Source organism: Bombyx mori, chromosome 6, assembly GCF_030269925.1.
Source record: "Bombyx mori chromosome 6, ASM3026992v2".
NCBI lineage: Eukaryota > Metazoa > Arthropoda > Insecta > Lepidoptera > Bombycidae > Bombyx > Bombyx mori.
Genome location: NC_085112.1, coordinates 2,629,962 through 2,774,140, shown reverse-complemented (window position 1 = coordinate 2,774,140; position 144,179 = coordinate 2,629,962). Strand labels below are relative to the sequence as shown.

At 39.5% G+C, this 144,179-nt stretch overlaps 6 protein-coding genes and 1 long non-coding RNA gene across 15 annotated transcripts; 2 read left to right on the top strand and 5 right to left on the bottom strand.

Moving 5' to 3' along the window:
• Positions 1 to 2,829: 2,829 nt before the first annotated feature.
• LOC134199002 (uncharacterized) lies at positions 2,830 to 3,217 on the bottom strand. Its single transcript, XR_009973317.1, has 2 exons — positions 3,157 to 3,217; positions 2,830 to 3,084 (listed from the first exon to the last, which is right to left on the bottom strand). It is a non-coding gene; the product is annotated as an uncharacterized LOC134199002 (long non-coding RNA).
• Positions 3,218 to 5,592: 2,375 nt separating this feature from the next.
• Positions 5,593 to 27,500, top strand: LOC101743096 (uncharacterized). 2 transcript variants are annotated; one of them, XM_038011843.2, is made up of 5 exons: positions 5,593 to 5,749; positions 22,874 to 23,126; positions 23,791 to 23,958; positions 24,395 to 24,571; positions 26,892 to 27,500. In XM_038011843.2, the coding sequence occupies exons 1-5, from the start codon at positions 5,746 to 5,748 to the stop codon at positions 26,992 to 26,994; spliced, it is 705 nt and encodes a 234-aa protein (XP_037867771.1). In that variant the 5' UTR covers positions 5,593 to 5,745; the 3' UTR covers positions 26,995 to 27,500. The 2 variants fall into 2 exon arrangements, with proteins under 2 accessions (XP_037867771.1, XP_037867770.1); XM_038011842.2 differs by having other exon boundaries at positions 5,618 to 6,789.
• A 15,235-nt stretch (positions 27,501 to 42,735) lies between these two features.
• Positions 42,736 to 53,108, bottom strand: LOC101744588 (CDK5 regulatory subunit-associated protein 3). The gene is made up of 9 exons (XM_038011558.2): positions 52,944 to 53,108; positions 52,455 to 52,868; positions 50,940 to 51,092; positions 50,384 to 50,614; positions 49,196 to 49,330; positions 48,330 to 48,485; positions 47,402 to 47,595; positions 45,196 to 45,367; positions 42,736 to 44,457 (listed from the first exon to the last, which is right to left on the bottom strand). The coding sequence occupies exons 1-9, from the start codon at positions 52,947 to 52,949 to the stop codon at positions 44,386 to 44,388; spliced, it is 1,533 nt and encodes a 510-aa protein (XP_037867486.1). The 5' UTR covers positions 52,950 to 53,108; the 3' UTR covers positions 42,736 to 44,385.
• Positions 53,109 to 59,241: 6,133 nt separating this feature from the next.
• LOC101742039 (leucine-rich melanocyte differentiation-associated protein) lies at positions 59,242 to 66,858 on the top strand. 8 transcript variants are annotated; one of them, XM_062668960.1, is made up of 7 exons: positions 59,831 to 60,050; positions 61,082 to 61,205; positions 61,598 to 61,714; positions 62,321 to 62,464; positions 63,154 to 63,264; positions 64,073 to 64,222; positions 65,210 to 66,858. In XM_062668960.1, exons 3-7 carry the CDS (start codon positions 61,674 to 61,676, stop codon positions 65,445 to 65,447), a joined length of 684 nt encoding a protein of 227 aa, XP_062524944.1. In that variant the 5' UTR covers positions 59,831 to 60,050; positions 61,082 to 61,205; positions 61,598 to 61,673; the 3' UTR covers positions 65,448 to 66,858. The 8 variants fall into 8 exon arrangements, with proteins under 8 accessions (XP_037867480.1, XP_037867479.1, XP_037867485.1 ...); XM_038011552.2 differs by lacking the exon at positions 61,082 to 61,205 and having other exon boundaries at positions 59,242 to 60,050; positions 62,336 to 62,464; XM_038011551.2 differs by lacking the exon at positions 61,082 to 61,205 and having other exon boundaries at positions 59,809 to 60,050.
• On the bottom strand, positions 66,528 to 91,634 carry LOC101740756 (peroxidase). Its single transcript, XM_038011550.2, has 12 exons — positions 91,312 to 91,634; positions 89,671 to 89,917; positions 88,448 to 88,656; positions 79,633 to 79,806; positions 77,211 to 77,404; positions 76,370 to 76,571; positions 75,639 to 75,836; positions 74,779 to 74,962; positions 73,627 to 73,854; positions 72,765 to 72,828; positions 69,625 to 69,823; positions 66,528 to 68,950 (listed from the first exon to the last, which is right to left on the bottom strand). The coding sequence occupies exons 1-12, from the start codon at positions 91,523 to 91,525 to the stop codon at positions 68,754 to 68,756; spliced, it is 2,310 nt and encodes a 769-aa protein (XP_037867478.1). The 5' UTR covers positions 91,526 to 91,634; the 3' UTR covers positions 66,528 to 68,753.
• Positions 84,287 to 87,333, bottom strand: LOC101741712 (zinc finger BED domain-containing protein 4). Its single transcript, XM_021347407.3, has one exon. It carries the CDS (start codon positions 86,598 to 86,600, stop codon positions 84,642 to 84,644), a length of 1,959 nt encoding a protein of 652 aa, XP_021203082.2. The 5' UTR covers positions 86,601 to 87,333; the 3' UTR covers positions 84,287 to 84,641.
• Positions 91,635 to 92,740: 1,106 nt separating the features above from the next.
• On the bottom strand, positions 92,741 to 133,723 carry LOC101737056 (fatty acid 2-hydroxylase). The gene is made up of 6 exons (XM_038011669.2): positions 133,171 to 133,723; positions 112,243 to 112,465; positions 109,047 to 109,222; positions 99,935 to 100,061; positions 98,446 to 98,565; positions 92,741 to 95,519 (listed from the first exon to the last, which is right to left on the bottom strand). Exons 1-6 carry the CDS (start codon positions 133,471 to 133,473, stop codon positions 95,434 to 95,436), a joined length of 1,035 nt encoding a protein of 344 aa, XP_037867597.1. The 5' UTR covers positions 133,474 to 133,723; the 3' UTR covers positions 92,741 to 95,433.
• Positions 133,724 to 144,179: the final 10,456 nt, after the last annotated feature.

Here is a 144,179-nt window from a genome sequence, read left to right as displayed (position 1 = left end):
CGTCGCCGGTCTTACTCAAAATAATATATCATTATTGTTTATGTAAATGTGTAAGCGGCTTCAGCAATCCAGGGGCAGTGGCTTAGTTCTACCCTTGGCATTGCTGAAGTCCATGGGCGACGGTAACCACTCACGATCAGGTAGGCCGAACGCTCATCTACCTACTAGGGCAATAAAATAAAAATCAAAAATACGCACACACTATTTTTTTTTTTTTTTAATTCAGAAAACGAGTCCTCTCCCATAAGTTCTTATCAATCTTTATCGAAACATGATAAAGTTATTCGAATAGAGTATTGGGATTTTGTTGCTCTAGAGAATTCTTTCGCATTACATACGTATTATTAAAGTACCTATTTTATTTTATATACATTGCGTCTCAGTGAAGACGCGAATTGAATTTTGGGGGTAGTGACGGCGCAAACATAGCCGTAGACCGTGGTCTAAATGCCATTCTTCGGAACTAAATATCGGCAGCAACATTTAGAATTAAAATAACTTGTATTCTATGATAGCTACCCACTACAGAACATGGAATGCTCTAACGAATTGTTGGATAATGCGTTTTTTTGTTGCTTAGTCGGGTAGACGAGCTCCCAGCCCACCTGGTGTTAAATGGTTACTAGAACCCATAGACATCTACAACGTTAATGCGCCACCCACCTTGAGATATAAGTTCTAAGGTCTCAAGTATAGTTACAACGGCTACTCCACCCTTCAAACCGAAACGCATTACTTCTTCACGGTAGAATTATGCAGGGTGGCGGTACCTACCCGCGCGGACTCACGCGAGTTCCTACCACCAGTAATTACGCAAATTATAATTTTGCGGGTTCGATTTTTATTATACGATGTTATTCCTTCACCATGGAAGTCAATCGTGAACATTTGTTGAGTACGTATTTTATTAGAAAAATTGGTACCTGCCTAGGATTCGAACACCGGTGCATCACTACATACGAATGCACCAGACGTCTTATCCTTTGTCCAACTTGCTTTCGGAATAAAGACCACGATTATTTTAATGAGTTCCAAATAATATTATCCAGTTATAATCTGATAAATGATAATATTTATGATATATCAAAGATTGCCCCTAACTTTTAAAACAATTTGAAAAATAATTCCATGTTGAACTTACTTTAAACACAATTTTAAAACTATTTTGACGGATTAATCTTGGATTTATTATTTCTAACGTTAGGAATACTTTATGAGTTTTCATGATCACGGACGACTAAGATGTTATTCATCGAAACTTGAGTATTGTACCTAGCTACCGTCAAATTTTTATTAAAAAACGACTGCTTGACATTAACTTTGACTTTCAGTTAGTTGTGTAATACGGTTTTGGCTTCCAGAACGTTCTGTTTACATCCAATGTTAGAAGTGAATTTATATTTCACAAAAGATTCACAAATCTTCTACGTAACTGTGCAGGTGCTATGTCAGAAAACCTCACTAAGGTACCAACAATGCACAGTTTTTATTTTATTGGCCTTGTAGACAGACGAGCACGCGGCCTAATGGTGAGTGGTTACTGTCGCACATGAACTTCAGCAATGCCAAGGACACAGCCAAGCCAATCCCTACCGTTATGTTCTCTCCACAAGCCACGTTTGAAGAAGGCCACGTCATAGCGCTCGGGAAACACCGTGGAGGGAAGCTCATTCCAAAGCCCGATGGTACGTGGCAGAAAAGATCTCTGGAAACGAACTGTGAATGAACGCAGTGGCTCCAGGTTTCACTCGGTCATTTTCATAAACGTTGTATTAACACATAGCACACGAATAAAGGAACCCAGACACTACTAACCTACAATAAGGTATACTTTTGATTATCCTGCACAGTCCATTTCCAAACGGACAAAAAAATAGATATAAATATCTACGCTCCCCTCTGTACTGTTTCTCTTAAATGACAAACAAAGGGGTGATACCAAGTTGATGCTTTGTTTATATTAATGCAGATTGCCTACCATTACTCTGATGAGTATGAAAACACCATCAAAAGTATTCCTAGATACCGGTTGTTTTGGTTGCAGAAATATTGTAATCAAGAATTTAAAAAGGCCAGTTTTGTGTTTGCGTATTTCTACATAGGTACTTTGACTTAGTGAGAGACCTTGGCTTCCGAAATGAGATATTTTTATACCTTTTTTATAGCTTAGATTGGTGGACGAGCTCACAGCCCACCTGGTGTTAAATGTTTAATAGAGCCCATAGACATCTACAACGTAAATGCGCCACCCACCTTGAGGTATAAGTTCTAAGATCTCAGTATAGTTAAAACGGCTGCCCCGCCATTCAAATCGAAACGCAATACTACTTCACGACAGAAATAGGCCGGGTGGTGTTACCTACCCGCGCGGACTCACAAGAGGTCCTACCACCAGTAAAAATGCCGTTCTAATACTGTACAGAATCAGATAATGATTACATGAGATTTGAAGGTTGGCAGTTACCAGGGGTTTCTCAAAATACAAACCCCAAGAAAGGTTACACGTTATTATTACACGATGTTATTCCTTCACCGTAGAAGTCAATTGTGAACATTTCTTAAGTACGTTTTTCATTAGAAAAATTGGTACCCGCCTGCGAGGTTCGAATACCGGTGCATCGCGAAATACGAATGCATCGGATGTCTTATCCTTTAGGCCACGACGACATCCTCTCTCTCGACCACTTGAACATACACCCTATTCAGGAGTTGTTGGCCCGAGGTAGGCACGGTAGTTGATAATTATTACATTACATAATTTACATACGCAATTTAATAAAAAATATATAACTGAATGTAAAATCAAAGGCAAATAACACAATACGAAACTAAGCGAAAATTGATTTAATTAGTTATCCTAAAAAATACACAGATGGCATATAAATCGGTACATGAAAATATAAAGGATAATAAACAGGATATGCAAAAATAGGTGTTGGTTTATTTAAAGATTTATTTGCCGATTTCTTCAGTTGACAGAAAATATTCTTTGCATATTCCTCGACATTGGATGTTGGAATACAATTAATTACGCGATCTTCAAGAATCATTGTTAAAACAACGGCAATTAAAATGAAAATCATGCTGAAAAAAGAAGAGATTATTTACAAATTGGCTTCCGAAATAACAACAATCTGGCAATAAAATTCAAATTACCGATTAAGAGGCTGGCGTCCCATACTGATACTGTCGTTCTGATTAAAGACTGGAGAGATTACTCTCCAGTCTTTAATCAGATATCTTCGTATATTTAAGTTAATACTTAAATTCCAAACGAACTTAAGGATTCTTTGAAAATAGCTGGCACCATACTGTGCCATCATTATCTTCTACGAGTATATTCTTCGCCAATAAATTAGCTTAGAGTATAGCTGACAGAATCACTTCGATCCACATAAAAAAACTTACACTGCTTTAAATTATTTGATTCGAATTAAAATAGAACTTTAAAAAAAAGAACAGAATTGGATTTGATTTTTTAGTAAAATAACCAAAAATTGGCTTTATTTTCATTCAAAGGATAACTGATAGGGACGCTCGCTCAGATTCAGAATTTTCAAATTAGTATCTTGAATTTAGTTTATCGTATATTCTCTTAGTGGAATAAAAAAACATTCATATTGTAAAATTTGTATTTTTTTTACGAGCAATGTAAAACGTGGAATACGTATTCTTTTTTTTATGACTTATGGTTTACTTTTTTTTTGTGATTGAAAGATTACTGGTGGCCCGGAGGCCTTTCCAGTTTCACCAGAACAGGTGGGTAAGCGAAGGCCAGGAGGGGTGGGATTTGCTAACAATTGCCCGAGCGAATCCGATATTTCCAAGATGGGTGGCGCATTTACGTTGTAGATGTCTATGGGCTCCAGTAACCACTTAACATCAGGTGGGCTGTGAGCTCGTCCATCCAATTAAGCAGTAAAAAAAAATAAAAAAAAGGAGATCTAACAACTCAAGAGCAATTGCTTCGCGAATGAATCTACTACCGGATCGGAATCGCGACCCGCTGAGAAGATCCGGCGAGAAACTCAGCGGGCTGATGCATGGGTTAGATTGCACGTCAACCTCTTTGTCGAGTTCGACGAGTACGGTTAACGATCCTAGTGTTAGACCTGAAGACGTCGTTATAGCTTACTGGTGGCCCGAAGACCTTTCCAGTTTCACAAGGACAGGTGGGCGAGCAAGGGCTTAGCCAGAAGAGGCGAGATTTGCTAACTATTCTCAAGGGAGTGTTTTATGTGTATTTTAGTAAATTAACATTATTTTCTGTTTACTTTAAAGCTGAATAGTTTAATCCGATTATGACAAAGCAAACTGTCGCCTTTTTCCCTGCATTTTATTAACCCAGTGATAGAATTAATCCATCTTCAATTCCCTCCAAACCATTTCTCCCGTAAGCGTTTATCCATTCCGTTTTAAAGTGAACAAATAACATATTTTTAACCCGGCGTCATGGGGGTGGAAAATGACTACACGGACGTGGAGGTGGGTCATATCTACCCAATATTTTGACTTAAGATATTTCAATAATGTTAAACTAAAAAAATATTTTTTTTTGTGCTAATAACATTATTGTCTTATGGTTTAGTAAATAAAACAAGAATTTGTATTGCAGAATATCGTAATTAAATCTTTAAATTCACCTTTTTCTTTACTTACACTTTTTTTTATACAAGTACACAATCTCACATCCAATTTGAATCAATTCGCAATATGCGTATTTCAAATAATATTTTCAACGGAAGTCGAAACATAAATATCGTAATACTTTTTTTATGAACTAAAACAACAAGCATAAAAGACGTTTCCCGCGCATTCTTGGTGAATACATAAAAATAGCTGTAGAAATAGCAATTTTCCAATAAACACTTATAGAGATTTCGACCCCGGAACTATTTATTGTGTGGTACATAATTAGATATTATTCGTTTTTAAACTCAACTTGGTACGCAATTCTAAGTTCCAATAAATCAGAACATATAAATAAACACACCGTTTGGTATGCTACTTGCAGTTCTGAATGTGCTTCGGAATTTTCCTTTTCAGCCGTACGATTTTTAATGCATCATTTGTGTTAGTTTAAAGTAGAGTCCTTGATTCCTTTGCCATTGCATATACCTTGAAAAATGGCAACTCAGGGAGTGAGTGAATTCAAAATGCTTCTCTTTTCGAACTTAGTTAGGACTTTTAGCGGGAACGCGAGGAGCGAAGTTGCTTGAGCTGTTTCGTTAATTTACTGTTTTTGTTGTTTTAAATGTGTAATAACGGCGTCTTATTAACCACTTTTAAAAATAAAACTAAAATCTGTAAGTATAATAATCATAATACATATAAATTGTTATAATTATTGAATTAAAATAAGTTTGAATAGAACGCGAATCAACTTAAAAAAATATACCTGTCAAATTCGTGTGTACCATAAATAAATTTATATGCTGTACTGTACTCATAGTGTTTTACTGTAAAATTTTATTAAAGCAGTTCAATTTATCATACTATCTAGATAAATGTACCATGTAGGTACATACATTTACATATGTGACCTTATTACATCACAAAACTGGCTGACCATCTTGAAAAATATGTCGTAAAATTTTATGATGTAATCTATGTCATATTTTTATATATTCTGAACTGCATATCAGATCGAGGCTTCGCTAACCAAAATCCAAAAACCGGTCGAAAAAGAATATGTACAATTATATGTTACTATGAAATTTTGGAACAAGCTTTTTACGGGCTCAGATGGGTAAGCGAGATCGTGGCTCCGCTGATTATAAGTGACTATAAAATCTCATACATATCATACATAACAGACGTTGACTTTCACCATATCACTGCAATTTTTAACGAATGTGGAGAATGGGATCACATTCAAATTAAGCTCAAGAAAAAAAAAATATTATGCAAACTTGTTCAGAAACACAAAACTACATATTTGAGGTTATATTGAAAAAATATTATAATTTAAGAAATAGAGAAAATAAATTAAATTCATGGCTAATTTCCACAACTAATCCAGAGTGTTTAATAATTTAATTATTACATAAAAGTGATAATATTATACTAAATGAAGCTGTAAATTAAACTACACCAAATATTAGAAAAGCGTAAATAACTCTTTATAACATACATCCTTTTTCAATACTAAGTATACTTTGGAACGCAATAACTTAAAACTTCGAAAGTTTGAATCTCGGAGGAGAGGTAAAAATCAAAATTAAATTTCCTTAAAAACTTTTCAAAACAATCTCCTTCTATGGTGTAATAGAAAAGTTATTATATCTAAACACGATCTAGACGAACTGAAATTAGCTTCTTAGAACAACTTCCAGTAACAAAACGCTCTGAGCACACCAGACACAAAACAGAATTCTTTTTCCGGTTAATTTATGATGCCAAGCGGAAAATTGCATATGAAGGCAAATTTTATTTACAAAAGAATGCGTTCGGTTGGCGGGAGATCAGAACTCGTTCAAAAAAAATCATTCTATGCAATCGACGAACGCTGCGCGCGCGTCTTAATGTACAAAGTTTTGGCGCCATTTTGAATCTCCATAAAATAAATATGTAATCAATTAATTGTAAATCATAACATATCAATTTAAATATATTTAAGTATAATTAGACAATGTATAAATAAAATAACAAAAATGGAGTGTAAAAGCAGTGTGATTGTGACTTTGTCGTGTTTAAATACATTTTATCGGAAATTTATTGTTTGGATCGTATATGCGGGTGTTATTTTGTTTTTTGTGCCATCACCGCCATCAGTATTTTGTGAGCCAGGTAAACTATCCAAATTAATGTAGCATTTCACATTTTCCAATCGAATTTATGTGTTGTCTGTATCTATTTATTATTGAAGTTAAATACAGCTTGATGCGATGTAAATTTAGCATAATGATTGAGTAGTAAGCTTTTTTTTGTGAAAAATGGGCAATAATTTCGTTTAAATTAGAAATATACTATTAAATTGATAGTCAATTATATTTACTGGATATATATGGCGTATTTATTGGTGGTAGGACCTCTTGTGAGTCCGCGCGGGTGGGTACCACCACCCTGCCTATTTCTACCGTGAAGCAGTAATGCGTTTCGGTTTGAAGGGTGGGGCAGCCGTTGTAACTATACTTGAGACCTTAGAACTTATATCTCAAGGTGGGTGGCGCATTTACGGTGTAGATGTCTATGGGCTCCAGTAACCACTTAACACTAGGTGGGCTGTGAGCTCGTCCAACCCATCTAAGCAATAAAAAAATAAAAAAATCTATGCCACGGATACTACCATCGCGAAGGAGGGATACGCTTTATACAAACGATACTGCGATATCGATTCCTATCGAATGGTTTTATAAAAAAAATGGCATCATTTAAATTAACAAACATAATATCGGTGGGATGGAAGGACAGCGCCAGTTTTTGCCGCGAATTAATTTAATACGACCACGTCCTTACGGTACTTACCCGATTATTTCATTCAGCTATTAGATGTCTGCAACTCTAACACTAGTTAAAGGGACTCGTTCTCATCAAACTCGTGTTTGACTGAAACTTAATCCATTACCTCATCCCGGTGAGTTTCTCGCTGGAACTACTCAACGGGTCGCGATCCCGATCCGATAGTAGATGCATTCGTGAAGCAGTTGCCCATTAGCTGTCAGGTCATCGAAGGCGTTAGACAGCTTAGCTTAGCAAAATTCACGCCTCATCCCAGAGCTCGTTCTCGTCAGATACGGTGAAAAATTGATTCGATTCAATTATTGGTGTTTGCGTTATAATACATTTAAATTTAAACACTTCAAAAGCTTTGAGGGTTTCTATCAGCTGCTCATAATTATCGCACCACCATACGTCAGGGTAGACCTACCTAATACTATCCCGTTTACCACGTTTAATCTAGTACTGCTCTGTAATGAACTCCCATTCATACTGTTTGCTTGGCGCTACAAGATGCTGTTCTTCAAACAAGCCTAGATAAGAATAGATCGATCTGACTATGCACTAATATCTTACGCAATATGCCTTTAACACGTTGACTGCGTTACCAGGTTTAAAAAGCCCCATGTCTTCAGTTGCGGCAGTCAAATCCGAGTATATTCAAAAATGGACTTTTGTGAGGTCTATCGAGTCTCATTGCTTCGAAAAGACCTCATACGCAGTAATTGAAATTCCCTCTAAAATAGTCCCCCAATTAACGTGTTAAAGACAATAAATAAAAAGTGACTTGACCTAACAACAATAGGGGAGATATCACGATCATACATTCAGTTGAACAATCAAACAGTTACATTCTTACGTTTGTTTACAATTCAAAATCATAATTACACATTATAAGCGTATAGTAGACGAAAAGAACATTACGTAAAGACTACCGGTAATATCGCAGGGAACGTGGAACGAAATGGCACAATGGTTTTGATAATCTATTGTTAAACAATAAGATTCAATTTTCTATAACTCGAGATATTATACGACAAGTTTTTTTTTATTGCCCGTGTAGGCAGACGAGGATACGGCCCGTCTAATGGTAAGTGGTTACCGTCGCTCATGGACTTCAGCAATGCCAGGGGCAGAGCCAAGCCGCTGCCTACCACTTAATACACTCCACAAGCCTCGTTTGAAGAAGGACATGTCATAGCACTCGGGAAACATCGTGGAGGGGAGCTAATTCTAAAGCCGGATGGTACGTGGCAAAAATGATCTCTGGAAACGCACCGTGGATGACCGCAGTGGCTCCAGGTTAGTATGGATGAACTCTGCTCCGGTGGCGGGCGGTGCGATGATAAAAACGAGAAAGTATTCTGAATATTCTATAAAAACGTATTTGAATAAAATAATTGAGCATTTAAATTTAGTTAAATACATTAAATCATTTGTACGATCATTATTATCTATACTAATATTATAAAGAGGAAAGATTTGTTTGTTTGTTTGTTTCGAATAGGCTCCAAAACTACTGGACCGATTTGAAAAATTCTTTTTCCATTAGAAGCCGACATTGTCCCTGATGAACATAGGCTACTTTTTTTTTATTTATTTTTTATTTTTTTTTTTGGTTTCATGTATGTTTTAATGTTTCCGAAGCGAAGCGAGGGCGGGTCGCTAGTTATTATTATAAATCTTATTTAATACGTTGACCTTTCATCGCCTTTCACTATTTATTTATAATATAATGAGAGACGGCAGTACCTTGTTGTGAATATGTCAATTCGAATCGCGTATCGAATAAATATTTGTATGTATGTAATAGTAAGCTTGTGAAAAGCGCTAATTTGTTAATTAATGAAAAATCCTTCCCAGAAGTGACAAAATCAACTGTAAAACTATGGAAATCAATCGTGTAGATTAGGAACACAAATCATACATATCTATATAATATTTTGTAAATATATTAAGCACTAGCTGTACCCGTCCGCTTCACTGGGCATTTAAACTTAACAGTATTATTTCTCACCCCCACAAAGTCGTCGTGGCCTAAAGGATAAGACGTCCGGTGCATTCGTGTGTAGCGATGCGCGCCGGTGTTCGAATCCCGCAGGCGGGTACCAATTTTTCTAATGAAATACGTACTCAACAAATGTTCACGATTGACTTCCACGGTGAAGGAATAACATCGTGTGATAAAAATCAAACCCGCAAAATTATAATTTGCGTAATCACTGGTGGTAGGACCTCTTGGGAGACCGCACGGGTAGGTACCACCACCCCGCCTATTTCCGCCGTGAAGTAGTAATGCGTTTCGGTTCGAAGGGTGGGGTAGCCGTTGTAACTATACTGAGACCTTAGAACTTATATCTATCACCACCACTTAACGCCAGGTGGGCTGTGAGCTCTTCCACCAATCTAAACAAAAAAAAAAAAGGTTCTCATCATTAACGCCCCCGCAACTGGTGTAGGTAGTCCAACACTCATATAAATATTAATTAGCCTATCCATTAAGTACATGTATTTTCTACATGGATACCAAGTTTTAAGTCAATCGGATGCATGGTTCAGTAGTTATAACGGAACACCCGTAAAAACCACTGTAGATTTATATATTAGTACAGATTATATTAATTAAAACCGGTGTTCTACATTCCAATATCGCGGTCTCCATTCTAGTCCATAATGCCAAATTTGCATCATTACGAAACGCCTTTTTTATTATCTTCTAAGGCAGACGAGCTTATTATGGTAAGTGGTCACGGTCGCTCATATACAATAACAGAACCAACGCTGCCTCCTATACCTACTATTGCAGACATGCTTAAAGTAACTAAAAAATTTACGTGAACTTAATAAACAAAAGAAATCATACTAGATTTCATTGCTACAATACTTAGAAATTCGAATGATGTAATGTATCTAACAAGGCATTTGGCAGCTAAGTGGATATGATAAAAATCCAATAATATTATTCCTAACGATTTGATAATATCAATAATCGATTTCAGCAACTCGATTGCACAATTTGTTTCGCGATTCGATTGAAGTTGATTGTCCGGTCACTCCACCGACTCGTTCAATCTGTATTACTGACTTAGTTTGTATTCAATATACGAATTTGTGCGATCTATGAGGTCGCGACTTACCTGTTGTTGTAACTAATCTCTTACTGCAGCCTGAACGTGTCTCAATTGCATTGAATGAACTAAATACACTGCTGCTTCCCAAATACCTACTATAGCTATGCGTGCGAGCTCAATTCTATCATTCGTTCAATTTGTGAAGCTCCGATAAGTTGGGAAAAAAATTACCTGGTTGTTAAGACACTTTTCATCAATTAATAGTATAGTATAGTTTTGACTGGAGGCCGCTCACCAGCAAACGTAGGATGACCGCCTAGTTGAATAGAGCGAACGACAGTAAGTGAACGAATAATGAATGAATCACTTTCACCAAACTGACCTAGTTGTATATTTCGCGACAAGTTCATTTGGTTCGTTCAATCATGAACGACTCATTTACATTGCCTACAACTGTAACTCCATAACGAGACATTCGTAGTATTAGTGTATTGTAAACGAGTCGCCCACTTTTCATTGACACATAAATCTACAGATCAAAACAAAAAATGTATTACAATCTAATAACAATCTTAGCCCTTGGCACTCGAGAGGTAAGTCTAGTTCACGGCTTTGTTTGGTGCGGAAATTCGGTGCGCTGGTAAACAAACTATTTATGTTGCTTTATTTTATGATTGACATCTGGTATTTCCTCCCGATCCACTAACGGTGCTTCTAGGTACTTCAAGCACCGGTCACCGTTCTCGTCGAACCCGTCGCTTGCGACGAAGGGCTCGACGAGTAAATTAACTCTCTGACACAGCCCACTGAGTTTCTCGCCGGATCTTCTCAGTGGGACGCGTTTCCGATCCGGTGGTAGATTCTGCGAAGCACGGCTCTAGCTAGGGTTCGTGTTAGCAACGTCTTCAGGTTTGAGCCCCGTGAGCTCACCTACTAGTTAAGGTTACGCTGGAATAGCCTCTCAAGGCTACCAGCTTGGGTAGGAAAAAAAAAAAAGACATCTTGTTTATGTTTTTAATATCTGTTAATTAACGTTCTTTTTGTCGTTTGTAATTAAATCATGTGGTACGCCATACTTCCCTCTCGAGTGCAAAGGTTTAATTCTATGAAATATCACAAAAGTAACTGATTTTAAGGAGATCCATTATGGCGCATAAAAACTTAATAAAGGTCATTACTATGCGTTCGTGTTCATCACGGCCGATCACGTATGTGATAGGTGTTCTGTTTCCTCAAGGGATTTACCATTATATAAAATAAATGGCAATAAAATGTCTTCCTGTATGTATTTTTGAGACGACATTATTATAATATCGTCGGACGTGATTGCTTATTTAAACCATTACTCGTATCGAGTGTTTGAATATGTAAATAAATTAAATGACTTTAAAAAGTTCTAATTCTCACTTTTGTTATTTTAATTAATAGTGTCTTTGACGTTTCGTATTCTTTACAGTTTTCGTGAATCGTAAATTAAGTTTAATTTAAGTTTTAATTATGATTCGCGAATACCGAAGGAAATATTGTAATCTATACTAATATATAAATCTAAACTAATGTATAAAATACAGTGGGTTTACGGATGTTCCGTTATAACTACTGAACCATGCATCCGATTGACTTGAAACTTGGTATCCATATAGAAAAAACTTGTACCTAATGGATAGGATAATATTTATATGAGTGTTGGACTCCCTAATAATAATGACAATAAATAATAATGTTAATTTTAAATGCCCAGAAAAGTGTAAAAATAAAACTCTTTATGAATGACATTCACGTAATCTTCACGGAACATAGTTAAAATTATTATCATACATATATGTTGAACAAAATGAAATGCCTGAAAGCCCTGACTGTTGTGCCGAGGGTAGCGGGTTCGATTCCAGCACGGGACAAACATTCGCATGATGAGCAGGTTTGTTTGCTCTTTGTCTGGATGTTTATTATCTATATATGTACATATTTGAACGTACACACATATGTATGTGTCAGTCTGTGGTACCCGTAACACAGAGAATCCTAATTTGTTGTGGCCTAAGTCGTTGTGGCCTAAAGGATAAGACGTCCGGTGCATTCGTATGTAGCGATGCACCGGTGTTCGAATCGCGCAGGCAGGTACCAATTTTTCTAATGAAATACGTACTCAACAAATGTTCACGATTGACTTCCACGGTGAAGGAATAACATCGTGTAATAAAAATCAAACCCGCAAAATTATAACTTGCGTAATCACTGGTGGTAGGACCTCTTGGGAGTCCGCACGGGTAGGTACCACCACCCCGCCTATTTCCGCCGTGAAGCAGTAATGCGTTTCGGTTCGAAGGGTGGGGTAGCCGTTGTAACTATACTGAGATCTTAGAACTTATATCTCGAGGTGGGTGGCGCATTTACGTTGTAGATGTCTATGGGCTCCAGTAACCACTTAACACCAGGTGGGCTGTGAGCTCGTCCATCCAACTAAGCAATAAAAAATAAATAAAAATAAATTTGGGACTGAATGACCGTGCGGAATTTATTCCTAGTTATTTATTTATTATTCCTAGTACCGCTAGGCTGTGAGTGCATTGCCGGCTAATCATATCAGCTAATAATGCATCGTCTTCTAGGCATCGTGTTTGATGCGACAATTTCTTTAATTAAAATCTTTTCGTCATATCATACGAATATAATATAACATAAACTCCAATACGGAAATAAATTTGTGGAGACCATAATAATAATAGACAGATGGTTCGAGCGTTAAGTAGATAGATAGAAATAAAGAATCAAAATTACTGGTAATAATTATAAAAGATATTCAAAACATTCTTAATGTCGTCTGTGCACGGCGTTGTCTGATTAGCTGAAGATCATAGTTTAAGCGACATTTTTGCAACTTTAGAGAAGAGCTATTTAAAGTTCAAATTTTGGAAAAAATATCATAACAAAAAAAACATTCTTCAGCTATATAAATGACGTAACATTTTTTTATTGCTTAGATAAGTGAACGAGCTTACAGCCCACATTGTGTTAAGTGGTTACTGGAGCCCATAGACATCTACAACGTAAATGCACCACCCACCTTGAGATATGCGTTCTAAGGTCTCAGTATAGTTACAACGGCTGCCCCACCCTTCAAACCGAAACGCATTACTGCTTCACGGCAGAAATAGGCAGGGCGGTGGTCCCTACCCGCGCGGACTCAAAAGATTCTACCACCAGTAATTACGCAAATTATAATTTTGCGGGTTTGATTTTTATTACACAATCTTAGTTAAAGTCCAATTAAAAACATCGCATCTTTAATAACAAAGGTAAATGTTGCGTATTAAGCGAAATGACGCTTAAACCAAATATCATTTCACCCCTCGATATGACTAAATTATAACTATAATACGTGAAGCAAAAACTTTATATCCTTTTTTACGAAAATTGCGCGGACGGAGGAGTATAAAATTTTCCACTCTTATAGTGAATATAGAGAAGAAGTGCACAATGCTAATATTTTTTTAAAATAATGCATAAAAGATACATTAAATCAATAAAGAAAACATAACACACACTACATACCATGTATTCGACGCACACACGCATGCATACTATTTATTGTCAAACTTTTGTTCTTGACGTCTGTGGTCAAATCATAGATAGACCTTTGGTCAAATCGAGAATAGATTAAATATTGTTTGCCTTTATTAATATTTTTTTATAGTGTAGCCTTGGCGAAATTTGTGATTAAAGAAGTATAAAATACAATCATAATAGTGTACAAACTTACAATTCCAATTAATTATAGTCGAATTTCGACTACTGCGGGACCTTTAGTTATAACTAAACCAAATAAAATTATGAGCACCAATGATCTTCACTTCATTGATTATAAAGCGAAATGTGAAATGAAAGTTGATGATTTTGCAATTTCCACATAGTATTTATAGCATGTCTATTCGATATTGCTATCTCATTATAGGAGAAACTTAAATCTGATTTTTGAATGAATTTCTTTTTCTCTATTTATGTGAAGATGGGCTGTCTGTGGCCTATTACGTATGCCCAAGAAACTTATAATAATGGCAGGCCTTTCGAAGTGTCCGTGGCCTTTTATATATGGCCAAAGATGATGCCAGTAGATGCCGGAGTCCGCGGATGCTACTGCTCTTCTAAGACATGAGACATTTACTGGTGGGAGTACTCTTGAGTCCGCACGGGTAGGTAACACCACTCTGCCTATTTCAGCCGTAAAGCAGTAATGCGTTTCGGTTTGAAGGGTGGGGCAGCCGTTGTAACTATACTTGAGACCTTAGAACGCATATCTCAAGATGGGTGGCGGCATTTACCATATAGATGTCTATGGGCTCCGGTAACCACTTAATACCAGGTGGGCTGTGAGCTCGTCCACCCATATATGAAATAAATAAATACATATGTGACAAAACCGAAAATTATGTATTCAAATTAAAACGCGCACGTAATTATCGCTTATACTCTCACTTTCCACTGAACTCGGAGCGCTGAATAAAATTCAAAAATTCTGCTGTGACAACCTCGCTCGATCATTATCAGAATGCTATGTCACTGTAGAGGCTGTCCACTGCTCCCTACGATAATTTTAAATAATCGTTTAGAAATCTTTAAACGTTTTGAACTGTTGTATTTTTTACGCTTACCTTCACACGTGAAGTCGAATTTTTAGTATATTCTTCTTCTTTGTGTCTACCTTATCCCACTAGGTGGGCTCGGCACAGCAAATTTTTCTATTTCATTCTCTTCTATCAGCTGTCATCTCAACACTTAAACCTCTCTCTCTCATATCATCATTCACACACTCCATCCATATCTTCTTCGGTCGACCTCTTCCCCTTCTACCTTGCACTACCATTTCCGTACATCAACTAGTCACATGCGTCTCTTCTCTACGCATCACATGTCCAAACCACGCTAACCATCCGCTCTTTAATTTTCCAATCACCGGGGCTACTTTCACACTTCCTCTGATACACACATTCCTTATCTTGTCCATTTTTGTCACTCCACACATCTATCTCAACATTCTCTTTCAATGAGTTTTTCAACTCTTTCACGCTTTACTTCCGCCGCCCAACATTCAGATCCATATAGCACGACGGGTCTAATGATTGTTTTGTAAATTTTCCCCTTTCCATTCGAGTATATTCATCACCATCATCATCATCATAGTCGGTTGCTCTTGGCAGAGCAGTCGTGGTCATGTGGAATTCTTGTTTATTAAGTATATAACATATAAAGCAATTAATGGAACGAAATTTTACAAATGAACGATTTCCCAGCTCATCTGGTGCTAGGCGGACACCAAACCCATGGACGTCATTAAATAAAAGCCTCCACCCACGAAAATATACCATATTATTTATGCAAACAAGAATGCAGTATTGATTATTGGCAGAGATGAGTACACCAGTTATTTATTTTGTTAATTATATGTACCTCTCTGATTTTTATGTCAGTATTCTACTTATACATGTAAAGAAGTTAAGTAGTAAGTAGTTTAAAAAAAATAATCTTAGACATGTCCACTCATCTGTACTTAATTCAATGAAGAGAAATAATTCAATAGAGACATTGAGGGTTTTAAATGTTGTTTTCGTATTTAAATTACAGGTGAGTGAATATTTTATTTGGTGAATTTATTTTAATTTTATATTGTCAATAAATTCGTATTTTTATTACAGAAAACGCAGTTAAGTCTTTCACTGTCTGAACTAATTGATATCATTATATACATATTACAACTTATATAACTGGTAGTTTATTTAAATTATTTTTCATCAACTCTTCTAATATATTTGTGTTTTTTATTTTGTTTTTTATTAATTTAAATTCAGACAAACCCAGAATGAATGAATCATCACTACATAGTATAAAACAAAGTCACTTTCTCTGTCCCTATATCTGTCTGTCCCTATGTATGCTTAAATCTTTAAAACTACGCAACGGATTTTGATGCGGTTTTTTTTGAATAGATAGAGTGATTGAAGAGGAAGGTTTATATGTATAATAACATCCATTAAATAATGGAGAAATCAATAATAAATTACAGTTTCCGAAACGAAGCGAGGGCGGGTCGCTAGTGTTATATAAATTACGCTTTCAACTTTTTTTTTTTTTAATGCTTAGATGTGTGGACGAGCTCACAGCCCACCTGGTGTTAAGTGGTTACTGGAGCCCATAGACATCTACAACGTAAATGCGCCACACACCTTGAGATATAGTTCTAAGGTCTCAGTATAGTCACAACGGCTGCCCCACCCTTCAAACCGAAACGCATTACTGCTTCACGGCAGAAATAGGCGGGGCGGTGGTACCTACCCGTGCGGACTCACAAGCGGTCCTACCACCAGTAAAAACGAATAAAACATTTAAAAATATACAATCGATTATCGTGGTATCGTGAAAACGCGAACCGCTTTCGTTAGCGGTCAGCCGGTTCACGATTCGCGCTGATCTCCAAATAACGGCGGCTTCACCGAATCGGACCGCTTTCACTTCGCAATGTTCCCTAATTACAAAGTATTCTTTAAAAAAAGCGTGGTATTTAGCTTATAATTTTACAAACGAAAGTAAACAGGTTTACGAGTATTATGTCAATTAACAGCACGATCGGACCAAACGAGACGTATAGAGGTAGGACGAATTCGTCAAAACCGTCACAAGGTCGATTCATTGATTTATAGATTGTCGAAATAATCCTCTTTTTTAGATCAGATAAATCGAACTGATTTTGGTAAATCAATTTTTTTTTCTACTGGTGGTAGGACGTATTGTGAGTCCGCGCGGGTAGGTACCACCGCCCTGCCTATTTCTGCCGTGAAGCAGTAATGCGTTTCGGTTTGAAGGGTGGGGCAGCCGTTGTAACTATACTGAGATCTTATGAAATCAAATGAAATCAAAAAAAAATTATTTAACATAAATGAAAGTACATACTTGTTGAACGTCAAAAGAACTATCGCCTTACTTACTTAGAACTTATATCTCAAGGTGGGTGGCGCATTTACGTCGTAGATGTCCATGGGCTTCAGTAACCACTTAACACCAGGTGGGCTGTGAGCTCGTCCACCCATCTAAGCAATAAAAAAATAAAACCGTTTTTGATATACATAGTTTTTTTTCCCTACGAGAAATGACATCATCAAACACGGATCGTATTAACGTTCAATAAACGAACATAATTTCGGTGTCAATTTCGACACGTACAAACAAAATAAACACCAGCTCTATCTAAACATTTAACTATGAATACTTAAGCACGACCTTTTAACTGTGTGTACTTGAAGTTTTAGCAATGCGACCGCTTCCGAAGGCCGAACAATGAAAACATTATCAAATGAATTTCATAATTACACGAGCAGAACCGGGTCAAGTGCTGTTGCGGGTCTCACAGATTTTGAACATTCATCACGAGATATTTTACGAACAGTTTACCCATTCAGTTTCTCGCCGGATCTTCTCCGCGGGTCGTGATTCCAATCCGGTGGTAGATTTTTTTTTATTGCTTAGATGGTTGGACGAGCTCCAGCCCACCTGGTGTTAAGTGGTTACTGAAGCCCATAGACATCTATAACGTAAATGCGTCACCCACCTTGAGATATAAGTTCTAAGGTCTCGGTATAGTTACAACGGCTGCTCCACCATTGAAACCTACCCGTCCGCGAAAAGCTGGAATAGCCCTTTAGGCTCCAGTGAATAGGTTACCTACGGAAAAAAAATCGAACAAATGTTGTGTGTTATTTCTCTAATACTTTATCACCACTCATTAAGCAAATTTATAAAATTTGCGGAATTGATCTTAAACCACACGATCTTTTTCCACCACTCTAGATATTGTTTGTTAATAGTACACCGCAACATACCTGATGTATCTTTTTCAGAATTTCTGTAAATAAAACGGTTGCCGGGAAGAGATCGCTTTTAGCGATAAGACCGCCTATTGTACAAAATATACAACAACAAAAAATTAGTAGAAAAGGGGATACCTACAGCATTTGAAAACAGACCTAGCTGCAACGCTTGGTACGAGCACATCGAGCGTGTAAAAAAAATACATTTAAGAGAGCTTTGTAGTATTACGGCAAAAAAATCCATGGCAAATTCAATCAGACGCAAAAAAAAACCTTTTTTATTGACCATTTTCACAGCACAATATCTTTGACAGGCGCTGTATGTACATGGTATGCATTGGACGTGTCAGAACTTTAAGTAGGTGAGTTGCTTGTGTGGACTTTGAAACATCTATCACATGTGCTCGGCCTATCGCTTTCCGTCAATGAAGCATTTTCTTTTTATGCAAATGTGAAAATCATTGAACACGGTATTGATGACTAAAATTTGTTACAGGCTATTTTATCTATTTATTTTACTGGTGGTAGGACCTCTTGTAAGAACGCTGCTGTCCATACTCCGTTGAACTCCGTCAGTTGAGCATATTTTACGACAGCCATGGGAAGAGATAGAGTGGTACCATTCTAGGCCGAAAAGACACAGCCGATATAAATATTCGTCAATGAGTTTGGTCCAATGAAAAAAAAATAACAGTACAGCCTGCGTCGTCAGAAAAACAAATTTTTCGTAACAAATCTCGAAGCTTCTAACTCATGCAGAGGAGGCACTGTAGAACACATACTGTTACCTACTTTTAGACATGACACATCGTCCCTAATCCTGTCGTGACCCAATCATGTGCTCCGTATTGATAGTAAGGCTAACTGTTATTTCAATCGAATTGTGACTTTGACCTATGACCATGAAGCCTAACTTCAGCAGCGTCAACAGCGTGAGCATTTTCGTCACGGCTTTTTACAGTTAATTACTTTACGGCTTACCCACTGTCATGTGGATACTGAAACTCACGGACAAAGTGAGTGGCATCACCCAGATTAACACCCAAGGTAGGTTTTTTTTTATTGACCTTGTAGGCAGACGAGCAGTCGGCCCACCTAATGGTGAATAGTTACCGTCGCTCAAGGATGTCAGCAATGACAGGGGCACAGCCAAGCCGCTACCTACTACTAATTTGAAAAAGGATATGTCCTAGCGCTCGGGAAAAACTGTGGAGGGGAATTTATTCAGACAAAGCAGACAGAACGTGGCAGAAGACATATCTGGGAACGCACGTCACCCACTTGCAGGCCCAAGTCCTAAGTCTCAGTTTTACAGTACAACGGATATCCCACCAAAACCAACCGAAACGCATGACCGCTTCAAGGCAGAAATAGACACGGTGGTGGTACGTATCCGTAAGGGCTCACAAGACGCCTATACCACCTGGAGACTCAAACCATATTTTAATTTATGTTCCCTTCTTGAGTATAAAACTCCACCAATCATCCCCATTCTTCTGTCTTGGGCAATCTAGACCCCATTACATTTTTATGTTTTGCCTTTAGATGCGAATAATGCGAATTAGATGCGAATATATACCTATCACTTATAAGCAATTCAAGCTTACACAAGGTATTCCTTTTTGGTCTGTAACCTATGGCTCAATGGCGCATATATTAAATTCATTAGTTTCGTTGAATTTCCAGAGCAATCCTTAGCAAAGTATAGATATTAAGACGACAGTAATAATAATAATTCATATCCTCTTAAGGTATTTGAACCTTGTACCGAATACAGATCCATTGAGTCACTGATGTTTATGATTATAACAATACTTTCACTGTTCGATGACCTTTTACGATCGAGTATTATTGATTTGAGACGGTTCATCTATTGACCTTACTCACTGCTTTGTATTGCACTTTAAAACTATAGTTGCATCTGTTTATTGAAGACTTACTTCTTAACGTATTTTCTGAATGTTATAACATTTATTTATAGTTTTGGTTTTTTATGATTGAAGTATTACTGGTGGCCCGGAGGCCTTTCCAGTTTCACCAGGACAGGTGGGCGAGCAAAGGCTCAGCCAGGAGGGGTGGGATTTGCTAACAGCTGCCCGAGCGCCTCCGCAGGAGACCTAACAACTCAAGAGCAATTGCTTCGCGAATGAATCTACTACCGGATCGGAATCGCGACCCGCTGAGAAGATCCGGCGAGAAACTCAGCGGGCATGGGTTAGGTTGCACGTCATGTTATAACATTAATCCACCTTGAGTTTCAGAAACGAACCTATTTCCAGAGAACTAAATGATTACCAATTATTAATATTTGACTATTTCCACTGACACTCCATAGTTTAAAATCATGGTAAACATTACATTATCTTTTTTGTATTCTATTGACAATTTGCTAAAGAAATTGAGTTTCGCTAAATAAGATATTTTTATAACTTTGATACTAGGCAAAGAAAATCGCATTTAAGCAAAATCAATAAAACTTGTTTTTGGCTGCGAAATAAAAAAACTAATAAATAAGAATACTTCTCAAAGTATACACCTGCACTGGTGTTAATCAAATTCAAGGATTCTATTAACAGCTGCAGATCAAAATATCAATTAACTGTACTTTTTTCGCTGTCAATGAAATAAATCAGGAATTGCGTATATAAAACTCACGCTATATTTTTAGATTCGTCATTAACTAGGCTCCGACCTAACCTCGGGTGATTGCGTGATGATTCCAACACAATGAGCGTTATGTAATTGTTTTTATATTGTTCATTGACATAATTAACCAAGTATAGCTTCTTCTACTTCATTCAAAGACGATGTTCCATTGATCCAAAAATATATGCTAAGGCTTCCTTATAAATGTCATTAAGAAGTTTATACTTTGTATTGGCGGTGAATATGATTTAATTTCGATAAATTGGCAAACACTATTTACTTCGAAGTGGTCTTTCTATTTTGGTATTTAGATGTGTGACATTTGAAGCAACAAAATAAAATTGAGTAACTTTAATGGTTTTTGCACATAAGCCGAATCATATCGCATGACGTCATTTGTGATTAAATGTGTAATCTATGGTCAGCTCAATCTATATTTTAGCCCCAAATGACGTCACAGGTAGCAAATTTAAAAACCGTTTTGCAAATTTTGTAGTTTCGAAAATTTGAGATATCGGTTTCTGTGTTGTATTATCAAAGTCCACTCATGGGATCACCCACTTACTGAGGTCAACACCTTGTGACATTGAACCCCAGGGCTCAATCATAAAAGTAATTTTGACGTAAAGAATAACTATTTTGTTTTATTGCGTATTAATTCCCAGAGTAGATAGATCTACTGCATTCAGAATCACATAATCTACTCTTTAATCCGTATTTTAAACACGAAAGTACCTAAACATATCAAACAGCCATTGTATCGCGAATTCAATTAAGTATCATTGTTACAAACCATCCAGTGCGTGAAGCAATGAATTATTGTTTTATTTAGGTTAGATTTTATCACATTAAATGCGGCCATTCTTTCAGAATTCAGTATCTATTGAAAAGGATCAGATACCGATGTACTAGTATCGATTGTTGGAAACCTTGTCTACATTTGTTACATAATTACTTTTCCTGAGTCACTGATATATAACGCACAACCTATATTACTAAAACTATTATTACTTAGAGTTTTGGCCTTTCACTCCCTTCGTGTTGTATGCTTACGTGTTGTAAGAATCCACTAAAAAAAATCATATGATCATCAGAATTGGTGGCCTAAAAGTTAAGAGGCTCGATTCCTTTATATACAGCGATGTAGTGCCGGTGTTCGAATCCCGCAGGCGGATGCCAATTTTTGTAATGAAATATGTACATAGCAAATATTCACGAATTACTTCCACAGTGTAGGAATAACACCATGTAATAAAAATCATACCTGCAAAACCTGAATTTGCATAATTACTGATGGTATGAGTCCGCGCATGTGGGTCCCTGCCTATTTCTGCCTTGACGCAGTAATGCGTTCCTGTAACTGTAACCGCGTAAGTAGGATTTATTCCAGAATAGAATAATTTCTGTTTGCAATAACTTTACAGGTTGCAACGAGCCTGAATTGTAAACTTTACAATGTAATTTAAGAAATTATCCTAACATCTTAATTTTTATTGGCCTTGGAAGAGTATTTTTAAAGTGCTTGATATCATTATTTTGGAATTCTCACATTTGCTTCTTGCCCTTGGAGTACTTTATGTTAGGGAATCTAGTTTAATCGAACTCCAAGACGACTACCAACTAAACCCCATCAATCACCCCTTCCCGATGTCCAATCCCCGCCTCAAACGAAACTTAAGTCAGGTTAGGTAGGAGAGATCCTACGGTTAACACTATAATTCGACGCGAGGATCATACAAAAATCGAACACGAACGCATTACAAACAAAGAGACCCAAAACGAAAACGTACCTAATAACCAAATCTTCATTATAGTAGTTTACTGATCTTCTAAAATATAACTGCCTTTCTTCTGTTACAGATTGGACACGTCAATTAACCTATGATAAAATATACAACAATTCACATTATGCCCAAATCAGGTATATAACGAAGCCATACAAAAATCAAGTCAAAACTAGCAGTAGCAACCGTAGTACCTACGATGACACAGCCAAAGGGAACGAAATAGATTATAGGAAATTTTATAAAGATAAATCGAAACTGCTTGTCGGCTTCGCGAGAGATCCTTTCAGGTATTCAGTACCTCACGAGGATTACGCCAAGGGTGTGAGGTAGGTTAGCATTACCTAAATTCTTTAAGAGCACTTTTTAGACCCAGATGTTGAGCTAATGATTCAAATCAATTTCTTTTATAATGGCGGTCCTTTTTGATTTCACCAAAATCCAGTTTATAGGGCTTGGTCTGTGGTTTTGGTTGTGCCCAGATGTCTCTGAATTACTTACCTAAAACAAGACAAACAATCAAAGCAAACAATATATATGACAAAACAGATTGTTAGAAGGTTAGGAAGGACAAACAACTTATAGTCTAATGCTATAACATATTCACATAAAATATTTACAAAAGGTGTATGTACAAGTTGGACTAATGAACGGTTTTAACTTTTTGGCATCCAAGCAACCTATCCAATGCGTTACCAACCTCATTACTCACACTTGTTGACCATTAAAACTCGAAAATGCAAACCAAAAAGATTGGTTATGGCTATAAATAAAAAATAGGCAGGATATCCAAACTTCTGTTCCCCCGATCAAGACATGATATTATTATCTGGTACGAATGAATGAAGAAATAGCTTTAATAAGGCGGAGAAACTGAAGTTGCATAACTATTATATTTTCTGACCAACTTGTAACATGAGGCCTTCTGTAAATTTTAAAATCAATTCAAATTGTATTTTCCTATATGCTTATATTTACCTCTTTTACTTTCAGATACGTGAATCCTAATTCGTATAAAATGGATAATCGGGGTAAACGTGGTGTTTTCCACTTGTATAATATGATACAGTGCGCCACTGGATGTGAGCCTCTGTCGTATAAGGGGTATGGTTGTTATTGTGGATTTCTTGGAACTGGAAGACCCACAGATGGTATAGACAGGTAGCAATGTATTTTTTAAAGGGAGGGGTTGATCTTCGTCGACCATGAAACTGTAAAATTTATTTATTTATTTAGACACACCAACAGCAATACACACAAAACATTCAAGCTTAAAACATGTATAAAATTAAGTACTGGTATATAAGCCAGTTACAGGCATGTACAGCAATCTCTTACACACTATTATATGTTACAATATGTTACTATAACAATTTTACAAACAGCGGAAAAATAGGCTAAATTTAAATGTTAACAGTACGACAAAAAAAAATTTAAAAGAACATAAAAACAAGAGTTAACTACTCATTCTCTGATCAATTATAAACAAAGGAACTTGGATACTATAGTTTGTTTTTGAGACCAGGACACGTGTCGTTAAAAATGTCGAAACTGTAAAAATTTACTTAAATTTAGGTGATTAAAATTTAAAATGCAGGTGTTGCAAGATGCACGACCAGTGCTACGAGAATATCTACTGCCCCTTCTTCACGGTATACTTCCAGCCATACTACTGGAAGTGCTACAGAGGAGAGCCACTCTGCACTTTGGAGAACTATCAGAGTCAGGACCAATATGTTAATGGATGCGCCGCGAGACTTTGTGAATGCGACAGGTAATTTTCTTTTCCTTTCTCTTCTTTTCTTCTCTTTTCTTTTCTGAAGTGCTGTGTCGTTTTGAGTGTCACATTTTTTAATACCTTAAAAACTAAATGAGCTTATAACCAACTCAATTAATTCCTTGATAATTTATTTTTTACTAAAGTAAAGTGATGTAAAGTATAATTGAACATTTCTTAAATTATTCGATTTTAGCAGCAATTCTTAATCTATCTTACAACCTTCCATTAATTGGGTACTCACAAGAGTTAATTTTGTAACGCTTCGACATTCTAGAAAAAAAAAAAAGTTAAAAAAAAAGTAAAAGGTAATAAGTTAAAAAACTAGGGAAGAAATTCGTGTTTTTTTTTTTGTATACACTTTTTCTAAATCTGTTTTTCCAGTAGCTATTTATTAATCTATTGCTTAATTTCATTAATGACCTATGCCTTTGTACTTATTTTAACTACAATTTACTTCACGCTTAACTAAAAAAATCTCATGTAACTACATTAAAAAACACTGATTTTTGAATCTAATATAAACGACTAAAGTAAAGTAATTATTTTGGTGGCGCTTAATGACAATGGTGTTTGTCTTGCATTAATCCGCGGAGAGGGCTGCCTACGGAAGGATAATCCTGTTAAGGGAAAATTTTAAATTCCATTAAAAATTATCGACTTTCAGCGCGAAATCAGATGACCGCTACCCACACAACTCCCAAATATTATCTCGGAAACTTCTTCATCGAATTAACGCTTGTCCGTTTATTCACACTAGTGGTCCCGCAGTAGTCGAAATTCGACTATAATTTATTTAAATTATAAGTTTAAACATTATTATGGTTATATTGTCAAAGCCTATTATTATACTTCTATAATCACAGATTTCACCAAGACTACACTATAGACAAATAATGTTAAAGATAAACAATATTAACCTATTTTCAATTTACCACAGACTTTAAGCATTAACTAAAGTTTGACATTAAACAAAGAGTATATATATATACATATGTATATGTGAAATACATGACAGTGTGTGTAATGTTTTCTTTATTGATTTAATGTATCTTTTATGCATTATTTAAAATAAAAATAGCATCGTGCACTCCTTCTCTATGAGTGTAGGAAATTTCATACTCCTCCGTCCGCGCAATTTGCGTAAAAAGGGGTACAAAGTTTTTGCTTCACGTATTCATATATAGATAAAGTTTGATACACGTTTTGTTTATGGAAACAGTTCGCTATAAATAATGTTCATAGTGGGTTCTTTAGTATTTCACTTAGATTCAGCGGTAGGCAGCGGCTTGGCTCTGTATCTGACATTGCTGACGGCCGTATGATCATCTACCAACAGGGGCAATAAAAAAAGCGTAATCATCAACCCTATAAGCCTAAAATCTTGATACATGAGATCATCTTCTTGAGTCACTGATGATAATAACCCACTGAGGCTCTCGCCGGATCTTCTGAGTGGGTCGCGATTTTATTGTTATAGCTTAGATGTGTGGAAGAGCTCACAGCCCACCTGGTGCTAAGTGGTTGCTAGACCATATAGACATCTACAACGCAAATGCGCGACTCATCTTGAGATATAAGTTCTAAGGTTTCAGTATAGTTACAACGGCTGCCCCACCCTACAAACCGAAACGCATTACTGCTTCACGGCAGGGTGGTGGTACCTACCCGTGCCGATTCACAAGAGGTCCTACCACCAGTAAGATTCCGATCCGGTAGAAGATTCAGCGAAGCCCTGCTGATGCTAGGGTTGGTGTAGCAATTCGCTCAGATTGTACCGGTGATACTAATCTATATGGTAATAGTACTTTTTAGCAAGGGAAAATGTTATGGGTTCGCGTCACCGATGTCGCATGTGCGTAATAGCGGTGTATCTGTAGCTATACAGGCGACGTATTGTGCAGCACTAGTACTGTGTATATCTTCACAAATAAAATAGAAAAGGCTCAGTTTTTTTTTATTGCCTTTGTAGGCAGACGGGCATACGGCCCACCTGATGGTGAGTGGTTACCGTCGCCCATGGACTTCAGCAATTCCAGGGGCAGAGCCAAGCCGCTGCCTACCGCTAAACCTCAGTAAAAAGTGATTGTTATATTAATTGTTATTTCAATGAATTAAATATAAGTTTTCACTTCTATAGGCAGTCCCTATGTCTAACTAAATATTTTTATAATTTTTCCTTAATTTCCATAACCCAATACGTTTATTATAGTTAGAACTTATCGACCACAATCAAGGTTTATCATTTCGCAAATGATTTAAATAACGGCTCTCAAAGTTTCAACGAAATAAATAAAAACATTTTTTTTTCCAACAGATTATTCGCGATGTGCGTACGAAGATACTCTTGCCCGAGAGGGAGATCGTTCTGTTACTCATCACCTGTCAGACTGTTCCAGAATTTACTAGCTTTCCGATAGTTGTTGATGTCGCTGACTTAAATTGTGCATTTTTCTATAATATCTTCATCATCATCACAACCTATAGGTGTTCTGAACATAGGCTTCTCAAATCGATCTCCATTTGGGCCGGTCCGTTGTCACCTGCATCCAAAATAACCCAGCGATTTTCACTACTTGAATTACTTTAATACTCAATGTCCTCATAACAACAGTTTTAATAGGTAGGTATACAAAAATATTATCAGGTTATAGAACGAACTTGAAAGCATATTTTCTAAGATAAGATTTCTATTTCATTGTCATCTGAGAAAAAATGTGATATTTTCAAATTTTTAATATACTAAATTCTACTTATACTGACATACATATACTGGCATATATGCTGGAGAACAGGAAATAAATATATATTAAAGCATCAATTTTAACACTGAAGAATTGTGGTGGTTGATAGAAGTCTGCGCCCTTAAAATATGTATATAAATATTTTGAGTACAAATTAGTTAATAAATTATTGTTGTATCCAAGGTTTTTTATTATCCCTCGTCTGTGTTAAATACTTCTTTCAGTATGATAATATTATTTGTTTATTCCTTTTACATATATATATATTTAATACTTTGTCTATTCAATGCCAATCACGTTTGAATAGTAAGCTTCAGTCGCGTGTTGAAACTGATACGCACATTCTATTCTAATGTTCTCGTTCAGAACTTGTACATATACAAGTTTGTCTTAAACGACAAATTTCTATATTCTACTAGTTGATCCGGCAGACTTCGTAGTGCCTCAATCGGTAAATAAAAGACCTAACCTTTTGTATAAAATAAACTTAAAACAAACAAAAGAAATCCGTCCGACGGCGGATACATCAAAGGAAAAACAAAATTGTTATTTTTATTTAATTCCGAGCATTTTCATATTTATCTACCTTTTAAACCTTCTCTGGACTTCCACAAATAATTCAAGACCGAAATTAGTCAAATCGGTCCAGCCGTTCTCGAGTTTTAGCGAGACTAACGAACAACAATGCATTTATATATATAGATAATAGCTACAAAATGATTTGTTCAAGTGTCCATTGTTCAAGAAAGAAGCAAGGGTGTTTGTGTTTGACAACAAAATGCTAAATAATTATATCCGGAAAAGTCATGATACAGATATAGTGAGAAAAGATATTCCTTCGTAATTTTTCGAAAAAGTTCGTATTTATTGTGCTCTCTCAAATAGCTTCAGTACCCATCTCAGAGCCGTAGGGGTAAGTCGCATCAGCAGACCAATATATATATATATATAGAGTGAATAATACGCAATTAAAATATTGGCTATAGTTTCGATCATATTTTCAGATTACTTATAAAAAGATTGTATAGCCATGCCGAAACCTCGGAAAAGGTTAAAAAATCCAGTCCAAGGAATTATAATTAATATTTACCTGTACTTCATATCGGAAAATAGCAAATTCAAAAATAGCAACAAACTAGAGTATTTTGGCCCCGTCATGACTTACGCGAGTGTGGTGTTCGCTCACGCGGCCCGCACACACGTAGACACCCTCCAATCCCTACAATCCCGCTTTTGCAGGTTAGCTGTCGGGGCTCCGTGGTTCGTGAGGAACGTTGACCTACACGACGACCTGGGCCTCGAATCAATTACAAACGAAATACGTGAAGTCAGCGTCGGAACGGTACTTCGATAAGGCTATGCGTCATGATAATCGCCTTATCGTTGCCGCCGCTGACTACTCCCCGAATCCTGATCATACAGGAGCCAGTCACCATCGACGCCCTAGACACGTCCTTACGGATCCATCGGATCCAATAACCTTTGCATTAGACGCCTTCAGCTCTAATACTAGGAGCAGGCTTAGAGACCCCGGTAACCGTACTCGTCGAACTCGACAAAGAGGTCGACGTGCAACCTAACCCATGCATCAGCCCGCTGAGTTTCTCGCCGGATTTTCTCAGTGGGTCGCGATTCCGATCCGGTAGAAGATTCATTCGCAAAACAATTGCTCTTGGATTGTTAGGTCTCCTTCGTAGGCGCTCGGGCAGTTGTTAGCAAATCCCACCCCTCCTGGCTGAGCCTTTGCTCGCCCAGTTGTCCTGGTGAAACTGAAAAGGCCTTCGGGCCACCAATAATCTTTCAATCATAAAAAAAAGTATTTGGCAAAGTTCAACAGCGAATTTCGGACGCAACGGGCATATCTAGAGACCAACAATAAGAAAAAATTTGAACCAGGAAGAAGAATATGAAAATAATAAAAATACGAACACAAACAAAATTATGCTGTTTGAACTTTCACGAAAGACATTCATTACAATGAGACGAAGACGCGCTTCATCTAAACGCACGACTACCTGACATAATAGTATATTTCTAAAAAAAAAAAACTTTATAGTATTCAAGCCATTGTACTTGAACAATATGAACCAGGCTATTCAATTGATCATTACGGCACCGTTAACGCCGATGGATCTTAATGAGTTCTGTGGTAGGTGCATTAAAACTCAATATTTCATCTGCTTTTGTCCGTTGAAACAGCTATATTAATTACTATTGTAAACCAGTAACACGATGTAAGTGTTCGTATTTAATACCAAGATGTTTTTTTTCCTACCTATGCTGATAGCCTTGAGAGGCTATTTCAACTTCTCCTTGACGTGTGGGTGAGCTCAAGGGGCTCAAACCGAGAGTGTTGCTAACATTGGCCCTAGTAAGAGCAGTGCTTCGCAGAATCTACCTCCAGATCGGAAACGCGACCCACTGAGAAGATTCGGTGAGAAACTCAGTGGGCTGTGTCTATTGGTTACTCGTTGAGCACTTCGTCGCAAGCGGCGGGTTCGGCGAGGTCGGTGACCGGTGCTTGTGGTGCCTAAAAGCACCGTTAATGGATCGGGAGGATCCGTAATGACGTATTTAGGGCACCAAGATGAGTAAATACGTGGACCCATTTCATTGCTTCTGTGCCGAAAAGCAGCGGCAATGGACGTATCTCCTGAATTTTAGGCAGAGGTGGTGTTAAGCAAAAATGATCTCTAGAAACGTCGTGTACAAGAATCACTGTTCAAAATTCTCGCAGCAGTGACTGGGTATGCGATCGCTAATGAAGATAACAAGATATTCTCGAACTGTGTACTTCAGAGATAATTATTTTAAAGTAAAATGAATAATAAAATTACAACACACAAACACATTTTGTTTCATTATTTCCAAACATCTACTGACCGAGATTTCTTCAAGATGTGATATGATCTTTTTACTTTTATTATATTTTATAGAGCTGTATTATAACTATGTGTTTTGTGTAAACACTAATTAAATAAGTAAAGTATATTCAATTATTTTCGTTACACTTTAAGGTTCGTTGGCTTTCATCGTATGTTGAATACATTCAAACCATACTGTTATTCAGCTACTATCTTGTTTTGCTCGAATTTTGGTAGTCCCTTCTACGTCAACGGATTCGAACAGGGAACAACCGGCAGATTTGCTCATTGATCCGAAAATTTGGCATTCTCGATACAGGCCTATCAAGATCGGTTCTAGTCGTCTCCACGATAAGACAGGGTATTCATGGCTTAATGTAAAAAAAAAACAAAATGTTGCCTGGGCAAAAAAATGTTAGATCGGATTAAACGAATTTCATTATGTAAGTTTTTCTATCACCACTGTGCCACTGTGAGAACCCTCTTATCGTGGCCTCCAGTAATTACATACCCAATCCGGTGGACCGAATGGTAAACAGTCGACGTTGCCCTAAACGAGTCATTACGGATACTCCCGATCCATTAACGGTGCTTTTAGCCTTTTACCTCAAGCACCGGTCACCGACCTCGCCGAACCCGCCGCTTGCGACGAAGTGCTCGACGAGTAAATTAACCCATAGACACAGCCTACTGAGTTTCTCACTGGATCTTCTCAGTGGGTCGCGTTTCCGATCCGGTGGTAGATTCTGCGAAGCACTGCCCTTGTGGCTTGTCCCGGTTTGAGCCCGGGGTGCTTTTCAGGATATTATCAAAATAACCCTTCTACTCATATCTGTTCATAAAATATTTATAACTACTGATACCATGCACCCCACGCTTTTTTTACAATAAAATCATTTTTTCTCACACTATTTTTAATTCAAATTTATTAAAATTTATTTTCTATTTTTTAGTTGGATTTTCTATAAAAGCGTATTTTGTTAGTTTTTTAAACTATTATTTATTCCTTTCGGACCTATCATGCGTCATCTCTGCGCTCACACCTATACCTCGCAAATCCTCTTTCACTTAGGCCATCAAAGTCTTTTTAGGACGCCGCCTCCTCGAAACTTGAACACGTTATATTATTTAAAAAAAAAAACATTGCTCTTATCAAAACTGTTCATAATTTAAGCCAAATTACAACAGTGTGTTCACACGTACCAATTCATACATCTTTAAGTTATGTTTAGTCACACGATTCCCGTGTGATATTAGTGTCATCAGTAACTTCTGTTTACGTAAACGATATAATTGTTAATTACTGGTGGTAGGACCTCTTGTGAATCCGCACGGGTACGTACCACCGCCCTGCCTATTTCTGCCGTGAAGCAGTAATGCGTTTCGGTTTGAAGGGTGGGGCAGCCGTTGTAACTATACTGAGACCTTAGAACTAATATCAAGGTTGGTGGCGCATTTGCGTTGTAGTTGTTTATGGGCTCCAGTAACCACTTAACACCAGGTGGGCTGTGAGCTCGTCCACCCATCTAAGCAATAAAAAAAAATTCAATGAATTTACCATCGGATTTTACGTAAGTTACGATGGTTTGAAATGTTAAATTTACTGTACTGTGTCCAATTCATTTTCATGCCTTTAGAGATTATTTATTCTAGATTAGAAACGCTATATTTCACAATTAAAAGTGATCTAAACGAAAACTACTGTCTGACTGGAGACAAATCAAAGGAAACAATTTTAATATAGAATTGAAGTGTGACGTAAATTTGGCAGCGGCTTGGCTCTGCCCCTGGCATTGCTGAAGTCCATGGGCGACGATAACCACTCACCATCAGGTGGGCCGTATGCTCGTCTGCCTACAAGGGCAATAAAAAAAAAATGCAGTTTATACACTTACTTCTGTGTTTAAAATATCATAAATTTTCACGCTACATGAAATACGCTATTCTAGATGTCTTCAAGCTATTCTCAATCACAGCTTATTTGAGGTGAAGTATAATGCCACGCCCCGCTATCCCCAAAGGGCTTACAATTGAAACAAAAAGCAAATCTATTCACATAATTACAAAGACAAAGGTCGGCCGAGTGAAAAGACAACATGTCTTGTCCTATTAGCCACTTCTAGAAAGCTTAATAACATTCAGAGAACTAAATGACCCCATTCCGATAGAGGCACCCGTCACGTGCGGACGTGCTCATCGTCCACTCGATCGCCCGGTCTTTGTTCGCCCGGCTTTTGTTAGCCCGGCCATTGTTCGCGCGGCCTGTGTTTGTGGTACATCTGCCGACTAAGTGCTCTTTCTGGAAGTTTTTATTTGTTTTGTTTCCTTTTGTTGTTTCTGTGTTCGTGGTACATCTGCCGACAAAGTGGTTTCCTGCAAGTATTTATTTGTTTTGTTTCTTTTCGTAATTTCTGTTTTGTTGTGCTTTTTCTTTGTCCTGTAGTAATCGCGCCGCATTGCCACCTGTGTTCAATAGAACCGCTCAGGTCCGAGAAGTTGGGGCCTCGCCGCAAGGCGAGTGTTTTCAAGACCCGGGGCCGCCCCACCTGGGTACTCAGCGATCATGGACGCTGTATTCGCGGAATTCCTCCGACTTCGCCACCCACAGCTCGCCTCGGAGTTTTTGGCCTTCAAGGCCAATCACACTGCGAGCCCTCTCGAGGACTCCGCCGCGCTCGCTGCTCCTGCGTCGCCTGTACCTGCGTGCAGAGCTTCTGCATTGAGCACCGCAGCCTCTGTCGTGCCTGCCGCTCCCGTGTCGCCTATACTGGCGAGAAAAGCTGCTGCGTCGTCCGCCGTGACCATCGTTTCAGCTGAGCGATCATCCGCGGCCTCCGTCGCGCCCTCTAAAACACCTACACTTGCTCGTAGGTCGCCTGCACCCGCCTCCTCGTGCTCCGACTCTGACTCGGACATGGAGGTCGACCTCGCCCCCGCCTCATCGACGGATGGATTCACCCTGGTACAGAAGGGTAAGAAGCGTGCCGCGGAGTCTCGAGCTCCCGCGGCCGCTAAAATTAGCAAAGCCGTGAACGCGTCGCGCCCCCGCCCTCAGACTCCCGTTGCGCCCCCAGCCCGTGCCACTCCGTCGCCGCGTCCGGTGGCACAAAATAAAACCCAGACCCCTCCCCCGGTTATCCTTCAGGAGAAGGCAGCTTGGGATCGAGTTTGCCTGGCCCTTAAGGCCAAAAATATAAATTTCACGAATGCCCGTAACCTCGCGAACGGCATTCAAATTAAGGTTCAAACACCCGACGACCATAGGGCCCTCTCTTCTTACCTCCGTAAGGAGCGTATAAGTTTCCATACGTATACGCTCCAGGAGGAGCGCGAACTCCGCGTTGTAATACGCGGAATCCCTAAAGAGTTAGATGTAGAGCTCGTAAAAGCCGACCTGTTAGAACAAGGCCTACCAGTGAATTCTGTGCACCGTATGCACACCGGTCGCGGTAGGGAGCCATATAATATGGTTCTAGTCGCTCTCCAGCCTACCCCCGAGGGTAAGAAAATCTTTAACACACAGACCGTCTGTAGGCTCTCTGGTATCGCTGTCGAAGCCCCCCATAAAAAAGGCACTCCTAGCCAGTGCCATAACTGTCAATTGTACGGGCACTCTTCCCGTAACTGTCACGCGCGCCCCCGATGTGTTAAGTGTTTGGGCGATCACGCCACGGCCCTCTGCGCTCGCGACCAAAAAACCGCGACGGAACCGCCTAGCTGCGTCCTGTGTCGAACACAGGGTCACCCCGCGAATTACCGTGGTTGCCCCCGAGCCCCTAAAATAAATCGCCGCGTCGCCCGCCAAAACCGCCTCCGAGCTTCCGGCCCAGACATCAAAGCCTCGGCACCCTCTGCGTCGCAGGCTAAGCCAGCGTTCGTTCCGGCGGCGGTGCCCAGTGTCTCGGCCTGGGCAAAACCGCTGCCGTACACGAACACGGCTACAACTCCCTCCTCCGCGATTCGTCCCGCCCCCGCGACTCGTCCCTCTCCCGCGACTTGCCCTCCGACCGCGTCCGACAATCTCGCTTTAGCGATCGACTTCTTTCAGTCGATCAACTTTGAGCGCGTTAACGCTTTGGGCGACGCCATTCGCGCTGCCTCCACTGCACAACACTTTATCGCCGTTGTGCAGGAATACGCCGACGTATACGCGTCATTAAATACGTACGTCCTCCCCTCACTCCGTCGGTAATCAATGGCGTATATAAGTAGAATAAAGCCCCTATCCGTAACGATAGGATTTTTTAACGCTTACGGTCTCGCAAATCAACGTGATCAGGTTTCTGACTTTTTGCGTGACCACCAAATTGATATCTTTTTAGTGCAGGAGACCCTACTTAAGCCCGCGCGCCGTGACCCTAAAATCGCGAACTATAACATGGTCAGGAACGACAGGCTCTCTGCCCGTGGTGGTGGTACCGTCATTTACTATAGAAGAGCCCTGCATTGCGTCCCGCTCGATCCTCCCGCGCTCGCTAATATCGAAGCATCAGTGTGCCGAATCTCACTGACGGGACACGCGCCGATCGTTATCGCGTCCGTTTATCTTCCACCGGATAAGATCGTTCTAAGCAGTGATATCGAGGCGCTGCTCGGTATGGGGAGCTCTGTCATTCTGGCGGGCGACCTAAATTGTAAACACATCAGGTGGAACTCACACACCACAACCCCGAATGGCAGGCGGCTTGACGCGTTAGTCGATGATCTCGCCTTCGATATCGTCGCTCCGCTAACCCCGACTCACTACCCGCTAAATATCGCGCATCGCCCGGATATACTCGACATAGCGTTATTAAAAAACGTAACTCTGCGCTTACACTCGATCGAAGTAGTTTCAGAGTTAGATTCAGACCACCGTCCCGTCGTTATGAAGCTCGGTCGCGCTCCCGATTCCGTTCCCGTCACGAGGACTGTGGTGGATTGGCACACGCTGGGCATCAGCCTGGCTGAATCTGATCCACCATCGCTCCCGTTTAACCCGGACTCTATCCCGTCTCCTCAGGATACCGCTGAAGCCATAGACATCTTAACGTCACACATCACCTCGACATTAGATAGGTCATCGAAACAAGTTGTAGCGGAGGACTTCCTTCACCGCTTCAAATTGTCCGACGATATTAGGGAACTCCTTAGAGCTAAGAACGCCTCGATACGCGCCTACGACAGGTATCCTACCGCGGAAAATCGTATTCGAATGCGTGTCCTACAACGCGACGTAAAGTCTCGCATCGCCGAAGTCCGAGATGCCAGATGGTCTGATTTCTTAGAAGGACTCGCGCCCTCCCAAAGGTCTTACTACCGCTTAGCTCGTACTCTCAAATCGGATACGGTAGTAACTATGCCCCCCCTCGTAGGCCCCTCAGGCCGACTCGCGGCGTTCGATGATGACGAAAAAGCAGAGCTGCTGGCCGATACATTGCAAACCCAGTGCACGCCCAGCACTCAATCCGTGGACCCTGTTCATGTAGAATTAGTAGACAGTGAGGTAGAACGCAGAGCCTCCTTGCCACCCTCTGATGCGTTACCACCCGTCACCCCGATGGAAGTTAAAGACTTGATCAAAGACCTACGTCCTCGCAAGGCTCCCGGTTCCGACGGTATATCCAACCGCGTTATTAAACTTCTACCCGTCCAACTCATCGTGATGTTGGCATCTATTTTCAATGCCGCTATGGCGAACTGTATCTTTCCCGCGGTGTGGAAAGAAGCGGACGTTATCGGCATACATAAACCCGGTAAACCAAAAAATCATCCGACGAGCTACCGCCCGATTAGCCTCCTCATGTCTCTAGGCAAACTGTATGAGCGTCTGCTCTACAAACGCCTCAGAGACTTCGTCTCATCCAAGGGCATTCTTATCGATGAACAATTCGGATTCCGTACAAATCACTCATGCGTTCAACAGGTGCACCGCCTCACGGAGCACATTCTTGTGGGGCTTAATCGACCAAAACCGTTATACACGGGAGCTCTCTTCTTCGACGTCGCAAAAGCGTTCGACAAAGTCTGGCACAATGGTTTGATTTTCAAACTATTCAACATGGGCGTGCCGGATAGTCTCGTGCTCATCATACGGGACTTCTTGTCGAACCGCTCTTTTCGATATCGAGTCGAGGGAACCCGCTCCTCCCCACGACCTCTCACAGCTGGAGTCCCGCAAGGCTCTGTCCTCTCACCCCTCCTATTTAGCTTATTCGTCAACGATATTCCCCGGTCGCCGCCGACCCATTTAGCTTTATTCGCCGACGACACGACTGTTTACTATTCTAGTAGAAATAAGTCCCTAATCGCGAAGAAGCTTCAGAGCGCAGCCCTAGCCCTAGGACAGTGGTTCCGAAAATGGCGCATAGACATCAACCCAGCGAAAAGTACTGCGGTGCTATTTCAGAGGGGAAGCTCCACACGGATTTCCTCCCGGATTAGGAGGAGGAATCTCACACCCCCGATTACTCTCTTTAGACAACCCATACCCTGGGCCAGGAAGGTCAAGTACCTGGGCGTTACCCTGGATGCATCGATGACATTCCGCCCGCATATAAAATCAGTCCGTGACCGTGCCGCGTTTATTCTCGGTAGACTCTACCCCATGATCTGTAAGCGGAGTAAAATGTCCCTTCGGAACAAGGTGACACTTTACAAAACTTGCATAAGGCCCGTCATGACTTACGCGAGTGTGGTGTTCGCTCACGCGGCCCGCACACACATAGACACCCTCCAATCCCTACAATCCCGCTTTTGCAGGTTAGCTGTCGGGGCTCCGTGGTTCGTGAGGAACGTTGACCTACACGACGACCTGGGCCTCGAATCAATTCGGAAATACATGAAGTCAGCGTCGGAACGATACTTCGATAAGGCTATGCGTCATGATAATCGCCTTATCGTTGCCGCCGCTGACTACTCCCCGAATCCTGATCATGCAGGAGCCAGTCACCGTCGACGCCCTAGACACGTCCTTACGGATCCATCAGATCCAATAACCTTTGCATTAGATGCCTTCAGCTCTAATACTAGGGGCAGGCTTAGGGACCCCGGTAACCGTACTCGTCGAACTCGACAAAGAGGTCGACGTGCAACCTAACCCATGCATCAGCCCGCTGAGTTTCTCGCCGGATCTTCTCAGCGGGTCGCGATTCCGATCCGGTAGTAGATTCATTCGCGAAACAATTGCTCTTGAGTTGTTAGGTCTCCTTCGGAGGCGCTCGGGCAGTTGTTAGCAAATCCCACCCCTCTTGGCTGAGCCTTTGCTCGCCCACCTGTCCTGGTGAAACTGGAAAGGCCTTCGGGCCACCAGTAAACTTTCAATCATAAAAAAAAAAAAAAAAAAAAAAAAAAAAAAAAAGAACTAAATGAAGGTTATTTTGGAAGCACCAGATGGCAGCACGTATTACAGAACGATAGATTAGACAGACAATCAAAATACCTTACATAGCTTACTTACATACCTTTACTATAAACTGTTCACAAACTGAATGCCCAATAATTAAAATCTAACTAGTGGTCCCGTAGTAGTCGAAATTCGACTATAATTAATTGAAATTATAAGTTTCAACATTATTATGGTCCTATTGTTACAGATTTCGCCAATACTACACTATAGACAAATACTAGTAATATTAAAGATAAACAATATTAACCTATTCTAAATTTGACTACAGACTTTAAGCAATAACAAAAGTTTGACAATAAACAAAGAGTATATGTGTGTGTGTGTCAAATACACGGTAGTGTGTGTAATGTTTTCTTTATTGATTTAATGTATCTTTTATGCATTATTAAAAAAAAAAAATAGCATTGTGCACTTCTTCTCTATATTCTCTTTAAGTGTGGAAAATTTCATACTCCTCCGTCCGCGCAATTTTCGTAAAAAGGGATACAAAGTTTTTGCTTCACGTATTAATATATAGATTCTGCCGTAAAACAGTTACACGTTCCGGTGCGAGATGTGACAGCCGATATACTAGGCAAATGAGACTTCGAGCTTATGTCGCGCTGTGGACAGCAGCATTCATGTTATGAGGTCTATAGAGCCCGGTAACCACCCAACACCAAAGTCCTTAATCCTTAAGTTTCAATAAAAACATATCAAAAACTTAATCAAATTTGTTTTCAATATAAAATCATCGTCTCAATATACTCCTTCCTTCCGATCCACTTTTGAGATAACACGGAAAGAATATCCTTACCGTTCCCTAGGATTGCACACAGCTTTCGCCCGCATTCATTATATTATCAAGGTTTTGCGATAACCCGTAGATACAGAATGTAAGAGAGATAGTACGCTCACATCCTATTACTATGTATTAAAAAAGCTGTCAATAAATTTTGTAATATTACAGATCCATGGAAATTACATTTTTTTCCTGTGGGTATAAATTAAATAATTGGGAACACTTTTGTAAATTAAAAATAAATGTTTAACGAGCAATCCTAAAATTTGTCATGTCTCAGAGACAACCAAAATAATCTTGTTCTTCAATTAACTATCGAAGAAACTTTTTTTTTTCCTACCTAATCTGGTAGCGTTGAGAGGCTATTCCAGCGTAACCTTAACTAGTAAGTGAGCTCACGGGGCTCAAACCTGACGACGTTGCTAACACGAACCCTAGCAAGAGCCGTGCTTCGCAGAATCTACCACCGGATTGGAAACGCGACCCACTGAGAAGATCCGGCGAGAAACTCAGTGGGCTGTGTCTGAGGGTTAATTTACTCGTTGAACCCTCTCTCAGGTTGAGCCCGAACTCACGGGCTCAACCTGAGAGAATTTGCTAACACTAGTCGTAGCAAGAGCAGTGCTTCGCAGCATCCACCATCGTATCAGCATCGCGACCTACAGAGAAGATCCAGTGGCAATGGGCTGTGTCTATGGGTTAGTTCGCTCGTTGACCTCTTGGTCGTAATCAACTAGTTCGACGAGGACGGTGACCGGTGCTTGAGTTACCTAAAAGCACCTTTAGTGGATCGGGAGGATCCGAGATGACGTGTTTTGGGCGACGTCGACTGCTTTCCATTCTTTCCGCAGGATCGCGAATGTAGTTACCGGCGGCCACGATGAGAGGGTTCTCGTGTCGTGCCGCTTTATCGAAGTGGAAGAAACTTTACCTATCTGATCAAGGCGAAAGTGAAACGCAAAGCCGCCGTAATCTGAAACATGTCATGATCCCCCGGATCTATTCTGGGTGCTTTTAGGCCCCTCAAGCACCGGTCACCGTCCTCGTCGAACTAGTCGATTAAGACCAAGAATTCAACGAGTGAACTAACCCATAGACACAGCCTACTGTCGCCGGATCTTCTCAGTAGGTCACGATGCCAATGCGATGGTAGATGCTGCGAAGAACTGCTCTTGCTACGACTAGTGTTAGCAAATTCTCTCAGGTTGAGCCCGTGAGTTCAGCTAATCGTCAGAGTGTAGTTAGAAATTTTCCATTAAGTATAAAAAAGGCGCACGTGAACATAGTAAACAAGCGAACACACAACTAGCCACTTTTTACATGCACAAGATTACAACACATGCGATACTGGAATCCTTGAATTCAAAATTCGGATTGTAAGTACGGTTTGTTTACAGCGAATTCAAAGTAATTAAGATTTTAATTGATTACACAAAGCTCTGCGGTCATTTCGGTTTATCGTTTTTTTTAACGTAAGGGCTTAAGTGGAAATTAATCAATTAATCTTGCATCTTTTTACAATTACATTTTCAGTGGACAGAGAGTGCAATGGTAAGCATTTTTTTTTTTCATTAGGTACCAACTTTTCTTGTGATGAGTTAGAAAATTGTTCCAATCACGCCGCCGCCTAATCAAGTGCTTAGTGGAAACTGTGGAATAGGGATCCTTTTAAAATTATTCTAGTGAGAGGTCAAAGGAGTATGGTCAAAATGCTCCATGCCCTACGGAGGTCAACGTTTTCGGCATTCCGCCATTCCGCAACCACTTTCACGATGTTTTTTTTCTACCTTTTTTTATTGACTGGCGGCTATAACCTCCTACAAGGTCCCCGTGACGAGGGGGCGAGCGCGTTAATTGATAATGAACGGTTCGCAGATGTTGGTAGCGGACCGCGGATTCAAAGATGGTATTTAGGGCCCTATCCACTAAACGACTCCCCTGCTCTCTCGCCCAAGCGTCTGATCCCCCTCGAGGTTAGAACTCGGGCGGAGTAAGGGCACCTCAAGGACGCCCGGCCGACCGAGCCTTCGAAGTTCAAAGAAGCCTCTGGAACGTCGAACGTCCCAGGTCGCCCAGGAGGTGACGTTCATGTCCCAGCTTGTGACCCGCGAGCTCAGAACCAAACTCCCGCCTACCGGTGGCTTTTATGTCATAGCTCCTGGGCGCCGCGTTGAAGTGAAATTGATAGGGCCCATTTTTTTTCTTTTTTTTTTGTTATTTCTCTTTTATGCAATGCTAAGTTAGACATTGTCTATTATTAGACTTATGAAGATTTATGTATTTTATGTACTCGTAACTTGTGTTCCGCTGTAAAATCTGCTCGCAATCCTTTTAAAAATGATTAAATCATCTTTATTTTCAGAATCCATCACAGAAATTAATTATTCTAACGGCATTATTAGCATTATACGTTCAATACAATTGGAGCTATCCCATCAAATGCACAAGACGAAACGCTGATACAACACAATGCTCTTACTTGTTGACTTATCCGCAATATTATTATCCAGCGTTCTATTATCTTTATCCATACAATTATTACCCCTATTTTTATCCATATTACTATCCATTTTATGTTTACAATAATTCTACTGTATCGTAATTTTTTCTATTTACTTTTTTTCGAATAAAATGTTCATTGCAATGATTTCAGAATTGCGTTTTGTATTTATTTATAAAGTAATAAAGTAGTGAAGTTTGATTTGTTATTTTGTATAGGCGACCACAGCTATAGCAGCAGTAAACAGATTCATAGTTATACAATTTTAGCTCAGAGTAATATCTTATAACTATCGAACTTTCCCGATTTTCGTTACCTACCTTAATCTACCATTTTCATTCCTAAAAAGCCAATTGGTAATCAATCCGCGTGAGCTCACGATATGGGCTCAAAAAGTGATATTGCATCAAAACTCAGGGCAGATTTGTTTAATGAAGTAAATGTCAGGGATATTGCTAAAGGTCATTGACGAAGATGATCACTTAAGACTAAGTGAAATTGTAGTCTTTATCGTAAACTAATCTAAAATCTAAAATACGTTATGTCATAAACAGTCAATTGAATTATAAAGTTTACTAACTTCCACTATCTTAGTAACTAATTTACGGAGAATGGAAAGCATGAAATAACTTTGACTTTAACACTGGGGCGCACTCAGAAACAAATTGGGGCGAATTATAAAACTTTAAGAAATTCTCGTGAAATGACTGGATGCTGTATATTTTAAGTGGCCTAAACAAGCAGATGTGAGCACGGCCTCCCTGAAGTTAAGTGGTCCTCAAGTCCAAAGATACACCAAAGCAAATACTATCATTTAAAATATCGATGTAAAATATTAATGACAATGAAAAAATGACGATGCTTCAAACGGATACCTACGGATAACTATGGAATTAGCGCCTTGTAACAGCAACAGCTCAATCAAGTCGAAGCCACGTACACTCTGATAAGTAGCCGAGCAACTACCATCGCGTGGAAATTGAATGATGTTTAAAAGAATTGATTTGTAAGCCAGATATCATATGAATCCAATACTATTTCAGAAATATATTATTGATAAAGTTTTTAGATATGAATATGTTTGTAGCGGTTCTTTTATTTTGATATCCAATAAGTACCACTGCTCCATCAGGTAAGGTTGTATACGATTTCATAGACTACTAGTATTTATGCGGATAAAGAACGGAGTGCATATCAAGAGATCTACACTCAGCATTGGGTAGACTGGTGGTTGAGGAGATGCAGATAAAAGACTGCAAAAGTAAAATTTACGAAAAAATTGCAGCCACTCACATTATTGACAAACTCTAAATAATTTCTTCATCAAATTACTAATAGCCAAACGTAAACTATTAATTTTCAAATCTAGAAATTTGTTTTTGTTTTCGGGTAAATACGTCCCTGTAATGTGACTGTTGCAGACTCGCGGTTGATTAACTTCGCCAACCAAGAATTGTAGAAGTAGTATTTCTTTGGGAGTTTATTTTTTAATTTCAAAATTCCTATTACAAAAATATTTTACAAAACTATACGTAGGTATTACGTATGTTAAAATCTATCATTTAGACAGCTGGTGTTGTTTTTTCCCTACTACAAGCTTCAAATCTATAACTTTTTTTCTTCTTTTTTTTCACTATGGCAATCGATTTCTTTTTTTTTTCAATTATTTGATGCCTTGGATTTTTGTTCTTTAGTCTTCATTTATTATTTATTATAGATATACCTTGCTTTATGACAATGAGTTCGCGAATATGACAAAGTCGCGATCATGAACAACCTCAAATCAATTTTATTGATCATAGACTCGTTTACTCGACTCGTTAATGTAAATAAAATTAAGGGTTTAAAAAAAATGTTTTTTATTGTTATAAATAATACAAAAAACTTTATAAAAACATAATATTTATTTAAACATACATAACGTGTATATAAAACTATTTTTCGATCAGAACAAGGACAAATGTACTACATATGAGACTGTACAAAAATAAACTTTCACAGCAACAGGTTAGAGTCGAATTTGCAAAAAATATATTTTTAAAGACAAAAGAATGCTTAATTTGAGCTTTAAAGCTAAAAGTATGTTCGCGTTAGATCATTGTATGCTTTTTTATTCCAATATAAGAATTGTGTGCTTAGCGTAAACGTAGCTCAATAGCGTAAAAGTTATCTGAAATTTGTATGGAGTTGGAACGTTTGCCTACGTTTGCCGCTAGGGGCGCTGTTCCAACTGCATATAAATTTGAGTTAACTTTTACGCTATCGAGAACGTTAAAAAACTCGCACTAAGCACCCTTATATATTTTTGCCAAGAAGATATTATATGCCCATGTGATGATGACTTTTTATTATTCTTTAAAAGTCGGGTGAATGATCTCACGGTCCACCTGGTTTTAATTGGTTACCGGGACCCATAGACATCAACAACATCATCATCACCCACCTCGAGACATGAGTTCCAAATCTCAGTTTTTCTTTTACAACCGCTGTTCCACCCTTGAAGACAGCAGCCTCGACTGTTGCGCAGAGGGTCGTGGGTTCGATTCCCGCATCGGGCAAACATTGTGTTATGAACAGGCTTCATTGCTCTGGTTAATTATTACCTATGTATTACTACGTAGTATAAAACAAAGTCGCTTTCTCTGTCCCTATATCCCTATGTATGGTTAAATCTTCAAAACTGCGCAACGGATTTTGATGCGGTTTTTTTTAATAGATAGAGTGATTGAAGAGGAAGGTTTATATGTATAATAACATCCATTAAATAGTGGAGAAATCAATAATAAATTACAGTTTCCGAAGCGAAGCGAGGGCGGGTCGCTAGTAATTATATATATTCTTCCTATTCGTACACTCTGCTCTCGCGATGTGACGCCATGTGGCACGATACTTCGCAAAGTGAGAGCAATCGTTTCACTTGGAATCACACGTTGGAATGAGTCACAGATTTTATGAGGTCAGTCCATCGTGTTGCACCACCAACCGCTCAACGGAGTCCTCATTACGAGTGATGTGCCCGAAGAACTTGAGGATTCGTATTTGGACTTTTTTTTTATGATTGGAAGATTACTGGTGGCCCGGAGGCCTTTCCAGTTTCACCAGGACAGGTGGGCGAGCAAAGGCTCAGCCAGGAGGGGTGGGATTTGCTAACAGCTGCCCGAGCGCCTCCGAGGGAGACCTAACAACTCAAGAGCAATTGCTTCGCGAATGAATCTACTACCGGATCGGAGTCGCGACCCGCTGAGAAGATCCGGCGAGAAACTCAGCGGGCTGGTGCATGGGTTAGGGTGCGGGATCCACGGAATTCTGAGGAGAGGTATTTAAATATATACAAGTATGTATGTATATCAGTTTCTGGTACCCATAACACAGGGAATCCTAATTTGGGTCCGAATGACCGTGCGTGATCCCTTTCCAGTTATTCATTCTATAATTAAACCGAAATGTTGCTTTGCCACATTAATATACCAGTTCCTATATTGGGCTGTGCTGCCTTGAGTTCTGATGGTCCCGGATGGATTTATAAAGCTTACGACTACAAGAATTTAACACCGCCGATAATGTTGACCGGCCTGCCCTTGTACTTCTTCGATATGTCGCTTTCGATCTGAAAATAGGAAACGGAAATTCATATTATGACAAAACAAAATTGCGCACTTTATCCATAATCAGCGTTCAAACTCATAGACAACGCACGCTTAGTTCTAATGGAAATAAATAAAAGACGTATTTTGAACATGTTCACGTATGACTTCTTAAAGAGATTAGAGTGATAATATAAATAATAAGAGAGGCGTACCTATTGGAAGCATTGACGGCAAATAATTTACTATATTGAAAGCTGATGGGTGGACGAGCTCACAGCCCACCTGGTGTTAAGTGGTTACTGGAGCCCATAGACATACACAACGTAAATGCGCCACCCACCTTGAGATATAAGTTCCAAGATCTCAAGTATAGTTACATCGGCTGCCCCGCCCTTCATACCGAAACGGGTTACTGCTTCAGGGCAGAAATAGGCAGGGTGATGGTACCCACCCGCGCGGTCTCACAAGAGGTCTTACCGCCAGTAATTACGCAAATTATAATTTTGCGGGTTTGACTTTTTTATTACACGATGTTATTCCTTCACCGTGGAAGTCAATCGTGAACAGTTGTTGAGTACGTATTTCATTTACATCGGCCTTGGGCAGTCCGTTCTAGCTCCCACGTCATGCCGAAGACGCCTAGCTCCTGCTCCAACGAGCGAAATTCTACTATGCTATATGAGAAAATTTAGTGTGGGCGTATCTAATTCGAGAAATTTAACAAGAATATATTAAAACAAAATTCCCGTTAGACTTACCTGCGCTTGCAACTGTTTAGTTCTCTCTATGATTTTAGAGAGCACCGGCCTTAGTTCGGCGGCGCGAACGTTCGCCGCCGTTCGCTGTTCGGCCGCTCGCGCCGCCAGCTTCGACAGCTTCTCGCACAGTACCAGCTTCTGCTTTAGCTGAGCCGTCAGCACGTCCACGTACCTGTACGATATATATATATTCATTGGCACTGGAGCCAAACGCCAGTTGACATCGGCTCAGATCTCAACAACGCTTAGACTTCTTCAAACGAGGCCTGTGGAGAGTACTTAACGGTAGGCAGCGGCTTGGCTCTGCCCCTGGTATTGCTGAGTCTATGGGCGACGGTAACCACTCACCATCAAGTGGGCCGTATGCTCGTCTGCCTACAAGCGTAATAAACAAAAAAGAAAAAAAGACTAGAACCGGGTTTTTTATTGGTGGTAGGACCTCTTGTAAGTCCGCACGGGTAGGTACCACCACCCCGCCTATTTCTGCCGTGAAGCAGTAATGCGTTTCGACTTGAAGGGTGGGGCAGCCGTTGTAACTATACTGTGATACCTTAGAACTTATATGCCAAGGTAGGTGATGCATTTACGTTGTAAATGTCTATGGGCTCCAGTAACCTCTTATTAAGAGGTTGTTGTTAAACATCGGGTGGGCTGTGAGCTCGTTCACCCATGTAAGGAATTATACACCCCCATGCACCCCACGCTTTTTTTACAATAACATATTTTTCCTACATTAATTTTAATTGAAATTTATTAAAATTTATTTTTATTTTTAGTTGGATTTTCTATAAAAGCGTATTTTGTTAGTTTTTTTAAACTATTATTTATTTTTCATTTTTTAGTTGAATTTCAACTTTTTTATTATTTTTTTAAATATTGAATTGTCATCGGTCCTTAATAACTATACCAAATTTTGAGTTCATCTGACGTTATGAAGGGGGTCAAAATCATGTTCAAAGATTCCGTTACAAACATACAACATACATTCAAACATACGTCTAAAGCTAATTAAAATGTATTAAAAAAAGTAAAAAGGTGTGTGTGTGTGGGTGCAAGTCACACACGGTGGAAGTGAAAATTAAAAAAAATTAAAATAATCGCAAGAGTCAACCACTCCGCAGTAGGGATGTAAGCCGGTTCGAAGAAAACCGGAGAAAAACCGGTTTTTATACATACCGATAAACACCGGTTTTTATTTAAGAATACCGGTTTTTAATTATGTGTTACATTACACAGTTCATACCAGTGCTACCAGATCAAATATACAAGCTACCTAAAAAAAACTGTGTTTCAGACTCAAATTACCGTGCATTACATTGACAAAACAGTACATTACATTATTCCGAACGCCACGGTGGCCGCAGTGAGTATAGTGCGAATGTATATTGAGACTGAAGCCGCCATAGGAAACCACACTGAAATTGCTGGCACTTTTTGGATGAGCAATAGTCATTTAAAGGCCTTTAAACAAAATAGCATTTAAATACCTATCAGTCCCAGCAACTTCTGTGCCTTCCGAACGTTTGTTTTCGACGTCGGGGTACGTGTTAACATCCAGTAGGAGCAGGCTTCTGGATGACGCAGTGGACCAACTATGCTTCTTGCATCACAATTTCGATTTAATACAATAGTATTAGATCAAAAATAAAAAGCTTTTTATTATTGGATAATATAAATATGATCGTTAAAAGCCCATATAAAATATGCTCACCTAATTAATTGTATGACGAAAACTTCGTTTGCACATAAATTTAGTGATTATTTAGCCTTTATGGAAAAAACCTAAAAATACCTAAAAAACCGGTTTTTTTGAGAAAAAACCGGTAATAAACCGGAGCCAGAAATTGTAATCGGTTCACATCACTACTCCGCAGTGCAATGGAGCAGCCTCATCCTGCGGTAACCGCTTGCATAATCACGGTATCCCTACGCAAGGTAAGTGTGATTTAGCAAGAGAAATACGAAAACGTCTATCAAATGTGTAACATCTCGTCACCGCGATTCAGGAATTGTTGAATTTACGTTCAGCGACATCTGTTGATAAAAAACTAAATAGAAATAAAATAAACATGGCGCGTAACGGAAGAAATTAAGATGGCGCGTAACCGAAAAATGTTACATACGTTTTTTCCTCCCTACGTTGATAAAGAAGTTTCACTTCAACAAGTCTCCTGATCGTTGTTTATAGGTTGTTAGAAGGGCTGACCTGGGCGAGTGCTTGACGTTGTGCAGGTGCGCGAGGTCGGGCGCGGCGAGGGCGGCGGCGGCGCGCTGCACGGCGCCCAGCATGCCCCGCAGCGCCGGCTCGCTCTCCGCCGGCAGCTGCTGCAGCAGCGACAGCGTGTGGGACTCCGCCGCACTCGTCGTCTCGTACACGCGCATCTTCAGGAACGACTCGAGCTGGGAAACATTCGAATTTATTTATTGCTTAGACCGGTGGACGAGCTCACAGCCCACCTGGTGTTAAGTGGTTACTGGAGCGCATAGACATCCACAGCGTAAATGCGCCACCCACTTTGAGATACAAGTTCTGAGGTCTCAAGTATAGTTACAAAGGCTGCCCCACACTTCAAACCGAAACGCATTACTGCTTCACGGCAGAAATAGGCAGGTTGGTGGTACCCACCCACGCGGACTCACAAGAGGTCCTACCACCAGTAAAAATGCACGCTATTTCAATATACATAAATATACATATACATATCTTAAGTTATCTTATGCTATATATATAAAACATATGTATACAGTGTTGAAACAGCTGAACTTTGCGCTTCTGTATGTTTGATTATTATAGACGGCACCCGTTCGTTTTAAAATGGAGTGACGTCATCAGTGGTGACGTCACAACTCTCACTGAGATGGTGGAACGAAATTTAAATCCTGAATGTCAAATTTATAGTATAGAAACTTAGTGTCTTTTACACAAAATGAATGAATTTGTACACGGAAGTAAATTTAGATTCGGAACAAAAATATTTGAAACCCCCTCCCATTCGCAACGCAACTTTGTATATATAAATTCAGTAGTTTTATTTTCTCGAACGTAAGCTGCATATGCTGCATTTTATGAGTACTGCAAAGTTACATTAAGCCATTTTGGCAACTAGAATTTGTGGTCAGTAAGCTTGTGTTACCTCAACGAGTTGATCGATGAACTGGTTCCTTGTAGAGGGGTTGTCCAATAACGTCAGAGCATCTTTGCCCCTCGCAACTCCACCGGTCATCCCTTGCTCCTCTATTACTATCCCCGCCCCTTCCAAAGACACAGCTTCTATATCAGCCAAAAGACTCTGTAAAGAGAAGTTCATTGAAGCGTAACTTCTTGAGACCACACACTGGTTTATTATTGGAACTCTAAAACGCAAAGGTTGTAATATTTTTAGTCATAATAGCAGTCGCCTTAGGACTGTGGTCCAATCACAATCACTAGTGGTCCCGCAGTAGTCGAAATTCGACTATAATTAATTGAAATTATAAGTTTCAACATTATTATGGTTCTATTGTTACAGATTTCGCCAAGACTACACTATAGACAAATACTCGTAATATTAAAGATAAACAATACTAACCTATTCTCAATTTGACTACAAACTTTAAGCAATAACAAAAGTTTGACAATGAACAAAGAGTGTATGTGTGTGTGTCAAATACATGGTAGTGTGTGTAATGTTTTCTTTATTGATTTAATGTATTTTTAATCCATGATTTAAAAAAAATATTAGCATTCTGCACTTCTTCTCTATATTCACTATAAGTGTGGAAAATTTCATACTCCTCCGTCCGCGCAATTTTTGTGAAAAGGGGTACAAAGTTTTTGCTTCACGCATTATCACAATCATAATGGATAATCATTCTTACAGGCATTCTCTACATTTAAATCAAGACTATTACTACGCAACAAACATTGGGTTGCACAAACCTGTTTAATCACAAAACACTCTCCTGCAACTTCCATTCACTTATCACTGAATGGGCTGTCTATACAACACAAAACACTTACATTTTCATCGGCCGAAGCAATATCAATATTGCCCCAGTCTATTTCAGCAGCCCCATCCCCATCTCCGAAGTCAATCCCTGCGCCTGAAGCATCGATAGAAGAAAAATCTATATCATTGTTGTCCCCAAAATCTATCTGAAAAATATTTATAAACTGAATGTATCTTGACTTATGAAACTTTGTTAAGGTGTTTTTTTTTTTTATTGCTTAGATTGGTGGAAGAACTCACAGCCCACCTGGTGTTACTGGAACCCATAGACATCAACAACGTAAATGCGCTACCCACCTTGAGATATAAGTTCTAAGGTCTCAAGTATAGTTACAACGGCTGCCCCACCTTCCAAGCCGAAACGCATTACTGCTTCATGGCAGAAATAGGCATCAACTACTAAATTTCTAACTACTAAATGTCAAACTATTAAACTCTGTTGTATTTTTACCTATTTCATCATGGAATAGTGTTATGAAGGTATCTTATCTAGTGTATACAGAAATAAAATTGTATTTCTCTAGAATAGTAACTCATTTTAATTGCTGAAAGTTGTGTATTGTATAATTAAAACAGGTAAAAAAAGGGTGCGTGTACTTATGTACGCGTTTCTTTTTAAATTTTAATGAATTTGAAAAAAAATCGATTAAACAACATCCTCAAACACCCATATTGGACATCCCTTTTCTTGACATCGTATAAATTCGGTAATTCTCGGTACGGTTCGGAAAGTTCACCTGCGGCTATATTCAGACTCGCCAAGTTACGTCGGTCGTATTGTAATGAGCGATTTAGTGGGCAACTTCATTTCTGTTAATTTTGTGTCACGGTGCGCGCGCATCGTAAAATTTCACTCTCATCAATTTTTCATAACGCGCCTAAAGAAGTATAACTCCAAAAAGTTTTTTACCTTTTTAATTTTAATAAAATACTAGCTTTTACTTGTAGTACAGGTTAATGGAAAAAATCTAAATCTTTCTCTATTCTTGGCAATGGCTTTTCATGATATTCAGTTAAGTTGTAAAAAGATCACTAAGAAGTTAATTTTCGGCTTTATTAAAGGAATAATATTATTTGGAGCCCACAAGAATGTGAATAAAGAAAATTCTAGAGCAATACTGAGAAAAGATCTACTAAACAGATGTGTTTGACAATCCCTACTGCCTTAAACAGCTTAAGCTAAACAAAACTTTTCTCACCTGATCTCCAGAAGCCTGTTCTTCGTCATCATCTAATTCGATATGTATAGGATCTGGCTCCAAGCTCAAAGGAGGTTCTCCGTAACTCCATTCATACACTGTAGTATTGCCGTGAATAATCACATATTGCAAAATTGGTAAAGCTTCTGGAGAATCCTCACCGAGGATATACTTTGTGAATGCATTGTATAACTCTATACCTGGCTGGAGTGGTTTTAGTGATTTCCCTATCTGAAACAAAAGCTTAATTTTCACTAATTAATGAAATGTATAGCATAGCTTAAAGTTTCGCCGGGATCCTCTGGATCCATGCAGCGCAGGATCGATCTTTATGGCGAGGCTTGGGGGAGGCCTATGTCCAGCAGTGAAAGTCTGTGAGCTAATAGAATAGAATAGCATAGCACTCGAATATTAACTTAGATGGAAAAAAGGAATTTGTGCAACATTGTGAAGAATGTGTACTATGTTACCATAGACATTAATCATGAATGACAACAAAACAGGATAAACATTGGCAAAATTTCTTAATTTTTTAATATACTTAATAATATCTCACTTGGTCATATATCTCAGGCAGCTCCTGCAGTTTCGCCACTAATTCTCTCTTGATCTTCTCACCTTGGATACCAAGTTGTTTACACAAAGCCAGAAACTCTGATTTACTTGATGCTTCATTCTTTAGATAGTCTGCATGCTTCTTTTCAAAGTCCTGCAACAAATGTATTTGAAGAATCATTACTGTTACGGTTGCTAGAATTATTTGTTAACAACTATTATTATTGAGTAAATTATTAATTATTAATCACTTTATAATATCCCAAAAGTTCAAAAAGAGTTCAAACCTGGGTCATTCCATGAGGAACCCAAGCCAAAACAGTAACTAAATAGAATATCTCATCTTCTATGTCATTGTATCATACAGAATGTACAATGTCTAAAACTCGTGTCTTGTATCTAGATTTCGGAAGCCTCCAAATGTAAGTCAATGGTCACCTTCGCAATTTGCAACCCTCAAAAATTCTTCACTATTATACTAATACTACATCATATTAGGTTATTACTTTTGTGAATTCATAATTTTTATTTTATTTTAATGATGTTTTTGTTTCGTTTAGCTTAACATAAGTAACGTATAAATGCTTTTTAACCTCAAACATTGCATATGAGTCGACTATTATCAAAGCCGGCAATGTGACTTTTGGACAATTATTGGTAAATCAGAAAAACGAATTATTGACTTTGTATTCCATTGGCAGTCACAAAACTCTTCTGAACGACATCTTAAATAAATAACAGGTTAAGTATTAACCTTTATTTAATGCAGGTTTTGAACTGTATTCTTTGAAGGAGACGATTATATTCAAATCAATGTGTATTGACATATCAATAACATTTTTTTGTCCAAATGCACAGAAGGCCACCATTGATAATAGACGACTCATATAAAGGTGAACAAAATCTCGGCCATACCATGTTTAGCAGTTTTTTTTTTAATTATTGATAATTAATTACCATGGCTGCCCCACCCTTTGTAACTATACTGAGACCTTATAACTTATATCTCAAGGTGGGTGGCGCATTTACGTTGTAGATGTATATGGGCTCCAGTAACTACTTAACACCAAGTGGGCTGTGAGCTCGTCCACCCATCTAAGCAATAAAAAAAAAAACCCTTCAAACCAAATCTTATTACTGCTTCACGGCAGAAATAGGTAGGGTGTTAGTACCTCCCTATGCAAACTCGCAAGAAGTCCTACCACCAGTAAGAAAGTTACCAGAGCCCACAGAGATCACAGCATGAATGTCTCCACTAACCTTGAACTTCAGGTCTATTATCTCAATTGTATAGTAACTATGAAAATTACACTACTCTTCATTAGCTAGTGTGTGCCATAAATTAATATACATTCATGAATTTGACTAAAAGCTAAAAAATGCTTTCCTCATTTTACAAGGTAGTTTAGCTTTACAAATCTACTCTGTCTGCCATTGTAGTGGTGTGGGGAAAAAAACTTTACGGTCAACTCAATCATGTCTGAATCTGTATATAAATTAAATAATCTGAGCTTACCGCTTGTGCCTGTTCCTCTTTGGCAATCTGCCTCTTCAACCCTGGAATCTCATAACTAATATTCCTGACCAGCATCTGTGCTGCCTCTGCTAAATACAAGTTCTCCTTCTCATAGTTCCTCACAACATCCTGCCAGTCCTTCATCCTCTGTGACCCGTATCTCCCGAACAAATTTTTAGTATCAGCCTCAGTTTCTTTTAGTATTTCAATGATTTTTAAGCAGTGGAAATAATTTATGTAGCTGCCTGAGAGTAAAGCAGCTATGTCTTGGTGAGCCGGCATGTCTTGGATGGCATTGTTGATCTTCTCTCTCACAGCTATGACATTCTTCTGCCAATCTTTAGAGACGTGCCTACGACTGATCAACCAGTCTTGAAGCTTTCCTATGTTTATATCGATGGGGATGTTGCTTTCCTAATAATTGATGATTCTATTAATGATATGAAAACATGTACGGTATTTCAACCTTTACACTATATTAATACTTACATCCATGTTAGTTGAATTGAATAAGGCCTTAAATTTTGATACAAAACACACAAACAATCATCAGCTGTTTCCAATTTGAGACGGCTGCCACATTTAACTTGACGTCATTGACGTGTCAACATCACAACATAGCGTGTCAAACCATCCTACTCTAGAAGTAATAGTGTTCTGTGATCCTACTTCAGTGTGTCAAACACATAGACCTATGGCTCTGTAAATTGGGCCCCCTTTTTTGATTTTCGGATTTTTTTCATTTTTAATTATTTGTTCGTCTTTTGTTTATTTATAATTAATTAATTAAATAAATTATCGCCGTTAAGTGGGCCCCCTTTACTAGATATCTTTATTTTTATCGCTCAGATTAATTCATTTTGATCAATTCTCGTTTGTTCGATGACTATTGGTGATTGTTCGATCATAAAAATAATTAAATTCCCAATTATTAATTATTTTATATTAATGTAATACCGAAATACTTCACGAGATGGCGTTACAAAAAATCCCTTCCCAAAACTATAAAACCGTTGTGATTGTCTACTGAATAAATAATATTTATTCGTATAATAAATAATATCATAAATAATATTTATTCGTAGGTGATTGTTTAAGATGTTATGAATATTTCAGTTTTGATTTCATCAAAATAACTTGAACTTTACTACTGAATTCCGAAAAAAATTCTTATTAAGGCTGAGTTTAGTTCAGCTTTTTATTTAAGCCTCTTTACTGTAGTTTTCATAATCTCTATGATATAAATTATATAAAGGTATTAAACCCTATTAAACCCTTAGTTCTTATTTAGTCAAAACATAATATAAAGTTAAAGTGCAAGCGGCTGGAGCTAGCGGCTGGTGCAAGCGGCTGGTGCAAGTTGCTGGAGCTAGCGGTTGGTGCGAGCGGCTGGAGCTAGCGGCTGGTGCAAGCGGCTGGTACTAAATGCTGGCGCTAACGGCTGGGGCTTGTTGCTAGAGCTAGCGGCTGGTGCAAGTTGCTGGAGCTAGCGGTTGGTGCGAGCGGCTGGAGCTAGCGGCTGGTGCAAGCGGCTGGTATAAGCGGCTGGTGCAAGCGGCTGGAGCTAGCGGCTGGTGCAAGCGGCTGGAGCTAGCGGCTGGAGCTAGTGGCTGGAACTAGCGGCTGGTGCAAGCGGCTGGAGCTAGCGGCTGGTGCAAGCGGCTAGTGCAAGCGGCTGGTGCAAGCGGCTGGAGATAGCGGCTGGTACTAAATGCTGGCGCTAACAGCTGGGGCTTGTTGCTAGAGCTAGCGGCTGGTGCTAGTTGCTGGAACTAGCGGCTGGTGCTAGTTGCTGGAGCTAGCGGCTGGTACTAAATGCTGGCGCGTTAGCTGTTAAGCTGGGGCTTGTTGCTGGAGCTAGCGGCTGGTGCTAGTTGCTGGAGCTAGCGGCTGGTACTAAATGCTGGCGCTAACAGCTGGGGCTTGTTGCTAGAGCTAGCGGCTGGTGCAAGCGGCTGGTGCAAGCGGCTGGAGCTAGCGGCTGGTGCAAGCGGCTGGAGCTAGTTGCTGGAGCTAGCGGCTGGAGCTAGCGGCTGGAGCTAGCGGCTGGTGCAAGCGGCTGGAGCTAGCGGCTGGTGCAAGCGGCTGGTGCCAGCGGCTGGAGCTAGCGGCTGGTGCCAGCGGCTGGAGCTAGCGGCTGGAGCCAGCGGCTGGAGCTAGCGGCTGGAGCCAGCGGCTGGAGCTAGCGGCTGGAGCTAGCGGCTGGAGCTAGCGGCTGGACCTAGCGGCTGGGGCTAGCGGCTGGACCTAGCGGCTGGAGCTAGCGGCTGGACCTAGCGGCTGGACCTAGCGGCTGGAGCTAGCGGCTGGAGCTAGCGGCTGGAGGTAGCGGCTGGAGCTAGCGGCTGGAGCTAGCGGCTGGAGCTAGCGGCTGGAGCTAGCGGCTGGAGCTAGCGGCTGGAGCTAGCGGCTGGAGCTAGCGGCTGGAGCTAGCGGCTGGAGCTAGCGGCTGGTGCAAGCGGCTGGTGCAAGCGGCTGGTGCAAGCGGCTGGTGCAAGCGGCTGGAACTAGCGGCTGGTGCCAGCGGCTGGTGCAAGCGGCTGGAGCAAGCGGCTGGAGCTAGCGGCTGGAGCTAGCGGCTGGTGCCAGCGGCTGGACCTAGCGGCTGGGGCTAGCGGCTGGACCTAGCGGCTGGAGCTAGCGGCTGGTGCAAGCGGCTGGAGCTAGCGGCTGGTGCAAGCGGCTGGTGCAAGCGGCTGGAGCTAGCGGCTGGTGCAAGCGGCTGGAGCTAGCGGCTGGAGCTAGCGGCTGGAGCTAGCGGCTGGAGCTACCAAAATTTTTTTTTGGAGAGACCAAAATTTTTTTTTGGATGTCAATGATCCGGCCACCCTGTATAGGTCGAAACGCATTACTGCAGACATAGGCAGGGTGGTGGTACCTACCCGTCCGTACGGGTTGTGAGTCCGTACTCACAAGAGGTCCTACCTCCAGGTTTACTTAGAACATGCTCACGAATGACTTTGATTATGAAGGAATATCGTGTTACTTATACGAAATTCGCAAAAAATATAATTTACGTAATTACTAACGGTGGAGGGCTCTGTGAGCTCGCACGGATAGATACCGCCGTCCTGTGTGCTTAGTGCGAGTTTGCAACGAAAACGACTTAAAAACCTGCCTATTTCTGCCGTGAAGCAGTAATGCGTTTCGGCTTGAAGGGTGGGGCAGCCGTTGTAACTATACTTGAGACCTTAGAACTTATATCTCAAGCCCAACATAGCCATCATATACTGTCGATCCGCCTAGGAATGCAGTAAAAGCCCCCAGCGGCAGAAATTGTAGAGGCTTTTAAAATGCAAAAATAACAGTAAAGGGAGGCAGCCCTAAGTTTAAGTGGGAGGGAGAGGGAGGAAGTGTCGTGCGTGCGATTTAATTCCATCGCCTCGCCCGGGACCCGGCGGCTCTCCGCCCGGCGATAGGCACGACCTAATGATTGAACGATACCGAAATAATATATTTTAGGGGCATTTAAGTCTTTGTTTTGGCGAGTATTTTGTATTTTGTTTATGTGGCGGCCTTAGAACTCGTATAGAATTAACTCGGCCCACTGAGTTTCTCGCCGGATCTTCTCAGAGGGTCGCGTTTCCGTTCCGGTGGTAGATTCTGTGAAACACTGCTCTTGTTAGGGCCAGTGTTAGCAACACGATTTGAGCCCCGAAAGCTCACCTACACGCTACGGTGAAGCTTAAATAGCCTCTCAAGTCTATGAGCATAGGTAAGAAAAAAATAACTAGAATGAATTGTTTACGAAACGTATTAGGTATAACAATGAGTAGATTCACAAGTCCTTTTTTTAGCTTAGACTTCTGAACAGGCTCACGGCCCGTCCGGTGTTGAGCAGACATCGAAACCAATAGATATAATTTCAACGTTAATGCTGCCACCAATCTTGATACTTGAGATGTATGTGTATCAATTGAGTAATTCCGCAAATCCATATTTTTCCGGGTTCAGTTTCTATTACACGATAGATATATCCTTAAAAATCTCCTCATTGTCTCCACCTTATCCCACTAAGTAGGGTCGGCACAGCGAATTTTAGTTTTCCATTCCCTTCTAGCAGCCGTCATCTCAACGCTCACTCCACTCCCTTTCTCACATGTCGTCATTCACACACTCCATCCAAGTCTTCTTTGGTCGACCTCTTCCCCCTCTACCTTTTCCACACATCTCTAGTCAAATGCATCTCCTCCCTACACATCACATATCACGCTAACTACTTTTAATACCAACAGAAACAGAAGCGCTAACATAATTTGATGTTAATTGAATAAATGTGTGTGTATTTATATATATATATATATAAATCGATAGTTCTGTCTCAATTTCTCATAAAACGCCAACAAGAGCGAAAAAGACAACCTGGGTAACTTTTTACAGCTTTCACTGTATATTAAAGCAAAATGGTTTTTTTCTCGGGTTGAAATTCTTCCCAAAAAATTTGGGGTACTCAATGACGCGCGCCAAGTACGATAAATATATATTTTTTTGAATTTTTAAATTTTCAAATATATATTTTTTTATTTTTTCAACATTATGACGGTTTCTTGGTATTTTTTTGTATTTCACATCTTTTTGTAGAGAATGAAAGTTATCGAAGTCTTATTTTTTTTGTAAAGTGCAAATGTTATTGAGCTGAGTTTTATAAACGTGGACTTGGCGCAATTTTTTACAGTAAAACTGTTTTTGTTGGGATTTCATATCTTTTTGTTAATTATTATTGTTTACTCATTTATTACTTAACAAAAATAGACAGTAGAATAAAAATAAATTATAAATAGTCACTCAGCTTAAAAGCTAATGAAACGCTCAATTAATTATTAATAATCAACATCAACTTTTACAAATTTAAACAATTTAAATTCTGTTTCAAATGTGAACGGTAGATGACGCTGTTCTTAATTATTTCAGATTTTAAAATTGAAATCTGAAAGCTTTGAAACATCAATCCGCATAAATGTAATTTAAAAACTACAGTAAGAGGCTTAAATAAAAAGCTGAATTTAACTCAGCCTTAATTAGATTTTTTTTCGTAAAGTTCAAATTATTTTGATGAAATCAAAACTGAAATATTCATAACATCTTAAATAATCACCTACGAATAAATAGTATTTATTATATTATTTATTATACGAATACATATTATTTATTCAGTAGACAATCACAACGGTTTTATAGTTTTGGGAAGGGATTTTTTGTAACGCTATCTCGTGAAGTATTACGGTATTACATTAATATAAAATAATTAATAATTGGGAATTTAATTATTTTTATGATCGAACAATCACCAATAGTCGTCGAACAAACGATAATTGATCAAAATGAATTAATCTGAGCGATAAAATAAAGATATCTAGTAAAGGGGGCCCACTTAACGGTGATCATTTATTTAATTAATTATAAATAAACAAAAGACGAACAAACAATTTTTACATTCGAGCATTAACGAGCAAACGACGAACAAATAATTAGAAATAAAAAAATCCGAAAATAAAAGAAGGGGGGCCAAATTTACAGAGCCTAGACCTATTGGTTTCCTACTTCAGTGGTCAAACAACGTTTAGTAATTGTATTTTTCCAACTGGAAAGGCGAAAGTATCACTCCATAGAACCTAATCTTTGGTATTTTCTCTTTTATTAAAAATGATAAGCAATTAAATGAAATGGAGTTGATCAATTTGAGACATTAATCAATTCTAATGAAATTAACGGAGAAAAGATGAAATGAAATAAGTCTCAGTAAAATGATTTTTTTTAATAAGGCTCTCTGGAGGGCCTTCCCCTTTAGCAGCCAAAGAGCTGCCGGGGACCATGTCCCATGGCCTAGCATCCAAGAGGGCTCCAGAAGGGAGCCCTCTCCCGCTTCACGCGCCCTTTGTCCAGCAAAGGTGGGAAATGGAACACGGTGTTTTTTTTTTTTTTTTTATTGCCCTTGTAGGCAGACGAGCATACGGCCCACCTGATGGTGAGTGGTTACCGTCGCCCATGGACTTCAGCAATGCCAGGGGCATAGCCAAGCCGCTGCCTACCGCTTAATACTCTCCACAAGCCTCGTTTGAAGAAGGACATGTCACAGCGCTCGGGAAACACCGTGGAGGGGAGCTCATTCCATAGCCGGATGGTAAGCCCCACCGCCGCGACAAGGCGAGACCACGTTGTGTGTAGATTCTGTGAAAGATTCCGAAAAGTCAAGTCCAGTGACTTTGCTTAACTTTACCCCATCTGTGCACTTTCACATATGCTACGCAGTTAATAAACCATCATTATCATATCTTTAAGCCTAAACTAAGAAACACTAATTTAAACAATGCTCCTCGAATATCGGCGAAAAAATTTGTTCAATTTGACATTACGATGTATGTTTGATTTTGTCTATTGGTTAGGCGAAGGGTACAATCAAATTTTATTTATCAGGCAAGCATTATGTATTTTAAAAGGCATAAAGCATAAGGCATAATATATGTATTGTAAAAACTGAGACCTTAGAACTCATGTCTCAAGGTAGGTGGTGGCATTTACGTTGTAGATGTCTATGGACTCCGGTGACCACTTAACATCAAGTGGGCCGTGAACTCGTCTACCCACTTATGCAATAAAAACCAAAATTAAAAAAAACTATTTTTTATGAAAAGCTAGGCAGAGTGGATTGAAATCAAATTTATCTAAATTGATTTATAATATTTATATAAATCAATTTAGTTTAAAATGAAATTTAATGAACTGAAATATTAATACCAGACCGTATGTACGTGTTAGATTAGATGAAATGACATCAGCTCCCAGTTGCATGGTTGAGATTTACAGTAGGTACTTTACCGGACTTTTTGTAAAGATCCAAGAAGCCACTTTCAGCGATCTCGTTCTATTCCGCCAGGCTTATATACCTTCATAAATACTAAATGATTCATTTTTTCATTCAACAAACTTCAATTTGTCCAGATTTACATCTGATTACAATAGTTTTCTAGCGTTCCCGCTAGTGAGCCTCCAGCTTATTACAATAATTGTCGAAATGTCCTTGTAAACTTTTAACCTGAAATACTACCTACTTCCAAATTTAATGATCTACATCATCACCAGCCCACAGTCGTCTACTGCTAGATATAGGCCTCTCCCAATCCATACCACTGAGCCCGGTCTTCGGCTCTTCCCATCCACTTTTTGCTGGCTAGGTAGTGCGATGACCTCCGAACGGTGGCCGGCAATGATCTACATTATTGCAATATTTATAAATAGAAAATATGAAAAAATTATGGTAAGGCTAAAAAAAATAAAATAGAAGATTGATGATAAATTAAATTAACAAGACGCTTTCCTCATAAAGATTTATTTGATACATAAGTATCTTAGTTCTTATCATTTCTAAGTCGCCCTTGTGTCGACGTGACCAAACTGATAAGACTACAAGCTTTGTTGTGATAGCTGTGTTGTGAGCAATAAGATGTGAATAATTGGTGTATCGATGAGACAAAGTAACTTTTAATTATTGTCTAATCTCAATACTTTGTCATCATCATCAAATCAACTTGTCATGTAATTTGCATTTTAATGATTATAAAACTAAGTTCTGAACACAATGGATGACAAAATAAACAAGTAAGTGCTTTCATAAATTTAACTGGGACATGAACAGAATACGTTAAAAGTTTAAAGTAAATTAGTTCTGTTAATGATTCCAAAACAAAACACATCTAACATCTCATGATGACAGTTATCTACGCTAATTATTCCTAATTAAGTTAAGTTCTCTTCACACTCCAAATTTAATAATTTCTAGCTAAAAGAGAAAAGTAGATTATTTATATATTGCTATTATGTACATACTTTATGGTTTTTTATTGGCATTGTTAAGTAATCGTTCTAATCTAAAGAGTGGAATATAATATTAATTGATTGTTTGGTGTAGGCCTAGAATAGCACAACTCCAACTTCCCGTGAATACAGCTAAGGGATAAAATTAAATTTACTGTGAACTCGAACTGGCATTTGTAGGTAGTAAGTCCGTATGGATAGGTTTAGTACCTAACTGACTATTTACACCACAAAGGAGTCTTATACTCCAGTTAGAAGAGAGGTACTGCCATGCCATGGTATAACCATTCAAACTTCGACGTGACGTAATTCCCTTCATTCAATGGGCACTGGTAGCCGCTTTACCATACCAAGGGCTATACGCTCATTTTTACCTTTAGACACAATTTTTGCATTTAGAACATTCAAATATTAAGTTTATTCTATGGGCGTGTAGTTAATATATAATAGTATGTATTAATAATATAATATTAAAAGATATTAAATGTATTTTAGTATATCTATGAGCGAGCATATGGCCTAGTTGATTGTGAATGATAACAAAATATTTTTAATGATGTACAATACTTACATGATTGTTTAATGCAAAGCATGTTTTTTGTTAAAAACCACTTGAGATAAAAGAGCTACCTATGAGACTAGCTACCTTTATTTTAATGGCATCGTTGTTGGATTGTTTTTACTTTTGACAGCAGACTTTAGATGCCGTTGTCAAAAAACTAAATATTTACATTTTGCAAAACATTTCAAAACAGGTTTAATTTTGAAATAATTAACGAAAGACCGCACCCAACAATATTTTTTTACATCGGTAGGTATAGGCAGATAGATTGAGACTATCAAAAACATAACTAGTTTTTGCTAAAACTTACAATACGGGTGCAATGCAATATCCATCTTGATTCAAGCGTCGGCAAATAAATACAAGTAACTTTCAATGTAAGTTCATCTATTTAATGTTAGATAATTAGAATTTAAACTTATTATTAAATAAGCTAATTTCGTAGAACCTAAAATATATTATTTGTCGTGAAATAAGGTTTTGCTATGTGGTTTATGATAAAAAAGTCGGATTCATTGTGGAAACGTGGGACTGTAGTATAATAGACCCGACAAAATGTTAAAAAAAAATAGTACTAAATAGAAGTGTACATTTTTTTAATTTCCGTGTACTACTATATATACCAAAAGATGTATAGTATAAAACTCAAGACGCAACTCATCAATGATATTTGACCAATAAGAATACATGGCAGGACATATATAATGATTATGGAATAGTTAAACTTAGTTTAGAAAGGCTTTATTCAAATTTTTTATTTGTCTTCCAGTCATGCAAGTTGCTCTAGTGTTCCTGATGAGGGAGTGATTTCAGTGGACCTGTCTAGAGATATAGTCGTCGACTCAATGACAGACATGACAGAAGCCATAATATCTCCTAATTTAATGTAAGGTTTGATATTAATTTAAATGAGCAAGAAATAATATTCAATACCAGGTATATGCCACTAGCCATTTACAGACATTAGATCATAGTTTAAGTTGCCACAGAGTAACTACTATCCCTCCCTTTAGACCAACATACAACATACTTGGAGAAAGGTTGCTATGCATCTTTAGAATATAATAAAAATACCATGTAAGAAGTTCATTTTATTAAACTTTTTCTTTGCCTTAGACTATGCTAAGATTACTATCTTTATATGGGAATATTAAATACTATTTTTAAAAAACTTCATGTTATATATTTTCTAGGGAGTCTTGTTCCAAACTGATATTGCACCAGGGGGATCCCTTAAGTATGAGCTACTAACCAATTTTTATTTATTTTATTACTTACATGGATGGGCAAGGTCACAGTCTCCCTGGGATAAAGTGTTTACCAGTGCCTAAAGTCGTCATCAATGTAATTGCTGCTGTTCATCTTAAATCAGAAATTATTCTCTACTATTATTCTCTAAATTATTCTCTACTCTTCTCTAAACTAGTCTTAGTGCTTTAGTATAATGACTAGAGTGTATAAGTAAGTATTATGTCTAATATTCATTAACCAGTTCAACTGACTACAGTGTGGACAATGAAGAGGACTCTACAAAACTGACTCTGGCCTATGAATGGCTGTATGAAGTGCCAAGGACAATAGTGGATAAATTTTCCAATCACATAAAATATTTGGATATAAGCCACAATAAAATTACGTAAGTTCGAATTATAATTCACATTGATAGCTTGAAATATGATGGAATGTGAGGAATTGTGACTCAAGCAAAGATTTTGTTATTATTATTATTATTGTTATTTTTCTATGTTTCCCCTTTCTCAGCCCAGTCTGTCGACAGAGCCGGCAGAACTGTATATACGGGCTTTTGGCAAAGTAACATACAGTAGCTATGAGTTATTAGGCTAGTTTTTATTATGTGTAGTATTCTTCAAGCTGCAGGAACTTTCTCACTATTCTGCATGTATTTAGTATAGCTGCTTTTTGTAGTGAAATAAATATGTTATCATTTAAATCTAGAAGCTTTAAGCTGTTGTGGATGTGGTTTGGGACAACTCCACTGGTTGAGATTATTATTGGGGCTATGTAAACTTTTTTCTGTTTCCAAATTCTAACTATTTCTTCTTTAAGCTCTGTGTATTTTGTCATTTTTTCTGTAAAAGTTTTTTATTATCATTATTATTATTATATTAATAACTTAAATGTAGAGATTTCTAATGTTAAAACTTGTAAAATGTTTTAGCTAAATGAAAATATCAAAGATTATTCAAGTCCTTTACTTTCTACTTTAGTAGAAAAGGTTTCAGGAGTTAAACCATGTAGTGCTTACTCTAAAATAAATTGTTAATCTGTGTTTGTGTCTGTCATGTCTGTTTTTCATTTTAACAGGAATTTAGATCCTCTAGTTCACTTCTTCCACTTATCATCATTGATAGCCGACCACAATCCTATCACGGAGAACTGTGCGCTACCACCATTACCGAAACTAGAATTATTATGGTAATTTCATTATGTTATTTATTATTGATCACTGATGCTCATTAGCCTAACGTTATAAATGCTAAGAGTACAGCCAAGCCGCTGCCTACTACAGAACATCTCTGTTACTGGAATGGTATTTTCCTGTGGTGATTTTTGTGTTTTTTTTTTATTGCTAGATGAGTGGACGAGCTCACAGCCCACCTGGTGTTAAGTAGTTACTGGAGCCCATAGACATTTACGACGAATGCTAAGAGTACAGCCAAACCGCTGCCTACTACAGAACATCTCTGTTACTGGAATGGTATTTTCCTGTGGTGATTTTTGTGATTTTTTTTTATTGCTAGATGAGTGGACGAGCTCACAGCCCACCTGGTGTTAAGTGGTTACTGGAGCCCATAGACATTTACGACGTAAATGCGCCACCCACCTTGAGATATAAGTTCTAAGGTCTCAAGTATAGTTACAATGGCTGCCCCACCCTTCAAACCGAAACGCATTACTGCTTCACGGCAGAAATAGGCAGGGTGGTGGTACCCACCCGCGCGGACTCACAAGAGGTCCTACCACCAGTAAAAAATTTGATCTTTAAACAACGAAGGAGTAATTCCTAAGATTGAGTATTGAATTCTTACATCAATAGTGACCACCATGCTTATTTTCACTATGAAAACAATATAACAATGATGCATTTTGATTTCAAGGATGAGATAGCCAATGTAGTAATGTAATTTTTACTACAATTTCCCTCTTGATGAGCTCCAGTAATGAATTAACATCATGTAGGTTCCTCTGCCCATTTTCCATAGAAAAAAACTGCTCATTTCAGGTTAAATCATTGTAAGATAGCCTCATTGTACCCATGGGTGGGTAAACTAAAGGAATCCTGCCCAAATTTGCAGTATCTATGCTTAATGGGCAATCCTGCTGCGCCCAGCTACTTCAATGGAGGAACTTTCTATGAATACTTGCAGTATAGGTAAGACTTTCATTAGATTTTATAGTACAGTTAGAAAAAAAAGATATATTTTTTCAGAACGACAATATCAAAGCAGGATGGAAGGCTTAACTTTATTTTATTATGTTAATAAAGAAAAAATTATACAATTTTATATGCGTTGTAATAAATTTACCTCCGAAGCGAATTTCATCTACACTGTCTGGAATTTGTGTCCGTCCACAGTGCGTTTTTGGGCCACGTACCATCATGCTTTGGAATGAATTATCCTCCACATTATCTATAGGTTAACCTGGCTGTATCCTTGGCTTAACGTCTATGAGGGACCGTGGCCAACGACCATAAGGCTTGCCCCTCACTTATGTCTTTGGAAGACAAAAAAAAATATATGTGAATGTTTATTAACAAATTTAAAAGGCTTGCTACGTGTTCGATAGAATGGATATTTGTGGAACGATTTTGTTTTCATAGAACCATGTGCTCTCAATGAGGCTCCAATGTTAAGTTTAATTGGTGTACTTCAGTCGGTCAAATTTATAAAATTACTAGCGACCCGCTCTCGCTTCGCTTAGGGGACTGTAATTTATTATTGATAACAGTATTTCTCCACTATTTAATGGATGTTTTTATACATATAAACCTTCCTCTTCAATCACTCTATCTATTAAAAAAAACCGCGTCAAAATCCGTTGCGTGGTTTTAAAGATTTAAGCATACATAGGGATATAGGGACAGAGAAAGCGACTTTGTTTTATACTATGTAGTGATAATTAGAAAATAAAATTAAAAATAAAACAGCATATTTGGTTAATTTACTTTAATTCTTTAATAGACAAGATGAACTCAAAGCCCAGTAAAAATGTGCTTAAAGACGGTCGTTAAACACACTGTCAAAATCTGTTTGGCCATGTTCTTTGCCATTGGATTTCTACTTCATAATGTGTTTGCTATAAGCGAATATTAAAGGGTCAATTTTAAAACTTTACAAATCGTAATGAATTGTTCCAGACTCTTCATTATATCTCAGTTCCCATTGTTAAATCATTTGGACGATAGAAAGGTCACCGACGACCAAAGGACCGAAGCCCTGAGGCTGTACAAGAGGCCTTTCTTGGAAAGGTTAGTGTCGCCCGGCTCCAGAGGTGGTATATCACAGCTGATGCAAGCCCCGGCTAAATGGAACACCGTCCACGGGAAACTCAACTCGTTGTGGAGCAAGGCCAAGAATCGGAACCTTTTGATATAAAGTTAGTGGTTTTATGAGCTCCAGTAACCACTTAACAACGGGTAGATCGTGAGCTCCTCCATTATTCGAACAATACTTTGCCTGGATAAACTAATGGGTGGGACAGTTGATTAATTTACAGGAATCATTACAAGCGCCTTAACCCTTTTAGTGCTGAGTTTATTTTCATATTATTATATTTTGTAGAAATCGCTAAAGGATGGATCTCTGAAAAAAAGTACATTACAAAAAAACTTTAATTTCAAAAAAATATATACAGAAATCAATGTTAAATTCACAGAAAGATAATTTTAAATGGTTATTTATAAATGTTTTTAACTTATTAAAAACCTTATACATGCATGCACTATACATGCAACACGTCCATACAGGTCTGTACGTAATACCTATAATCAAACTGCGCAATAGTCGGTATTTCGACGCTCCGCACTTTATACCCATTAATAGAGAAACGATGTATCTTGACGGATCGTGCTCTAAAGGTTAAAGAGCGTCTATGTACACTTTAACAAAATTTACTTTTAATGATAAAAGACTGATTCGCTGCAGAATCGGTTGGGGGGGGGGGTGTCTTGTAAATCCGCACGGGTATGTCATAGATAATACACATAAATTAGTTATAGATAATATAAAATGTTTACGGCGTCGGCCACTAGATGGCTTCGCTTCGATTAGTTTCTCATTGCCCCTGTAGATGGCAGTAACATATTACGTATACTTTATTTTATTTTTAATGAAGGATTTTGTAAATTTTCAGAAACTACAAATTGATAAAATGTAGTCAACTTGTCTATAACAAATACATAAATAAATACTTGTATGGTTTATTACGTTTTTATTATCTGTGTTTAGTTATACAATAATTAAATGCCTTAACTTTAACAACATATAAGTTTAGGGGCATCCGCTACAAGATGTCGATAGTTTCCATGCATAAAAAATATTTGTCTTGGGTATGTAAAATTACCCTCTCTATTTTTGCCGTGAAGCAGTAATGCGTTTCGGTTTGAAGGGTGGGGCAGCCGTTGTACTGTAAAACTGAGACTTAAAATTCACGTCTCAAGGTGGGTGGCGGCATTTATTAAGCAATAAAACAAATACTACAAGTTAGGTTGTGAATTTATTGTTACTTAAAATATTCGGTAAGGTTAACTGAAACAACCATCATTACTTCAGTGTCCTTAGTGGGAGCTTTTTAACGTTCTCGATAGCGTAAAAGTTAACTCAAATCTCTATGCAGTTGGTACAGCGCCCCTAGCGGTAAACGCAGGCAAACGTTCCAACTCCATACGAGTTAACTTTTACGTTATCGAAAACGTTAAAAAGATCGCGCTAAGCTCGGTGCTTACCTACATGTATTTTTTATGTAAATAAATAAGTCCTTTATATTAATAAATACATTTTAATAATATCATCTGTTTTCTTTAATTATATTAATAATTAGTTTAGCTTAAATCTATTTCAGATATAACTTTTTAATTAACACCTTTTTAATTAAAAACTTTTAATTAAAAACTATTGGTTAATCTATGGGCGCTGGCGGCCATTTAACACCGTATTGGCTGTGGTCTCGCTCACTACGTAATAAAAGAGCCTAATCCATTACTTAAAATAGACACATGAGTCGTCTATTATCAAAGGTGGCAATCTGTGCATTTGGACAAAAAAATGTTATTGATATGTCAATACAGATTGATTTGAATATAATCGTCTCCTTCAAAGAATACGGTTCAAAACCTGCATTAAATAAAGGTTAATAGTTAACCTGTTATTTATCTAAGATGTCGTTCCGAAGAGTTTTGTGACTGTCAATGGAATACAAAGTCAATAATTCGTTTTTCTGATTTACCAATAATTGTCCAAAAGTCAGATTGCCGGCTTTGATAATAGTCGACTCACATTGCAAGAATCATTGCCAACTTTACGGGTCCTGTGATTGTCATCATTCTTTGCACCATCGCTTCCCTTACTGAGGAACGCTAAATTGTTTTTACTTCTAAATCCTATGAAACAAGGAATGGTAATTGTAATGGTAATTAAGGTAGTTTTGATATTGATTTTGAGTATTTGTTTTATTATTGTTATTATTTGATTTGTTTTTTTATTATTATTGTTGCTTTTGTTTTATTCCGAGATTGTAGTTCTTATTTTTATTTAATTTTGGTATACTATATGAGATATTGATGAATGTAATATTGATGCAAAATCTGCAGTAAATGAAAAAAATAAAAAATAAATTAATATGATGCTGCTTCATTCTATCAAACTCGGAAATGTATTCGAGAGACCTCTTCGACATGATGACATTTTCATCACCGAAAAACGTTTGGACCTCTGGGCCTCTGATGGACACGAGTGACGGTGACTTATGACCAGGTAGACCGCAGCTCTCATCCATGCTCTCTCCTCACTAATGATTGAAAAGCCTACTTAAAACTCTCATTCGCTCTAATGCTTATAGTTTTTTTTTTATTATTTATTGCTAGGTCGGTGGACGAGCTCACAGCCCACCTGGTATTAAGTGGTCACTGGAGCTCATAGACATTTACAACGTAAATGCCGCCACCCACGTTGAGATATTAGTTCTAAGGTCTCAGTATAGTTTCAACGGCTTCCCCACCCTTCAAACGAAACGCATTACTGCTTCACGGCAGAAATGAGCAGGGTGGTAGTAACTACCCGTGCCGTCACACATGAGGTCCTACCACCAGTCCAAATAAACTAGTAGAATTTTCGCGCTAATCGATCGAATTAATATTTTCAATCCACGGAGGGTAAAACTAAAGAGCACTATCTCAGTGTATTAAAAAGTGTTCGCTCTAAGGGAGATAATTAAGGTGGCGCCACCGTAGCAAGTGGAAGGATTTTAAAAACAGCGCCATAAACTCCACACTTCACTCTTTTTTTTTCCTACCTTTGCTGATATCCTTGAGAGGCTGTTTCAGCTTCACCCTAACGTGTAGGTGAGCTCACGGGGCTTAAATCGGAGTGATGCTAACATCGGCCCTAGCTAGAGCAGTGCTTCGCAGAATCTACCACCGGATCGGATACGCGACCCACTGAGAAGATCCGGCGAGAAACTCAGTGGGGTGTGTCTATGGGCTAATTCGCTCGTTAGGCTCTTCGTCGCAAGCGACGGGTTCGACGACTTCACTTTATTTAAAACTGCGATATTCATATCATTTCCACTTGCTACACTAGCGCTATTTCGATGAGTCCTCCAACAATACTTATTGTTTACATATGGACATATTTTCAACTTGTCTCATATACAAGATGGTGCTCTTTAACTCTACCCTCCATAGTTCAATCGAACAAATCTAAAATTGGTTTCTTCCACGCAGTCAGATCCACGTAAGGTATGGCCTCATAGTCGTCGCATCTATATTTGGGGTTGTACGTAGATTCCAGCTCGAAGGCCTTCTTCTGAACGTAGTAGACTCCGTCTGTGTTGTCGCAAATTACACGGGCCAGAGAAGTTTTCTTTATTTCTTTCAGTTGATCTGAAAAATGACATAATCTCACTAATATAATACTGTTACGCCGTTAAGTCAAATAGTCGAACGAATATCGACGAATCCAGAATGCTCGAGAATTACAACGCCATCTATTGATAGGTTGCGGAAACTGCTACTAGAGAGGTGTGGAACATTCTCGATAATTCTAGGGATGTGGTATCGGCTATAAAAGCGTTGTAGGAATGGCACGCAGTCAGTCAGTAATCGGAACTACTCGAAGCGAAAGAGAACAAGGGACTTGAGAGTTTTAAAGTGTTTGTTGAGTGGTTTAAAGTGTTTGTGAAGTGTTTAGGTTTTTTAAGTGTTGAATACAGTTTTAAGTTGTACTTTGGTGGAACATTTATTTATCCCGAACCCTCAGCGCGTAACAATACTTATATTAAGGAAACTAGTTATAAAAAAATCGTCTTACAAGTCTTTACGTCAACTTCGATGTCGATTCTGAGACAAACAAATTTATTTGCGAGCCTTCTTTGCGTCTAGTGTACTAGTGCGAGTTTTTTAACTTCTCGATCGCGTAAAAGTTAACTGAAATTTGTATGGAGTTGGAACAGCGCCCCTAGCGGTAAACGTAGTGACGTATTGTTTGCAGCGCGAAACCAATGTTAAGCCATTGGACTTTAGTCACATATTCGTTAAGATGAATCTTCCATACTAACCTGAGCTAAAAGAATGAGGCATTTCTCCGTTGTCATAGAAGAATCTATCGCCGATTCTCGTTCTGTAGAACTGTTCAGCCACTATGCAGTGAAAAGTGTGACCGAATATCGAACCCTGAACGTCGCGTTCCAGAGATCCGCCGACAAACAAGTCTATGTCGTCCACGCACTCGTAGAGACGGGCCAGGGCGTTGATACGCTAGGAAATTACAACATTTTACGTTTACGATAGGCAGCGGCTTGGCTCTGCCCCTGGCATTGCTGAAGTTCATGGGCGACAGTAACGAGTCACCATCAGGTGGGCCGTATGCTCGTCTGTCTATAAGTGTAAAAAAAAACTCCAATTTAGCAGATATTCAATCTAATAGAATGTATCCAATAAAAAAGAAAAAATTTGGAGTCAAATCGTTAATTGTATTCTAAAACAGCTTTCCTACCGTTCAATCTGGAAGGCACGACTGCTTCGCGGCATAAACTGGCAGGATGGCTGTCTACATGCTCAACCGGTCCACCACTAGCAGTGATAACTATGATTTTTTTCGATTAAGAGTACTTTTTTATTGCCCTTTAGAGCAAGAGCCCGCGACAGCCAGACCTTCGTTATTTTATAAAAGCTGAAAGTTTCTCTGTGTATGTCTCCAACACAGGTAAGAACGACCCGCGATTATAGAGTTCCGATTGTGGTTACTTGGGCAGGTAACAGGCAGTAAAGGTATATAAAATAGTACCTTAAATTCGTTAAAGTATAAAGGTTTTTTTTTTTAATATTTATCCAGAATATCTTTAGAAATCATGATATCCGTTGCCGGACACTTTTTCCAGTTGTTACCCCCTGCCAGACACCCTTAAACTTTAATAAATTTTAATTATACTTTCGTTATACTATAAAAGCTAAATTTTATATATGTTACTTAGGGATTTATAAAAATATGTTACCCCAATAGCCGGACAGTTTTAATGGTTCTTACATCTTGCCAGACACATTGAGAGCCCGCTGTAGGTGCGAGCGCGAGGTAGCAACTGTTCAAGCGGGTGTGAGCGAGATAGAGTGCTTAGTCTATTGTGATCTTTTACTGCACATCAGCTGTCGTTTATAGGATTTATCCGTTCTAAGCAGTGATATCGAGGCGCTACTCGGCATGGGAAGCTCTGTCATTCTGGCGGGCGACCTAAATTGTAAACACATCAGGTGGAACTCACACACCACAACCCCTAATGGCAGGCGGCTCGACGCGTTAGTCGATGATCTCGCCTTCGATATCATCGCTCCGCTAACCCCGACTCACTACCCGCTAAATATCGCGCATCGCCCGGATATACTCGACATAGCGTTATTAAAAAACGTAACTCTGCGCTTACACTCGATCGAAGTAGTTTTAGAGTTAGATTCAGACCACCGCCCCGTCATTATGAAGCTCGGTCGCGCTCCCGATTCCGTTCCCGTCACGAGGACTGTGGTGGATTGGCACACGCTGGGCATTAGCCTGGCTGAATCTGATCCACCATCGCTCCCGTTTAGCCCGGACTCTACCCCGTCTCCTCAGGATACCGCTGAAGCCATAGACATCGTAATGTCACACATCACCTCGACATTAGATAGGTCATCGAAGCAAGTTGTGGCGGAGGACTTCCTTCACCGCTTCAAATTGCCCGACGATATTAGGGAACTCCTTAGAGCTAAGAACGCTTCGATCCGCGCCTACGATAGGTATCCTACAGTGGAAAATCGTACTCGAATGCGTGCCCTACAACGCGACGTAAAGTCTCGCATCGCCGAAGTCCGAGATGCCAGATGGTCTGATTTCTTAGAAGGACTCGCGCCCTCTCAAAGGTCTTACTACCGCTTAGCTCGTACTCTCAAATCGGATACGGTAGTAGCTATGCCCCCCCTCGTAGGCCCCTCAGGCCGACTCGACTGAATAAGGCGATATTGATATCGCCTTGTTCATCAGTTCAATATCGACGACAATGAGGAAAATTATAAGAACGATTAAATATTTTTCTTTGACATGTAATATTTTGTTTGTACTTTATAATATTAAAATAACCTTTTTTATTTTCTATAATATTGCTATGAACGTAATAAAATAATTTTTTTATTGGATATCTTAAAAGATCACAATAGACTAAGCACTCTATCTCGCTCACACCCGCTTGAACAGTTGCTACCTCGCGCTCGCACCTACAGCGGGCTCTCAATGTGTCTGGCAAGATGTAAGAACCATTAAAACTGTCCGGCTATTGGGGTAACATATTTTTATAAGTCCCTAAGTAACATATATAAAATTTAGCTTTTATAGTATAACGAAAGTATAATTAAAATTTATTAAAGTTTAAGGGTGTCTGGCAGGGGGTAACAACTGGAAAAAGTGTCCGGCAACGGATATCATGATTTCTAAAGATATTCTGGAGTAAATATTAAAAAAAAAAACCTTTATACTTTAACGAATTTAAGGTACTATTTTATATACCTTTACTGCCTGTTACCTGCCCAAGTAACTACAATCGGAACTCTATAATCGCGGGTCGTTCTTACCTGTGTTGGAGACATACACAGAGAAGCTTTCAGCTTTTATAAAATAACGAAGGTCTGGCTGTCACGGGCTCTTGGGCTACTTGTAGGTAGACGAGCATACGGCCTTCATGGTAAATGGTTACCGTCAGCCATGAACGTCAGCAATTCCAGGGGCAGAGTCAAGCCGCTGCCTACCGTTAAGTACTCTTTTTTTTTATTGCTTATGTGAGTGGACTAGTTCACAGCCCACCTGGTGTTACTGGAGCCCATAGACATCTACAACGTAAATGCGCCACCCACCTTGAGATATAAATTCTAAGGTCTCAAGTATAGTTAAGCCCCATTTGAACAAGGATATGTCATATTTATTAATTTATTTGGGACACCGACAGTACAAACCAACCTTTTATTTTTATTAAAAAATAGTTAAAGCAATAACCAAACAAGTTTCCACCATCAAAATCGCATATAAGTAGAAAGTGATCAAAGGAATAAAAGAGAAACTTGTAAACTTAAATTTATAAAAAAAAACGATATAAATAAAATAAATATTCTTCAATTCCCTAATTGTTACGTATATGTACAATAATTAGAAATCAATCCAACCTCCCCGTAAGATACTTACGTCTTGTGTGATTTCTCCAGCTAAATCTTGGAAACACCTCGCCTTTCGAAGGCCACAGATTTCCCTGTAAAGAGTTTTTCTAAATATTTGTAAAACTCGGGTGCGATGTGTTGTAATTCTGGTAAAATATTTGTAGGTATGATTTTTTTTAATACTGGAGGCACTAGCTAGCTAGACATTATGTATTATGCTAGAAAACTTATTTTTAAAGTGACAACGTCAACTGTTATTTACAAAAAGCATAAATTACGTACAAACAAAACTACGATTAATTTTATAAATTATAACATCACTTGTATCTTTTTCTCTATTCACACTGAACAAAGGCGAATTTAAAAGCAAAATTTCTCACATTACATTCGATACTAATGCTTACAGGAATAATGAATATGGGCACACAATTACGAGCATCTTGCAAAAGCTAATACTCTTTTTTTCTTATTGCCCTTGTAGACGGATGGGCATACGTCCCACCTGATGGTGAGTGGTTAGCGGCGCCCATGGACATCAGCAACCTACTGCCTACCGTCACTCATTCTTAACACGTTGAACGCCATGTGAAAAATCAATTATTTTCATTCGGGCCACGGTGGTCACCGGTGAGCCTTTTAAAATATCCAAATTAGAAGGTAAAAGTCGCTAATTTTTATCTTGCATGTATCTCATTTTATTTCATTATTTATTTATTTATTTTTATTTATTTCTTTACATATTATTCTCATCTATTAACTAATTTTATAAATTATATAATGAAAATCTCAAGTTTATAAAAATGACTGATTTCCTGATTTTGGCTTGGCCCGAATAATTATAGTACGCTAGGCCCACCGGTAGGTCTAAAGCTTACAACGTGTTAACAAACCTGTAATCGTTATAAGAAGCCAGCCCATGGTCCCGTCCTCGCTGTATATCCGTAGCAATCAAATCCAGACCCCATCGATTATACGATTTAAACATTAAATTAGTTAATTCGCCACTGACAAAAGGGTCCGCCTCGGCCGAGTAATGACTCACTGAGCCTCTGACGACATCGTCGAACGCCTCCGAAGATGTTTCTAGAATGCTTGGGTTAAAATAGTGGTCACTTAATCTGCAAAAACGGGACTCCATTCATTATTCATTATGATTACTTCTCGATGAAAGAAAATTTAAATAAAATACATTAACAAATCGATATCGTGTTAAATTATAAAATTATTGTTTTACGCCTTTTGATCTTGTCTTAGTGTTCTCTTTATGTAGGTAAAATTAGAAGACACTACAAAAATGACTTAATTGTTTTAAAATGTCTGAGATAAATCTTACATTGACTACTAGATTGATACTTGCATAGGTATATCAAGAAAGATCAAAGGGCCGGCTAGTTAGACTCAAAAAATAATAATCTTTATAGTCAGTTTATAAATATATAACGTTTTATGTTACTAACATAGAATATAAGTAGTACTAACAAAATGTATGATTTTTACTGAAATAAAAATATATTATTATTTATTACTGGTGCAAGTATCAAGGGACGTACGGTCTAACCTAATAGACCAATGTGCTTAGTGCGAATTTTTTAACTTCTCGATCGCGTAACAGTTAACTCGAATCTGTATGGAGTTGGAACGTTTGCCTACGTTTGTCGCTAGGGGCGCTGTTCCAACTCCATACAAATCTGAGTTAACTTTTACACGATCGAGAAGTTAAAAAACTCGCACTTAGCACAGAGATCGAGGCAGTTTAATTAATTTTTTTTTATCGCTTAGATGAGTGGATGATATCACAGCCCACGTGGTGTTAAGTGGTTACTTGTGCCCATAGACATCTACAACGTAAATACGCCACCCACCTTGAGATATAAGTTCTAAGGTCTCAGTATAGTTCAACGGCTGCCCCACCCTTCAAACCGAAACGCATTACTGCTTCACGGCAGAAATAGGCATGGTGGTGGCACCTACCCGTGCGGACTCATAGGAGTTCAGTGTCGGACATTTAATATAGTTTAATTTTGCAAAAACTCATTGGGAACCTGTGTAAATAGGCGGCATTATAGCCAGAGGGACAGGCCATGATCGTATCCGGTACGACAGAGTGCATGAAACGAAATGCGGCCGCTCCGAAGCTATTGATAATACCGGGATTCACGTCCTCGTTGTAGTCTCTGCTGTAAAGGCTCGACGGAGATATGCGGTAATATCGAACGTAGCTCTCACCTGGATGTGAAATAAATAAACAAAACAATGTTTTCGAAGTATTTTAAGGTTAAACATTTTTACGCACGTTTGACTTGAAGAGTAAGCTGATGAATGCGTGGGAAAGCGTTAAGAAGAGTATGATCGGGAGAGGCGAACGGAAGTTGAAAGTGAGATATAGGTAAGTTAGTGAATAGAAATTTTTATTTAAAAAAAATATGCATAAACATATTTTACGCTATTTTTATGCTATTTTAACGTAAATATCACAATGCAGATGGTAATCAGAACAACATTACGGATCCTCCCGATATATTAATGGTGCGTTTAGGTACCTCAAGCAACGGTCACCATTCTCGCCGAATCCGTCGCTTGCGACGAAGGGTTCGACAAGTAAGCTAACCCACAGACACAGCCCACTGAGTTTCTCGCCGGATCTTCTCAGTGGGTCGCGTTTCCGATCCCGTGGTAGATTCTGCGAAGCACTGCTTTTGCTTGGGCCAGTGTTAACAACACCTCCGGTTTGAGCCCCGAGAGCTCACCTACACGCTGAGTTAACGCTGATATAGCCTCTCAAGGCTATCAGCATAGGTAGAAGGATTGAAAACAAAACAATGCAACAAACAAAAGCGACACTAACTTTAACTCGCCATTTTGTCTGGACACGGATTAAATTACTAGCTTAACAAAGACTTACCTAAATTAGCCGGCAGCCATTCCTGGTAAGTGATATGTTGTATTTCGGCTATAACGATCTTTCTCGTCTCTTGATACAGTTTTTCGTCGCTCCACAGCGGGTTTAGTTCGCTTAAAATATCCGCTATCCTGTTGTGCTCTCTCAGGAATAGTGTGTGCAGCATGGCCAAGGTGGGAGTTTGGTTTACACGGAGGTCACCTGTTAAAGCAATTGATAATCGAGTTGCCGAAAATTCTATGATTATAATTTCTTAAGATGTCATGGCTTAAAGGATAAGACGGCCGGTTTATTACACATTTAAACCTGAAGAAACACTAAATAGACAAAAAAAAACAAATCACACAACTTCACTCCTCACGTTTCCGCCAAAAAGTCCTGTTGAGAGTAAAATTTAACTTGCGACAGATTCTTTACGGCTAGAGAGAAAACATATAATTTAGGACGAGCGAGAGTGAGAAAATAGACAGAGCGTCTCGCGAACCACTCGACCTTGGAGAGAGCGAGGAGAAGGCGAGCTATGTCGTTTCTCATAAACAAAAGAAGTTTCAATTCTTTCACGTGCACCAAGTTGCACGCACACTATTTTTTTTTAATTGTCAGTGTCAGCTGACGATCCTACTGTCCTCTTGACAGTGAATAGTTATCGCCGTCCACAATGCCAGGGTAGCAGTAAAGCCGCTGCATCATTATTAAATATCTTTCAAAGAGTCAATAAATCATAAATACAAAACCTGAAACGTAGCACGGCTCCGAGGAGTTCCTCAAGTCGCATGAGGCCGATTTGTCGTCGACCGACGGGAGAAATCCCCGACAAGAGTCCTTCTTGTTGACTTGTCGAAGTTTCCCGTTTTTCTTGCTTCTAAGCTTCATTGAGGTTTTCTTGTCCGAGCCGTAAATCGTTGAGCCGTCTAGGAAACTGGTCACTGCGTTCATCTGAGTTGATTAGAAATGGTTATTAAGTCACAATGTCACATTGCTTGGAAGGGGGAAAGAACTTACGTCCTTCCTGGTGATCAATGGTTGGCATATAATGGCAGGATAGTAGTACCAACCCGCGCGGACTCAAAGAACGCCCTACCACAAGTTAAAACCCTCGTTACCTATATTCTTTTCGAATTATATTTTTCTTTGTACACAATTTTATTCCTTGAGCGTCATTCGGGAGGAAAGTGTGTAAATAGCAATCGACACCTGCGGGATTCGAACACGGACACAGCTCGATATTAAGGCACCGGGCGTCTTAACCTTTAGGCCACGACGACTTCAGGTATTGTATAACGGGCGATCCACCATTCAGGTCGCAGACTTTTATCCCTATCACCTATTGTGCCATGAGCTCCTGTGTCCGTTTTTTATCGCTTAGATGGGTGGACGAGCTAAGGGGCCACCTGGTGTTAAGTGGTTACCAAATCTCATATCTATCTACAACATAAGTGCCGCCACCCACCTTGATACAAGAGTTCTATAGGTTCTCAGTAACAGTACAACGGCTGCTCCACCCTTCAAACGAAACTATTTACTGCTTTTCAACAAAAATAGGCAGGGTGGTGGTACCTACCCGCGCAGGCTCACCTGTTCAGCGGGTCCTAATGTACAGTCTTCTCTTGGAGCGGTGATACTGCGCACCATATTCAAGCACTTAATGCCATAAGACCGGTAGAATGTGTCGTCGTCGGGCACACTGATCGGTATGCATTTGTCGTTCAGCCACTCCGGTGGTAGGACTCCTTGGCCGTCACCAAGACAACACTGTATACCGCCTTCGTCTTTAACAAATTGTTATTCAACCTTTTTTAGGTATTTAAATATGTATAGGATTGGTAAGAACGGAACGTAATGAAAGAGTGTGGAACGAAACGTTAAAGTGTGAGTGAGAGGAAACGGTACGAAGGAGAAAAGAGAATATCAGACAGACATGGCAGAGAAAAACAAGATGGCGAAGACGATTGAATGAGCAAAGCGTAAAAAAGGTGTCAGATAATTTTTTATTATCATAATACAGACGAGTTGAGAAAAGAACAATAAATGTAAAAAAAAGGAATACAGTATGCATGTAATGTAGTCTTATTTTATATGCCACGGTCCCAGTTCTATGTAGAATATAAATATTTTATGTAGAAATCATTTGATTTAAATATTGCGGAATTAATATTCACATCAAAGAGTTAATTTAATGCAAGTAACAATAATACAAACATAAGTAATTGAACTTCACATAGTTTAAGTCGTATGGGTCATAATAGGTTGGGGAAAAAGTATTTTTGCATTATAGTATGTATGAGCGTGTAATAAAATCCCTTTGGCTATAATATTTGTATTTGGCTGGTTTTGGTATCATTAAAAGTTTAAATTTTAAAGAAGATGATTCCAAATACAAGTTGGGAAAATGTGTGATTTTTATTTATTTTCGTACTGTCAAGATGAGTGAACCTAATGAAGAAATTCGGTACATTTTAAAATTTTACTACAAAAAAGGTAAAAATTTAACGCAAGCTGCAAAAAAAATTTGCGATGTTTAGACCTCGTGCAGTGTTTGTGAGAGTAGCACAAATTTCGTTCAAGCGTTTTCAATCTGGAAATTTTGATGTCAAAGATGCACGTTGCTCTGGTCGCCCTATTACGGATAAAATGGATGCCATTTTTGAAAAAGTGGAGCAAGATCGGCATGTCAGTAGTTACGACGTGGCTAAAGAACTGGGAATTGACCACAAAACAGTTTTGGTGCATTTGAAAAAACTGGGTACACAAAAAAGTCCGATATTTGGGTACCTCACGAGCTCACTGAAAGAAACCTAATGAACCATGTACTCATTTGTGATTCTTTATTACGACGTAATGAAACCGAACCATTTTTGAAGAAGCTGATAACTGGTGATGAAAAGTGGATCACGTACGACAAGAACGTGTGATAAAGGTCGTGGTCAAAGGCCGGTCAGGCTTCAAAGACTGTGGTTAACTCGCAACAAGGTGATGCTGTGTATGTGGTGGGATGGGAAGGACATTATTCATTATGAGCTGTTACCACCAAGCAGGACTATCGATTCTGAACACTACTGCGAACAACTGATGAGATTAAAGCAAGAAGTTGAGAGAAAGCGGCCGGAATTAATTAACAGAATGGGTGTGGTTTTTCATCATGATAACGCTAGACCTCACACATCTTTAGCCACTCAGCAAAAATTGAGAGAGCTTGGCTGGGAGGTGTTAAGCATCCGCCGTATAGCCCGGACCTTGCACCTTCAGATTTCCCCTGTTCCGGTCTCTTCACAATTATTTAGGCAGTATCAGGTTAACATCACGAGAGGACTGCCAAAACCAATTGTCGAGGTATTTTGATCAGAAGCCCCAAAATCTCTATAGCAATGGGATCATGTCTCTACCTACAAAATGGCAAAAAGTTATCGAACAAAGTGGTACCTACATACTTTAGTTAAATGTAAATAAAATATTTTAAAAAATGTTGTGAATTTTCTTAAAAAATGCGAAGAAACTTTTCCCCCAACCTTAAACAATGAACCAGACTATATAATCATAAGGTAAGCATCTATATTTACGTAACGATGTCTATGAGTTCCATAAACGCTCAGTGGTGAGTTAGCTGTATTTTCGTCATCCCAAACCATCATCATCATAGTTGATGCCTGTCCACTGTTCACTGCTGAAGTAGGTCTGTCCAATTGATCATGAGTGCGGCTGGTCCGTTGCAAAATGCATCCAATGTGACCCATCAATTTTTTCTAGGTCGTCGGTAAATCTGGTAGGTAGCCGTTCCACACCGTTCTAGCAGTAGGCAGCGGCTTCGCTCTGCCCCTGGCATTGCTGAAGTCCATGGGTGACGGTAACCACTCACCTTCAGATGGGCCGTATGCTTGTCTGCTTACAAAGGGAATAAAAAAAAAAAACAAAAAAACACTGCGGTAGCCAATACATGGTCTCCACTCGAGGATCTTTCTGCCCCATCAGCCGCCATCCGAAAAACTTAGAGATAATTTACCAGTGACTTCCATAGCTTTAGAGACCATGTCATGAGTGATAAATTGACCCCATTGCATGTTGGCGTGAGTGAATACCCGACTAGGGATACATCGGTCGGTGAAGAGACGAGTTGAGAGTGTACGAGGGTTGGGAAGTTCTCGGCCACTTCTCGCCAGCGGCATCGAATAAATACCTAAAAAAATAAAACATTAACTTTAACATTAAAATTGTTTATTAAAGTTCCTTTAACAACGATTTAATTTTTATTTAAGTACTAGCTGACCCGCCAGGCTTCGTAGTGCCTCAATCGATAAATAAAAGATCGACGGGGGACACATCAAAGGAAAAACAAAATTGTTATTTTTATTTGATTCCGAGCATTTTCATATTTATCTACCTTTTAAACCTTCTCTGGACTTCCACAAATAATTCAAGACCAAAATTAGCCAAATCGGTTCAGCCGATCTCGAGTTTTAGCGAGACTAACGAACAGCAATTCATTTTTATATAAAGAGATTTTTATTTTCGTTTTTTTTTTTTTTTTTTTTTTTTTATGATTGAAAGTTTACTGGTGGCCCGAAGGCCTTTCCAGTTTCACCAGGACAGGTGGGCGAGCAAAGGCTCAGCCAAGAGGGGTGGGATTTGCTAACAACTGCCCGAGCGCCTCCGAAGGAGACCTAACAACTCAAGAGCAATTGTTTCGCGAATGAATCTACTACCGGATCGGAATCGCGACCCGCTGAGAAGATCCGGCGAGAAACTCAGCGGGCTGATGCATGGGTTAGGTTGCACGTCGACCTCTTTGTCGAGTTCGACGAGTACGGTTACCGGGGTCCCTAAGCCTGCCCCTAGTATTAGAGCTGAAGGCATCTAATGCAAAGGTTATTGGATCTGATGGATCCGTAAGGACGTGTCTAGGGCGTCGACGGTGACTGGCTCCTGCATGATCAGGATTCGGGGAGTAGTCAGCGGCGGCAACGATAAGGCGATTATCATGACCTTATCGCCTTATCGTTGCCGCCGCTGACTTTATTTTCGTCTATAATCATACAGAGCATATGCAAAGATTGACTTAATTGAGATATTAGTTTACGTGCAGCAATCCACTTATGCTTAATGTGAAATAAAACACCGATAGCCTTAATTAAATAAAATTAAATAATTAAATTAACAATCTAAATATTTAACCCTTTGAGCGCGAACAGTCGATTCAGAGAGTATATAATCACTACGTTATAAGTCGATTGAGCGACAATTGATGAGTATAAAGTGCGGAGCGTCGGAATTCTAGGAGTGTGTAATATCGGTTGTGACGCGTATCTAATCGTATCTATATTTTTTTATTTTTTTTTATGATTGAAGGATTACTGGTGGCCCGGAGGCCTTTCCAGTTTCACCAGGACAGGTGGGCGAGCAAAGGCTCAGCCAGGAGGGGTGGGATTTGCTAACAGCTACCCGAGCGCCTTCGAACGAGACCTAACAGCTCAAGAGTAGCTGCTTCGCGAATGAATCTACTACCGGATCGCAATCGCGACCCGCTGAGAAGATCCGGCGAGAAACTCAGCGAGCTGATTCATGGGTTAGGTTGCACGGCGAACTCTTTGTCGAGTTCGACGAGTACGGTTACCGAGGTCCCTAAGCCTGCTCCTAGTGTTAGAGCTGAAGGCGTCTAATGCAAAAGTTATTGGATCCGATGGATCCGTAAGGACGTGTCTAGGGCGTCGACGGTGACTGGCTCCTGCGTGATCAGGATTCGGGGAGTAGTCAGCGGCGGCAACGATAAGGCGATTATCATGACGCATAGCCTTATCGAAGTACCGTTCCGACGCTGACTTCATGTATTTCTGGATAGATTCGAGGCCCAGGTCGTCGTGTAGGTCAACGTTCCTCACGAACCACGGAGCTCCGACGGCTAACCTGCAAAAGCGGGATTGTAGAGATTGGAGGGTGTCTATGTGTGTGCGGGCCGCGTGAGCGAACACCACACTCGCGTAAGTCATGACGGGCCTTATGCAAGTTTTGTAAAGTGTCACCTTGTTCCGAAGGGACATTTTACTCCGCTTACAGATCATAGGGTAGGGTCTACCGAGAATAAACGCGGCACGGTCACGGACTGATTTTATATGTGGGCGGAATGTCATCGATGCATCCAGGGTAACGCCTAGGTACTTGACCTTCCTGACCCAGGGTATGGGTTGTCTAAAGAGAGTAATCGGGGGTGTAAGAGTCCTCCTCCTAATCCGGGAGGAAATCCGTGTGGAGCTTCCCCTCTGAAATAACACCGCAGTACTTTTCGCTGGGTTGATGTCTATGCGCCATTTTCGGAACCACTGTCCTAAGGCTAGGGCTGCGCTCTGAAGCTTCTTCGCGATTAGGGACTTGTTTCTACTGGAATAGTAAACAGTCGTGTCGTCGGCGAATAATGCTAACTGGGTCGGCGGCGACCGGGGAATGTCGTTGACGAATAAGCTAAATAGGAGGGGTGAGAGGACAGAGCCTTGCGGGACTCCAGCTATGAGAGGTCGCGGGGAGGAGCGGGTTCCCTCGACTCGATATCGAAAAGAGCGGTTCGTTAAGAAGTCCCGTATGATGAGCACGAGACTATCCGGCACGCCCATGTTGAATAGTTTGAAAATCAAACCGTTGTGTCAGACTTTATCGAACGCTTTTGCGACGTCGAAGAAGAGAGCTCCCGTGTATAACGGTCTTGGTCGATTAAGCCCCACAAGAATGTGCTCCGTGCGGTGCACCTGTTGAACGCATGAGTGATTTGTACGGAATCCGAATTGTTCATCGATGAGAATACCCTTGGATAAGACGAAGTCTCTGAGGCGTTTGTAGAGCAGACGCTCATACAGTTTGCCTAGAGACATTAGGGGGCTAATCGGGCGGTAGCTCGTCGGATGATTTTTTGGTTTACCGGGTTTATGTATGCCGATAACGTCCGCTTCTTTCCACACCGCGGGAAAGATACAGTTCGTCATAGCGGCATTGAAAATAGATGCCAACACCACGATGAGTTGGACGGGTAGAAGTTTAATAACGCGGTTGGATATACCGTCGGAACCGGGAGCCTTGCGAGGACGTAGGTCTTTCATCAAGTCTTTAACTTCCATCGGGGTGACGGGTGGTAACGCATCCGAGGGTGGCAAGGAGGCTCTGCGTTCTACCTCACTGTCTACTAATTCTACATGAACAGGGTCCACGGATTGAGTGCTGGGCTCGCACTGGGTTTGCAATGTATCGGCCAGAAGCTCTGCTTTTTCGTCATCATCGAACGCCGCGAGTCGGCCTGAGGGGCCTACGAGGGGGGGCATAGTTACTACCGTATCCGATTTAAGAGTACGAGCTAAGCGGTAGTAATACATTTGGGAGGGCGCGAGTCCTTCTAAGAAATCAGACCATCTGGCATCTCGGACTTCGGCGATGCGAGACTTTACGTCGCGTTGTAGGGCACGTATTCGAATACGATTTTCCGCGGTAGGATACCTGTCGTAGACGCGTATCGAGGCGTTCTTAGCTCTAAGGAGTTCCCTAATATCGTCGGACAATTTGAAGCGGTGAAGGAAGTCCTCCGCTACAACTTGTTTCGATGACCTATCTAATGTCGAGGTGATGCGTGACGTTAAGATGTCTATGGCTTCAGCGGTATCCTGAGGAGACGGGGTAGAGTCCGGGTTAAACGGAAGCGATGATGGATCAGATTCAGCCAGACTGATGCCCAGCGTGTGCCAATCCACCACAGTCCTCGTGACGGGAACGGAATCGGGAGCGCGACCGAGTTTCATAACGACGGGACGGTGGTCTGAATCTAACTCTGAAACTACTTCGATCGAGTGTAAGCGCAGAGTTACGTTTTTTAATAACGCTATGTCGAGTATATCCGGGCGATGCGTGATATTTAGCGGGTAGTGAGTCGGGGCTAGCGGAGCGACGATATCGAAGGCGAGATCATCGACTAACGCGTCAAGCCGCCTGCCATTCGGGGTTGTGGTGTGTGAGTTCCACCTGATGTGTTTACAATTTAGGTCGCCTGCCAGAATGACAGAGCTCCCCATACCGAGCAGCGCCTCGATATCACTGCTTAGCACGATCTTATCCGGTGGAAGATAAACGGACGCGATAACGATCAGCGCGTGTCCCGTCAGTGAGATTCGGCACACTGATGCTTCGATATTAGCGAGCGCGGGAGGATCGAGCGGGACGCAATGCAGGGCTCTTCTATAGTAAATGACGGTACCACCACCACGGGCAGAGAGCCTGTCGTTCCTGACCATGTTATAGTTCGCGATTTTAGGGTCACGGCGCGCGGGCTTAAGTAGGGTCTCCTGCACTAAAAAGATATCAATTTGATGGTCACGCAAAAAGTCAGAAACCTGATCACGTTGATTTGCGAGACCGTAAGCGTTAAAAAATCCTATCGTTACGGATATTCTACTTCGTATCTATATATCGATATATATCTGATATCGAGTATCGACTCGATATCGGATATTGAATCTATTGGATGGCTGCTAGTAGATTTTCTTGATTCATGATATTTGAGATTTGAAACGATACGAAGATTTAGTAGATTCAAGTCAACCTCATACGGTTGGTTTTCTGTTTCTGATATCATTTTATTATATGATTTTAAAGTCATAAAAATAACGTGAAAATAAAAATATCAAAAATACTTTCCTTCATACTTTTACTAGGCTTTTGCTAGGCTACATTATTTTCAGTTTTTAGTATTACGTGTCTTAACTTAAAATTACAAAATATACCAAAATGAGTGTTGATTAGAAGACTGATGTAGAATATTTCATATTGCTAAATACATATATTTTAGGTCACATTCGCGACTTCGTCCGCGTGTATTAGCTTAAAGTGAGTGAGTACTTCCTAGCTAAAGTCTCGAGAAAACATTGCAGGCGTATTTAGAAGTTAATTTGATAATATTTACATATTATTCTCTGTTTACATATTTTACATTTTTATAAAATCTTTTTACACAGTTAATTTTTTACAGATCCTACATGACTAAAATTATAATTCAAATCTTTTTGTACAAAGGTTTACATTTAAAAATGTAAGCTGCTTCACTTTTGATGATGAGAGCCGAGTTCGTCGATCATTTATAATCCATCCAGTTTTACTAAAAATTCTCTCGCATTGAACCGACGTTGCCATGATATTGCCATATCTTTTAAAAAGTTTCGCTAGATTAGGATATGTGAATTTATGTTTACGCCACCATTCCAGTGGACAACTCCAAGTCGTCCCCTTGAAAACGGGTAAGACATCATCTTTTAGGTATGTGTCAATTTCCTTTATGGCTTTTGATAGTGGAGTTCCAACGGTCTGTTTTTGACCAACTATTTCACTAAGGATGGCCCACGGAGAGAATTTATCGGCTTCGTGGTGTTCGGAAATCGAGGCATGAACCTGATCTTGTGCAGACTCCTGATTCTCCTGTAGTATGATTCCCATCAAAAGATCTTGCACACGTTTTTTGGTGTTTTTTGCTTCATTTTCGTCAGAAAATACGGCCAGTTTGTACCTTGGATCTAGGAATGTACACACAGAAAATGTTTCACTTCTTTCAACATTTGTGAACCTCATTACTAGTCCTGATCTTAGTTTATAAATTATTTCCTTCGAAAGCTCACAATAATCTTCTATTAATAATTTGTCGCATGCTGTTGTCAGGCATCGTGTCATGACTATGACTGAGCTAGCGGTCATATATTTTTCACCGCTCATTGATTCAGTTGCTTCATGAAAGGGCTTTAATATCTTTGCTATTTCGGCAAGCAACAACCACTCATCATTTGTAATTATCGGTAAATCTTTTTTTAATATTGCCACTGTCGATCTGAGGCACTGTTCGAGATCAACGAATCGCCTAACCATCTGAAAGGTGGAGTTCCAGCATGTCGGAACTTCCTGAATTAAGCGCTTTGGGATGCAATTTGGCTGGTCATTCGTTTGGGCTTTTAAAAGTTGTTCCAAGGCAGTGCTGCTACTTTTAAAAAAGCGTACAATTTTTTTAACTTTCTCTAATAAATTCTGTAGTGTCTCATCATTAGAAATAGCATTTTGCACAATCAAATTCAAAGTATGACCATAACATCCATAATGCTTCCAACCGATGTTAGAAATGGCTCTCTGTATATTGGCAGCATTATCTGTTATAACGAAATTTATTTTATTAGTCAGGTTCCATTCCTTTACCATCACAATCAAAACTGTTTGAATATTATCATTCGTATGGGACTCCTGAAAGTTACTGCAATCGAGTAAGCATGTTTTCAGCTCATAATCGTCTGTGATAAAATGTCCCGTAACAGCCAAATAGGATTCATTAGCCCTCGACGTCCATAAGTCTGCGGTAAGGCAAATATTTTCTATTTGTAATAATTCAGTTTTAAGAGTTTCTTTTGTCTTATTAAATAAAGTTGGAATCATGACGTTCGAAATTGTTTTTCTAGTAGGCAGCTGGTAGCCAGGAATCCAACGAACAAACTTTTTAAAAGATCTTTCTTCTACCAAGGTAAAAGGTTGATAACTATCGACAAACAAATCGAGAAGATCACTGTCTATTTTCCTTTTTAATTCTCCTGAAATTTGTTTTGCGGTGTTACAACTTTCAATTTGTTGTTGCTGTCGTATTTGTTGGCTTGTGGCTACAGCAGACACATGGGACCCTGATGGGCACACTGCTGCTCCTGTTGAGGTGGCTGTAGTTGATATTATAGTACTTGTTATTGTAACATGTGGCACTGATGGTGTAGTATCGGCAATATTTTGTGTTCTTATTTCTTGCTGTCCACTCGTTAGACTTAAATATGCATCCAAATGTCTCTTTTTTAAATGTGCCTTTAAATTCCCCGTAGTACCTTTATAGCTATATAAGCAACCACAAACACGACATTTGGCCTTTTTATCAACCACATTTGACTTATCAAAAAATTCCCATAAAACACTGGAATTTGTACGCGCCATTATGAAAATTGTTTTTAAGTGTCACACAATTATTGTTATTTGAATATAACTGAGTACCTATTTATTAATTACTACGTGCACTGTTATTATTTACACATTTAAGCTATACATAAAGTCACGGTGTTAACCTATTTTATACATCACAAACTGTAAAATTAATTTTATTATAAATTATTTACAAAGTTTATGTTAAAATAAAAGTTTCTAAGCTTTCAAAAGCTTAACAAACACAACAAATAAATTCAACTAAAAATAGAAAAATGTGTACGAGTACTTTAAAAATCAAACACAAAAAACCTTTAAGTATTTATAAACACTTGTCAAAAAATTTTAGTTCAAGGTTAAGCCACGTGAAATTAAATACAACAGTGCAAATAGGCAATACTGCATTCAAATTAAAGTCGAAAGTTGAAACTTTTTTCCTAAACTGTATCCTGCTGATACGTTAAGAATAATTTTCAGACATATGTACTTAAATATAAGATTTACAATTGTATGGATAATGCCTATTTCTGTTGCATTCATCACGTGCTCCCTATCGTGCGTTCACTCACTCTGACCGATTCGATACGAACTAAACGAATATTCCTGGTCGCTCTGATCACGGATATACGTATCGGTACGATGCGCCGATGCGCGTCACGTCGAGCAATATAGGGTATCGGCTGATAAGGCGATATCGGATTCAACGATATTGCTGCGATATATAGATATTGAATCTATATACGGTTTATATCACCCACTCCTACGGAATACCGTCTATTGCGCAGTTTTATTATAGGTATTACGTATAAACCTGTACGCTCAGAATACACTCTGAGCCTGTACGGACGTGTCTTAGCGCGCGCATGTTTAACGCTATTAATAAGTTAAAAACATTTATAAATGATCGTTTTAAACTATTTTATCTGTGAATTTAGCATTTATTTTTGTATTTATTTAAGGTAAAAAAAATATGTAAAACATACTTTTTTCAAAAATCCCGTAGCGATATCTGCAAAATATGTTAAAGTAAGCTCAGTACAAAAAGGGCTAACATTTTAAAGAGATAACCTAGTTAATAAGTACGTCAGTAATGTGTACCTATCTAATAATACTCGTATAAACGTAACTAATCAATAGCAAAATATCTATTATCTACGTATTTGAAAAAGTTTTATTATGTTTGTTGAACTCGAAATAGTTTATATTTATTTCATAGCAATAAGTATAAACTTCAATAGCGCGATTTCAAAAAGTCTACGACTACAAAATAATTCATTGCTTTTCATAGATCATCATTTCATTGCTTCACTAGTGATCATGCAAATAAGAAGGCCAAGTGAATTTAAAAAACAGATTTGGTTCTTGAAATATATACACTGTTACGCGCTGGGGCTCGGGATATATAAAAGTTTCACTGAAGTACAAACTCTATTTAACAATTAGAACACTTAAGGCACATTTCATAATTCGCAATTCAGTTCTTCCGCTTCGCTTCAGGTGATCCGTTCGCTGTTTCGCTTCGAGTAGAACCGATTACCGACTGCCTTTATGTAACCTCTGCAACGCTTTATAGTCGACATGACAAGTCTACAATTACCGAGAACATTCCCGGTAATACTTACTAGTCGTTTCGATATGCTTTCCCCCCTGATAATAGATGGCGTTACACTTCTCTAGCGTTCTCGATATTACTAGTTCTTTTGATATTCGTTTCTGCTATTTGATAACAGATGGCGTTACTCTTACCGGCATAACGATACATATAAAGCGAATCGCGTATTAAGATTTCTACCCACAATATTTTGATCACGAAATCATTTTGTTCGGAAACAATCTTAAAACCATTAAAAACTAAAACATACCATCGCCGTATTTAGGGTTAGCTATTCTAGTAAAACACGCGCCCTTCCTGCCCCAGTAAGGGTGTCGCTCGTTGTTACAAATGCCATCTGTTGTGCGGTACTTGGCGTTCCCGCAGATAATGGTTGAGGGCATGCCGAGGGTAGGATCTTGCACTTTAATAACCTGGTTCTCCAAGAATGCCATAAACGTGTTTGGCGTGACATCACTGCTGTGGAAATAAATATATATATATAATGATGGTAGATCATATCATGGCCTCGACTTTCAAATTTGCTTTTCTCAATGATCGGGTTTGAAGCTACAAAAGCTTTTATTTTTTATGTGACCATTTTTTATTGAGATATAATATTTTGAAAATCACTAAACCATTTTTGGTGTCTTAATAAATGCCCTTAGTGTACAAAGTCTCTAAATTTAGCATACTCATAATTAATTATATGAATTCGATGTTATTTAATTAAACATGTGCTGCCATCTATTTTTAAGAACGTAAATTACTATCTTATTAAAATTTTGTTAATTTTGAATTAGGTACTCACTAAATAGTTCTAACAGAATTTATAAATTAAAATGAACATTAATTTAATCTAAATGACATGTATACTCATAGCTCTTTGTTAATAATATAATACTCCTTAATGTATAAAATCGTTGCCATCCATCTCAACTTCAATAGACATCAAAGAACACAGAAATTTTAAGTAGACGTTTTACTAAATGTGACGTGATCATTGAATAAAATATTATTAAAAAATTAATTTGATATTTAAGTGTTACGAGGTAAAGCTTTTTGAAAAAAAAATTACCTAACGCTTTTTATTTCAAAGCTATAAAAAAGATGTGTGGTGTCGTGGGACACCGGATAGGAACGAAGTTCCATATATAAAAATAATAAAAGAATTACGAGAAAAAAATCGCGCAGTGAAATATCGCTGTGCGGAAAACAAGGCCTTATTCCACGGACTTTTTCTTACGGTTTTTACAATAACATTTTTTTCAGTTCGGTCGCGCAGCAAAAATCGCGCGATGAAATATCGCTGTGCGGAAAACAAGGCCTTATTCCACGGACTTTTTCTTACGGTTTTACTATCACATTTTTTTTCAGTTCGGTCGCGCAGCAAAATCCCTATCTCCTCCAAGCCTGCCGTAAGGAACTTCGTTCCAATAAATTAAAACAATTATCAAGGAGTAAACTCCAATAGAACGTTTCAAGACTACCTACCACGCGCATAACTTCGTCTGAAGTACTTTCGTTGAACTAAGAATCTCATGGGACACTTCCACTGCGTTATTTATATCAGCTGAGTAAGAAGGGGAGAAGAAATGCAGCAGCGATGGTGAATACGCCTCCAGGTTGATACCATTCTTCACGAGCTTATTCCCGCGCTCTTTCGAACTGCGGGCCAGCTCGCGACCACATTTCAAACACTCGGTGATCAGATCAGGAGTAATAGGGCCGTCTTCTTCTTCTATTTGACAAAAAATATACAGATAATATCTTGTTGATATTGATAGCACAGATATTATATTGAGTTCGAAAATTTATGTTTTTTTTTTCTTAAAAACAGCCATAATTTTTTAAGTGAAAACTTCTTTAGAATCGTTGTAATTTCAAACCGGATGCAACGGAAAAAACGACAGGTAAGAGACACAAATACAAAATAAAAAAATACAAAAATGTGTAGGATGAAGCCAGCAAAGAATGAGACAGAAATATACATACTATTTAATACAGCGCCATCTGTGAGATATTTTTAATACTAACGTGTGTATGAAAGCTCTTGTAGTGAATTTTAATTTAGGATTATACGTGAAATTAAAATATCAATTCACAGAGGGCGCTACCTTACAATTATTTACTAATGACAAAATTTTACATATACTTAAGACGTTTAGGATAATTGTATTTTAATTTTGGAAGGTTTCACTTCTACCACGTGTGAATTGCACACATTTTGGTTTTTTTTTTAACTGGCGTAGTTCGTAGTTACAGGTCAGAAACTTCGGTAAGTGATTAAGAGAAATCAAATGAAACGAGAACGAAATTAAATTTATTTAAACTTCTAATTTCATGGCTTTTTTTAATTGTCAGGATAGGTGGTGTCATTACTCATCGGAGCCCAAGGATACATCAACCACGTTAATACCGCCACCAAACTTGAGGCAGGAGTTCTAAGTCTCAGTTTTACCCTTGAAACCGAAGCGCATTACTGCTTCACGGCAGAAATAGACAGGGTGGTGGTACCCACCCGTACGGGCACACAAGATGCCCAACTACCAATAAGAAACTACTGTATTTGTTCATTTTATTTGAATAAATTGTATACGGTAATGAATGTTAGCCTCGCCTCGCAGCAAAATGTCTTTAGAAATGTATATTGCACAGGGAACACAACGTAAATTCCGCTGTTAACTTCGAGATACGAGATCAAAGGTTTCAAATCTTACATTTAAATATACATAATCTATACGTTTACATAATTTACTGGTACTAGAGCGTCTTCTCACCCCGCCAGGTAGATACCACCACCCTTTATAAGCTCCAGTAGGTAACCACTTAGCATCAGGTTATTACTGGTGGTAGGTATTACTCTTGTGAGTCCGCACGGGTAGGTACCACCACCCTGCAAGCAGTAATGCGTTTCGGTTTGAAGAGTGGCGCATTTACGTTGTAGATGTCTATGGGCTCCAGTAACCACTTAACACCAGATGGACTGTGAGCTCGTCCACCAATCTAAGCAATAAAAAAAAGGTGATGCGTCAGTTACCATCCAAGTAAGCAAAAAAAATTTGTAGTTTTTCATAATCCGAACAAATATTATATACAACACTTGAAAATTATTTAAATAAAAAAACAACTTACCTATGGAATGTGTTTTAAATATATCACCAAATATATTTGATGTAGAGGCCAATATTGGACCCAAGGCTGCTAGTAAATCTTCTGCTAGGAAGTCCAATCCTAAGTTACATGCACTTACATTCACGAACAATAAAAACAATACGACTACCCTTAAAACACTTCTAAATTTACAGATCATTTTTTTCACGTACATTATTTTTGTCTGTATGAGCATCCGAATCGGTTACTTTAAAAAAAAAACTTTGTCTATGATACGTATAAAGAAATCAGAGTCGAAAACATCGCTTCATATTAACGGCTAGTACGAAAATCAACAAAAGTCGCTCGTCTCATCACCGTTCAAAAACAACAAGATTTTTATCTAAAAGTTTGACTAATCAAATCACGTTCATTGCGTTGCACTGTTTTTTTTAGAATAGAAATCACTAAATTGGATAACGCATGTATTTATCATGAATTACGTAATTTTTTGACAATTATTCATTCACCTGTTAGATTATTATACATCTGTTTTTTTTTTTTTTGTATTTAGGACGATAACGATGCGGGTGTTAAATGAATTGTTATTATCTCATAACTGCAATAATTATCTCTTCAAGTTTAGACGTGTAGTAACTGTTTAATATCTATGAAGGTGGAATGTATTGGAAAATCAAACAAAATCATTGAACGTGACTTCTTAGGTTCTACCAAAAAGCCTGATCCATCAATGTAAAGCCTATTTACTAAATGATGCGGCAAGGAAATAGAAATACGGGAAATACGGCTTTGCTACCCAACATCTTCTTAACTATTAAAGTAAATGATTACTAATATTTAATCTTTAACTATAAACCACAAACAGATATCCGTGATATGTAGCAAAACCGTTTGCAACCCCCGCACGGCCGCGCGGGTATGTACCACCATCCCGCCTATTTTTATCACGAAGTACATAGTCATGCGTTCTATGTGCTTAGTGCGAGTTTTTTAACGTTCTCGACAGCGTAAAAGTTTATGCCAATGTATGGAGTTGGAACGTTTGCCTATGTTTGCCGCTAGGGGCGCTGTTCCCGCGGCATACAAATTTCAGGTAGTCTAATCAGCTAGTCTAAATAGTGAAACAGCCATTATACAATTGAAAGTTCGACCTTTGATTTCTCAAAATTGGTGACGGCATTCACATGGGCTTCGGCAAGCAATTTACATTAAAGTCGGCTCATGTGAGCTCACTCATCCTATGCAAAAAAAAAATAACCAATTAAAAAAAAACCTCACATTAATGCAAACCATTGTTAGTGAAGAATTGTGGTTCTTTGACCAATCATTATAACTCAATTAGACAGAGACCGGTTCTTATTTTTTTATTTCGCTTCACAATATATCGATACTTAATTAATTTTAATTATCTAACAGCCAGAAAAACGGAACATGAAATAAAAAACATACGCTACAAAAATAATATTTAATATTATCGCATTATTTATTATGATTCATACAAACAAAAAGCTAGAAATATAATAACAATTTTTTTATATTTTTTTTAGTTACCTCTTTGAAGAGTCGTGGTGGTATTCTAGACCGCTACAAAAAAAAAACAACTCATAGGCATGACCGAAAGTTTTTTTTTTATATAATTACAAATTACATTCAAAGATTGTAAATTGACATTTGATTTGTATATTTTCCTCTTCTTTAATTTACTTAAGAATTATAACACTCTCCACCACTACTGGAATTGCGAGTTCAAAGCTACGACCTATTATTATTATGTAATATAAATAAATATACAATTGTGTTTATGTCGGATCACAGATAATATATTTTTGCATAAATTAAAACTGCAATTTAAGAATAAGCTTTAATTCCGAAATATGAACATTTTTAAGGTTTTTTTTTTAAAACAGTCAGTGATTCGTGATTGCAAAATTTCACCTTGCAATGCTTTATTGTAACTACATAATATGTCTTTTAATTCCTTGTTAATGTGTAATGCAATAGGGAAGTATTAAATAAAAAAAAAATAACACCAGAGATTTCACTTTTAGGTTATTATTATTTCACTCGTCCTTGAACGTGCCTTGAATATGAATGTATTGTTTTCGTTTTTGAACGATGAAAATTCGGCGATCTTATTTTTTATTACTACCTAGAACGAGGACGTTAGTTTAGTAATTTCACACAGCCTTACTGAAAATAACCAAACGCGATTTCAAATCCAAATAATCCAAAGCATTACAATACAACATTACTTAGTGTGCTTTTTCGTTAAATGACCGCGGATATTTACATCAAAGAGGCATCACGAGTATTTATTTTGATATAAACTAATTTTCTATACATTTTTTATTATTATTCTGTCAACCTAAATAGTTTTCATTGACGAAATATTATAACATATTAGGCAAGGGAAAGTTTTTTTTTTTAATTTAAGAGCAAAGGTTACAAAAAATTTATTTAGTTGTACTGTTTGTTTTTGGCATGTTATGATGATACTATTTAAATAGACTATTCAAAATGGAAAATTAAAAAATTAAAAACAGTTTCCCGCCTTTTAAAGTTCGATAAAATGAATCTAACGAGTAATTTCAAAGGCAGTTTCATAAAAAATAAATAAGAGCTGTTTAACGGACTTGGTTCCGTAATGCTTTGGAGGAAACAGAGATGAAAAGCTACGATTTGACCACAAAGCAGTCTGGACCGATTCGATAGGTTTGGAAATAAAAAAAAAGCACGTATTTGGATACCACACGAGCTGACTAAAAGCGACTTTAATGAATTTCGTCACTCCTTTGCGATTCTTATTTGTAAAGAAACAGAACCGTCTATGAAAAGATTGATCGCTCGTGATGAAAAGTGGATTGTTTACCCACGACAAGAACGTGCGAAAAAGATCATGTCCAAAGGGCCGTCAAGCTCCACAGACTAGCTCGCAGTTACTGAGTTAATATTACTATGAAAAAAAGGCCTCGAGTTATCGAACGAAATGGTATCTCATATTATTATCAAATCTAAAGAAAGTATGATAAAATATCTTAAGTATGTAAATGAAATTTGAAAAAATAATTTCCGACCTATTCACGATATATCTGAAATTAATTAGTATAATTTTAGTGTTTCGGTAATTGTTCCCCATTTGACAACTGTGAAACAAACTAGATTTACATTATATAAGTTCACAATTACATATATAAGTACACAATTATATAATAAAATAACATTATTAATAAAGCTAAAAATACTTTTTGTTCCCAAAAATATTTTGATAATTCATTCATTTTTTATATATTCCGTGGAACGAGCTCGGAGCTCACCTGGTGCCTAGTGGATACCGGAGCCCATGGACATCAACAAAGCAAATGCCGAGTTCTGATGCTTAACTGCTTAGTGCAACGGCTGCGCCGGCCTTTAAACTAGACCGCATTATATTTCAGCGGCAGAAATATGTAAAATAGCAGTACCTACCCACACGGGCTCATAATACGGTCTACCACTAAATAATTACACTAAGCAATAATTTTTATGACAGATTTTTAATACACAATGTTATTCTTTCATCGTGTAAGTCATTCGTGAACATAAGCGAGGTATGTATTACTTTAAAAAAATGGTATCTGCCTGAGTGATTCGAACACCGGCAGAGTCGCATCGCTCGATACGAATGCTCCGGCTCTCTTATCCTCTAGGCCACGACGACTTGTCTTAAAATCACAATAGCACATTTAAATAACCTAACTGCGCCATAAACCTATATTAAACATCTATATTATAATACGAAAACTAATCACATTTTCATCACAACTATAATAGAACAATGACATTAAAAGAAATAAAAAAATACATTAAACTAGAAAATAAAATACAGAACAATTTAAAATAATACAAGTACCACAGTTTTCATGCTTTCGAAAACTAAATGACAAAGCATTACAAGGAACATTATTCATACATTATTACAAAAATATTTCTTTTTTTTTGATACGCCATGTAAACGTTCAAAGCAAATACTAAATTAATGTCTTAAAAGAATTTGATTTTGATATTAAATAAAATTAGTAGTAATACATCAAAAAATACCACCTTTAATTGACTTAGCATTTGTTAAATATTCAGTGATTGTTTTTTTTTTTAAATAAACACTTCCTACCAACGTAAGCTAAAACTTAATTTTTTTACGTGAGCAACTGTCCTGAACACATGGTCCCACATTTTCGAGCTTATGCCGTATGCTGAAAGAAAAAAAAATACAATTCATATACCAAGAATTACAGGTTTTAGTTTCATTCGACTATAACAAGTTTTTTGTGACCGCCTTCACCGTACCGTAGATAATAGCGTTTCAATGCGTTATCTTACATATTTCTTTCTTTGTTTTGTTCGAAAGGATCTAATATTCATTTGAGACATTAGGGCGAAATCTCTGTATAACTTCTAGTTTAAGCCTCTCTCCTACTCTTCACATGTTTGCTTAGCGGCATATGAAGAGTAGACGAGAAAATGGTATCTACTCAACCGAGCAAATATGTGGTATACCGGACACTACTTTTACTACCAATTTATACAATACAATAGTTTGAAGGAATCACGGAAAATATAATTATGTGAGATTGTAGGGTGAAATCTAGTGAATTTTTAGGTACTTTAAAATCTTATTTTCAAAAAAACACTCGTATAATAACCTCGATCGGAATCTCGATTATAATATTGGTGTAATATTGTAATATCGATCGACGACTGACTTTGACATTTCTCTTTTAAAATAAATAGAGTGTACCAGTGTGAACCGTACCGATATTCCCACAAATATACAATTCATTTTTCTCCTCAATCTTACTACATAGTTGCATTTTGCATTAGTTGCCTATAGATAAGCTTAAAATACCTCAATCTACAAGGGGCAAAGTAGTTCGTGTGACATCTGAGATATACCGAAATGTCATTTAAATATTTTTTTATGTCAGAATCGATTGGCGTGAGCGAAAAGATACCTACATCATTTTTATCAGCCAAAATATAACATTTGCCAGGTATTGAATAAGTGGTGACGACGAAGTCCGAATTTTGATTATTCAGGCTTACGTTGAAACTGTTTGAGTTATTTGAATTCGATTCTTTCGGTCAAACGGACTATCTTTGAACTCGAACGCATGCATAAGTCGCAGCAAAAATATGCAAGAAACTTGTACCAAATCATAAGGGTCTGCAACGCGCTCTAGCTCTTAATAAGAGTCCTAAGGAAATAGATAACAAAAACTATCACAATCTTTCTTCTATCTTCTACTTTTTTTACTTTCTCTCTACTTTACTTTCTTATACCACAATCGACTTTAAAAAAAATTAAGTTATCAATTCGAAATGTGTTTTACCTCAGAACTTTTGTCTAAGTAAACCGATTATGATTACTCTTTTTTATATTTATTTGAAAACTGGTCCCATTTAAGTTTTATAAATATCCGTAATAGTTTCTGAGATATATTTTAATAATGTATATTTAATTGACTTCACTTACGTTAACGATATTGTCATTTTCATTGTGTTGAAGCCGGTTTTTTGTCTTTCTTTGTTATTTATTTTTAATTAAACTAGCTGACCCGTCGAACTTCGTACCACATAACCATCGATCTATTACCACGATGGTAATATCTATTATGGTAATGGTAAATCTATTACCATGATGGTAATAGATCGATGTAACAGTCAGTTACAGTCAATGAAGTTCGTGTTATAGATTAGCTGAACTAAATATCACTTTGCCATTAAGGTAGCATTATCCAGACGTATCTTAAATGATATGTTTATGTATGATATATAATATTTTCCTTAGTTTACAGGAAATAAATTTCGGAACGCACGCATAAATATTTAACAACCAAAATATATATTAATCCTTTTTCATTACGGTACCGTATTGAATTTCTAAAATCTAAAATACGCCATTATCCGAATAATGTGGTTATATATGAGTCGACTATTATCAAAGACGGCAATCTGACTTTTGGACAATTATTGGTAAATCAGAAAAACGAATTATTGACTTTGTATTCCATTGGCAGTCACAAAACTCTTCGGAACGACATCTTAGATAAATAACAGGTTAACTATTAACCTTCATTTAATGCAGGTTTTGAACCGTATTCTTTAAAGGAGACGATTATATTCAAATCAATCTGTATTGACATATCAATAACATTTTTTTGTCCAAATGCACAGATTGCCACCTTTGATAATAGACGACTCATATATCTTATCGATTTGAAATTCTTGTTTTAAATAGGTTCTTTAATTTGAGGGGAGAACTTACCGTATCAATGGCTTTTTTTTCTACCTATGGTAGAAAGAAGAAGATGAACCTATGGTAGAAGATGGTCTAGACTCTAGACCATCAGCTTAGGTAGAAAAAAATATGGTCTCTCTAAACTCTAGAGAGACCATATCAGCGTAACCTTACTCCCACGGGGCTCAAACCTGACGATAACGGCATGAAATGTTTAACCAATGAACATTTTGTATGGGAAAATGTTTCATATTGTATTTAATTATTTTCGTTAGTTTTTCCAATACTATTAATAGTTATCCTACTATTTGGTACGGAGACAAATACAACAAAACAAATTAAAAACAAACATGAAAATCAGTCTCGGTTCTCGAGTTATAAGTGTTCGAACAAACCCGACTTTGTTTTATACATACCTACATATGATTTGATATGATATTTATATTTTTTCTAATATTTATATACATACCTACATATAATATATAGGGGCGAAAGGCATTTGGTTTAAGCGACATTTCGGTTAATACGCGACAATTTATATTTGTAACTAACGTCAGGTTTGAGCCCCGTGAGCTCACCTACTAGCCCGGTGACGCTGATAATATGGTCTCTCAAGATCATCAGCTTAGGTAGGATAAAAATGTTTAATTAAAGATCCTTCTTTTTTGTATAAGTCTTAAAAATTCGATGTTTTTAATTAAACTTCAATTATGTTTACCACATTTCAAACAGCTGAAGAAGTTTTTTTGTTATGATGATATTTTTAGCAATTTTTAAACTTTAAATGGTTCTCTTGTAAAATTACAAAAATTTCGCTAAAGCCAAATACATTTTGACCTTTATATAAATATGTAGGTGTTATAAGAATGGCAAAAGCGAACCTTTGTCGTGATTGAGGAAATGATGGTTCGAGTGGTATCTCTTCATCGCGTACAGATAGGTTCCGTCTTTTGGCGAGCCGTGATGAACATAGTAATGTATCATGTCGTAAGTTAGGTAGCCTGAAAACATAATAAATTCAAAGCTTTATTAGTATAGATAAATCAGATAAGCTAGCTTCTCTGATAGCGGTCAATTCTTAAACAGTGTTTGAAGTCGTCGTGGCCTACAGGATAAGACGTACGGTGCATTCGTGTTGAGCGATGCATCGATGTTCGAATCCTAGGCGGGTACCAATTTTTCTAATGAAATACTCAACCAATGCTCACGATTGACTTCCACGGTAAAGGTATAACATCGTGTAATAAAAATCAAACGCGCAAAATTATAATTTGCGTAATTGCTGGTGGTGGGACCTCTTGTGAGTCCGCGCGGGTAGGTACCACCACCCTGCCTATTTCTGCCATGAAGCAGTAATGTGTTTCGGTTTGAAGGGCGGGGCAGCCGTTGTTACTATACTGAGACTTTAGAACTCATGTCTCGAGGTGTGTGGCGGCATATACGTTGTAGATGTCTACGGGCTCCGGTAACCATTTAACACTAAATGGGTCGTGAGCTCGTCCACCTATTTATCCAATACAAAAACAATGTATATTATGTTTATTTATCGAAGAAGATATATTTTATGCTTCAACGATTCAACGCTTATATAATATTATATATTAATATTATATATATTTGATAACCCTTTATATCTAATCTTGGAATAATCTTCGGCAAATATTCGATATATTGTAGATGACTTGTTAGAATATTTTCGGTGACATCAAGCATCCTTATAATACTAATAATAATATAGCCTTTTATTCAGATCCATATTACAATTATATGACTAAATATAATATTATATAGAAAACTTAAATTTTATTTAAACCTTAATCTAGCCTATTATTTGATTCTTTTCTTATTTTCTGCAGATCTGTTTGCCAATCGACAAAGGCCTCCTCCAACCTTTTCCACTCATGTCTTGGTGATGGCTCAATCCTTATAATAGGCGATGTTAATATTTGGGAGGAACCTAGTATGAAAAGTCCCACCTTTTAAACTTTTCACCTTTTCACCAAACTCAACACCTTTCAAACAGAAAACGCATTATTACTGTTTCACGGCAGAATTATCAGGGTGGTGGTGAGGGTACCCGTGTGGACTCATAAGTAGTCCTACCACCAGTAAATACATTCCACATTACGACCCAAAGATAGTACAAATGAACCTATATGTCATTGTCTTGTAATCACACTACATCACATCTACTCTTGTTTCTATTTGCCTTGTTTTCTATTGCCCCTGTAGGCAGACGAGCATACGGCCCACCTGATGGTGAGTGGTTACCGTCGCCCAATGACGTCAGCAACGCCAGGGGCAGAGCCAAGCCGCTTACTACTTACAACTACTGAAGAAATTAATTGATGTTTTTTTTTTAAATCTCACCAATGAGTCCTCCGGTCAGCACTAGCACAGGGTAGGGCAGAAACGGCCGAAGTGCTGAGTATATTATTGTGGTTATACCTAGAGCCGGTATGGGGGGGAACACCTGGCGCAAACCATCAAAGGGAACCTGGAAGGAAAACTATAGATATACAATCAAGAACATAAGTGAACGTCAGAAGGTCGGATTTGCAAGTAAGCAGATTCAGGCAGGTTATCGTGACTTTATCGAGACGTAATCTTAAGAATGTTGGTTTTTCGAACTTCACAACTATCTCAGATGTTGGTATTAAAATTAAAAGTGTAATATTAATATTTAAATTCAATCAATATTTTAAAAACTCTCCCTGGTCCGTAAACAAACAGATAAAATCAAAATGTATTTTTTATTCCAATATATGCTTTCTCCAACAACTCGCAATGTAGTTTTACCACTGAAAAGGAACTCATGACCACGAAAACCGTAAAGTATTTGAAATGACAATAAAATATATAAATATAAAATATAGAAATAGAAAAGATACTATAAACTCAACATCCAACCAAGCTCCTCAATAAAGGGGAAATAAATAGGCTTACTTTTTTCCTATGTACATCGCACACAAAATTAAAGTATCATTAAATTAGTACACATATTATACATAATGCAAATACACGTATAAACTCTTAAAAACTCATTCTAGGTTCTTCTTCAAACAAGTCTCAAAGAATACTATATAGGGTATAGGTACCTATTAGGGATTCCTTTTATATTGATAAATATCAAAAGCTGTGTCATAGTAAATTAAGAAATATTGACTGCCCTATTGTTTTTCGGAAGTGACAAGATGTGTGAGAACGTAGAATTTCATATTGATAGACTTCATATTGATAAATTATATAAACTAGAGGTCCCGCAGTAGTCGAAATTAGACTATAATTAATTGGAATTGTAAGTTTGTACACTATTATGATTGTATTTTATACTTCTATAATCAATAATTTCGCCAAGACTATATAAAATATATTAACAAAAACAAACAATATTTAATCTCAATTTGACAACAGACGTCAAGAACAAAAGTTTGACAATAAATAGTATGTATGCGTGTGTGCGTCAAATACATGGTATGTAGTGTGTGTAATGTTTTCTTTATTGATGTAAAGTATCTTTTATGCATTATTTAAAAAAAATATTAGCATTGTGCACTTCTTCTCGATATTCTCTATAAGTGTGGAAAATTTCATACTCTTCTGTCCGCGCAATTTTCGTAAAAAGGGATACAAAGTTTTTGCTTCACGTATTAATATATAGATCTGTGATACGTATTTTAAGTGAAATATTTGACGGGATGGAATAAGTACGTAAAGGAAGCTCACGCGGAGGCTTGCTATAGGTTTTTACTGTGGGTACAAAATGGTAAGTCCAGTTCTGGCATGACTTACACGCAAATGAGTGAATCTCGGAAAGCTTTCAAAGCCAAATTAAAGGAGTGTCAAAACAACGAGCGTAATATTAAGATGGACTTAATCGCGTCCCATCATGCAAATGGTAGCTTCGGAAGCTTTTGGAGGGAAGTGAATAGATTGAGTCCTAGATCGAGTCTTTCATCGAATGTTGAAGGGAAAAAAGCCGGTAGGTATTGCCAATCAGTTTTTAGACATTTTAAAATCACTTCAGCGTTAGGTCCATCTACTCGAGCGTATTGTTATGACGTCAGTGGCCTTGAGGTGCGTTTCTCAGTCCGTGACATCGCTGCGGTAGTCAAAAATATGGCTAGAGGGTAAGTCCCCAGGACATAATAGGCTTAGTATTGAACATGTACAAAAGGCGGGTTCACCTACCTAGAATTTTGACTTTATTGTTTAACTTATGTTTAAGTCATTCTTATCTCCCGGCGGAAATGATGAAGACTATGGTCACACCCATTCCTAAGAACAAAACAGGTGATTTGTCAAACATCAATAGCTACAGGCTGATTTCTTTGGCCACAATTGCAGCTAAAATTTTGGATAGCTTTTTTTTTTTTTTTTTTTTTTTTTTTATTGCCTTTGTAGGCAGACGGGCATGCGGCCCACCTGATGGTGAGTGGTTACCGTCGCCCATGGACTTCAGCAATGCCAGGGGCAGAGCCAAGCCGCTGCCTACCGCTTAATACTCTCCATAAGCCTCGTTTGAAGAAGGACATGTCATAGCGCTCGGGAAACACCGTGGAGGGGAGCTCATTCCATAGCCGGATGGTACGTGGCAAAAAAGATCTCTGGAAACGCACTGTGGATGACCGCAGTGGCTCCAGGTAGTATGGATGAACTCTACTCCGGTGGCGGGCGGTGCGATGGTAAAAACGAGATGCTGGTATCATCTCGAACAATTCCTCAGAGCACTCCCCATGGAACATACGGTACAAAATACAGAGGGAACCGAAGTCCCTCCGCAGACCCAGAGGCTCCAAACGATCCGAGAGAATGGGATTATCGACAATCCGAACGGCCCTCCTCTGTATGGAGTCAAATGGAAGAAGCTGGTATTTGGGAGCCCCGGCCCAGAGATGGGAGCAGTACTCCACGCGAGGCCGGACTTGTGCTTTATAAAGCAAAAGTCTTTGTCCAGGCGTGAAGTACCGCTTCGCTCTGTTGAGGACTCCCAGCATTTTGGACGCCAACTTGGCTTTGCCTTCCAAATGACTCCGAAACTGGACATCGCTCGAAATGTCGACCCCAAGTATCCCGATACTCTCGGAAGGTTGCAGGGATACTCCTTGGAATTGCGGCGCCATGACAAAGGGGTCCTTCTTCGCAGTGAACGCGCAAACCTGTGTCTTCAACGGGTTGAATTGAACTAAGTTCGATTCACCCCATTTGGAGACTCGCCCCAGAGAGTTCTCCACTTCAGACACAAGTTTTGATCGTCTCTCTTGCACCACGCTCCGAGAGAGACTCTGATGGCCGATATATCGCGCATCCCCCGTGCTATCATCTGCATAGCAATGCATGCCATCAATAGACAGCATGTCATTGATATACAGGATGAAAAGCGTGGGGGAGAGCACCGAACCTTGTGGAACGCCAGCGTTAATGGTCATGGTATCAGAACAGTCACCGTCTACAACGACCGTGATGCTCCGCCCATCCAAAAAGCTAGCGATCCACTTGCAGAGACCCTCGGGGATTCCGTAAGATGGTAACTTCGATAGAAGTGCCCTATGCCAGACCCTGTCGAAGGCCTTCGCGATATCAAGGCTCACAGCAAGAGCCTCGCCCTTGCTCTCCAAGGCTTCAGCCCACCTGTGAGTAAGGTATACAAGAAGATCGCCAGCTGAGCGACCGTGACGGAAACCGTACTGTCGGTCACTGATCAGCTGGCGATCTTCAAGATACTTCAGGAGTTGTGTATTTATAATTCGCTCCATCACCTTGGAAAGCAAGGAAGTTATCGCGATAGGCCTGTAGCTCGATGGGTCCGACCGGTCACCCTTCTTGGGGATAGGGTGGACGTGGGCGGTCTTCCATGAAGACGGAACCCTGTTAGTGCAATAAGAGAGGCGATACAAACGCGTTAGCGCAGGTGTCAGCTCAGGGGCGCACGTTTTCAAAACCACTGCGGGGATGCCGTCTGGCCCACTCGATTTATGGACGTCCAGGAGTCTGAGCTCCCGCCTGACTGCACACTGTGTGAAGCAGATTTCCGGCAGGGAGCTATTAAAACGGGGGGATGTTCGGTGGTGTGGCACCCCCGTCGTCCACAGTCGAGTTCGAGGCGAAGAGTTTGACCAGAAGGTCAGCCTTCTCTTTCGCGCTGTGGGCCAGATTGTCATCGGACTTGCGCAGTGGTGGGAGACTAGACCTGCAGAAGTTTCCTTCTGCAGCTTTGGCGAGCGACCAAAAAGCACGGCTCCCGGAGGGATAGCTCTTCAATCGCTCGCCAACTCTAGCGACGTGCTCCGACTTCGCCTTGGCAATTACCTTCTTGTAGGACCTGGAAGCGGCGTTATATTTCCGCCTTTCCCCTGAGATGTTAGGATCCCGACGTCTCCTGGCATTATCCCATGCCACGTATGCGGATCGCTTGAGGTGTGCAGCATCCCTGCTGGCATTGTTATACCAGGGTCTGCTGCGACCCCCAACGGGCACTTCAGAGGAGGGAATAAACAATTCCATCCCCTGGAGCACCACGTCTTTAAGACGGTCCGCACAGACGTCAGGATCAGCAGAGGAAAAGCAGAACCGCCCCCATGGGTAGGATGCGTAAAATTCACGCAATCCATCCCAGTCTGCTGACATATACCGCCAAACTCTTCGATACCTGGTCGTCGTTCGACGATCAGGACGAGAGAGTGGTACGGCAGCACGAATAAGGCAGTGATCAGACGATCCAAGCGGAGCGTCGACCACCACACTGTATCCGGCCGGATCTGTGGTCAGCAGAAGGTCCAACAAAGAAGGCTCGTGCCCCTCGATATCTGGGACACGGGTGGGCTGTGTCACCAGCTGGGAGAAGCCGTAGGCCAAGGCGAAATCGTAGGCAGTCCGACCCGGGAGGTCAGTGGTTCTGGATCCCAACCACTCTTGGTGGTGAGCATTAAAGTCTCCAAGAACCACTACCTCCGCAGATGGGTACTGCTCAAGCACGCGGTTAGTCCCCTCTTGCACATGCTCAAACAGAGCTGAACCTGCATCACTGCTGTGGGACCTGTACAGGCACGCGTAGATTCGGCTACGGCCCCCGTGATCTACGCGCAGCCACAAGAGGGACAGGTCCCGTTGTTCGAGGCCCCGAAGACGGCGACAACAGACATCAGCCCGGACGAATACGCACACCCCGGCTTTACGCAGGAAGTTGTGCTCCAATACGTAGCCGGGGTATTCAAGGTATGAGGTATCATCCGGAGCAGATATCTGCGTCTCCGTTAAAAAAAGCAGGGCAGGCTGCGCCGTCTCAAGGTGGTGGTGTACGGCGTCAAGGTTGCTATGTAGGCCCCTGACATTGCTGAAATCCACATTAAATGTGGAATGGGGGACCGCCTGTGAAACCCTTTTCTTTTTTTTTGTCGTCTTCATGATGTTTATGTTTTCGGAGAGTAGGATTAGGAGAGGTAGGATGTTGGAGGTGAGATCGAGGCAACACCTGAATGAAGCGCGGAACATAGTACGTGCTCGACCACGGATTGCGTGAGAGACTGACGCAGGGCATGGAAGGGCCCCCAGTCCACTCTGCGTGCGATCGCCGGGATCCACTCCGGTCTCCGACTCCGGCACGACGACCGCACGGCAGGATTTTACACCGGTTGGCGGGACAGCTTCCCGGGGCGGAGTTTAGTAGAGACACCCGGGTTCAGGTCCCCTACTGACCGGCGGGCGGCAGCGGGTACCGTTTCACTGGGTCTCCCTATACCCCCGTCAAACAATCACGCCCCGTGAGTTCGCACGCACGTCTGCTCCGCAAGTTCCAGGCGTCACCAAGACTCAACCCCAACAAGGAAGGGGAAAGGGAAGGGATAGAACTGGCTCTCCAACCCACACGCCGGAACACAGCTAGGCTATTTGGCGGCGGACTCTAGTTGGAGGGTGGTCGCCAGCCAGTCGGACTAGGTCCTACCACCGGTTATGTTTTCGGCTCCCGTTTAGCACCACCCAGGGGTCACTTGTAGGGAATCGCGGGTTAAACCTACGGAAGCGGGAAGCACCAACCCCCAAAATAGCTTACTAAATAGGTGCCTAAATAAACACGTGCATCTTAATGATAGGCAGTTTGGTTTTAAGAACGGGTTATCGACTGATACTGCGATAATGACACTTAAGAGTACTGTGTAGTATTATACTGGGAGGAAAACACATGTGTACGCATGTTTCCTGGATCTGTCCAGGGCTTTTGATCTTGTTCCATATGATTTATTATGGAATAAGTTAGCCAGGAAAGTCAAGCTGCCGCCTGAATTAATTAAAACTTTCCAGTATTGGTATGGCAATCAAAATAATAGTGTGCGATGGGCCGGTGCACACTCTGATGCGTACCGTTTAAAATGTGGTGTAAGGCAGGGGGGTCTAACCTCACCTTTGCTATTTAGCATATAAGTATATATGAATAAGTTCATAGATGAGCTCAGTAGGGCGGGTGTCGGCTGTATGATCGATGGAGTTTCTTCTAACAATATTAGTTATGCAGATGACTTGGTATTGCTGAGCCCTTCGATAAGTGCATTCAGGAAACTTTTAAAATTTTGTGAGAGCTAACCTGAGTCCCACGGGCTGAGGTACAATGCCAAGAAGAGTGAACTGCTAGTGTTCAAAGCGCAGAACAAAACTTACAAGAACGTACCTCCAATCTGACTAGCAGACGCAACGCTTATACAAGTCAAGTGCTTCAAGTACCTCTGTCACTGGGTAACAGAGGATGGTACGGACGATTGTGATATATATTAGGTAGAGAGCGTAGGGCGTTGATAGTAAGATGCGATATGCTGGCCCGCAGATTTACTGGTTGCGATAGCTATGTTTTTTTTATTGCTTAGATGGGTGGACGAGCCCACAGCCCACCTGTTGTTAAGTGGTTACTGGAGCCCATAGACATCGATTCGAACACCGTTGCATCGCTAGATATGAATGCATCGGACGTCTTATCCTTTAGGCCACGACGACGACATGCTTAAGGGACCTAAAAGCACCGAGAGTGAATCCGGGGGATCCGACAAGACATGTTTCGGGCGACCCGTCGCGATCGGATAAGTAATTAGCGGCGGCCACGATAACAGGGTTTTCGTATCGAGCCGCTTTGACGAAGTAGCGTTCCGACGCTTCCTTAAGTGACAACGTTGTCAACCAAAGATCCAAATATAGATAACGCACAATTAAAATTTATTTCAAAAGCGACTATTCGTAAAATATATTTTTATAGCTTTGTTTTTCAAAAATGTTTACTTCGTCTCTTACGAGGTAAGATAATAAGTAATATTCCGTGCCTGCATTAAGCATTTAGCTGAGGAATTAAAAAGTTGCCAACCACTGCTTTAAGGTCGTTGCGCCATATTAATGCTAATGAACGACTATGACCATCTAAAATCGTATAAAACGAGGATCGTTTCCCTTCGAGGGCGATATCTATTGATGTGTGTTTTAATGACCCTTTGCCTATAAAGAAAGAAGAAAGTCAAGAATTTATTTCAATTGATCAACTCGACTACAAACCACAAATTCCTAGGCTTATAACTTACCGAAACCAACAAAATTACCCTACACGATATGAGTCACGGTACGCGTATCTAACTGATATCAAATCAATAATATATTGGTCAGAATGCGTTAACGTATGATAGCAGCCGATAAATATCCGATAACATTGTCCCAAATATGAAACATATTTAATACAATTCATAATATCTTCCTATATTTCGGTCAACAAAGCTAAACCTAACTATTGCCGACCTTACCCGTAGTTCATCTTAATTGTTTGCCTAACTCCCTCTACATCAGTAATAATCTCGCAGAGTTCAGTACCACTTTCCTGTCTGTAATGTAACCACGCTTTTGTTCTAAAGATCTAGAGAGTCATTATTGCCATCGAAGGCGGGTATACTCATCCCCTCCAAAACATGATGTGATAAGAGAACTGGTGGCCCTACCACCTACCATCATAGGAGTCGTGAAGCAGTAATGCGTTTCGATTTGAAAGGTGGGCCAACCGTTGTACTGTAATACTGAGACTTAGAATTCATGTCTCAAATTGGGTGTCAGCACTTAACACGAAGTGGGCCGTAAGCAATATAAAGAGAAGTGAACGTTGCAATCCACCGTGAGGTATATAACTTCGAAATATCGATTTTTTTTTATTAGTTTTATTAGTTATAACGGCTTTTTCAATCCACCATTAGGTATTAGTTCATGATCGAAGGATCATCGACATTCCGTCCGACCGGACTTTTACTGTATGGTTCTAGTAGCCTCGGGAGGCTATTCTGGTTCCGACGGACTAGTAGGCGAGCTCACGAGGCTCAGCCTGAAAGAGTTGCTAAAATCTGCTATAGTAACAGCAGTGATTCGCGGAAATCGCATCAGGGTCACGATCTACTGCGAAAATCCGGCCAGAAACCCAATGAGTTGTGTCTGTGGGCACTGTATGGAATTAAATCAAAATTTTCTTACTACTAAGACGGACGGTAATAGCCGGTAATAGCCGCTAACGCGATGACCAACCAGTTCTTTATCTCTGTACAAGTCGTCAGACACACGTTCACACCGCAGAGACCTCAGTCACTTGAAGTTGTAGAATCCCTCTTTTGTCTTTCGTACTATTGTACTATTATATTGCAACCAAATTCAGTACGTACTCATTGCAGAACTGGTACTTAAATTAATTATACTAGCTTACTAAAGTTTGGAGGAACATATCAACTTAACACTTAACTACTTAACTATCCGATATCTAAACTACACTTACTCATGCATCGATGACAGTAAATCGAAGACTACCAATCCAACAAACTGAGCTGAATTCCGACCGTTATCTAATAAGTTAAAATTAATATTTGTACACTGAATTTATCTGCAACTAAAGCTATAACCCTATACAGATAATAAAGATCCGATAATCTATTCGACGACTAAGTGAGTGAGGCCCAAATGAGCGTGATGTAGAAATACTATAAATAAATCATAAATTAAGTTGTGACGATTAATACTGAACTTCTAAACGCATATCGAGCTTAAACTACATGAATCTACTAAACAGTAACACAAAACATCGATTTTTAAATCTTAAAGCTTATCTTAAATAATGAAATTGTTTTGGTAAGTTGTGACTAAGACAAATCACGTCATTTCGGATCCGCCCGATCCACTAACGGTGCTTTTAGGTACCTCAAGCACCGGTCGTCGTTCTCGTCGATCCCGTCGCTTGCGACGAAGAACTCGACGAGTAAATTAACCCACAGACACAGCCCACCGAGTTTCTCGCCGGATCTTCTCAGTGGGTCGCGTTTCCGATCCAGTGGTAGAGTCCGTGAAGCACGGCTCTTGCTAGGGTTCGTGTTAGCAACGTCGTCAGGTTTGAGCTCCGTGAGCTCACCTACTAGTTAAGGTTACGCTGATATGGTCTCTCTAGACCATCAGCTTAGGTAGGAAAAAAAAAAGACAAATCACTTACTTTATGGTGCATGCCGTGTATTAAGAAATGCAGTTTGATCATGATGAGCGACGACCCCGGGTCCAAGTGAAAGATCCACCGATGCAGCGAGTATTCCAGTATCGTCCACAACAGCACTCCCAATGAAATATAATACACGTACTGGAATGTTGTGATGTTCGCATCTGTGCAATGTTCTGAAAGAAAGAGAAATAGTCTTTACGTGGTCTGAATAACAAATATCCAAAGGCTTTTGTTTTCAGGCAAAGTCACTTTTAACACGCTCTTGTTAGCTTCACTTAAATATATCTATGTAACGTAATCTTCTAAAGCAAATTTTACCAACTAGAGGACGTCGGGGATTTGAAAATTTGTAGACCTATCAAAGACCGATGACACTACAATTATTCTATTTATCTTCATCTGTTAATGTTATTTAACCTTGTTTTTTTCCCACTTTTATTACTACTAGATGATGACCGAGCTTTACTGGTTTTTTTCTTTTGATAACACCATCTTGTTGTGTTTTTAAAGCGGTCAGGTGCCCTCAATTAAGAAAAATAGTATTATTATTCGCCAATAGATGTCGGGAAGAGTTGATTATTGAAAACACGAATAAAATATTTTCTGAAAATAAATCGTAGCTAGATCGATTTATCGCCCCCGAAATCCCATGTAAACTAAATTTTATGAAAATCGTTGGAGCCGCTTCGGAGATTTGCTCGTTTAAAGGTATTTAAAGATTCCGAGATATATACATCCCAGTTCCATTTCAGCGTCCTCCCAATTTACATCAGTTTTGCGTCCATGTGTTTCAATGACATTTGTCTTCATATCTTTGCATATACTGCTTTATAATTCTATAAAATATTGTGTGATGAGTTTCAAATTACAAGATTATAGTTATACATCAATATTCTATTTCTGTTCATTGTGGTACCTATTTAGACCCACATTTATATCTACGCCTATATGGCGTCATCGTATATTTCGACTATTCCCCCTTCTTTTATGTACAATTGACGTCCTTGCTGTGCATACTCTGTTGCGTGCTGTTATCAAATGTTATATTTTTTAACCGAATTAAAAAAGGTGGAGGTTCACAGTTCGTCTGTGTTTTTATATTTTTATTTTTGTTACCTCAGAGCTTTTGACTGGGTGGACCGATTTTATATAATTCTTTTTATACTTGAAAGTTAGTGCTACTAGTGTAGTCCCATTCCAATTGGGTCTAATTTTAAAAATGGTATCCGTGACAAAACTATATAAGTCTTAAATTTAAATTACGTATGTGAGCGACAAACGGACGAATAATTCAATATCTCGCGAACCAATTTTAATGATTCTTTTTTTTATTGGAAAGGGTATACTATAAGGATATGGGGTCGATGACAGGGTCTTAAGTCGCAAATCTTGATGGAGTGAAAGAATCTAGTTGATTTTACGCCAACAAAACACAGGTGTGCGCTTTCAGTACAAAAAATCTCTCCCTTGCCCTCTTTTCAGAGCACTCCGCTACGACTACATTTGCATTGGCATTTGGCATTGCATGAATATAGTCATATGTTACTCAAGGATAATGTAGCTTTCTAATGGTGAAAGAATGTTCAAAATCGTTTCGGAGCCTATCAAATATTTCCTGTTTATAATATTAGTTTTGACAATAACATTTTAAAGCACTTGTTGCTAAAATACTTTGTAATGATATTAGTTGGGAATGTGACGATTCAAACCCAGCATCTACCACCCAGCAAAACAGTGGTGACGCAGGGGGGCGGTGGGCCAGAGCCAGCTAAAACAGTTATAAACACTGTGACTATAGGACTCCAGCGCATTGAATTATTATTCATTATTTCTTCTTTGACAATTTCATTATTACAATTTGGATTAATAGTATTGATGATAATAATCAACATAAAAAATAATTAAATGTTGATTTACTGTTACTGTTTTTAACGATTTTTTGACGATGACAACCTTATTACAAGATTTTATTAATATTTATAATAATATTCGTTTGCGCTGCATTTGAAAATGTAATAAAAAAAATGTATTGCTGTTGGTTTTCCTAATATATACATAAATAAATAAATAGTTAGTCGCTCATGTTTCATTTTCTTTAAATTTTATTTAAATGCCTGATGGCCTATTATACAAAAAATATCATTTTTATGGATTTGTCGGATCCATAAGCATAATATTAAAATCCGTCAATATCATAGAATATCGTACACTACACATGTGCAGGATATTCTATGATATTGACGGACGGCGAATATCACGACGAGCGGTGTGACTTGTTCGATATCGACTGTATAATAAGTTAAATCAATGTTAGATACATTTTTGCACAAGGCATAGTTCACTAGGTCATATCGCGCCAGACGGCCAGGAAGTAGATAAGCCGAAATCTAAGTAATAAACAATGTCAACGGTCGCATTCTTTCATTACATTCGTTACATTGTTGTCAAACGTATATTTCGCGCTACAGCAGCGCTACGCGTTTCAAACGAAATCGCCAAGAACTAATCGAAATACAATTTCATATACTGTGGCTGTAAAGTGATGTCCAATTTTTTTATTTATTACAAAGTTCACTTTAGACCAAGACGCGTGGTTTGGCAATGTTAATCGAAACGATGTCCGTATATGGGACGCCAAAAGCAGGTGGACGCCATTTGAAATGCAATTAACTTCATATTGGACGCCGAAACGGTTCTAGGATATATATATATATATAGAATTGCTCGTTTAAAGGTATAGGATAATCAGTTACCATTTTCAGTGTTTTTGCATTCTTATTAGATGTCCAACTAAACTCTCCTACAGGTCTCACAAAACAGGGACGATCCTAAAAGGAATCGGCGAAATTTTGTATTGCTTTCTTTTGTTAATCACAAATCAACAGATATCTGTCTACGTGGTAGTCTTTCTTTTCTTGTTCTCTTAGTCTTTAAAAAATGAAATGTAAGAAAATTCTGTACCGGTACACTAATTCTAGGAACCTTCAAAGTTCCAAAGACAATTAAAAAAAATACACTATTCAATTAAATCGTAATTTAAAAAAAATACTACAAGAAAAGTGTATGTTTATACGCTATGAATAATTTATAATTGACTCACAATAATGATTAGGCTTACTTAAAAGTTTATGATTGTTTTAATTATCGTCTTAATAGAGGATAAACTAAAGGGAATAATTGCATAATGACTCACCTCCACAAGCGACTTGCTCGTAATACTGCGTCCAGCCAAGATATAAAATTACAGGTATCCAGAACATAGGAACGAAATACCATGGCGTATATGTTAGACTCTCGAGCAATGGGCTCGCGAAAAGTCTACATTTCCGGTAGACCGCGCTGTTAACCCATTTCTCGTAGTCCGGCGCTATGGCGTGGAGCTGGCACAGCAAAGGCTTCGACCAGTCTAGACGGCTCTGAAATGAAACACGAATTATTTTCATGAAATTTTGCAGTATTTGAGTGACTTAGTGCTGCAGTTAGGGCCTCAGACTTTTGCGCCGAGGATGGTCGAGGGCAAATATTGTGTGATGATCAGTATGCTTAGTACGAGTTTTTTAACGTTCTCGATAGCGTAAAAGTTAACTCAATTTTTTTTTTATATTTCTTAGATGGGTGGACGAGCTCACAGCCCACTTGGTATTAAGTGGTTACTGGAGCCCATAGACATCTACGACGTAAATGCGCCACCCACCTTGAGATATAAGTTCTAAGATCTCAGTATAGTTACAACGGCTGCCCTACCCTTCAGACCGAAACGCATTACTGCTTCGCGGTAGAAATAGGCAGGGCGGTGGTACATACCCGCGCGGACTCACAAGAGGTCCTACAACCGGTAAAATTGCATGCATAATATTTATTGTCAAACTTTTGTTCTTGACGTCTGTTATTAAATTGAGAATAGATTAAATATTATTTGTATTTTATATACAATATTTTTATAATATGTTATATAGTGTAGCCTTGGCGCAATTTGTGATTTTAAAAGTATAAAATACAATCATAATAGTGTACAAACTTACAATTCCAATTAATTATAGTCGAATTTCGACTACTGCGGAACCTCTAGTAAATACAATTATGAACATACTTCGCCTTATCGAATCGTTTACAGACATTCTCGTGTTACATTAAATGTAGTTTCAGGAATGTTAATAGAAAAAATCCCTTAACTTTAACGACAACAGAACACATAAACGCTAGAAATTATTTCTGATAAAAGTTTAGTCATAAAAAAAAACGGGTCAAATAGTTTAATGTAAATAGTTTTACAAACACAAATCACAATAATGTTTTTAAATTGAATTGTTATTTTTATTTCGTTAATACTTCATTTTATTTTAAATACTGTTTTCAAGAGCCGTTTTTTATATGAAGTTATGGTCGTGGACAAGATTGAAATTCACAACAATCCTATGCTTAAAAAATATTTATATAAGACTAGCTGACCCGGCAGACTTCGTAGTGCCTCAATCGAGTCCGACAGAAGCACCCGCCGCCTGCGGACGTGCTCATCGACCACTCGATCGCCCGGCCATTGTTCGCCTGGTTTTATTGTTAGCCCGGCCTTTGTTCACCCGGCTTTTGTTCGTGGCACATCTGCCGACAAAGTGTGTTCCTGGAAGTGTTTGTTTTGTTTTGGTTTATTTTTGTTGTTTCCTTTTTTTGTTGTTCTTTCTTTTTCCTGCAGTAATTGTGCCGCATCGCCACCTGTGTTCAATCGAACCGCTAAGTACCGAGAAGTTGGGGCCTCGCCGCTAGGCGAGTGTGTTTAAGACCCGGGACAGCCCCACCTGGGTCAGACATCATGGAAGCTTTATTTACAGAATTCCTCCGACTTCGCCACCCAAAGCTCACTTCTGAGTTTCTGGCTTTCAAGGCCGATCACGCCGTGAGCCCTCTCGCGGATTCCGCCGTGCTCGTCGCTCCCGCGTCGTACACCGCAGCGTCCGCCATGCCTGCCGCTCCCGCGTCGCCTATACTAGTGGGTAAAACTGCTGCGTCGTCCGCCGTGGTCGCCGCTCCCCTGGCGCGATCATCCGCGGGTTCAGTAGGGTCCGACGGACATCCTGCATCTGCCCGTAGGTCGCCTGCTCCCGAGCCTGCTGCCTCCTCGTCCTCCGACTCTGACTCGGACATGGAGGTCGACCTCGCCGCCGCCTCATCGACGGATGGATTCACCCTGGTACAAAAGGGTAAGAAGCGCGCTGCGGAGTCCCGAGCTCCCGCGGCCGCTAAAATTAGTAAAGCCGCGAACGCGTCGCGCCCTCGCCCTCCGACTCCCGTCGCTCCCCCTGCCCGTGCCACACCGTCGCCGCGTCCAGTGGCACAAAATAAAACTCAGACCCCTCCCCCGGTAATCCTTCAAGAGAAGGCAGCTTGGGACCGAGTTTCCCTGGCCCTTCAGGCCAAAAAAATTAATTTTATCAGCGCCCGTAACCTCGCGAACGGGATTCAAATTAAGGTAACGACACCCGACGACCATAGGGCCCTCTCAAGCTACCTCCGAAAGGAGCGTATAAGTTTCCACACTTATACGCTTCAGGAGGAGCGTGAACTTCGCGCGGTCATACGCGGCATCCCAAAGGAATTAGATGCCGATCTCGTCAAGGCCGACCTTCTAGAACAAGGTCTGCCGGTCAATTCCGTGCACCGCATGCACACAGGACGCGGTAGGGAGCCATACAATATGGTTCTCGTCGCTCTCCAGCCTACCCCCGAGGGCAAGCAAATTTTCAACGTACGAACAGTCTGTAGGCTTTCCGGAATAACCGTCGAAACCCCCCATAAAAAAGGCACTCCGAGCCAGTGCCATAACTGTCAGTTGTACGGGCACTCTTCCCGTAATTGTCACGCGCGCTCCCGATGCGTCAAGTGTTTGGGCGATCACGCCACGAGCCTTTGCACTCGCGATCAAAAAACCGCTACGGAACCGCCTAGCTGCGTCCTGTGCCGAACACAGGGTCACCCCGCGAACTACCGTGGTTGCCCCCGAGCCCCTAAAATAAATCGCCGCGTCGCCCGCCAAAACCGCCTCCGAGCTTTCGGCCCAGACATCAAAGCCACGGCACCCTCTGTGCCGAAGGCTAAGCCTGCTTTTGTGCCGGCGTCGGTGCCCAGCGTCTCGGCCTGGGCTAAACCGTTGCCGTACACGAACACGGCTACAACTCTCTCCCCCGCGACGCGTCCCACCCCCGCGATACGTCCCTCCCCCGCGACTCGTCCCTCCCCCGCGACCTGCCCTCCGACCGCGTCCGACAATCTCGCTCTAGCGATCGACTTTTTTCAGTCGATCAACTTTGATCGCGTTAATGCTTTGGGCGACGCCATTCGCGCCGCCTCCACTGCACAACACTTTATCGCCGTTGTGCAAGAATACGCCGACGTATACGCGTCTTTAAATACGTACGTCCTCCCCTCACTCCGCCGGTAATCAATGGCGTACATAAGTAGAATCAAGCCCCTATCCGTAACGATAGGATTTTTTAACGCTTACGGTCTCGCAAATCAACGTGATCAGGTTTGTGATTTTTTGCGTGACCATCAAATTGACATCTTTTTGGTGCAGGAGACCCTGCTTAAGCCCGCGCGCCGCGACCCTAAAATCGCGAACTACAACATGGTTAGGAACGACAGGCTCACTGCTCGTGGTGGTGGTACCGTCATTTACTATAGAAGAGCCCTGCATTGCGTCCCACTCGACCCCCCCGCGCTTTCTAACATCGAAGCATCAGTATGCCGAATCTCACTGACTGGACACGCGCCGATCGTTATCGCGTCCGTTTATCTTCCACCGGATAAAATTGTTCTAAGTAGTGATATTGAGGCGCTGCTCGGCATGGGAAGCTCTGTCATTCTGGCGGGTGACCTAAATTGTAAACACGTCAGGTGGAACTCTCACACCTCAACCCCTAATGGCAGGCGCCTCGACGCGTTAGTCGATGATCTCGCCTTCGATATCGTCGCTCCGCTGACCCCGACTCACTACCCGCTAAATATCGCGCATCGCCCGGATATACTCGACATAGCGTTATTAAAAAACGTAACTCGGCGCTTACATTCGATTGAAGTAGTTTCAGAGTTAGATTCAGACCATCGTCCCGTCATTATGAAGCTCGGTCGCGCTCCCGATTCCGTTCCCATCACGAGGACTGTGGTGGATTGGCACACGCTGGGCATCAGCCTGGCTGAATCTGATCCACCATCGCTTCCGTTTAGTCTGGACTCTATCCCGTCTCCTCAGGATACCGCTGAAGCCATAGACATCGTAACGTCACACATCACCTCGACATTAGATAGGTCATCGAAGCAAGTTGTAGCGGAGGACTTCCTTCACCGCTTCAAATTGTCCGACGATATTAGGGAACTCCTTAGAGCTAAGAACGCCTCGATCCGTGCGTACGATAGGTATCCTACCGCGGAAAATCGTATTCGAATGCGTGCCCTACAACGCGACGTAAAGTCTCGCATCACCGAAGTCCGAGATGCCAGATGGTCTGATTTCTTAGAAGGACTCGCGCCCTCTCAAAGGTCTTACTACCGCTTAGCTCGTACTCTCAAATCGGATACGGTAGTAACTATGCCCCCCCTCGTAGGCCCCTCAGGCCGACTCGCGGCGTTCGATGATGACGAAAAAGCAGAGCTGCTGGCCGATACATTGCAAGCCCAGTGCATGCCCAGCATTCAATCCGCGGACCCTGTTCATGTAGAATTAGTAGACAGTGAGGTAGAACGCAGAGCCTCCTTGCCACCCTTGGACGCGTTACCGCCCGTCACCTCAATGGAAGTTAAAGACCTGATCAAAGACCTACGTCCTCGCAAGGCTCCCGGTTCCGACGGTATATCTAACCGCGTTATTAAACTTTTACCCGTCCAACTCATCGTGATGTTGGCATCTATTTTCAATGCCACTATGGCTAACTGTATCTTTCCCACGGTATGGAAAGAAGCGGACGTTATCGGCATACACAAACCCGATAAACCAAAAAACAATCCGACCAGTTACCGCCCGATTAGCCTCCTCATGTCTCTAGGCAAACTGTATGAGCGTCTGCTCTACAAACGCCTCAGAGACTTCGTCTCATCCAAGGGCATTCTCATCGATGAACAATTCGGATTCCGTGCAAATCACTCATGCGTACAACAGGTGCACCGCCTCACGGAGCACATTCTTGTGGGACTTAATCGACCAAAACCGTTATACACGGGAGCTCTCTTCTTCGACGTCGCAAAAGCGTTCGACAAAGTCTGGCAAAACGGTTTGATTTTCAAACTATTCAACATGGGCGTGCCGGATAGTCTCGTGCTCATCATACGGGACTTCTTGTCGAACCGCTCTTTTCGATATCGAGTAGAGGGAACCCGCTCCTCCCCGCGACCACTCACGGCTGGAGTGCCGCAAGGCTCCGTTCTCTCACCGCTCCTATTTAGTTTATTTATTAATGATATTCCCCGGTCGCCGCCGACCCAGCTAGCCTTATTCGCTGACGACACAACCGTTTACTACTCAAGTAGAAACAAGTCCCTAATCGCGAGTAAACTCCAGAGCGCAGCGTTAGCCCTCGGACAGTGGTTCCGAAAATGGCGCATAGACATCAACCCGGCGAAAAGCACAGCAGTGTTATTTCAAAGGGGAAACTCACCGCTTATTTCCTCCCGCATTAGGAGGAGAAATATCACTCCCCCGATCACCCTCTTCGGCCAACCTATACCCTGGGTCAGGAAGGTTAAGTACCTGGGAGTCACCCTGGATGCATCCATGACATTCCGCCCACACATAAAAACAGTCCGCGACCGTGCCGCATTCATTCTCGGCAGACTCTATCCCATGATCTGTAAGCGGAGTAAAATGTCCCTTCGGAACAAGGTGACACTTTACAAAACTTGCATAAGGCCCATCATGACTTATGCGAGTGTGGTGTTCGCTCACGCGGCCCGCACACACATAGACACCCTCCAATCCCTACAATCCCGCTTTTGCAGGTTAGCCGTCGGGGCTCCGTGGTTCGTGAGGAACGTTGACCTACACGACGACCTGGGCCTTGAATCAATCCAGAAATACATGAAGTCAGCGTCGGAACGGTACTTCGATAAGGCTATGCGTCATGATAATCGCCTTATCGTTGCCGCCGCTGACTACTCACCGAATCCTGATCATGCAGGAGCCAGTCACCGTCGACGCCCTAGACACGTCCTTACGGATCCATCAGATCCAATAACCTTTGCATTAGATGCCTTCAGCTCTAATACTAGGAGCAGGCTTAGGGACCCCAGTAACCGTACTCGTCGAACTCGACAAAGAGGTCGACGTGCAACCTAGCCCATGCATCAGCCCGCTGAGTTTCTCGCCGGATCTTCTCAGCGGGTCGCGATTCCGATCCGGTAGTAGATTCATTCGCGAAGCAATTGCTCTTGAGTTGTTAGGTCTCCTTCGGAGGCGCTCGGGCAGCTGTTAGCAAATCCCACCCCTCCTGGCTGAGCCTTTGCTCGCCCACCTGTCCTGGTGAAACTGGAAAGGCCTTCGGGCCACCAGTAATCTCTCAATCATAAAAAAAAAAAAAAAAAAAGTGCCTCAATCGATAAATGAAAGAAAACAAAAGAAATCCGTCCGACGGGGGACACATCAAAGGAAAAACAAAATTGTTCTTTTTATTTAATTCTGAGCATTTTCATATTTATCTACGTTTTAAACCTTCTCTGGACTTTCACAAATAATTCAAGACCAAAATTAGCCAAATCGGTCCAGCCGTTCTCGAGTTTTAGCGTGACTAACGAACAGCAATTCATTTTTATATACATATATAGATTTAGACTTTATAAAAAGACAGATTTTTTTCCAGTGACTATAAACAACAAATAATATTCTAAAAAATACCACCTTGTGTGCACCACCAGTATCGTCCCCTGAGTTCAACCGAAATATGAAGATTTTAATTAATAAATAAAAAATGAGAAAAATACTAACAAACTTGCATTCTTACACAATGACGTCTCAAATTAAAAAACGAATTTACAAGGTCAATTAATAAAGACTAGAGATCTTATTATGATTCATTACATAACGAATATTATACCTGAGAGACTTTGCTGACACTAGCCCTAGCAAGAGCAGTGCTTCGCAGAATCTACCACCGGATCCGAACCGCGATCCACTGAGAAGATCCCGCAAGAAACTCAGTGGACTGTGTCTATGAGTGAATTAATATAAGCACAACACGCACTTATATACAAAACTAAGCGACAATAATACTGGCTAGTAATAAAATTAATTGACAATAATACTGGCTGTTAATAGAACTTCAGGTGAGATGACGTAGGCGTCATACGATGTGGAGCTGCGTTTAGTCTAACAAGTACAATTACGCTACCAACACCTTAAAATTAGTTTTAATTACGTCTGCGAATCGTAAGAATCGAAGAAAATACTATACAGATACATTTGTGAGTTTGGATCGCAGACTCCCATAGCACAGAAAATTCGTAGTTACAGGAGTCACGGTTGCAGTTCGTCTTCGAATTATTATTTTTAGGGGAAATGAACATCGCATTCAGATCCATGTACAGTAGTAATATATTTTAGAAGATGACTTCAAAATTTTTAACTTATAGAATATGTGCATTTACCCAATAATTTTAAAATGAATAGAAAATTGAAAAAGGTCGCATTATGCAAAACGCAACAATCACAAATAATTTAAAATAGTACTGACGTTTTTTTTTTTCCGATTGGGCCACATTTTAATAGACAAAATGACTGAGTTTATGCTCAAAGAACTACAGAAGTTTCTCAATTACTTAATAGGGTATAAAAGTTGCAATTACCCGTCCTAGTGACAGAGTTAGCCCAATAACGATTTACTGAGCTATATCTCTGTGGTCTGTGAAAAAGGTATTCATAATATCGGCTCATAATTATTGCATAAATTAACCTTTGATACTGTTGCCAGTTTAGCCGTCGGTGACATTGCAAAAACTTCATTCTTCATTGGAAATGCAAACCCGACACTTGAAGGAATTTATTTTCTTGGCAATTTTGCAATTTGTTACTTGCGAAATGTCCTGCCTCTGTATTGAAAATGACTGTTTTATATTATATAATTTGATTTGTGATATTTTGTTCCAGTTAATTTCCGTTGATGTTTGTTCGATTGTTGAATTTTTGCAATGAGAGTTCCGGTCATCTACGCGGTGTCTCCATAGTCTTAAATTTGCCCTCCAAGGAAATCTAGGAGTTCTTGTAATTTGGTTAGTTCTTTCGGATTTTTAACGAATAAAATATGTTCCCTACAGGGTAGACGTACACGTCTACTTTTTTTTTGCTAAAAGTTAAGGAATCAACGGGTGCCAAGTTTCTTCGCTTACAACCAATTTTTTATAGCGTTGAGGATTTCTAATGTTATATCATGTATGCGTTTCATATGGGTAATTGATGGTTGTTGCCCTGTGGATATGGTCATTGGAATGTCGATGTGCGCGCTGAATATCATCATCATCATCAGCCTTTATCTGCCCACTGCTGGACATAGGCCTTCCCCAATGCCTTCGACATAATGCGGTCCTCCGTCTTCCGCATCCAACGACTTCCAGCCGTGCGCACTAAGTCGTCGGTCCACCTGGTTAGATGACGCCCCACGCTCCTGGTGCCCATCCGTGGCTTCCATTCGAGGACTTTCCTCCCCCACCTGGCGGCGCTGGCTCAACAGATGTGACCGGCCCATTGCCACTTTAGCCTGCTAACTTTGAGAGCTATGTCGTCGACTTTGGTTATCAGTCGAATTTCTTCGTTCCGGATTTTGTCCCTTAGAGAAATACCGAATATCAGTCTTTCATTATTAAATATGTGGTTTAATATACCTCAACATATTAAATGATAAATGTTGGATCAGTTTTTCTGCTTCACTTTTAACCTTTGTTTTAAGCAACTGCATTTTCTGAGCATTCGAAAGAGACGGTTTACTATGTATAGTTTCCGTAAAAATATCTTTAAACGATGTCCAGTTATGGTAAAATTCCGCTATAAATTGGTATCTCTACTTGAGGAGTAGACTTCTCTCTGTGGGCGGCCGATCACATATTTTTGTTGACTGCCTTAATGATATCGTTAAAGGTTTTTTCATACTGCATGTTCAACGGATTCTCTTCTTTTTAGTTCGCACCGAGCTCACTATCCAACTCCTAGTGCGAAGCATTGATCAATGCCCACCGAGACTGAATGCTACGTAGGAGATTGACAAATCCCCACTTTTCGGTAATAAGGTCCAAGTTGATGTTAGCAACGGTATGTTCGAATGCCTTGTAGTTGCTACGTTCCACTTTGAGAAGGCGACACGATATGAGAACTCTCTTGTCGTGGCCGCTGGAAACTACATACCCGATCCTGTAGACCGAATGGTCGACGTCGCCCAAAACACGTCATTACGGATCCTCCCGATCAAATAACGGTGCTTTTAGGTACCACAAGCACCGGCACCGTCCTCGTCGAACCCGTCGCTTGCGACGAAGAGCTCGACGAGCGAATTAACCCACAGACACAGCCCACTGAGTTTCTCGCCGGATCTTCTCAGTGGGTCGCGTTTCCGATCCGGTGGTAGATTCTGCGAAGCACCGCTCTTGCCAGGGCCAGTGCTAGCACCACTCCGGTTTGAGCCCCGTGAGCTCACCTACACGTTAGGGTAAAGCTGAAATAGCTTCTCAAGGCTATCAACATAGGTAAACTCGCAACTGTTGAGATGTTCCAGAAACTGATAGTGGCGTTGCTGGTTTTAAAACCGGTGTTGACGGCTAACCATCTTTTGGCTGATAATTAGTTATTACAGCACAGATATTTTCGTATCTGTCTATAAAAATGCCGTGGGTACTGTTTGCTAATATGGTTCGAATGAGACTCGATGTATTCTATGTTTAATAACTTTTTATGATTTATCTGAAATTCTTGCCAGTATTGGTTAAGTGTATCCAACCTTCGCCTGAATTGAATTTTTGAAATATGTATAAAGCTACTCTATTGTCACGAGCAGTTGTTGCTGGCTGTGTAAGATATCTTCCGTGTTTGTATTTGAATTCCAGATGAAACGATCTTACTTGAACAGGAGCGCTGGCTGGGGCAGAATAATGCTGCAACTCACACTCATAGAAGCCGGGAACGAAGGGCTTAATTAATGCTGCTGTTAATTTGCACTAGTTTTACTAGTCTAGTTCACCTCATTTATAAAACACAATCACAAAATGTTGCACAACTGTTCCACTCGCGAGGTCCTTAGTTGTTGAGACAAAAGTTGCTCGAAGGACCAAAAAAGCGATGTATGGTTTGTCGAAACAACCCTCTGATGGGATTAGTGATGATAACAACACTAATGTTTTGATTAATTGCTTATTGATAAGCTTATATGTAGTAGCTGATCTGTGTTTAAATGATACAATGCGAGTACGCCATGCCTTGCTGATGACGGCACACGGACTGACTCAAAAATGAATGATTTCGATGTAAAATGCATCCGTATGCAATATAATGTCCGCGCTTTCCCATACAAGATCAATCAACGATTATCATGTAAATTGATTTGGTGTCTCCACGACATTATTTAGATATCCGCGAACATATTCTAGTGCAGGAGAAAGTTATTAAAGGAGGCTACGACCCTCAGATTTGAGGATTATAGACGCAAGGATGAGAAACATTTTCTATATGGAGTCTTGCTAGTTATGTATGCAATGTAATTTTAAACACAATCTACCTTCTTTTATCGTAGGTACCCCTGATTTTGGCTTAATTTTTTATTTTAAATAACGAAATTATCTTCTGTAAAATAAAACATGTATAAGATACAAGTGTGAATTCAGTTTTTAATAATCTAAACTTCAACCTCTGGATTTCGAATGATAAATATCTTTATATATCCTAGATTAATGATATTGTTAAAATAATGACTAGGATCGAATCTTGAGAGAATAGCAGCGATAAATGTGCTATTGTCCCATTGGTATTGAACCACGACTCTGGGTCTGGATGGTAATACGGTGGATTACCATCTAAGATCTTCTAACCTCTAACGTCTCACATTTAAATTTATAACAAGTAAGCCGCCAATCATAACATTGACTATAGAAAAGTTTTTAACCAAGACAAAGCTTCTTCCGAGTTCGTCGAAGCTATAAATAATGTACCAAAAATAAACAGCTGCGCATATATTAAAACTTTATTAATAGGTTTGGCCGTTCGATTTGTACCTGTTGCCTAGATCGGCTCCTTGCGGCGTTAGGCCAAAATTATTAATTCTATCACATTTACTACCGTCTTGGAACGAACTGGACGTTTGCCTTTTGTAACTACATACTTCAATAATGCATCGGAATTATATATAGAAACTAGCTCTTGCCCGTGACTTTGTCCTCGTGGAATAGTTACTTTGGCATAACGCTAAATTTTACCCATCTCTTCATTTACGTAGAAAGTGAAAATATATTTTTGAATAATAGAATGTTAAAGAGTTATTTAAGGTACTAAAATCACGCTTTTTAATCAACTTGCATTGGTCTTAGCGTGATGTTAAATAACTTATAGCCTTACTCGATAAATGGGCTATCTAACACTGAAAGAATTTTTCAAATCTTACCAGTAGTTCCTGAGATTAGCGCGTTCAAACAAACAAACTCTTCAGCCTTATAATATTAATAATGTTCTATGTTTCACCCAATATTTCAATCGGCGTAAGAGATAAAATTACAAAGAACGTTCTAGTCAAAAACAGATTCGAAATTAGGTCAGCTTAATGCGAAAAGGGTGAAATAAGTCGGTATCCCGCTCGCGTGTCTACATTTTAGAGAGAGAGAGAGAGTATTCTTTATTGTACACCAAAAAACAAATAAACAGTGCGATACATTAAAAACAAAAAAGTACAATTGGCGGTCTTATCGCTAAGAGCGATCTCTTCCAGACAACCATCTTAATGTATTACTTTTCCTTATGAACTTCATGGTAGGACGTCTTGTGAATTCGCACAGGTAGGGACCACCACCCTGCCTATTTCAGCCGTGAAACAGTAATGCGTTTCGATTTGAAGGACGCTGCCCCGTCCTAGACATGTCTCAAGGTGGGTGACGAAATTTACGTTGTACATGTCTATGCGCTTCAGGAACCACTTAACATCAGGTGGGCCGTGCGCTCGTCCACTCACCTGAGCAATAAAAAAAATTAAAATCATGACAACTACCCACTGCTAAATACTACGATATCCTACGATTATAATTTTTTTTCTATTTTAGATAATATACATAGTTAGATAATAAATAATCCGTTTGATTTGTATACGTTTAAAATCTAAAATATATCAATCATGCTTTATTAACATTATTAATATCGACTAGTGAAAACAGTCTACGTTTTGGTGTTTCGTATTAAAAAAATGAAACCTATGCGCATCCGAGTATTCCGATCGAAACAATGGATCCGACGTCTCATCTTAAAGCTTTTAGCCTTCGATCTACTATTATTGATCGAAGCTTTTAGCCCACTGAGTTTCTCGCCGGATCTTCTCAGTGGGTCGCGTTTCCGATCCAGTGGTAGATTTTGCGAAGCACTGCTCTTGCTAGGGCCAATGGTAGCAACACTCCGGTTTGGGCCCCGTGAGCTCACCTACATGTTAGGGCGAAGCTGAAATAGCCTCTAAGGCTATCAGCATAGGTAGGAAAAAAAAACGCTTTTCCCCATACCTATTCGCTGGTAGCTTAAAGGGCTATTCCAACTTCGCACGGACGGGTAGGTGAGCACACGGGCTCAACCTGAGAGAACTTGCTAACACTAGACCAGCAAGCGCAGCTGAGAAGATGCGGCGAGAAACTTAGTAGTTACTTACTTACCTTAAATTTAATCGTTAATCATTTGGTGTTTTATAACTGACTTGTTTCATTATTCATCATTCATTAGGTATTCTCTTTTTTTTTATTATTATTGTATTCCATCTTCGAGGCGATGAATTGCCAATGTTATGTACGCCATTATTGTCACATGCATCAGGCCATAAATAAAATAGTTTAAGTTATTTTCAATGTTAAATGTTTGTGATGTGGCCAGTACTTTTTTAAATAAATAAATAGGCTCTGTCTGTGGGTTACAGCCTTTTAAACATGCGTCGCGTATAGATCAGTCGCCTGGGGGAAAAACAACCGAGGTGGGTTCAACTCTTGTACATCAATAACGATCTTCAACATTCCAGTCCGGAAAAGCATCAGTCGTGGACCGCTTCTCTCATTGGAAGGCAACTGTTTCGGAACCGTACCCATGTCAATACTTATTCAGTTTTCGTGACAACCAATATTAACAATTGAAAACCTGATATTCATTAAAATATACATTGTTGTAATCAGCGTTTAATTGGCATGCTTATCTGCCAAAGTAAAATAGGTAAAAAAATAAGAAAATAAAATAAACAATTATCTTGTGTGAAAACAAACATAAAACCATCAGAATGAGCATGTCCGAAGTTGTTTGGAACAAATCCAATGTGACAAAACAAAAAAAAACAATTGCAAAACTCTTATGAAATATCGCCGAGATTTAGCGGCTTATAAATTTAATTTAGAAAAGAATAACGATTCCGAGGGAAATGGGTCACCCATTTTTAAATCTGAGCGCGTAAATTCACTAACGACAATAGTTTATTTTTAATCTTTTATCTTTTTTGAAGTCGACATGGCCTAAAGGATAGGACGTCCGGTGCATTCGTATCTAGCGATGCAACGGTGTTTGAATCCCGCAGGCGGTACCAATTTTTCTAATGAAATACGTAGGTACTTGGCAAATGCTCACGATTGACTTCCACGGTGAAGGAATAACATCGTGTAATAAAAATCAAACCCGCAAAATTATAATTTGCGTAATTACTGGTGGTAGGACCTCTTGTGAGTCCGCACGGGTAGGTACCACCACCCTGCCTGCTTCTGCCGTGAAGCAGTAATGCGTTTCGGTTCGAACGGCAAAGCAGCCGTTGTACTGTTAAAACTGAGACTTTACAACTCATGTCTCAAGGTGGTTGGCGGAATTCACGTTGTAGATGTCTATGGGCTCCGGTGACTATCTAACACCAGGTGAGCCGTAAGCTCGTCCACCTATCTAAACAATAAAAAATAATTCTCTCATTTATTACGAATCTTCATCAATTTATATTATTTCAAATGTTTCGAATGTGGTTAAATACTTTAACTGTGTACTTATTACTCCATTATTCAGGAAAGTGTATTTAAACTAGCGTGTTAAAACGTAAAAACAGATCTAATTAAGCACACGATAAGCAAAAACTACAGAGGATAAATATAGAATTAAAAAATATTCAACTAATATTATTTTGGACAAAATAGTCCAGTTAGTGGATTTATAGATAAGTGATGTTTTTCATTAAACGCTGCCTGTTTGTTAACCGAAAGTAAATTAGCGTAGTTTCAAAAAAATGCTTTAGGTAATAGGAAACACATAATATTACCCTGAGAATTTTCGTTACAAAGGATAAGTCAATCTAACAAAAGCATGATCAAGTAATATCTAAAATTAGTTCCGAACTAATTGACCGTTCCCTCAATTGTGAAGATCGTGATTACCTACAAGTGGGAAGGCACTATTCTATTTGCGGCAACTCCTAACGCCTCGTGTAGTGACAGATGTGTATACGTAGTCTTACCATAAATATTGTTGCCAGGAAAACGTCGCATTTTTCTTCCCCACGAAACATTTCCCATTACAACGTGCACTAGGTTATTCGTTAATTTAATTAATAGCGCTTTAAAATAATAAAGCTCTTTCAATTATTCATTGGACTTAATAATACCTTAAACGTGGGCCAAAGTATCGATTGAAATATGCACTTTCAATAGGAACAGTGGCCACTGCCAATATTATTGAATGTTGTGGGTACTTCAAACTATTGTTGGCCCATATCATGCTAAACTCTCAAGAGAGAACATAAAGCGTGTTTAGGTCGGAACTAGTCGATCACTGTACTTCGATGAAATCATTTCTGATTATAACCCGTTGCTGAATCTCAAGGATAATACTGATTTTGGAACACGGTTCTGTTTAGGGCAGGGGTGGCCAACCGGTAGATCGCGATCGACCGGTAGATCGCGATCGACCGGTCGATCGTGCCTATTTGTTCAGTCGATCGTGGCAAGACAAAAAATATAAATACATAGAAAATACTGCGCAACGTATTCATTCATTGCTGCACGCATCATCTTCATCTTGTATCATTTGTTAATGACCATTACGCTACATTATTTATCCTCTCTTCTACACAATAGTTATTTTATTATATAACTAGCTGAACCGGCAGACTTCGTAGTGGCTCAACCGATAAATAAAAGATCTAAACTTTTTGTATAAAATAAACTTAAAACAAACAAAAGGAATTCGTCCGACACATCAAAGGAAAAACAAAAAAATTATTATTATTTAATTCCGAGCATTTTTATATTTATCTACCTTTTAAGCCTTCTCTGGACTAACACAAATAATTCAAGACCAAAATTAGCCAAATAGGTCCAGCCGTTCTCGAGTTTTAACGAGACTAACGAACAGCAATTCATTTTTATGCATATAGATTTCTGATTTATTTTAACATTTTTAATAAAAGAAAATATGTTACTTATTTGTATACTGAACTACATTGTTTCATAAAATTTCAAGAAAGGTCATTGGTAGATCGCAGAGTGCTTCGTCAGTAGACTGTAGGCCATGGTTCTAATCAAGTTGGCCACTCCTGGTCTAGGAGTTTAACCAAGGTCTTAACAATCCTCATACACGGCCGATGAAGATCAGTCTGTTCGGGATGTCACACTGCAGGCATCGCAACATTCTAACGTTTTAGCGGGTATGCTCTTTGGATTGAAAGCTTTAACAATCAGTATCCAACGAATGGTAAACCGTCGACGTCGCCCAAAGCACGTCATTACGGATCCTCCTGATCCATTAACGGTGCTTTTAGGCACCACAAGCACCGGTCACCGTCCTCGTCGAACCCGTCGCTTGCGACGAAGGGCTCGACGAGCGAACTAACCCATAGACACAGCCCACTGAGTTTCTCGCCGGATCTTCTCAGTGGGTCGCGTTTCCGATCCGGTGGTAGATTCTGCGAAGCACTGCTCTTGCTAGGGTCAGTGTTAGCAGCTCTCCGGTTGAGCCCCGCGAGCTCACCTACAAACGTTAGGGCGAAGCTGAAATAGCCTCTCAAGGCTATCAGCATAGGTAGGAAAAAAAAAAAATCAGTATCCAAACATGCGAATCGTATGACCAGCGTGGATATATCATACATAGCTGTCCATTCTTGGACCGGCAGCGATGACCAAGATGCATTAAATATAAATCGACATTTGGATAATTGTGGCTATTAAAAACTATAAATAACCGACAAGTCAAACAAACAAGATTATAAAACGAACGATGTAATACGTAATCCAGGAAAAAAAGCTACACATTATCCTTAATTTATATTAAAACTATTTTGTATTCGTGAACATTTATTTTATAAATTCCATGATTTGTCATGTTTTATTGGTTCGTCGTAAACGGCCGATATCTGCTTTATCTATCGCAATCCCGATAAGTTCTGTCTACAGGTGTGAACGCTGATAAAAAAACGACGAAATATGAGTAATGTGGCCTTTTAAAATTATAGTCGTCAACCGTAAATAGAAATTAATGTTTCTGCTTAAAACTCGAATTTCAAGAGTGTTATATTATTATACTAGCGACCCGCCCTCGCTTCGCTTCGGAAACATTAAAACACACATGAAACCAAAAAAATAAAATAAAAAAAAATAAAAAAAAAGTAGCCTATGTTCATCAGGGACAATGTCGGCTTCTAATGGAAAAAGAATTTTTCAAATCGGTCCAGTAGTTTCGGAGCCTATTCGAAACAAACAAACAAACAAATCTTTCCTCTTTATAATATTAGTATAGATGTCGTATCCAGAATAACACTTCACCTTAACTTCATATAAAGTTATCTAAGCAAAGGTAAGGAATCAACATCAGAATCAGTGGCTTAGCGTAGGTGTCAGCCGCCCGGGGCGGAAGACAATTTTGCCGCCCTTTTATTCAGGTACATATTTCACTTTGATGCATACTATACATTAATTCTAGATTTTTTTTGGCAAAAGCAGTCTTAAATAAAAAAGTTTATCTAAGTGTTACAATCGCGTTTATTAATACAAAAAATATTCTATTCCGTTGACCCATAAACATAAAATTTGACAGAAATCTCGGTAGGTATATCTTACAACACATCTATCTATAGGGAAAAATCTGAAAACCGTAAACATTTGTACAGAACCGTGAGTAAGAGAGTGTAAAACTCGCACTTGGCCGTTTTATTTTTATTTTAATAATAATTTATTGCTTATATAAGCTTGAACAACATTTCAGATAGTCCAACATACAATTACATAAATAAAATACATATTTAATACTTACACAGTGTAATTCGGGTACACGGAGCGGAAAAATTCAATTTTTCACAATTTTGAATCACAACTACTACACGTAGGTACTTATTTGCACAAAAATCACAGTTTTAAAGCGTAAAATAAATTACGATACGTCAATGTGAAATGGACAACTGACAATCCACCAATAAAACTTTCTTTGAATGGTTAAAGCATCACGTACTTCCCACTGTACATTCTTTACTATTATAAAAACGGGGAATCCCCGCGAGTCAGTATAGACGGTGCCGCCCCAGTTCAATTGGTCCAAATAATTTGTATTTTTTTTATTTTATTTTTATTGCTTAAATGTTTGGACGAGCTCACAGCCTACCTGGTGTTAAGTGGTTACTGGAGCTCATAGATATCTACAACGTAAATGCGCCACACACCTTGAAATATCGTAGTTACGATAAAAATATGAAATGGTTCAAATATTTTATTATTTATTGTGAAATTTTGCCAACCCCTAGAAAGTGCCGAGCAGGGCGGGCCAAACCTACAATAGACTGGCATACCATAATCATATTCTATTAACAGGGCGTGTTTAGTGCTCACACGGATAGGTACCACAATTTTGACTATTTCTACCGCAAACCAATGTGATACGTTTGTTTAAAGAGTCGAAAAACGGATATAGAACACGAAATTGAGGTTTTAGCTTAGGATTTCAAAGAGGGGACGCCAATTTGACCCGGCCATTTCACATAACTAGAAGTAGGCATACCGGACATCTAATATAACCCTGTAGGCCACAGGCGGCTCAATTGTTATTTAATTATTTTTTAATTAAATTCAATAATTACTATTCTATTTATACTTAACTTTGTCTTAAGTTAAAAAAATACCTTTGTATAGATATAAAATGATACTTAAGCATAGTAAAGTATCAAAGCTTATGACAACATTTCTCTTTGCATATGACAGTGCCTATCCATGGTGTTGTCGGGAAGAGGGGGCTAATAAAATAATAGTTCTAAAAACTAAAAACCACGTTTTTATAGAAAATCCAATAAAAAAATGGAAAATAAATTTATCTATACTAATATTATATTATTATTATTATATAATTATAATAAAGAGGAAAGATTTGTTTGTTTGTTTGTACTGAATAGGCTCCGAAACTACTGAACCGATTTAAAAAATTATTTCACTGTTGTAAAGCTACGGTATCCCCGGGTGACATAGGCTATATTTATTATATTTTCAAAAAAACTAGGGATCCTTACTGAAACTCTAATAATGTAACCGAATGTGTAAAAAAAATACCTAAAATTCGTTACATCGCCTGCGCTACTTCCCAAGCGAAGCCGGGGCGGGCCACTAGTTGTATTATAAAAGCCTGGGGTGCATGATATCAATAGTCATAAATATTTTATTGACAGATATGAGTAGAAGGATTATCATTTTGATAATATCTTAAAAAGCACCCCACGAAATATTGTAATAACATCGGTCCTTGATAAGTATGTCAAATTTCGAGTTAATCCGACATTTTGAAGGGGCACATGTCAAAAGTTTCCGTTACATGCATAAATTCATTGCACTTACCACTATTTTCTCTGCACTACATTTTGTTGACTGGTAGATAATGCCTTAGGCATGAAGTCCGCCAATGTAAATTTTATATGAAGTGTAAATTACACTTACATATTTATTTATATATTACACTGTGTAATACATACTAACATAAGTATGTAGCTAATAAGACCGTGTTAAAAACAACATCACATGCCATATGTAGCAACTTACTATTACTGGTGGCAGGACGTCTTGTGAGTCCGCGCGGGTAGGTACCACCACCCTGTCTATTTCTGCCGTGAAGCAGTAATGCGTTTCGGTTTGAAGGGTGGGGCAGCCGTTGTAACTATACTGAGACCTTAGAACTTATATCTCAAGGTGGGTGGCGCATTTACGTTGTAGATGTCTGTGGGCTCCAGTAACCACTTAACACCAGGTGGGCTGTGAGCTCGTCCGCCCATCTTAAATCCATAATATCTTATATCCATCATAAATAAAAATAAAATAAAATAAAATTCACCGGACGTCTTATCTTTTTAGGCCACGACGACTTAATTGAATCTATTTTGAAGTTTAATCATAAATATTTGTAATGAAAACTTCATTTGCGCCATAACTGGCAGCCAAATTTCGTTAATTTTGGCTAAGGTCATTAATATCGACGTTCTCTAAGTTTCAACTGATCAACGCGCTTGATGTCTTTAGGTATTATTAAATGATAATACGTTTTGCCAATTTCACTGTATTGTTTTTATAATATGAGTTTAAATGGCTTCATAAATAGCATTGATAATACCTATATAATCATAAAGGTTGTGAGTTTGGTTTAAAATTATACTTTGGGAAACCAAGTCAATTCACGGTCGAATTTATAATTCGACAATTCAGACAAATCTTTAAAAAAGTACTGCAGTATCGTGCGCTAGTAATTTCAAAATGTGGGCAGGTTTTTAATCAAGATCTTGTAATTACAGCGCATGGGTAAAACCAAAAAAAAGCCCTAAAAGAGTTCATTTTATTCAAAAATATGTAATCTGTTGGAAAAGGAGAATGTACTTCGATTCTTTTTAAATTACGAACGTACTTTCAGCATGCAGGTTGCAACTATGTATAATAAAAATAACAAAATAGTTTTTTCAATGTATATAATTTATATAGGTAGTCACGTTTATACTCTTAAGTCTGCACCATTTAATAAAACGTTACATGTCTTTGATATATTAATAATCATGTAAGTATATTACTAATATATCACCTATTTGAGAATAAGGTGTGCTTCACCTAAATTAAGTTTAAGTAATTAATATAGTGATAATAAATGAGTTAATGATAAACCAAAAAAAAAACACGAAAATATTCAAGGTGTAGAGAGAACACGCTCTAAAATCTTCTGTCTTGCAAACACAATTGTTTACGCTTTCTGTATAGGTGAGCTTTTTATAGACAATTATGCTTACGTAAGCCTTAATAGTAACTAGCGTAAACATGAGACCACATAACATACCATTACTCTTTTATGTGAATGTTAATGCAAACTTGTAATTAAAATATTTTATGTTTATACACTTGTATACACGTATACAGTCGATCACACTTAAATTCTTGTAATCATTTTTTAAATATTTTGACAGTGGTATCCTTAGGTTTCGTCATATTCGTACATTTTAGTTACTACCCGAAGAACGAAGACTTGGTTCTAAAAAAAAGACTATTTCCGGAACCATCGATATAAAATCAAGTAAGGATAGACGAAACCATATTCTAGACTATATATTGCATTTCGGCTTAAATATTCGGATAAACGTTAAACATGTAACCAATACCTGGCGAATAGTAGATATATCTCTAAAGATTCAACTCTTTAAGAGGCTATAAAATGTTATCATATTTTAGCGGGCTCAACAGAATGCTCGCAAGCGAACCGAAAATTAAATCGTTATTAGTTTTATCGTCATGTCAAAAAGTAAGCAACGAGAATGCTTAAAAGTTTTATTATTTTTAAGCAAACACACTAAGAGCTTTCATTGATTAGTCTGATGCATAGTTTAAAGATTTACAAGTACCTACGTTTGTAATATTTTCAAGTATGTACTTTTAATTTTGCACTTGAATAAAAAATGTTTCACCATACCTCTAGTTGTTCCAAAAACTCAATCTCTTCTGGATCCCTCATGGAGTCCTCGTTTGTTAGTATCCTACCATTTTCACTGACACCCCCTGTTAAATTCACGTCTTTCAACACATCACCGTCCACTTTTAAATCCTTCATTAAGTGATATGCACTGGTGCTGTGCCCGAATTTTTGCATCGCTTGCAAAATAGACTTCCCTTTGTACATTTGAAGGGTGTTCACCCCGCCCGGGTGGTCGCGCAAGAACTTTTGCAAGTCGTAACATTCCTCCTTGAATTTTACCGGGAAAATTTCGCGGGCCATGATGCGGGCAGGAGCGACGACCAACTCCGCATCGACATGCGGTATGACTGAAAGAAAACGTTATCAGCAAACGTCTGTGTCATACCACAGATGTTTCGTTTACTATTGGCTTGTACGCTACGTTTCACGGACGCAGCCCGCTACCTTGACAATTAGTTTAGCACTCTTAATGTGAAAGAAATTAGAACGCCTAATTGATAGAAGTGAGTAGGCACAGCGACGAGAATGCTGCTCAGCTGATACCTACCACATCACAAATTGAAAGCGTTCGCACTAATGACACCAGCACCAGACTGGCATTTACGCACTGATACGTTTTGGCACTCATTCAAGTTCACGTTCAATGAAACAAAATGGGTAATGAATGATTTAATATAATAATCCTGCAGCTTTCGTTGATTATATGCTTCCGTCTTAATCAAAATATATAAGGATCATTTATTAACATTACGCATTTATGGATAAATAATTAAAACGATTTCCATGCACGCGATTTCTGTCAATTCTTTTTTATGATTTCAATTCTTCTTTATATTCGTTTTAGGGTGAATATAAAAATGATAATATAAATTTGGCTATGTGGTGTCAATATACGAATAGAACAGCACACTTACCTTACAGCACAATAGCCTTTGCATTAGATGTCTTCAGCTCTAACACTAGGAGCAGGTTTAGGGACCCCAAGCACCGGTCACCGTCCTTGCCGATTCCGTCGCTTGCGACGAAGGGCTCAACGAGTAATTTAACCCAAAGACACAACGCACTAAGTTTCTCGCCAGATCTTCTCAGTGGCTCGCGTTTCCGATCCGGTGGTAGATTCTGCGAAGCACCGCTCTTGCTAGGATCAGTGTTAGCAACACTTCCGGTTTGAGCCCCGAGAACTCACCTATACGCTAGGGTAAAGCTGAAATAGCCTCTCAAAGCTATCAACATAAGTAGGAAAAAAAAGTAATAAAAAACCACGTGTGAACGGCGCAGTGCACATTAGCGTCCTTGGCCTTTGCAGTAAGTACACCGTACCTAGTAATAAAAAAACCATGTGTGATCGATGCACTGCACATTAGCATCCTTGTCCTTCTGTGTATATTTAATAAGCACACAATTTATTTGAGATCGATACGAGTCCAACAGCCTTGAACGGATCGAAATAATTAGCAGCTTAGCGACCGCAAAGCTTCATTTGTTGTATGCTGGTGAATAGCAGGCTTTGCGATGTATTTGCAGTACTGCAACTTTATGTACGCATCACCGAAAAGAATAACTCCTCGAATTTCATGTCATGAAAATCGTTTCATTAATACGCTTTTATTAGCTTCAGACGTATGTATGTTTGTAACGGAATCTTGAACATGATTTTGACCCCCTGCAAAACGTCAGATTAACTCGAAATTTGGTAGGTATACTTATTAAGAACCGATAACAATTCAATATAAAAAAATATTGAAATAATTGAAATTCAACTAAAAAATGAAAAATAAATAATAGTTTAAAAAAACTAACAAATTACGCTTTTATAGAAAATCCAACTAAAAAATAGAAAATAAAATTAAATAAATTTGAATTAAAAATAGTGTAAGAAAAAATGGTTTTATTGTAAAAAAAGCGTGGGGTGCTTTTCAGGATATTATCAAAATAACCCTTCTACTCATATCAATCTGTTCATAAAATTTTTTTTTTTCCTACCTATGCTGATAGCCTTGAGAGGCTATTTCAGCTTCACCCTAATGTGTGTAGGTGAGCTCACGGGGCTGGAACCGGAGTGTTGCTAACACTGACCCTAGCAAGAGTAGTGCTTCGCAGAATCTACCAACGGATCGGAAACGCGACCCACTGAGAAGATCCGGCGAGAAACTCAGTGGGCTGTGTCTATGGGTTAATTCGCTGGTCGAGACCTTCGTCGCAAGCGACGGGTTCGACGAGGACGGTGACCGGTGCTTGTGGTGCCCAAAAGCACCGTTAATGGATCGGGAGGATCCGTAATGACGTGCTCGCGTCGACTGTTTACCATTCGGTCTACAGCAGTCTTTCTCAAAGTGGGCGATAACGCCCCCTGGGGGGCGTTTGAAACCTAGAGGGGGGCGTTAAGGGGTCCAGGAAAAAATGGGGGGCGTTGATGTGGGTTAGGGGGGCGCTGTAAAATTTGTAATTTCATTTACTTTATAGTATTTTAAATTTTACTAAATCTAAAACTCACTTACTACACAATAACGAATAATTAGTTTATATTTCTACCCTGTATGATGTTATAAAAACTTAAAATAATTAACATAGATTTCGTAGGGTAGCCCACACACCGTACGCAATCAAGTTGTAACAAGATATGCGGAACATGATCGATGATAGTTAAAAAATTAGAGCAATTTTACCTTAATTACATTGCGCCAGAAATTATTTTAAACATTAGAAAAAAAAAACTACCATGCAGAGTTTTAAAATATTACACATACGTAAACTAACACAAATTGAGGTTTTCTTTACTTTCTTTCTTGTTTTTAACATAAGGGCATTTTAAAGCATTTTCCTAGCATGTTATAAGAAATTACTGATGTAAGAATCATAATTTTTATATAAAATGGAAATGCGTATATAATTATTGTTCAAAAACTTGTCTTAGATTATTATTTTTTACAATTTACCCATTACCGTCCAATGTCAAATAGTATAGTATAGTAAGCCTAAACAGCTCACTTATTGTAAACATTGTTTACTATTTTATTTCTATATAATAATAGATTGGGGAAAAAGTTCCTTCGCATTTTTTAAGAAAATTCACAACATTTTTTAATATAATTTATTCACATTTAACTAAAGTATGTCGGTACCATTTTGTTCGATAACTTTTTGCCATCTTGTAGGTAGGGACATGATCCGATTGCTATAGAAATTTTGGGGCTTCTGATCAAAATACCGCGACACTTGGTTTTGGCAGTCCTCTCGTTATGTTAACCTTACACTGCCTAAAGAATTCTGAAGAGACCGAAAGAGGTAGAAATCTGAAGGTGCAAGGTCAGAACTATATGGCGGATGCATTAACACCTCCCAGCCAAGCTCTCTTAATTTTTGCTGAGTGGCTAAAGATGTGTGAGGTCTAGCGTTATCGTGATGAAAAACCACACCCCTTCTGTTGATTAATTCCGGCCGCTTTCTCTCAACTTCTTGCTTTAATCTCATCTCATATAAACGGCCGTCTGGTGTAGTGGTAAGTGACATGGTCACTACACAAGGGGGTCGCGGGTTCGAATCCCGCCAAGGGAGGATATTTGTATGATAAATATAAATGTCTTTTCCAGGGTTATGGATGTATATTAAATATATGTATGTGTATAATAAAAATCTTACATTTATTTCCGTTCTCTGGTACCTGTAACACAAGTTCTTTACGAACTTACCACGGGACCAGTTAACGTGGCGTGATTGTTAGTAAATATAAATATATAGTAAATATATTTTCATCAGTTGTTCGCAGTTGAGTTCAGAATCGATGGTCCTGCCTGGTGGTAATAGCTCATAATGTATAATGCCCTTCCAATCCCACCACACACACAGCATCACCTTGTTGCGAGTTAACCCGGGTTTCGCCAGAGTCTGTGAAGCCTGACCGGCCTTTGACCACAACCTTTGTCGTACGTTCTTGTCGTACGTGATCCACTTTTCGTCACCAGTTATCAGCTTCTTCAAAAATGGTTCGGTTTCATTACGTCGTAATAAAGAATCACAAATTAGTATACGGTTCATTAGGTTTCTTTCAGTGAGCTTTTTTGTGTACCCAGTTTTTTTCAAATGCACCATAACTATTTTGTGGTCAATTCCCAGTTCTTCAGTTACGTTGTAACTACTGATATGCCGATCTTGCCCCACTTTTTCAAAAATGGCATCGATTTTATCTGTAATAAGCCGACCAGAGCGACGTGCATTTTTGACATCTAAATTTCCGGATTGAAAACGCTTAAACCAAATTTGTGCTACTCTCACAGACACAGCACTAGGTCCATAAACATCGCAAATTTTTTTCACGGCTTGCGTTGCTTTTTTACTTTTTTTATAGTAAAATTTTCAAATGTATCGAATATCTTCATTAGATTCACTCATCTTGACAGTACGAAAAATAAATAAAAAGCACACATCTTCTTAATTTTAATTTGGAATTATCTTCCTTCGAATTTAAACTTTTAATGATACCGAAACCAGCCAGATACAAATAGTATAGCTATAAAATATAAAATCTCTTTGATTTTATTACAAGTTCATACATTTTTAAGCTATTGCATAGCTTTTATCGTGGGCCTTGAGCGCGGCGACCGAATCATGAAATTCTGTAACGAAAAAAACCTAACACCCCTCACTCCGCCTACCATGTAGCTCGCGTTCAACACATTCACACGTTGCGCTTGTGTAGTGTTTGTGGATAAGCGCGTGGCGTGATGTCACACTGTATGCGAATCATAAAAAGTCTGCCCATCTCTCTCTCGCGCGCTTTAGCTTATGAGTGTGAAGGGGACAGTTAAGGTTTTGCCTTTATTAAGGTTTAATATAGCGTGGTCTTGTTTTATTATTGTTTTAATATTAAATTATCATTGTCTAATTATAATGTCATAAGTTGATAAAAAATGCTATGCAACAGCTTTACCGCCGCAGTTCCCGAGTGCCACACTTTTTTTTTGTCAGGTGGAAATCGCCGGACTTCCGCCTTTCACTGGGGATGGAGGGCGGCGCATGTCGGAATCGAACCGACTAAAACCTCCTGTCGCTCAACAACCAGCATCCAAACCTCGCATGAGACAGAGCTCATGAAAAGGCAAAGGGGGAAAAGTGAAGTGTTTAGTGCGGGGCACATCTCTCCCATCACCCTCCCCCTCGGGATGCCGGACTTGCGGTCGTCGGCGCCACAACCACCAGCCCTCTCGGTCGGCAGGCTGTCCGAAGCCCGCCTAGATGGCGCCGGTTAGAATGGTCTATCCTACGGAATACCCCGCTGGGTCAGAACCAGGGTGGGTTGGGAATAGCCGGCCTTCCATCAGCCGGATGCTCATACGTAAAACGTATGCAGAGCAGCTTGCACGTCGTCTTCTTAGGCCCCCTTCGCCGGTCCCCAGGCCGACATGTGAGGGAGACCCGAAACACTTAGGAGGGCCAGGACTTGTAGTCGTCGTGGCCTAAGTAGTCGTCGTGGCCTAACGGATAAGACGTCCGGTGCATTCGTGTTGAAGCGATGCACCGGTGTTCGAATCCCGCAGGCGGGTACCAATTTTTCAAATGAAATACGTACTCAACAAATGTTCACGATTGACTTCCACGGTGAAGGAATAACATCGTGTAATAAAAATGAAACCCGCAAAATTATAATTTGCGTAATTACTGGTGGTAGGACCTCTTGTGAGTCCGCGCGGATGGGTACCACCACCCTGCCTATTTCTGCCGTGAAGCAGTAATGCGTTTCGGTTTGAAGGGTGGGGCAGCCGTCGTTACTATACTTGAGACCTTAGAACTTGTATCTCAAGGTGGGTGGCGCATTTACGTTGTGGATGTCTATGGGCTCCAGTAACCACTTAACATCAGGTGGGCTGTGAGCTCGTCCACCCATGTAAGCAATAAAAAAAAAAAAAAACTTGGGCGAGATCCGCCTCCCTGGACCCCGTTCGACGGGGGCGGGCCTGTGCATCTCTCACGCGCCCCGCCGCCTCGTTTTGCGAGATGGTGTACTCGCAGAAGTCGAGCATCGCCTTCCACGACTCGTCGTCACTGAGTATCGATGCCAGAACACTCGGCAACGACAAGTCGTTTCCTATTTTTGCGACGAGGACACGCCGCCACCCCTCCCATGCGGGGCAGGTGACGATCGTATGCTCTGCCGTGTCCAAGTCGCAACCACAATGGTGGCACTCTGCCGTCGGTTCGGCTCCGATCCGGTGTAGGAACTCACCGAAGCAACCATGCCCAGTGAGTAACTGCGTGAGCCGGAAAGTGAGGCGTCCTCTGTCACGATTCACCCAATTCACAAGAACCGGGCGAATCGCTTCGACGGTCCTATGACCAGCCGAAGGATCGGCCAGCCGCCTAGACCATGACTCCAGCACGGACCGCCGAGATTGGGCCTTCCGCGCTCTGACCACACTGGGGCTGGCACGCGCCACGCCCCGGGCACGAAGGTTAGCCCGCCACTGATAGTCAGCGGCGAGCGCCTCCGCCTCCAGGACCCAAGGCGGCGTCCCACCCAGTACACACGCCGCCTCAAAAGAGATGGTGCGATAAACACGGATGATCCTGACCGCGATGGTGCGTTGCGGCCGTTGCAGCAACTTCGCTACCCCCCACGGCCAGTGACTGGCCCCACGCGGGACGCCTAAGGCCATTGACCGCACCACCCCCGTATAGAGATGGCGCGTCACCTGGTCAGGCCTCCCGATGTTGGGAAGAAGCCAGCTTAACGCGCCGGCCACCCCCAACAAACGAGGGACCAGGTTCTGAAAGTGAACACGGAAGGTCCAACGACTGTCCAGAATGAGGCCGAGGTACTTCAACTGCACCCCGACCCGATACGGACGCCTCCAACCGCGATATGGGCATCGACAGGTGGCACTCTCCGGGGCCTGTGGAACCACATGGCCTCGGATTTACTGAGTGTCACGTCGAGGCCCAATCTCTTGATTTTGCCGACGACATGCGCCACCCCAACGGTGGCAAGACGAGCAAACTCAGCAACCCCCCCCCTCCCCCTCCCCCCGGGACACGACCAGCGTATCGTCTGCGTAACAGATTACGCTTAGGCCCGGGAGGAGGGCACTTCTCAGTACCCAGTTATACCCGATATTCCACAAAAGGGGGCCGAGCACCGACCCCTGTGGAACATCGCGCACGACCGGGAGCCTGTGCACGATCCCACCGTGTTCAGTACACGTGACCGATCTGTCCTTCAAGTAGGAAGCTGTTACACACTACTCTACTACAAAGCAGCTTTGCCCTAATCAGCTCGTTTACGAGCTCACTGTTTTTCCATTAGAGTCATCATTTTTAGCTTTCATGTAAAATCAAATCGTATTGAAAACCAGTTAGAATCTGGAAGCCGTCGCGAGCATACATAAGTTTGAGAAGTCAATAATAGTGTTGTAAAATTGTGAAGTCTAATAAAAGACAGTTTAGTTGTGAAAAGTTTTTGTGTTTTTTTTTTAAAAAGAAGTTTGAGAAAGGCCGTGTAACAAAGCCACCAGTCGGTGAAGGTAGAGGGGCACTCCGTGTCTTACCAGGGGCATTTTTTTAAATAAAAGAACACTTATTGCGGCATAACTATAATAGTTAGACATATGCTGTCGCGACACTTTTTGTAAATAATAATGTTTTCTACAAAGTCGTAGTACATTATTTTATTCTATCATCAATAGTTTTCGTAGGTACGCGACGTAAAGAATATTTTAGGAATTTTTTTTACACTTTGGGTTAAATGAGGAGTTTTAGTAAGGATACCTAATTTTGTTCAAAAAAGTTTAAAGCCTATGTCACTCGGGAATAGTGAAGCTTCCAAACAGTGAAAGGATTTTTCAAATCGGCTTAGTAGTTTCAGAGCCTATTGAATACAAACAAACAAACAAATCTTTCCTCTTTATAATATTAGTATAGATATTAATTATTACAAATAATAAAAACGCTGACTTAGGCGGCGGTTTTTATTTGAACCAGTTTTAAATTATAAACTAAAATTCTATGAAAAATTACCCATAAATATAATACGAAATGATATTAATTTATTTTTCGTAGTTTCCTTCCTTCTTGCGTCGATAATCCTCAGTGCTGAGGGTCGTGGCCTCCTCTAATAACTTTCTCCTGCATCATCTTGTGCCATTCCTGCCTGTCCTCGGCTCTGTGGATAGCAACGTGGACTTAGATATTGAGAGTGGAGCGTATTTGGTCCGACCAGCGCATTGGATTTCTGCCTCTGTGCCTTCTCCCGCATACCTTGCCTGTTACCAGCAGCTTTTCCAGATTGTCACCTCTCTTTCAGGCGTATGTCCAAAGATCTCGAAACTTCTCCGCGCGCATGTAGTGCTGAGGCGCATTGGAATCTTGAGCTCGGTAAGAATGGATTCGTTGGTTCTGTGTTCTGTCCAACGAATTCCGAGCATTTTCCTCCAGCACCACATCTCAAACGCGTCGATGCGTTGGCGATCGGCTTTCTTGAGGGTCCAAGTCTCTGCGCCGTAGAGAAAAATGGAAAAGACGAGGGAGGTGACGATTTGCCTTTGCCATTCTGATTCGCCTTCTGAGTTCCTTTTCGGAGGATCCATTACTAGCTGTGACGGAGCCCAGATAAATGAAATCCTCTACGACTTCCAGGTTTAGCTTATTCGTAGTTTAATAAGTTATTATTGTTAGTAGTATTATTTACTAGTCGAAATATAAATTTTTAATCATCCTATGATGAGAATCTTATATTAATGAGAAAGATATTCAACAAAAATAGTTTCGTTCTAATAAATTAGCATAGTTATAGTACAGTGAACTAGCAATTTATTTTGGTGATTCTGAATTTAAACAAACATATTGATGAGAAGAATTCATTTTTACTTTGCAAATTTGTAAATACGTGCTCTGTAGCAATGTACGGACATATAATAATATGAAGAAACAATAATAGCATCTACAAATACATAATTATGTACTATGTGGTACTACTACATTTACTAAAATTAATACAATATTTATTAATTAAATTAATGAAATTGTGGTTTTAAAGTTTTAGGGGTGTATAAAAAATGGGGGGCGCTGAAAAGTAATTGATTTTCAAAGGGGGCGGTAAAAGAAATAAGTTTGATAATCACTGGTCTACAGGATCGGGTATGTAGTTTCCAGCGGCCACAAGAGGGTTCTCATGTCGTGCCGCCTTCTCGAAATAGCGCAATGATGCCGACTGTAGATACCTACTTACTGACAAAGTCAAATATTTATAAGTACTGATACCATGCACCCCACGCTTTTTTTACAATAAAATCATTTTTTCGTACACTATTTTTAATTCAAATTTATTAAATTTATTTTCTATTTTTTAGTTGGATTTTCTATAAAAGCCTATTATGTTAGTTTTTTTTAAAAGATTATTTATTTTCAAGTATAATTTTGTCGATTCCATGTTGCGAAAATACATAATATTATAGCAATCAGCAAGATCATGACCTGTTAAAATCAATTTGAAAAGGATTTTTAATTTTGTTTTTTATTATTATAGTGTCGTGGCGTGCAACCTCTTTGACAGGACATAAGATCTACAACGACTAGACATAGACACAGACTAAGACACAGACTTGACAAGAATTCGAAAAGAAATGGAACGAGGGCGTACGTGACCAGCGGCAGGCAGTACATTTTTTGACTTCTTAAAAGACGGACACAAAAACGACAAGGAACGAACCGACCGTTCTCATATACATATAAAAATAGTCGACAAAAGAACGAATCGACCTTTCGACTGATCCTTCGACCGTTCATATAGAAACAGGTGTCCTGCTATGGAAGAACCTAAGTGTTATCATTAGGGCATTAGCGCGTCGTGAATGTCTACATACACAGCTCCCGCACCCCTATAATTCCACATAAGCTGGCAACGGCCGGATATCAAGACCAACCTTCGCAAACCACACTTCCTTATTAGAAAGTAATGTAATATAGAGAAAAAGAGTAAAGGAGGAAAGGAGAGAAGTCTAATATGCAATTCAGATATTAGGATCAAGGGCCACAGCAACGTTCTTGCGTAGAATGCTGCGTATGAGCTCCCACTCCAACAAGTTGGCAAGTCCCAACGACTTCTCTGCACTGCACTGTGGCTACGCTGGCTGGTTTTTTTTTGCCCTTATAGGCAGACGAGCATACGGCACATCTGATGGTGAATTGCTACCGCCGTGAACTTCAGCAATGCCAGGGGCAAGCCGCTGCGTACCTTTTTTGTCCTATCGTACTAAGTTCTGTGAGCTATTTGTGGGCACACATATAGCTACCACCACCCTAGCTATATCGGTGCATCGTTCAACACGAATGCACCAGAGGTCTTATTCTTTAAGCCCCGACGACTTACAGACTGTATTTCGGCTCCGGTAATCATAACACCAACACGACCATGAGCGGTTACTGCTCTAATAGGTCATGAACCTTTGAACAGAATTTTATAATAATATGCCATAGGTATCACTAACAGTCCTCTGTGCAGAGGTAGTACAGATAAGACGTCAACGCTCACGTCCTACTAAAATACAATAGAGTTGCCGAATATTGCCAAAATAACTTGGCACCCCGAGATCATCGACATCAGAGTTCTATTGGAACTTTTCTGGGAGAAGTTGTCGTGAGTGAAACCCTCACCTACATACAGAAATGGGATGTGGAGTCGCCGACACCAGTCTACTCTTATCATGTTGGCACTGATGCAGAATTCAGGTTCAGGCTTTAGTCTCAACTCACTGAATACTTTCAGCAACACTGATAATGCTCTGTCCGCCACTAACATTACTAATTGTAGGATGTAATAATGTATGCCCACTGCTGTGTCTCGATCTGAAATCAGGGCAACCCTATTGCAATACGTAGTATCGAGGCTTCCAGTTTATGAATCTTAATGAGCGATAACATTCAGCTTTTTTTTTTTCCTACATAGTCTAGTAACCTCGATGAATTATTCTAGATTAGAATTAGTAGGTGAGGTCCCGGGGCTCAAATCCGACGATGTT

Coding starts and splice junctions, on each gene's coding strand:
- LOC101744588 (XM_038011558.2), bottom strand. Junction 47,596..48,329: donor TCATCGATCAACTCGTTGAG/GTAACACAAGCT, acceptor AATGTTTCCCAG/CTCGAGTCGTTCCTGAAGAT. Junction 44,458..45,195: donor CTAAACAGTTGCAAGCGCAG/GTAAGTCTAACG, acceptor TCCTATTTTCAG/ATCGAAAGCGACATATCGAA.
- LOC101742039 (XM_038011551.2), top strand. CDS start 60,031: ATGGATGACAAAATAAACAA. Junction 60,051..61,597: donor ATGGATGACAAAATAAACAA/GTAAGTGCTTTC, acceptor TTTGTCTTCCAG/TCATGCAAGTTGCTCTAGTG. Junction 63,265..64,072: donor CCGAAACTAGAATTATTATG/GTAATTTCATTA, acceptor TGCTCATTTCAG/GTTAAATCATTGTAAGATAG.
- LOC101740756 (XM_038011550.2), bottom strand. CDS start 91,525: ATGCTCATACAGACAAAAATAATGTACGTGAAAAAAATGATCTGTAAA. Junction 77,405..79,632: donor TAAAGCTATGGAAGTCACTG/GTAAATTATCTC, acceptor AATTTGTTAAAG/ACGAAGGCGGTATACAGTGT. Junction 73,855..74,778: donor AATGCCGCCTATTTACACAG/GTTCCCAATGAG, acceptor CCGTTTTTGCAG/ATTAAGTGACCACTATTTTA.
- LOC101743096 (XM_038011842.2), top strand. CDS start 6,654: ATGGAGTGTAAAAGCAGTGTGATTGTGACTTTGTCGTGTTTAAATACA. Junction 23,127..23,790: donor GATTACGCCAAGGGTGTGAG/GTAGGTTAGCAT, acceptor TTTTACTTTCAG/ATACGTGAATCCTAATTCGT. Junction 23,959..24,394: donor CCCACAGATGGTATAGACAG/GTAGCAATGTAT, acceptor TTTAAAATGCAG/GTGTTGCAAGATGCACGACC.
- LOC101741712 (XM_021347407.3), bottom strand. CDS start 86,600: ATGGCGCGTACAAATTCCAGTGTTTTATGGGAATTTTTTGATAAGTCA.
- LOC101737056 (XM_038011669.2), bottom strand. CDS start 133,473: ATGGCCCGCGAAATTTTCCCGGTAAAATTCAAGGAGGAATGTTACGAC. Junction 112,466..133,170: donor AGTTTTTGGAACAACTAGAG/GTATGGTGAAAC, acceptor GTTTCATTTCAG/AGCCGTCTAGACTGGTCGAA. Junction 98,566..99,934: donor GCTGACCGGAGGACTCATTG/GTGAGATTTAAA, acceptor TTATGTTTTCAG/GCTACCTAACTTACGACATG.